The sequence below is a fragment of the Melopsittacus undulatus genome, chromosome Z (genome assembly GCF_012275295.1).
Source record: "Melopsittacus undulatus isolate bMelUnd1 chromosome Z, bMelUnd1.mat.Z, whole genome shotgun sequence".
NCBI classification, from domain to species: domain Eukaryota; kingdom Metazoa; phylum Chordata; class Aves; order Psittaciformes; family Psittaculidae; genus Melopsittacus; species Melopsittacus undulatus.
In genome coordinates this window covers 64002840-64147018 of record NC_047557.1, presented here as the reverse complement: position 1 = coordinate 64147018, position 144179 = coordinate 64002840, and the positions used below count along the sequence as shown (strand labels likewise).

Sequence of the window (144179 nt, the reverse complement as noted above, 5' to 3'; positions counted from 1 at the left end):
AGAGTAATCTATTCTTTAATTAAACTTAAATAAAGACCACTGAGATGTAGAAAATCCATAGTTTTCTATATCAGGGTGCTTTGTCTTGTCATAGCTGAGCATGATCCCATGTGTTTATGTGTCCTTCTATCTCAAGAAACAGTTTATAAGCTCTGAACACTCAAATACTGGCATGTACCCTCACTTCTGGCAGCTTCAAGTCTGTAGAATCTAACATCAGAACAGCCTGGCTTAAATGTCTTCTGAGTAATGTACACTCAGAAACATCCAAGTATGAAGATTGTTCCATCAGAGGATCAGCTGCACGTATAGCGGTACCTTCTCCCCCATACTAGCTGCAGCATAGAGGCTGGTGATAATGCTTTCATTAAACATACACACAACCAGCTAGAAGAACAAGGCAATAATACCAAAACCCAAATATGTCAGGTTAAAAAGACACTGTTTTCTAGAAACATCTGTGAATTTTCTAACAAATATTTTTTCTGAATGTTTAAAGTTTTACTGTGAGAGTGGTGAGACACTGGAACAAGCTGCACAAGGAAGCTGTGGCTGCCCCATCCCTGGCATCCAGCCTGTTCAAGGCCAGGTTGGATGGGGCTTTGAGCAACCTGGTCTAGAGGAAGGTGTTTGTGCCCATGGCAGGAGGATTGGAACTAAATGATCTTAAGGTCCTATCCAGCCCTAACCATTCTCTGATTCCATGATACTAAGTGCCAGCTAGACAAAACTAAAACTTTTTTCAAAGGTGTACCTATATCAATTACACAAGAATAAAAGAGAAATCACTAGTGTATGCATACGTATGTGTGGAAGGTGTTCATTAAAATGTCAAAGAAGGAAAATATATAAACTTGAGGTTTCTATGTGATTCTGATAAAGAACTATATAAAGTGTTTTCTGTGATGTGACAGTCAAACTAGTCAAAGGAGGTTTTTTAATTTTCCTCTGACCTACTAAAATGACAGTATCTTTAATTGTATATGATCATCTTCCACCTAAAAATTTCATGGGTCAATCCAAAATTCACTGATGACTGATGACCCAGCAGTTCTTTCGTGTTATGTCCTTGTCTGCCCAAACATAAGAAATAATTCATTTGATTTTATCAAAATAATGAAACTATATGAAGGAATTATGACTGCTACTAGCTCATAGATAAAAATAAAGTAAAACATTTTTTGTTGAAAAAATGTAATTTGTCAGAATTTCAAAATTCACAGTTCTGGACCTGCTTCAGTAATGGCATTCCCTCTACAAACAAAGTTCTGCTTTTCAATATTTGATTTAGTGATGCATTGCAATTTACCAGGGTGAAGATTACATTATTTTTACTTACGTAAAACTGTTTAACACACATATATTTTAAATGAATAATGTTAGCCTCCACACTTGTGCAAAAATCAGCATAGACATAGATACAGTGCCAGTGTGGGTGACTCTGGGGATACTGTGCATCATAATCTTTGGCAACTACTGCATTAGATCTGTGCTATTTAACACTATGCAAAATCATAGAGAGCATATCAGATAGGGAATAGACCGGGAGTGTTCACCCTGCTCACTTTACAGAAGTATGAGAGAAAGCAGACACTGAGGCAAGGAAGTTTACACAGCTCAAGGTGAACTACATGTACTTGACAGCTCAAGTGACTTTGCTCAACGTCTCCATTTCTGGGACTGATGTGTGCAGAAAGTGGCTGGTTCCCAGGGATCTGATGGTCAGTATGGAGTTTGTGCAGTTATTTATAGAAAGTAGGCTGATCTTTTAGAGGGAAAATGTAGGTGGACGGATAAATGCATAAGGGGTTACGAGTCTGATACAAAAAAATGTAAGCTTGTACAAACTGCCACATGTCAGGGGAAATCAAAAGGATGAAAATGTACATGGACTGAAAGCCTGTCACTAGAACAGCAGTGTGATTCAGTGCAGGAAAAACACTTTTCTCAGTAATCTTCATTAACACAGTTACCTTATGCAGAGGGGGTAAGTGTTCTCATCTTCTACAGTGTAAATCAACCTTAGTAATTTTTCAATGAAGTTCTGCTGACAAGTGACTCCATAAATAAGGTTTCTGATAGTTTCATTATGAACAGGATATTTAGCTAGATAGTCTTATTACCATGGCAATCTTTATGCTGTGGCTATTAAAATTAATATTAAATTCTTATGCAATGGCTATTAAAATTAATATGAAAACTAAATGATAAGCAGAAAGTCACAATAACAGAGAACTAACAAAGGGAATCTAAACAAGCAGATGAAATTAGCTGAAGTGGAAAATGGCTAGAACAACAAAATCCTGAATATCCCATTTCTTTTTCCAAATGTCGGTAGACCTAATGAGAAGTTGTTAAATACTCATCATTGTATCTTTCATGAATAGTACAGTACATCTTGATGCTTAGAGGAGATGATGTAATGACATCAAAAAGAAAATGGCCAGCTATTAAATCTGTTACAGAAAACTGTGTGCGAGAGGGACTATTGAAGCACTCATCTTGCCCAGCATGAGACTTGAGGGCACTACAACACAAACCTGATGATGGCTACTGGGATGAACACATGCTTTTTTAAGGGTCTTGTGGTAAGAAACCTTAAAAACATCATAATTTTACATTATTATTTTTCTTCTGAAGATTAGACCAATGGTAATTTAGAATTGGTGTGAGAGGACATGGCTGACAAGCTTCATTTAGTTTTACCTGGTACCAATAAGCTGTGGTGATTCTGTAACTTGTTATGCTTAACAGTTGTATTTTTCTCACTTTATACTTGAAAATATATTATCTATGTATCTCTATATTGTTCTGTTTCTTATTTTATAATTCATTAGGTAACAGAATGTTATTAAATTCAACAAGCCAATAGAAATACATACGAAATATAAGTCTGAAATATCTCCAAATAATGTGGGTTAAATTAAGTGACATGCAAAAATGCATGTATGTCTGAGCTTTTTACTGTGTAACCATAATTTCACCTGATTAGAAACTAGCACATCCCATTCTAGATCAGTATCTGAGGAAGTTAAGCAAAAAGAAAAGTAAATTTAAATAAATAAACAATTTTGTGATTAAGTCAATGGTGGTAATGTATAACTCCAGCTATCAGTTCACTGAGAGTATCTTCAGAAGAAATTTTGTAATCAGCTTCAAGAGGAAACCAGTAAGAAAAGACAGCAAAGCTTCTATTCTCCTGGTGCTTTCCAAGCCAAAAACAAACAAACAAACAAAAAAGCATCTGGCTTTTATAGTAGTAAGTCCTTCTCATTATTGTTGAACACCACATATTTTCCATGAATAGATATGAAAGAGGTAATTTTTGCTGCACATGACAGTCAGTAATTATATGGCAGGTAGGGTCTTCTACACAAAGTAACATTTCTAGCTTTCAGCATCCAAACAGTTCCCCATAATGATTTCACTTGTATTCTGCTGCTCCTCAAAGCACATACACAAATGAAATTCCCGAAAAAAGAGAAGGAGGGACTTAGGAAATCAGAACATTTGACCTAGTAAATGCTGTTTACTCACACACTGTTTTTGCCAGGCAAATCTCAGCTGAAATGGATTCCAGAGAATAAATGTATTATTCTTGCAGTAAACACTATTACACACCATTTGTCATCCGCTAGCTGGTCTGGGGGCAGAAAGTCACTCAAATCTTTGCTTGTTGACCTTTTTACTTAGCTATAAATGGTCCACTGAGCTCTGCAGTGTCCTAGACATCTGGTACTTTGGTGTCAAGCACTGATGCAATGGGGTCAGAACAGGTCACAGGACTGTGATACTTAATCTTGGTTTACTGAGGTTCAGGCCGGTACCATTGCCTGGGTTTCACAGGGAAATCAGGTGAAAACCAGAAAAGTAGGGATCTGAGCTCAGAGGATCCTGACTGCCAGTGGCTGTGGGCTATGCAGGAAGGTTGACTGGACCTGAGGACTGAAGGAAAACCTCAGTGCCTCCTCACCCAGCCATTCCTACACCTTCCTGTGCTAGAAAAGTCAACAGGCTTACTCAGATGCACAGCTCTAATCCGCGCAAGTCATCACATGATTAATACCTTCCTAAACGTTACCTTTTCTCCAGAGAGTTCCTGAAAAATCCCGAATTTCTACAAGATCTGTGAGTCTCTGGTGTTGCCTTTCGGTTCAGTTTGCCCTTTAGGGAAGAACGGAAAGCGGTGTTAGGCGAGCACACGCATCGCCCGCCCCGTGCATTGGGATGTCCCCTATTTGCGTTCCTGTTCCGGCCGGACCCCGGATCTCGCTGAGACCGGCGCCCCCAGCCAGTGACACCAGCTCCCGCGTCCCCAGCGCCCCGCGGTTCCCACGGCAACGCCTCAACACATGCAAATCATCTGCCGGCTTCCTGGCGTCGATTGGCAGAAGCCGTGGTTTCGTCACGGGGAGAGGGGAGGAGCCCGATTGCGGCGGGAGCACGGCCGGGGCCGGGGCGGGGCCAGGGGCAGCGCAGCGCCGGGCAGGGCAGGGCATGGCAGGTCTGGGAGGGCAGGACAGGACAGCACAAGCCAGCCCAGAGCAGGGCAGGACAGGGCAGAACAAGACAGGACAGGGCAGGACAATACAGGGCAGGACAGGGTAGGGGCAGGGGCAGAGGCGGGGCAGGGGCAGAGGAAGGGCAGGAGAAGGGGCAGAGGCAGAGCAGAGGCAGGGCAGGTGGAATGGCTGACTGTGGCTCCAGAGCCTTCTCCTTGGAGGTCTTGGGGGGACAAGGGGAGCCTCTAGACTGACCAGCTTTGGGGGCAAAACGTGTCTACTCCATCCAGGCATTAGGACAAAATTCTCCCCTGTGAGGGTGGTGAAGCACTGGCACAGGTTGCCCAGGGAAGCTGTGGATGCTGCATTCCTGGCAGTGCTCAAGGCCAGGTTGGATGGGGGTTTTGTGCAATCTGGTCTATTGAAAGGTGTCCTTTCCCATAGCAGGGAGATGGGACTAGATAATCTTTAAGATCCATTCCAACCCAAACCATTCTGTGGTTATATGGAGGGTTCCCACTCAGGCTCTGCATCCATGGTCAGGGTCTTCTCTCTCAAACCCTTTCCCCTCTTGATTAGGTGAAAAGGGACAAATAGAAGCAGAGAAGAGTAAGAGCACAAGGAGCCCTAATTCAAGCTCCTACACAGGCATTGTTCTCATTCAAAAATTCACAGCTTTTGGCCAAATTGTTTCAACATTTCCCCAAAATTAACTTTTGCAAGCTTCATATTTTCCATGGAAATTAATTCTACAGAAACAATGATAAATAATTGCTACAAGGAAACACCAGTGGTTCAAACATTCCCGTGGCAAATGTTCTCTGCTGGCAGTGCAAGCCCAGAGTGCTTCCTCCATTCTAACCCTTCCTGCATAACGAACATCAGTTGTCGGTTACTGAAAACCTTGAAATGCACACCATTTGCTTAGAGTCTTGGCAAGAGCAGCATCCTGTATTCTACTAAGAAACAAAGATCTACTGCAAACAAATTATAGTATCCATTTCACATGGAAGTTTTGGTGCTGCAGGTATGCTAAGCAGACATGAAGCAAAAGTGTCAAATGGGATTTTACAACCTCACATTCTTTGATCACCTCCCCTGGCAGTTTTACTGAGTTCTCTAAATCATGTTAATTCCCAAGCCTGAGATACAAAAAAGAAAAATTACAAAAGGCTTACTGAAAAATCAAATTGGGTTGTCTAACCTGAATGAGTTGTATTGCAACTCATGACAACACTGATGTGTAAAGAAGAAAGGGGGTAGTAGGGTAGGCCTCCTGACGCTGTGGTATCAGTATGCCAAACAATTATTTGAAATTTATGGCATATATGGAAAAAGGTGTTTATCAAAAGAATAACACTTGGATTCCATGAAAACAGCATTTAACCTTCATTTAGCCTTAGGGGTTAAAAAAAAATTGTATCACACAAAATTTATTGTCAGTATGACACAGTGCTCCAACCTTTTAAAACAATTTAGATGCAGACTGACTGGCTTTTACCAGCATTTTCAGGCTGCTTTGGTGTCAGGAAAAATACATAAGAAAATTATTATACCTTCAGTACGATTCTGCCACCCAAGACTGTTAGCTTCAAGTTATTTAAAGCATTTGAAACTGTGATGACTACATGTGCTAGACAGGCAAATAAATACTAAAGAATAATACTGCAGTTACAGAGTCAAAATCCAGAAAGTATTAAGATTAAAGTTACCCTTTGCTTCACAGATCTAACAGAAAAGCTTTAAAAAGACATAAAAGTATGCTTGCATTTTATGAACACATTCACCTATGTGTCTTCAGAGTTACAAAAATATTTTCCTCAGTTGTAAGATCCTAGATGGAACCCATGTTAGTGGTAGACAGACTGTTGTCTGCACATGAGCTGTCTGAGATATCAGTGCAAATGTCTGGAAATGGCAAGGGCACAGTACAAGATTACTTGGGGGAGGGGAAGGGGGAAAACAACCCCAAAACAAAAATCCTTTATTATTTTTTACCTTTGAAAAAACAAAAGTGCCTTCAGATCATTAGAAATGGGTAATAAACTAATAATTCAATTCAGATTTAAAAACCACCCCCATCTCCCAATCCTTATAAAGTTCTCATCAAGGTGATGGAATACATTTTATGTTACAAAAATGGTCAATAAAATAGACCAGTTTAATAAGTTACTATGGTTATAAAACTTGGTAGAGTTTTACATAAATCTGTTCATACCAACAATATATTACAAACTGGTGACTGTTCCAGCTGAATTCTTCATTGGCATTTTATTTATGTATGTATTTATGCATGTATATATATATGTATGTATATGTGTTTAGATATTTAGATATTTGAAAAGCAAAAATGGGCAACCCTGAAAAAGGTTTGCTGTATTACATATGCTATACATGTGGTTTACTGCTGCTGACTGGTACAGATCTCTGCACTACTTTAAATTGCATGGTACCAAATTGTCTTCAATCTCTTTTGGTTTGTATCTTCAGTACTCCATCATCAATCCTTGTTGACTAGAGAAAATAAGAACAAAACAGACAGAAGTTACTTTTACCAGAGGAAGAAAGCCAGCAGAAGTTATTTGCTTTCCATTGTGTATCTTCTTTAAGACAGACTAAATCAGATAATGGATAAGATACCCCCTACAACAGGCTTTATTATATGAAGTATATAGTTTTTATGTATATATGCATTTAGAAAGAATTTATATAGAGTATAATATAGTCTATTTCTTTTTATTATAATTATTTTTATTATTACTTAATCAATAACAATGATGACTGCCTGAATATTTTCCAGAAAGGGAATTCTCAAAGAACAGGAAAAATCATAGAGAAGCCATGAGAAAAAAATTAGAAATAATACAAAAAATTTCGTAGGATATCAATGTGTCTGAAAATTTTCCAAAGTGTCTGAGGCAAACATCAATAAAAATATTTGTATCTGAGCAAGACAGAAACAGCCGTGATAGAATTACTCTGCAGATATTTTTGTAAACATCATTCCAACCAATAACCCCTTTGTTGCCCTGTTTTGCTTCCTGCAAAACTCTGGGTGGGATCATACCTTAAGGTCAACTTAGAAGCAGCAGAGAAACAGTAAACAGACCAAGAGTATGAAAAATGCCTTAAAAAACATTTTGGACAGGGTAAAGGTGAGAGGTCATCAATTGCTAGGACTTCTTTATTTTTATTGTTTAATATAGCTCATTTGATCACAGAAAATAAATAAATGAGGGAAATCCATTTCATTACACATTATTTTTATTTTCTAGCTTGCTTTTCTGAAAGTTCTGAAATGTTTTTTATATGTCTTTCCCATTACCAGCATTTATTTTCTCCTGTGTGTTAAGCAGTAATATTAGGTTCACTTTTCTTATGTTTTGGTATCTGAAGATTTAAAAAATTGACTATGCAGACCATGAATTCAGTTGCTTTGAAGGCATTAGTTAGGAGGCCAGTGTATTTATTTTTTGATACTACCTCGGTAGTTGCCACACTTTTGCTTTACTTTACAGATTAGCATGCAGATGTTCCAACAAAGCATACCTTAAAAGCATCTGAAAGAATGTCAGTAACTGAATTACCTTCTCCTTTGAGGAACTTTTCTTTCCAGAGAAAGAGAAAGGTTACACTAAGGCTGAAAGAACCATGTGCCATGTTTTCATTAACATTTCTAATGGACAGCCAGAAGACAGAAGAGATTATGTTGCAGCTAAAAACACAGTTCAAACATGTACAACCAGATTTCCCTTTGAAGCTGGAAGTCTTCCCAGGGAGATGGATATAACTGCAGCTGAAGCAACAGTAATTTTTCACGCAGTGAAATACTGCCACACATTCCAAGGCTGGAATACTCCAAGCAAATTACACAGCATTAATGACATTTCGCTGTGTGACCACCTGAAAATACCTAGTGCTTTTTTAACCCCACAACTCTACTACCTCATAATTATGGTCCTACAATACCTCTGATACTACTCTTCAGTAACAGAGATTGTTAAGGGAAATGTCAAATCCTCTAAATTAGTACAATTAAGACAAAAAAGACTGAATTTTGAAACTCCAAAATACAAAAAGGGGCTGGGAAGCATCCTCATGTTTGGAAAGAAAGAAAAACACAGTATTTCAGTATTCAAAAAAGAATAAATTGCAGTTTAAAGACAGTGAAATTATTAAGTTCCTGGAAAAAAAAATTACATGAAGAAGTATTTTAATTAATGCATTGGATTTCTCTCTCTTGGCAAAATGGGGTAATGTTATTAGTTATGAGAGACATCTATACATAATTTTTTCCTGTGAGTGGTTGTGCGATGCTTTAGCTTTTAGTCATATGCTGTTCACTCCATCACAAAGGAGGCAATTTATATTGCCCTGGATACTACTTTTAGTTTACACTCCCTCTTCAGGACTGTTGTTGCAGTACATGGTAACCACGTTTATTGGCCTGCCTTCACAGAAGGCAGCCTGAGAATCATCACTCCTCACACACCAGAGCTCTCTGCTGCAAGTTTCCTCTCCTGATTGCCAAGAACATCAGATGAATTGGATTTGCTAAACTCCAAACTCCTTGCCTACAGCTCAGGGCAACCCAACACTCCTCTATACACACTATACATTTCTTCAGTCCCCTTGGAGTGGCTGACTCATTGCAGCCTCATGCAGTCTGCCATTTCACTCTGTCTTGCTTCGCATTACATCCTACACAGGCAAACACTGTTGCCAAAAGCTGTCCCAAGAGCTGGAATTACCTTGTCTCCATGGCAGCCTTCTCTACCCTGTTATTGTACTGCAGAGCTGCCAATAAGCCTGTGCCCCCTAGCCCGCTAGCATCAATACCTAGATGCAAACTGGGACAGCAACATGTCAGCTGCAGGAGATCACAGTTATACACAATATACTTCATAGTGACAAATTTTCTCAAGAATAGATGTTCACCCTTCTAGTCTCTCATATTACTGGAGTCTGGACAGAGGATGTCCTTTCCTTCACACAATTTTTGTACTTAGTTTATACTCTTCATTTATCTTTCTCATCAGGAAAATAATAGGCAATGAAGGCCTCCAATGATGCAGAAAAAGCTCAACAAAACAACAACCAAAAAAAAAAAAAAGAAAAAAAAGAAAGAAAAGAGGCTGAAGCTGTATAAAGCAGAGTTAAATTTAAAAGAGACTTGAAATAACAAGGAATAAATTACCAAAGGATAAACTAAACTGATGCAGAGAGCCTTCATCCCCTCAAATCTCCAAATCTAGTCCACCTGCCTTTGGGAAAGACAAGCCTTCAGCTAGCTGCAGAATTAGCTGGATGAAATACTATGGTCCATGTTACACTGGAGGTCAGATTCTTAATCTGTTAATCCCTTCTGGCTCTAAATATGTGTCAAGTAACTCTTCCTAGGTGGTCCCCACAGGGATTTAAGCCTTGGTGACTTAAATCCCTACCATTTCTATTTGCAGTTACATGTTAAAGATTATTTTTAACTATCGGCCTCTCACTTCAAATTTCTTCACAGTATCCTCTCCCAACAACGGGTCTCCAAGTAGTACAGCTACAAGTGATTGCCTACCCTTTGCCTTTTTCCATCCATTAACCACATTGGAGATTGAATAAAACAGGAATAATGCCAGTAGAAAGGACTGATTTCCAGTTCTTCCTTAAAAATCCCTCTTCAGCAGCATCCAGACTTTTATACAGCCAAAATAGACAAGAACTGCACTTAGACCAGTTTTTATCCATACTTCTAAGCCAGGATGTCACTAAAACAACAGCTGCATATTATAAATGTCACATGAGATCTAAAATCTCTCTGCACTGAACCAAGCAGTGAAGAAAGTCAGAGATCCTCCAGTCTTGGGATATGTCTGAAAATACTTCAAGGCCTCCAATGTGCAGTCTGTCAAGGCATTGGAGTAAACATATGCCAAACATGTAAAACATCAGCTGAGTCCTTTCTTGAGAACATGGATTTATTTTCTGAAAGAAACCAAGAAGTATCTTGGTCTGAGGAGAGATCCTTGCAAGATCAGCAGTCCCTATGTAGTAATAATAACTGCAAGCATGTCACTGTCACATTCACCATTAGTACCCTTTCTTCTGCCTGCCTTTTCTTTCCATTTTGTAATCTTTCCTTGTCTCTTACTTTTTCCTATACCACTTTCCATTTATACTGTATATCCTCCTAACACCCAACTTTTCTAATGCTCTTTTCCTGTGGCAAACCTGCCAGTGTCAGCTTCCTTATCCATCCTCTTTTCTCTTTCCCCCAGTTTGCTTTCCCTCTCATTTCACTTTTCAGCATGCTCCCCCTTTTGTCCTCATTGACCAGCTGTACCATTTGAGCATTTTCTCTCTCCTTTCTTAGCCACTTCTATTTCAGTCATATGTTCATGACTCAAACATCTACACTTACTATTTGCCTTTGTCAGGGACACTCTTCTAGATGCTGTTTTCTTCAGGCACATATCCATTTACTATTCAATTGATATGAGCGATGTGTTATTGGAAGCACCATGTTGAATTCACCTATGTGAAAAACACTTCCAGTTCTTCTTCAGTATCTCTGCTACTTCCTCTCAGTCATGTTCTAGCCTCTTTAGATATCACTGTAGCCCACAACTTTTCCATGATTTATCATCCTTCTCATGATTTTGTGCTCAGTTTTTCCTACTGAAGAGAAGCAGCGGAATTAAAGACATAGCATGGGAATTGCTTACAACTGGCACTACCTTCTTAGGTCCTCCTTCCTGCTTGCTAGGAAGCAGGAACAGCATCTGTACCCCTCTTTTTCTTAAAGATTGGTAAGGAGAGGTGGAGAACATGACAGATCTGACTGAGCACAAGGATAGTTGCTCCAAAGAGGTGAGTTGAGGGCTATACAACGAGGTTTCTGAGAACACATGGGCCAAGATAGTATAGGAAAAACCAGAGGGTCTTCAGGGAAATGCAACAGGCCACAAAATGCTTCTGAAAATCAGAGGGCTGGACAAAATGAAGGGGCATGTCCTTTCTTGTAGGAAGGTAAGCCTCACAGTACAAAGAGGCCCATTAATCTTCTTGCTATAAGTGGATTTAAAGCCATGGTAATGGAAGACAACAAAGTTAATCTTTTATTCATTTTCTTCTCTGAAGTTGATCCTCACATATTGACCTCTCTGAGTACATTCCTAAGTACTTTCCCTTCCTGTATCATTCTCAGCCCTTTGTCTGCATGGTAAACTGAGCAGCTCACTTCACATTCCCTAAGCTCAGAGGATTTCCTTGCCCCTTCCAAGTCCTGTATGATGCCAGCATGCCAGACAAACATTTAGCCCTCAAAGGTACTTATGTGGCTTCTTGTTTTCCCCTTGTGTGGCTCTGAAGGGTTATGAAAATAAGAGGCCAAACAAATTCATGCCAGCAGTAATTCTAGCCCCACCCTGCAGAATGGGCAGACACCACATGGCTCAAGGAACAGCCAGATTTCATGATTACATTTAAATAAATGTTGACAGTTGAAAAGACTGCTCTGTTTCCCCCAGTTTTTCTCTCTCCTCATGTTCCTTCACTGCAGGGGGCTATCAGCATCTTTGCTAACTTGGCTGCAGCATGACATGAGGAGACAAAAGAACAAAAAGTTCCTTTAAAAACTTGAAAATATGCATGTAACAAAGCAGCATTAGTAAACAGGATTTCAGCAAGTACCACAATGCCTAATGATATCAGGTTTTAAGAAAAGGCACGGATGAGGTGGGAAGAACCAGCTGTTTTTCCAAATATTTTAAGTTCAGTGTTTGCCAAGAGCTGCAGGAGGGAGACAAACCCAGTAATATTAAAAAGAAAAAATAAAGGATTTAGAACAGTATATCACTCATTTTGCAGGCAACTTGAGTATTTTGTTTGTTTGATCTGTTTTTTTTTTCTGGACTGGGCTAAAGATACCTCTAGTATTATCCACTCAAGAATTTATAGTTGTCTTTTGTTGAATTGTTTACAAGGTGTATGGACAGCACATTTCTGTGTCTCTTTATCTCCTTGTGTTTTTTCCCATCCTTAATTCTATGACAAACTTCTATACTCTACATCTGACTGTATATGAACATTACTTTTGGGTATTACCAGAATGAAACAGGAACTTGAATGAATCATTACAGGAGTGTAATTTTTCTTGCCTGTTTAGAAAAGGAAAGGGAGATGCTGCCTATAAATGAAACCTATTTTTTAAGTTACATAAACTCACGAAAATATGCAAAACTATGCTCAATCCTATTTTTTTCTGAGAACTGAGAATATGAGTAGTTTGCTTAGCCATTTCACTTTAGCTTCACTGTCCACTGTGATCTGAATGTTGTCAATACACATTAAACAGGGTATGTGAGGTTACTTTTAAGGGACATTGCATAGTCACTTAATTTAGAAAAGTTTACATTGTTTGGAAATCCAGCTGAAAATTTTGCAAATCATATCTGTGTGGTTTGTTTTATAATTTTCCCAGTGGCAAATTCTGCAATTTTTATTTTTGTTTTGTGAGTTACTATACGAATTTGCAGTGTAGCTCAGACCTCATTGTAACTCATTACTATTACTTCTTGAGATTGCTTGCATTACAACAACAAAAATGTTAACAACCACCTTGTAATAGCTAGGTGCCAACTATAAAAAGACTATGATTTATTTGTATTTTCCACTTCAGTATTTTTTTAGAGGTGAGAATGGGGCTCGTGTTCTTATTGGCTTGGCATCAGTTATAAGCACAATACCACATTGAAAATTTTTGAGTCTATTAATAAAACATGGAAGTTCTTTGACTGCTAAAGACAGTGTGTAAGCTTGTCACTTTTGGATATATACTCAAGCAACATTACTTTTCACATTTGTTTTTCTTTTCTCATCTCCCATCATTCTCCTGCTACTTCTCTGTAAGCATGGATTGCAAGTGGCAGACTCTTGCAGCTTTGCCTTCAAGATGCTTGATGTTGTGAAAGGTAAAATGAGAACAATAGCATCAAGGTTTTATGGACAGCAGCAGTGCTGTTTGACTCCTGTATCATCTTTGCAGATGGAAAGATGGCAAGTATTGAGTAACCAAGTGGCATGAGCATATTTCTCCATATACTCTTCACATGACTGTTTGTGAGTAGTGGATTTCTACTACTGATTAACTGTGCTGCAGAAGATGAGACCGTGCAGCTGGCTCTGCAAGAACCTATCCAGGCTCATTGAGGCAAAACACAGGAGTAATGTGGCAGTTTTAACACAGACTACGGCATAGGCTTGGACTGGGCTTATCTCAGTGGAGAGCCAGAGCTGTTGTCTCTGCACTATGCACACCTAACCAGTGCTGTGAAACAATCTGGAGGTGCATCCAAGGGGCTCTTCTTTTCTAGCACGAGGCCAACAGATTTTATGTGCTTGTGTTCACGCCAGATCAAGTATGATCTGTCTCCTACTATGCTGCAGAGCACTCTAGATTCCTAGAAAGCTTGTTAGCTCTGTTGCAATGCAGTACACTCAGACAGTCAGTTCAGGTCGGGTGCTAAGTCTGAATGATTAAGTCCTCCTTCAGTTTGGAGTGTCAGGAGGGCGCAATGTAGAGATACTCTTAGGCCTGGCCAGTCTTACAAGAATTGGTTCCATGACTGTTCACAGTCCTTGCATCATTCACAGTTTTCTACTATTGGGAAAATGCTTGTTTCTTTCCATCAGTTAATGGAGAAATCACCATAATTATTTTTGGTTGGTGTACTGCTGTTAAGAGCTATTTCAATGTGGTGTAATACAGAATAGGCTCCTGCCAGCATACAGTTCCTTTGTTCTGGAGAAAATGGCATGATTGAAGGTCAAAGTAAGAGATCAGAAACCTGAGTAAAACTCCTTTCAGCCTGATGCAGGGCAAATGCTTGAATCAATACCACTTACTTGCCACAACAGTGTCCTGGGGCAGGCAAGTCAGGAAATCTGTCTATTCATGCTTAACCTGCTCTGCTCAAAAATGCATCAACAGCTACCGGGACAGAAGGACTTTCCATCCTGGTGGTGAACATGATCAGCTTCTGTAACACTGAAGCGTCAGGCCTAGGAGTTGAGAGCAGACCTGTCTCAGCACTTCCTAGCGCCCTGGACAGGGAGCTCTTTTTTGCTTCTAAGTGTTCAAACCACCAGCTCCTGTGACCTGAGTGAGACATCAAATCTGCATCCTCTGTACCACTGACTGGTCTGGACCTTTCACTAGTGATTAAAAGCATGGCCATTAATATTCACTGTCTCAGAAGTATGTGAAATGAGTGCATGACTTCTTTTGTGGAGGGGAGTTTATATGCTAGTGGAAAGAAAGATGAAACAATCTGAAAGGCACTAAATGCAGTTCAATTTGAACAACACATGTATTTTTACTTCTTTTGTTCAACAGTGGGTAAAAACATCTATTATTTACAATATAATTGATGTTCAAATTTCATGGTAGCTTTCATCTTTTTTCTCACATACATGTCTCTACCACTGTCTCCTTAAGCCTATGTATATTGACTTCTGCAGTCATTGCTTACAGGCCTCTCTTTATGTTATATGACACAACAAATAGAATTGACTTTCGTCTATTTTGTGAAGAAAGGCAAAACCCCATCCTTTTCAAAGTCTAGCCACTGGACCCTAGCAAGGTGCTCTGGATTAGTTCTATTTTGAAAGAATGTTAAAAAAATGTGAACCCTTCTACACTGGCATAACATGAGAAAACCTCACAGAAATCGAAATGCCAGACTAGCTAGCTGGAATTTGCCTGCGTTGCTGACTGGAAAGGAGGAAGAACAGCACACATTCCTACTCCAGAAGGAAAAACCTGATTGTGACTCAGATAGGGGAGAATTTTTTCCAAGAACGGTTCATCCTAGTGAAACTAAGACACACAGGCCATGTTGCCAAGGTCATTGACAGTTTTGTTTATCTGATCCTTAAAGGAAAATTACCAAGTTAAAAGCTGTGGGCTGTATCCTCAATGGGGCAAACTGCTGCAGCTCCAGTGTAGCCACTGGAGGTACTTGACATCACAGATACCATGCTGTTTCTTAGGAGTTCTTTTCTCATGTTATTTGAGTTTTGCTTTACATCTAGTTTTCATAATCTTGCTACAGCTGATTTCTGAAAGTCAAGCTGTTTCACAGTCTGGCTTTGCTATATGTAATCCTATAACTGCATGGTTGCAAAGAGAGTATTAAGCATACACACAAAAAAACTTGCTTAAAGAGATAATGATATAATTAACTAATTTTATTAGTGTCTAAAGCAATTCTGGGCCATAACTTCATGACACTCGCTATCTTCTACCTCCTCCCATTCCCAATTGGCTATTGTTAAATGTCTGCCTTTTTCCTCTTTTCATGTACCATCCCCCGATGGAGATACAGCAACTCCCTAAAGCCTAAAGATAAAATGTCACATTTGTAGGTGTCGAGTCCATGTAAGTTATAACCTCCCTACAGAGCAAGCTGCACAAAGCCATTTTCATTATTATCAGCAAAGGGAATCTCCTTGCTGGAGGCAAGCATTTGAAGAGAACTTCCTACCTGTTACTGCCATTTTTGTTCCTCAATGTGATGACTTCCCTCCATAATTTAAAATTCATGGGATTTAACTCTAGCAAAGTGTCAGTGTTGAGCTCTCCTTATTTGGCTTCTGAGAGAAAAGCACTCCTTGCAGGCCAGTAAGGAAAGGTACAAATGTCTCAAATTTACTGGGTGTAAATTTGACTAACCAGCAAGTGTTTCATACTCCTTATTACTTTAGTGTTTTTCAGGCCTACAATGATCCAACAGGACAGATTCAGCAGAGTCCTAGGATCAGAAGTTATTTGATTTTTCAATAAAACAAGAGATCCTCATGCACTCAAATAGCTGGCATTTTAAGAATCCCTACCTCTGATGAGAATTCTCTGTACCTTTTATCTCTAATTACACACCTGAAGGGTAAGCTTGGCAGGGCAAGTTTTCTCTCTGCTAAGACCAGAGCATACAGAGACCTACTTCTCAACTGGAACTTGCTGCCACTAGTAAAATATTCAATAGCTATCAATAAGGAGTAACCTTCTGTGCAATTGTCTGCCTGACTAAATCCATGAAATCTGGAGTCACTTTGATGCATCACAGGTCCTCTGGAAGTATAATCCATGTATCATGGGAAAACCTGACATATACAGTGTAACCACAGAGAGTGTTATTTACAAACAAATTACATATTATTAACTGATCAAAATCCACAGTGTAACATTGATTATACCCAGTACTTTTGAGTCATTTATCCCAGCGTGACAGCTCCTGGCAATACTCCACAGGAAAGCTTTTGTGGAGGTTATCACTTCCACATCTTCTCATCAAGAATAGATTCCAGGCTACAACCACATGAAGCCAGTCAGTCAGAGGCCACTGGCATTTTATGCCTGGCCTCACTATTGCTTAATAAAACATTTTCCTGTTTTGGAAAATACTTGGTTATTCAAAATACAAGCAGAGACCCTAGTAGTCCCTTCAAGTAGCCTCACTGTGAAATACAGCTCAAGGGAAAAGTATACTGAAGGTTTAATAACAAACATATTTAAAAAACAGCAACAAATCACATGGGAAACCACATATTTCATCACGCTACTCTATACAAGTTTTTTTGTTGGAAAACAATTACTAAATCAAAGTGTTGATTATTGAGAGACTTCTTTTATGACTAAATGTTCTCCTTAATAAGATTACTTATAAGACCTACACAAATTATAAACTTTATCAGACAGCTTTGTCTACAAACAGCCTTTGAATATCCCTAAAAAAAAATCAGTAAATTCTTCTCCAAATTTATTACAAAGCCCTGTCCATAAAGCAGTCAATTTTTTGTTGTTCCCGTGAGAGACTGCTTACGGCAAATTTGACTGTATTTCCTTTCCTCCTGGTATTGACTTATAATAAAAGAAAAACATTTTTCCCTCTTTAATGCATTTTCCAAAATTACATCAGTGCCCATCCACTTCAAGCAATTTCTAACAAAGACCTTGTCCAGCTGGGTAAACAAAAAGGTTTTACATATATTTAACTGAGCATTTTTTACTTTTTTTTATTGGGAAGTATTAAGGCAGCACCTCCTGCCACTACTCACTATTTACACTACTAACTATTTACATGTTTAAACTGAGGTACAGGTGCTCTTACTATCATAGCAGAAGTTAAGAAAAACATCCCAGTGTAATGAACTTGCAACCTCACACGAGAATAGGGCATTAATAACAACACATACATATCTCTGAAACAATAAATACTGATTAAACAAAATGAAACTGCTCCTGCTGATACACCTGTCATAAAGAGAAATAAGAGCAGTACAGTGTCTTTGCTTGTTCTCTTTTTCAGCAGATTAAACATAGATCATTCCCAAAGTTGATAAACAGATTTCCTGAGTACACAAGTAGGACCTCAGGCAAGTAGGAACTCAGGCAGCAAACCCAGTGCCCCTAAGAGAAAGCTGGTTTCATCCCCAGCTGCTGAGGGCATGCACTTCGAATACACTTAGAATGAAGCTTTAAGCATAGACTTTGGGTTTTTGTTTTCTTAATTAAAAACATATAATCCAAGGAAACAAATCCAATATGAGCAATACTTTTTTTGTTTGGTGCTTTAAGCAGATTTTGTTTAAAGCTCTATTGGACTCCATTTGATGTTAAGGAAAAGAAACCCTGTTCCTGAGGACAAGATGAAGCAGGGTGGGCATGGGAAGAGTGCTGCTGTTTATGGATTGGTCTCAGCATCTCAGGTTCTCTGCTTTTTTTCTTTGAAGGTCATAAAGACTGCTGAAAATAAGTTGACACAACAGAGGAAAGACTTCATTTGACCTGTTGCATAGCCCTGAAATCCTCTTCAAACCAAATCCAGCTTTCACTTATGTTGTCATGATCTCACTGGACTCAGATTTTCTTGTGATGTGCTGCTATTCACTAAAGAAAATTGAATATAAAGGGATCCTTCCTGACCAATTTTTAAACACACTGATGAGTGCTCATTGCTGCCAGAGTTATTCTGACTGCAGTGTCTCCCCACAGAAAGTCCATGGTGTCCAGTTTTTTGAATGCTGTAATGTAAATCAGTAATTACGCATTTCATGAGGTACTAATTAAGCTTGTGTTGTTTCTTTGTGTCAGTGTTTCACTTTTCCCCAGTGATGTGTGTTAGACCATCAAAAGGCTGGGGACTGTGTAGCTGATTCACAAGCATGTGTGGCACAGGAGTTCTGGATCTTGCTCCCAAGTGGTCTTTGTGAATGATCTCTACAGTCAAGGGTCATTCCTTGTCTAATGACAACTGAGACCTCTGCATACCACCGTAACACTGCCTTGGATAACAGCCAAATTCCCACCCAGCTGCTCACCACCTCTCTCCAGCAGGACTGGGATTGAAAACAGGTTGAGAAAGTTCATGGGTTGAGATAAAGGCCAGGAGATTGCTTACAAGTTGCTGCCATGGCCAAACAAGACTTGATACGGCAAAAAAATAACTTTTTTTATTGCCAGATAAAATAGATGTAGGTTGTAAGAAACAGGCAATCAATAAAACCATCTTTCTACCTTCCTTTCCCAGGCCCACATTCAATTCTTCACTCCTGACCTCTCTATCCCATCCTGAGGGATGCAGGGGTGTTGCAGTCAGTAGTTGTCTCTCTGATATTCCTTCCTCCTTGCAGTGTTCCCCTAATCCAGCATGGTTACTCACCACTGGTTCCAGTTCTTCAGGATAAACCTGCTTCACCATGGGCTCTACATAGACTGCAGGGAATATCTAACATGCTATGGATCAACACTTCCTCCTCCTTCTCTGACCTTGGTGTTTCCCCGTGCTGTTTCTCACTCTTTTTGTTCTCTCCTTCTCTGTTTTAGGCATAGTCTGCCTTTTCTTAAATACGCTTCCCAGAGGAACCACCAGGGTGGCTGAAGGTCTCAGCTGTGTTCTGTGGTGGGTTCACTGGAGTGGGATGGAATGGCTGTGGCCAGCATAGGGCAGTATCCTGTCTCTTGTTATAGAGGCCACCTCTGCAGCCCTGCTCTTGCAGAAACCTTGCCATGGACACCCAGTACAAATTTACATTGTCATCTAAATAAAGACAGCAGCCAGTTGTGTATGAATATGCATGTGTGTGTGCTTCTGCATATTAAAAAGAAAGGGGATGAAGAAAGAAAAAGCGGAGAGTGTGAGAGCATGAGAAGAAGGACGAAGGGTAACTTGGGAGCTTGTACACTCCTGACATTACAAAGCAATGCACACAGCCACAGATGCACTTATTTATGGCAAAATAAAACATACGCATTTGTGCAGACTGAACAAGGCTGACACAGTGGTCACCTGCGTAGGCAATCTGTACCACAAAAGAGCCCTATATTTCTCAGCTAAGTGCCAAAGTTGGAAAGAACATAGAGGTAAAGTAAAAGGGATTAAGGGTGTTGTACTGCATTTCAGGTGTGGAAAGCAATTTATCGTGTCGGAGCTTGGCTGAAAAATGCAATCTGTTGTGGATAGTTGTGGCTAAAACATGTTGGATTCAATCTGTTAGAACACATTACAGAAAAATCAGCATCTGTTTGAGATTACACCTATAACAAGTATTCTAAAAAAGGAATTCTGAAGGCAACTACAGAAACCACAGGCTTCAAAACAAGTTCTAAACTTTTAGGACTAGTAATTCTTCCTTAATACTTAATGTCCTGAGCTTTACATGAACTATGAGCAACAAAATGCGGTGTATCATGTAGGGAAGGAAGCAGAAATATTTGCTTTTGGGAAAATTCTGAAAATTAGAAATTATTTATGTAATGCAAACACATTGTGGCTGCACTGGACCCTGAAGTATGGTGAAGTAAACAGGGAAATGCTTTCATATTTTTTCTGAAGCACATTAACATTTTCACAAAAAGTGGTTTCCAGTCTTCATCTATTTGGTTCTAGGAGATACTTATTTTTCCTAGTCTCCTACTTTCTTGCCTTTTCAGAACTTCATTATTTCTCAAAACAGGACTACAGTAAAAATTACTGATTGGAGGAAATGAGAAAAATATATATGTCTGAAATAGAGGGTATTTTTAGCCAATATATTTCAAGAGTGGTGCTGCCCTAGAGAAACTTGTCTGACAGTTTCCTGCTGACCCATGATTTGTGCTGTGTCACCCAATGTATATATGAAATGAAACTTCCTCCTGTTTTTAGTCCTTATTGGCACACAGAGAGATGCAATAGATCAAGTACAAACTACTTTAATTCAGTTTTAGAGCGTGCCTGAAGGTCAGGACAAGGGCAAACTGACTAAGCATTGAGAGGATGCCACTATGAATTCTTTTGTTGGACAAAAAGGCAATTTATATGGCTATCAACCTTTTACAGTTCATAGCAGTACAATTGCTATTTGAATGGTTTGCCAGAAGGTTTGCAATCAGAAGAATCACTTTATTAAAATACAGTGGTGGTTCTTTAGGTCCTTTGTGCTTTCAACTCTCACTGAAATCATACAGAAACACTTTCTAAACATATGCGAATAATTAAATTGCTAAGTAGTACTTTTACTTAGCGACTGAATTTCTATCTGTTGTGTTGAATGATCATAGCATCACTGAATCATAGAATACCATATTGGAAGGGGAGCACAAAGATCATCTGGTCCAACCTTTCTAGGGAAAAGCACAGTCCATACTAAGTGGTCCATCACGCTGTCCAGCTGAAATCTTAAAGGTGTCCAACATTGTGGAATCTACCATTTCCCTGAGGAAATTATTCCAGTGATTAGTTATTCTCAGTGTGAACAAGTTTTCTCTAGTGTTCAAACAGAATCTCCCCATTGCACCCATTTATCCTTGTCTTTCCCATGTGACTCCTTCTAAAAAGTGAGTCTCTGTTCTCTTTGTAGCCACCCTTTAAATAGTGGAAGCAGGTGATAAGGTCTCCCCTGAACCTTCTTTTCTCCAGGCTGACCAAACCCATGTCTTTCAGCCTTTTCTCATGAGGCTTCCCAGCCCTTGGGTCATCTTTGTGGCCCTTCTCTGGATCCTCTCCAGCCTGTGTATATCTTTATTGCATAGCAGGGATGAAAACTGAACACAGTATTCCAGGCGCAGCCAGACAAACACTGAGTAGAGTGGGACAATGACATCTTTGTGCTGGTGGTGCCCTTGTTGATGTAACCCAGCATCCTGTTGGCTTTCTTTGCTGCACACTGTTCACTCCTATTGGGCTGGTTGTCCACCAGGACCCACAGGTCCCTTTCCACAGAGCTGCTGCCAGCCAGGTGTATCACAGACTGTACTGAACTCTTGGATTGTGTTTACCTGAAAAGAGGCTAAAGCATGCCAACTATGTTAATACAAGACTATGTCCTACAAAATTTCTTGCTTCATGTTATGTATTGGAGAGTTTCCCCATCACATCCTTGTAGTTCTAGCTAAAACAGGTGTGTTTTGCTTCACAAATAATATCTCATCTTTACTTTGACTCCAAATTGCAATAATATAATATCCTTTTCCTGTAAACTAATGCTTTAGTTTGTATGTTGGAAGTGGCTCATGATGACTAGAAGTCCTGAATGGCAGAGCCACCAGCTGCGGCACCCTTTATTGTCAAATTGTGGGAAGTGTCAGCAGAGTATTACAAAACAGTGGAAGAATCATGTACATTTAGTTTGGAACAAAGTGAGTTTGATAGAATGGCTTAACAGAGATGCACACTTGGGGTGAGTTGTTCAAAAGAGTAGCCAGAGAATGAAAAAATAAAGGAAAAAAAAAAGCAATACCTTATTTCTTAAACTACATGAGCAGTTCAGAGAACATTTCCATTTGGGATAACCACAATTGAGACAGGAGCATCTTGTGAAATCACAGACCATCAGATTGCCTGGAGTTCCAAAAAAAAAAAATCTAAGTACCATTTACAGGTATAATTAAAGCTTTATATAAAGTTGTGTCTTGTTTTGACTATATAAAAATTCTTTAATTTAATTTGGGCTGAGAATACTTCAGGGTGTAATTTTTTGACAAAACACTATTCTGTTATTAATTTTAATTAGTTTATATAGGTGAAGAATACATGAATTATAAATAGAACTAGCACATTAGCATTTCAGAATTCTGTTTGTTCACTTATACATGATAACTATGTTGTTTTGACAAGAAAAAGAAATTACAAGTAGTTTTTGTGTTGATCACTATGATGCAAGTATACAGAGGAATTTACATGGGTGCAGTTGTTGCTCATTCATATTATCAGCTGGCTTGTATGCCAAGCCTAACATCCTGTCTTTCATGAAGACTCCTAGATATGTAGTGGCTGCAACTTATTTAAACGCCAATTCTACCTTTATCTCATGTAACATACTGTACCTCAGGCAACACAGCACTTCCTACCTTTGTGCTGTACAATATCGTTAGTCATCAGTGACTCAAAAGAAAGCTAGCTCCCACTGAGTTATTATCACCATATAGTGCAGTTTTTCGTAGCAGTATACTTTCAAAGTGTCAGAGAGATGACCATATATAGTCTAACTCCTTTTGGACTACATTTAAGATGCTGCTTCTCACCTCTTCCATTGCATTGCTTTAGCTAATCTCCAGCTCTCCATTTAGAATAGTTTTGTATTTACAATTTCCTAAATACATCTTATTGAAAGAAAAATATTTGTAATTTTTCAATTTTAATTAAATAAATCATGTCACTTTGAAATAAGCTTGGAGCACAAAGTGCCATGAAAAATTCAATGTTGTAAAAGTACAATTAAAAATTTCTGTCTGGATATTATGTTTGTGCTACTATTTGAAATATCACATCAGTTGATCTTTACTGACACCCACCCACCCGAGACTGAGAAGTGAATGACAATCTTATCAGAGAATAAATGGCACGATGGTGATGACAAAAGTCAATTTAGCTTATAAATTTTATACACAATAGAAAAAATATATGTTAAATATATGGAAATATATGTGTATGTATAAATATATGGAAATATATGTTAAACAGCACAAAATCTTTCGATGATGAATCTGAGCTGGTTTTACAAGGGAACATTATTGTCTTGACAGAAATTAAAAGTATACCCTGAGCCTCAGTAGAAAAACTACTGTACAAACATGGAGAAAAAGTGATGCTTACCTTTCTAACAGTTTACAAGCATTAAGTCCCCTTAAAACCATAAAGTTTTTAATGGTTTTGAAGCTGTTCTGAACTAAGTGTGCAGGTATAGAGAAAATATCTAACTGGGTATTCACTTATCCACTTATATCCACTTCTGGAATATCTTTATTTTCAATTTAAACTACTGAACTCACACATCTTGAACTTAAAAATACTCATGTGCCTTAGATATTCACTCCCTCTATCTGACGCATGATGTAATCTCTTACAATCTGGTTGCAGATCTACCTAGTACAATATAACATATGATGCTTAGTGTATGTTATGTAGTATACTAACAATCACTTTAATTCTCTAGCAATAAAGACAACCAAAAGTTCTAAGTCTTTTTAGTGTTACCATGTTATATAAAACATGGATGCCAGGATGTGGATATTTTTACTAAAACTTACCAGAATGTCTACTAAATCTGGTAGACAGATTATTTTTGGGGCACTATGAAGTTATCTTAGACAAATTCTTTAGTCTAAACGGTTTCTCATCCCATCACAAGTTAAAGACTTCTCTTTCGCCTGGGAGGTCCCAGAACCACCAACATTCCTCATGAACAAGGATCTGAATAGAATTACATTCAAATGGAGAAGATTAATAAATAACATAGCTAATGGAAAAGTGAAATTCCAAGAATGTCACAATATTCTGGCTTTCAGGACATCACTGTATCAACATGTTTGTAAGAGTCTATGAATTTCTGAGATTCAAAACTTTGCTTAAATAATTGTAGATCTTCATGTAATTGTTCTAACACAGCGAATAACTGGGTATTTGGCAAATTAAAAATGCCACATATAAGGAATTAGATTTTATATTACAGAACACAGAGCCTTGCATCCAAGAAAGAAAATCTGGGATTATTCAGTACTGTGTCACAGTCACACCCCAGGCCTATTGCTGATGTGACCCTTATGAAGGTGCTCTTTCAGGACACCTTCATAACCTAGTTGGCTATCCTCCCACTTCCATGGCTGGGAGAGTCTTTCCCCAGGTGTGGTCTTTTAAAGTCTCTTTTAGTACTCCAGCATACTCATTTCACAGAAACAGAGAACAGCAGGCCACGGAATAACTTTCTTAATGAAATATAGTAATTCTGTTTATATGTTATATATATATATATGTGCATGCATGGATATTACACACACAAAATATATAAACATATATATGAAAATAAGATATCCCTATAACAGTATCTGTCTGCACTGCAGGTGGAATTAAACACCTGATACCCACAACAGTAAGCAGATTTAGTCTATATGGGGATCCAAGGATATTTCCTTCAAATTCATGGGAAATCAGATCCCGTGCTCTGACGTAAGACTGTTTATGTGTAGTCAGACTCAGTGTTACTTCTCTTTTCAATGTTTTTTTCCATCTCGTACCATTAAAGTGGCACTTAATTTTTCTTCTGGGAGATAAGTGGAGGTCACAGTGTTCATAATTCACAGTGATCCATCTGGGGAAAGTATTCCTATTTGGAGAAGTCAGGAGACTGTAGCCCTCATGAACACAGCTGCTTTCAGATTATTGGGTTTAATAGGTGCTTATGGGTTCTGTCTTCCATTATTTTGTTCATGCATTTCACAGCTCCTGCATTGTGCCTTCTGTATTAGCCAGAAGCACTGGGTCTTACAAGGTAATTATACCCTGGTGAAAGAAAAAAAATACAATATCCCTTTTAAAAAAAAAGTTAAATGTAAAATTGGCAATGATAATAGATCATAGTTTTGAGTACTAATAATATTTTCTTCCTTTTGTCTTTCTCTACACTGCTCATTTAGCTTTATTGTTTCTCTGCCTTCATCGTTTTCCTCCTTTATGGAATGAATGATCCTATTCTAAGGAACAAACATGGGAAGCTCTGGCATAATAAGAAGAATTAATTTACTGTGAGGGTGGTAAAACACTTGTATGGGACCAGAAAGCATGTGGGATCTTCGTCACTGGAGACATCCAGAACTTGTCTAGGCATTACTCTGAACAAACTGCTGAAACTGGGCCACATGAAGATGCGCACACTTCTGGGAGACTCCTACCTGTGATGACCTATTGCACCACGGCTGCCTTTTGTTGTTAGTGTTTAGGACAGGATGTTACCAAAAGCATTTTTTAAAAATTCAAGCATTGCCTGGACTGCCCTAAGTAGGTGCTGAAGTCAAGTACCCCAAGAGCACAAGGAGCAACAGAGTTCCCCAGATCTGACCCCGGTGCTTAGCCTGTTTCCAGTACACCGATGAAAGAAGTAATCTGAACTACCTCAAAAAACGTGTTAATAAGTGATATATTGCACTGGAAGAGGGAAAAAGTCTGTCAGAGGAACGCTTGATGTTCTCAGGAGACCCGTTTTGGGTATTTTAAAGCCAAACAAATTACCAGATGAAACCAGGAGGGGGCAATGAGCACACAGATATTGTTGATCTCTAGAAAGACCGAAGCTCCTGAATGGTGTGTATTTTCCCTTTTTTAATCAAGGGGTAAACATTTATTTGCCCCATCATTGGTTCAAGATGCATTTGTGAGATTAAATATCATTGCATTGCACACAGTAAGTCTAAGGGTCTCTCAAAAACAAACAGAGGTTTCCACACTGGTCTTGCTAAAATAAAAAACAATTCAGAATTGCTGCCGAGAATTTCCTCTTGGGCTAAATGGAAGAATGTGTTTAACTGGACAAATTCCCAGAATTAATGCCACAGAATTTTGCATTAAAAACCCCCAACAATCAGCATTTAGAAGTGGAAAAACCATTACAAAGATCTGTTCTAAGAAATTGCTTTCACAACAGTTTTCACATAAATGCAACTAAGTTGCTTCTTTCCCCATGCATATTATTTTGAAGAAGCTTATTTAGTGCATTTTGGTCTCTCTCATAACGTTTAACTTTTGGTGAATTCTTAAAAATCTATCTGTTCATTAGCAAAATGAGGACATCAGTTGTTTAGTTTTCCCAGAAAGATTGCTAGCTGCTACATATGTTGCTGTCAGGTCCACTGCAGACATAAGCAACAATAAATTGTCCTGCTGTATTAAGGCATATAATTTTCTTAGTTTTCTTTAACAGGAAACTCCCTTTAAAAAGAGAGGATAACTTCTAACTTCAAAGATGCTATAATACAACAACAAAAAAAAAAAAAAGAAGAAAATTACTTTGGCTGAAACAAAAATAACCTTTTCCAAAAGCAAATGAATAAGGTACATCATTATCCTCAGGTGTAAACAAGTGCAGGTGTTTAAACTGGAAGTTTTTATGTAGCTGAAGTGGAAATATGTTCCATCAAACAAAAAAATTCTTCAGAAGCTTGAGTCCAGATTCTTTATTTTTAAACCTCAGTAATTTAGGTGGTGTGTTTGATTCTGTTTTTGTCTTAAAGGAATTGGTTTAATATTTTATAACATAATATTTAAAGTCTGGAGGAATTCAGAATATTTTCAGTATCCACAGGAGCAAACACATATTGCCTGCATACTTAATAGTCCAGAGGTTTACTGTAGTGAAAACCTGCCCACCACATTTTACAGTTTGACCTTCGTGCTTAGCTTTGTACGGGTTCAAATTAGTTGAATTTGTGTTTCTCAACAATATCACTATCTCACACTTAACATACATAATTAGTTTACTGTTTGGAACATCTTTCCAAAAGAATACATTTTAAATATCTCTATGGCATATGAAAACAGGATTTTATCTGATACGAATAACAACACAACCATTTTATGTCACAGTGAATGACTGAATTAAATCTTACATTCTTAAATAGAATAAACTTTATTATAAGAGCGTTACTCTTATAATTGGTGTGTTGCCACAATGACCAAAATAAAAATGAAGGGAAATTTATCACAGTGGTATTTTAAAACCTAATGGGATAATGGATGTGCTTTAGACACATCCCTTATCTCATTTCAATGTCTTTAGCCACCAATGAAATTGAAAAGAACAGGAATGAAAGTTCCAGTAATCTCATTTTTTTTGCTGGCTTCTTGGGAGAAGTACATCTTGGTAAGGATTTGATCACCTAGAGCATGGAGGTGCACCCAGAGGGTCTGGAGTGCATGGGATTTGCTGGGACTGCACAGGTGTGACAGAACCAACTGGGTCACACTAAACACCGTGGAAATATGTTCTTTATTTCTGGCCTCTGCTTGCTGGTTTTTAACTCCAAAGAAAGGACCCTGGCCAGTTTGTTCAGGTATGGAATACAGTTTACCTGATATATTTCAAACCTGGGCAAAAGCTGCAAATCATGATGTACTGCTCTGCAGTCTCCTGGCGCGAGGCTTCTTTGGAGCAGTACCTCCATCAGTATACATTTTCACTAGAAAATGGATCTTAAATGTAGTTTTCTAAACTATGACACTGTGTTCTGAGCATAAATTTTGAGTGGTAAGAGAAACTGGATTTCTTCAGGGGATGCAGTATTTATTCTGATGCCAGCATTTAGAAAAGAAAAACCATGTAGCAGAAGACTTAGCAATTTCTAGTAATTAATCAGACTGCTTTCAGGTTTTTAGATATAAGAACTTCCCAAACTGCTTCTGGGGAGTAAGAGGGTTTCTTCCCCCCAGCTGACACTCTCTCAGTCCAGCAGCACTCCACTCTTTGCCATGAAGAATGTTAGATAAATACATTTTCAGCATATCAGATGTCACATCCAAAACTGCTCCTTTACCGCAACATGCTACTTTCTCACAAGTAGAAAATCATGAAGAACAGTCACTCCAGAGACCAGATAATGGCACGGCTAATTTGAAAAGATGCTTCAATGCTGCTGTACTTTTCAGCACAATCCTGTCCCTCCCTCAGGAAGAATGCAGCCAAAAGAGAAAAGTGAGGGACCTTCCAAAGGTGAGTGAACAAGGAGCAGTAAACAAAACTTTGCTTTGTTTTTCTTAGTTCTCCTGACACCACTTTCATGTGTAAAATGGATTTATGCTTTACACATTTATGTGTTAGCAAGTGCCTTCATACTACAGGTTCTGTCCTGAATGACAACTTCAGTGGCGGTGTTCAGTTCAAATTATAAATAAAGCACGGTTTTGTTTTGTTTCTTTTTTAAGTCAAGGGAAAAAAACTATTGCATCAGCTGACTTTGGGATGTGGTGTGCTCTCTATCATTTGACTTCTTTAATCCAAGATTGTCTTTCTAAAAAAGATATCTTAGCTCAGTGACTAATTATGACCTTTATGCAGAAATTACTGGGTGAAATTCCATTGCCTGTGTTATGCAGAAGATCAGACTGTATGGGTCCTTCTTGGCTTTAAAATTTTGTAAATCCAAACTCCAGTCCAAATTCTAACACATGTAATCTTATGTACAGATTTCCCCAGAGGTTTCTCTAAAAGAATATTTCATTTTCTTCCTGTCCAGCACTGCTCACTAACACTATTTTAACAGAGATGACATGGATTTCCCCACAGGTGTACAACAGTGATGGGAGAGATTTATACAGCATGGTCTTGAATGTTCCATGATGGAATGTAAACTGAGGTTATTACATGTTATTGTTAATCTTTGGTAAATACTAACCTGTAAGGACAGTACAGTAATGATGGAAAGGCAAGTGGTAGTTTGAGAAAGACAGTATCTTTCCCTTCTTAATTAATTCAGCCATTTTAAACTGTGGTCTGCTCCTGATTCCTACCACAGCAAAAATTAAACCTTAATTAGCCAAAGTTTTACAACAGGAGGGCTGTGCTGAAAACCATTCTAATTTTAACGCTAAGTGAAATGCAAAGCCAGAGCTACAATTAAAAATGTGAAAAATACAGTATCTGGAGGAATTGTAATTCTTTAAAAAATACATCAAAAGACATAATACAGACATATTAAATACTCTAATCTCAGCTGTGAAGTCATACCCTGGTGTAATTTAACTGATTTCCATGGGAGTTACTCACTAGAATAGAGTATTGTGCACAAAACTAAAGGTGAATCCAGACATACTGTGTTCCTTGTGTGTCAGTGGGGGAAACACCTGCTTCTGGAACCAGACATTCAGTAAGCTTCATGCTCCTCAAGGAGTATCTTTGCTTCTTAAATGTGCCAAGAGCTTATTCAGATCTTCTCTTCCTACAGGGTCTCTTCTAGTAGTAAGATTCCAAGAGAAGCCCTATAGGAGTTCTTTCAGGCTCTTCTCTTTACTCCTCAAAAGATCCGTGACAGTGAGTAAAACAATGCCACCAAGTCAAGAATTTTTTATTCCTCATTGATTTCTCATGGCTTTTTGGAGAAATTCTTTCTGTCTTCCTCAACAAAGCTTGACTTCAGTGGAGCAATCACAGTAACCTTCCACAAGGAAAAGCAGAACACCTAGAAGCAGGCACAGTTCCCTACAGTCCTTTAAGATCATTGTCCTAGAAGGTGCAATCTGTCATACTATAACCGATGAGACACCCCGTCCTGCAGAACAGCTACCTTCCTATTGAGTTCCCCATAACAAAGCATGGACATAGACCAGAAATACAAAATTTCCTAAATCGTAGGACTCAAAGTATTTTTTTATGATGGCTGTTGTATTTGCATACATCCAAGAGTGTAATTTTGTTAAAGCTATGCAGGGAAATGGTACTTGTGCCTAGATACATTGTTATATAGATAGACACATTTAGGAAGTTTTGTTAAACAAGAACAATTACAGAAAGAAACAAGCATGATAAGACTAGACTAAAAGAAAAACCACTGTGAGTTTAGCTATAGATTTACTGGGGAAGGTGAATAAGGGGTTTAATTGTACCCGGTTTTCCCCATCTCATGTCCTCATGTCCTGCTCTCATGCCATTACACAGACAATGCATAGAAACCCAGGCTCTGTGTGAAATCACAGCTTTTTCCTTGTGCCTCCAAAGCTACAGAGAAGTCAGTGTTGCCCCAGTAAGAATGTTTGCCATCTATTCTCTCCTCCTACTATTGCCTATCCTGTTGTAGACCCTAGGGGCAGCATCACCCATCCCCTGACCTGATGCAGTCACATAGCCCAGATGTATCTCAGGGGGACAGCACAAGTCAGCTGAAGGGATGAGGAAGGGGCTCCACTTTCTCAAATAAAAGCACCAGTTACCTCAGTCACTGCAATATTCAGCCAAAACTAGCACAACTGAGTGCATACATTCCTGAAAAAATGTATTTATCTCCATAGAAGAAGTTTTGGTTTTTTTTTTTTTTTTGGGGGGGGGGGTGTTGTTTTTTGGTTTTTGTTTTGGGTTTTTTTTTTTTGGCTACACAACATCAGATGTTGCAACAATTTTGAATGCTTTGAAATGATACAAATGCTGTGCAGTTTAAACCAATTTACTGTGCTAGTCTTCAACTTAGGTAGAGTAAACCCAAAGAAACCAAGCTGGTATACCGTGAGAGTTTGCAAAGATGAAGATTGGTGTTCAGTCAGCAGCTGCTTGGGTCTATTCACTGAGAGGAGAAAATAATATTTTGCATCAACTTTTATTTCAGTTCATTAAAGCAAAACAGGCACTTTCTAATTATATCTCTTTTCTACTGAGCTGGTAAAGCAAATATTACAGTCATTGCCCTTATATACCTCCAACATCTTTTTATAAACATTCCTTTCAATCTAACTGCATGACTTAATGTTGTACTTCAAATAATTTCTCCAATCATATAAGCAATGAAAAGAACTAAAATGAAATCTGGTAATTACCTGTGGATGAAAATAGGAATTTAAATAGGAATGTACTTCAAAAAGAATCTACTGTAGAGCAGAATAGTAAAAGAGTTTATAATATTTGTATGTAAGACAAAATATTATGATGAAATTTAGACCAAAGGGAAAACCACCATGGGTGTTTTATTTGAGTCAGGATTGCTGAGTGTCAGCTTTGTTCAATAATACACACAGCTGCATGAGGGCTTCTACATGTTCTAAATGTCGCATCTGTTCAATACAGCATTCTGTATTCAGTGCTGCTCTTCATATTGCAAAGGTGGCCAAAAGTAATAGTCAAACTGAGTGCCCCATTGTGAGCATCACTGAGCCCATATGTAGGAAGCCATGATCCCTGCCATGGAGAGCTTAGATTCTGGCTTGAGAAGGGATATAACTTTTGTAAAAAAACAAGACAGTAGTAAGGAGGAAAGATAACATGACCAAGATCATGTACTTTGAAAAGATATGAACAATTTCTCAATAGGCTTAGTGTTCTCTTAAATTTTATAAAGAAGGTAAATAAATAAAGTCAGTTCTTCCCAAGACTCATTCAATTAGACCTACTTTTCTTGATCTTCCTAGAATAGTTATGCTTAGTTATGCCTAGAGAAAGAAATGCTTGGTAGCTAAGAAATGCTCACCAGCTCAGATCATCAGTTTAGGCAAACTGGTGTATCTCCACAGTTGTATGTAAGCTGACTTGTTTCGGGATTGGAAATATATCTATTTTCATAGAATCACAGAATGGTTTGGCTTGGAAGGGACCTTCAAAGATTATCCAGGGCAGGGACACCTTCCACTAGACCAGGTTGTTCAAACCCCAGACCTGCCTGGCCTTGAACTCTTATAGGGATGGAGCATCCACAGCTTCTCTGGGCAACCTGTGCCAGTGTCTCGCCACCCGCCTTATAAAAAAATGAATCCTTATGTCCTACCTAAATGTTCCCTCTTTCAGTTTAAAATTATTGCCCTTGTCCTGTTGCTACAGGCCCTGGTAAAAAAAAAAAAATCTGTCTCCATCTTTCTTATAAGCCCCTTTTAAGTATTGAAAGGTCACAGTAAGTTGTCCCCAGCTGGGCAATACCAATTCTCCCAGCCTTTCTGCCTAGCAAAAGTGCTCCAGATCTTTGATCATTTCTGTGGCACTCCTCTGGACTTGCTCCGAAAGGTCCACAACTTTCTTGTGTTGGGGGCCCCAGAGCTGGATGCAGGTCTCCAGGTAGGATCTCAGGAGAGCAGAGTAGAGGGGCAGGATCACCCCCTTCGACCTGCTGGTCACGCTTCTTTTGATGTAGCCCAGCATATGGTTTGCTTTCTGGGCTGTGAGTACACACTGCTGGCTCATGTCCAGTTTTATATCTACCACTGTCCCCAAGTCCTTCTCTGCAGATTTACTCTAAATGCACCATCCCCCTGTCTTTAGCGATACTGAGGATTGCCCCAACCCTTGCAAGTGACCCTGCTAACTTCATTAAGTTCATAGGGGCCTACTCCTCAAACCTGTGAAGGTTCCTCTGGATGGCATCCCTTCCCTCAAGCAAATCAACTGCAACATTCTGCTTGGTGTCACATGAAAACTTTCTGAGGATGAACTCAATGCCACCATCTGTGTCATTAATTAAGATATCAAGCAGTACGTGTCCCAGCATGGACCCTAGAAGGACCCCTTGTTACTGATCTCCATTTGGACATTGCACTGTTCACTGCAGACCTTGGGATTTTGCCCTTATTGAAGCCATTCTGGTTGTCTCTAATTGCCACTCTGTCATCCATATGCCTTGACATAGCTTCCAGGAGAATGCACCACATCTGTTTGCATAATCCACACAGAAAAACTGTTTCAGGATTCATAGATAAAACTTCTATGCATAAGCATCTCACAAGTAAAAATGAGTGTCTTAACAATAAGTGTCATAATAATATAAAATATTTGCTTCCCAATACCAAGCTAGGAACCAAGATTGAGTTGCAAATATGAGGGTATTTATTTTAGAAACTTTTACTCTCTGATCAGACATTTATATTTTTACAACAGCTGATACAGTAGAAGACAGCTGGAAACATCTAAGAGGGATTAAGGGCTGATAGATGCCTAAATTCCACTGTTTTTCTGTGAGAACTTGGCTTGAAAGGTACAAGTCTGAACCTGCATTTCTATAAGAAGGCCTTTTGTCAGGTTTCTGTGTCCTGCTAAAGTAGATCTCACTGTGGAGAAGTTGGGCCATCCATCTCTTTTTATCGTTCCCTTATTTCTTTTTGAATTCAAACTGTATTTAGTGTCCTCAGTACTCACTTCTGAAACATTTCCTGTAATGCAAATATGTGAGTTTGCTGTTTAGTCTGTACATATTCTTCAGTGAAAACAACGTAGCAACTAAAATCCTAGTCACAGGGGTATTGGAGCTCCTGTACTAGTTCTTTATCACCTTCATCATTGTCCCACCTTTTATGTATTCTCATTTGCATTATGAATGGCATTATTGATTGCTATATTAATTGAGCCTTTGTATGCTCCTTATCAGTATAACACAGAAGTTTTTTCTAATGTCATTTATGAAAATTCACCTTGGGATGTGAGGTGGGCTTTTGTCTGGTATTTTTGCAGCAGACACTGAAGTTCTACAAATAAAATTACCCATCCCTGTGGCAGCCACACAAATTCGGCTATGGTTATGAAGACGAAGATGCTATATACTAGATGGAAAAGAACTATCAGATCCAGGTATATAGGAGATTTAAGAGTTGTATCTACTTGTAAATCAAGCAATCTAGATATGAAGAATGAGATACAATTATTGTGGTTTAAGCCCAGCTGGCAACTAAATACCACACAGCCGATTGCTCACATCCATGTGTTATCAACACTGTTCCCATGCTGAACCCAAAACACAGCACTGTACCAGCTACTAGGAAGAGCATTAACTCTATCTCAGCAGAAACCAGGAAACATGAATCTAGAACTCCATGGAATGCTCTCTTATTGCTATTTTTACAAAGTTAGCTTTGTATTGGAGATAGCACTGCTGCAGCTGCACTAGCTATCTTTGACGATGCATACTAAAATCCAAAACTTCTGCCAACATGTTCTGCTCTTACCTTAACACTGGATCGTGTTCGACTTTGTGAAAAATTCACAAGGACTTCTTCCCCACTGAAGGGGAAAGTAAAATGATAGATTTGAAATGTTTTCTATTCCTCTCCCTTCACACATAGTGTTCTTAATCACAGAACAATCTGGTGAGTGCCTCAATTAAATACTAATTGTTTTCTCAAGTCTTCCTCAGTTTGGACATACTAGCTGAGTGTTTTTGCCTTTGTGCAAAATGCAGAGGATGGAAGACTCATTTTGGAGGCCTGCCACAACAAAGACATGCCTGTGTATGGAACACAAACATTGCTTTTTCTGATTTTACTTAGGTCTTTCAAGTTTATTATGGTAAGCCCTTCACAGTATTAAAAAACTTCAATAAAATTCAGTAGTTGTGTCTGAGATGGTAGGCAGCTCTTGAGCACACGCTCTGCTTATGAGGACAATTCAGGACTGAACTCCATAAACAAAAAAAGTACCATATACACATGCACTGTACACATCTAATATGAATTGTTTAAATTAGCTTTCTAAATTAAAGTAACTAGTACTTATCACAGGCATTAGTGCACATTAGTGGGCTCTTTGAGTGTCTTGGATTTCTATTCATTTTTACATGTGATCAGACAACATATTAAAACCAAAACAAACATACCCTGGCTATATTACTGATGGTAAGTTTTGCATACCATTGCAACAAATACTTCAAAGACAGCAGCTGGGGAAGCTGTCATTACAGTTGCTGACATGTAAAAAAAAGAAATAATTTTGGTGGATTTTCAAATCTCTGATTGCATCTGCAGTAGCTGCCTGTTTATCAATTTCTTTCAACCTTTTTGGAAATCTCACTTGTTACAGAAACCTTTGGGAGACCAATAAAAAGCAAACAGAAACGTTACAAAACAATATTCAGAGACAAAACACACTATAAATTCAAGAAGGGATAGGCTTTTTAATTTTCACTATGCTTTTTTAAAACCTAGGTTCATGTAGGAAAGCATGAAACTGCATTCTGTGAAACCATTCATATTCAAATTTATCCACACATCAACCCTCTAAACTTAAATCTATTAAAATCTCATTGCAAAACCCTGACTTGACAAAAAACCCATTGACATCATAAGGCTTTTGTCTTAAGGTGTTATGCAAGAAAAGAACAACAGCTATCTCAGGTCCTGTAGCTGTTTTTCTTGATAATGCTGTCAGATGCTGCAGAGAAAGACAAGTGTGCCAAATTTCCTTCACTGGGCATAGATATGCACAATACAGTAGCTCTACCCTGATTATATAAAACTAAGAAACTACAAACTAATTTGTAATGCAGATAGAACCCTCACCCCACGAAATATTAGAAAGTGGACAGATGGCATATTGGGTGATAATTTTTAACTGATGACATTACCTACTAATCAAATTCTAATGATTTTCTTTCTTCAACAACATAGCAAGTCCATTGAAGAAACAAAAACCTATGTGTTCCTTTATAAATTTGGAGCACAAAAAAAGGCCTGAACGTTTACATTTGCGCTTGACTGGGGTTGTAGAAAGCTGCCTGATTAGAGACTTTAAAATGAGACCTACAAATGGTAGTTAAATTTAACTAGAAGATTAACTTCTATGACAGTAAAGTCATACGGTCTATTTAAAGAACTGCTGTCACAAAAAGTCTATAACCCTAGTCTCTAAGTTGATTTGTCAAAAAAAAGTCTTTACAGACCTGAATTGAAAAGAGTCAGTGATCTTAGTTTCTAGTGAAGTTCGCATGCTGTAAAGCATATTTTAACATCTTAATTCCAGCCATTAAGGGGAATTCACTCTAACTGTGAACCTTTCAATCCAATGTACTGACAAGTGAGTTTCTAAATAAAAATACCTTCAGCTGCTGTAAAATGTGTTTCAGAAAAATACAGGGTTCTACTGTTCAACAAAGTTACTCAGTTTTGAATATTTGAATGAAAATAAGGCAAGTTATAATAATTAGAATTAAAACCTGCGAAACAAGACAAACTTAAATAATCTGGATGAAACTAAATGTTCACATAAACAGAAAATTCAGAGTGAGTTCTCTGTCTACTCACCCATAACTCAGATGAGTAAAATAAATTTTCACAGATACAGAAAGCTGAAACTAACCACTAGTCATCAAGCTTTTTCTCAGTGACTCCTCAATAATCAACCCTTCAATCACAAATATCTTTCTTAGAACACGTACTCAGACATGCCAAATTCAGATAGTTTTGGTTCTGTTCGGGGCTTTTTGATGTTATTTTTTTTTTGAGGAACAGCTTAATCTTTTTTTCAATTTTGAGATTCACAACTGCTGTTTAATAGCAGTACGTACATAAGGAGGACTCCAAATGCTGCACATTCCATGGAAGACATTTTTCCTTTGAATGAGAGCTGCAACAATCTGCTAATTAAATTAAAATATAAAATACTTCCTAATCTTAGATTTTGAGAAATTACTGTGATTACTTACTGATATCTGGTGAGGGAAAACATAATTTTTCAGTTGATATAGACTGACTTTATTTCTGTAGGTGACAGAAATCAAAGTCCCCATTGCAACTAGTACCCCAGCATACCAGTCACTCCAGCCAAAAGAGAAATAGGCAGGCTAAGAAAGAGGTAGGTTAAGTAAACCAGCTGTGCTCTAGTGTCAGAACCGGGCTTTACCATATTAACCACATGAGGAAGCTTAATACCAGAGTAGTTGACAGTTTTTAGGGTATTTTTAAAGCAATCACAGTACCTGACCTTGCTTACAAGTCTTTTAAGGTATTGCAAAGATTTTCACTTCTGTACCTCTGGTCACAGACACCTTGTGGTCACACGCAAGCTATTAAAGCTATGTGTAATTAGGCAACCTGTGAAGAGAGGGCAGTAGTTCAATGGACATAGGCACCTAATGGTAAGAGAAGGACATGACTCTCTAGGGATGTTGACAGTGCTTTTCATGCTTTATGAAACCTAAATTAATCAACAAATTAAGTTCGTGCTATGGAAAAAAGGGCAAACAGTGTGAATGGCTGATAAATGGGCAGGAGTAGCCTTCTCCAGTTTCGTGAAGAATAGTTACTTAATCAGGAAAAAAAAAAGAAATGGCCAGAATCCCACTGTGTGGAAACATTGTCTAATATCACACATTGGGCAACAACCTGCTGTTTGTAACACAGTAAGATTCAGGGGAAGATTAGAAAGACAGAAACCTTGTTCCTTCAGTGTTGCATTTTCCCTATCTTCAACCTTTCCATTTTACTCAGCCTTAGTCACTAGATTGTTCCAGGCAAACCTTTAAGTGGAGAATAATATTTTAAAAGCCTCAATGAGAAAAACAAAGTGGAAAAGAAGCCTGCTAATATGGTGAATAAGAGAACCCAAATCCAACCACCTCTGTAGCAAACTGCCCAGACTAGGACTAACTGGAATGTCAGGCACAAGCCTCTTGGGAAAGACACCAGTTACTGGTCGTGCCTGGGGGCTCAGTCCAGCAGATACTCCCCACCATCCTGATGACACCTAGCACTGATAACAAACACCCACTTTGTTACTGGGGCTATTGTCAAGTAAGAAGACTTCGTTTGATCTCTTTGATGCATCCCTGGCCTATGCTCCTCAGTGTTCTTCAGGCTGGGAGTTTTTACAGTGAACTGCTGAGTCCCCGGCGATTTTAGCCCTCCAGGTTGTTAGGGTGACTGCAGGGAAGCGAACAGTGCTTAAGGAAGTCCACTAGGCTGCACACTTTGCCTGCATCACAGGTCTCCCCAGACCAGGAGCAGAGTAAGCAAGCCAGGCTCGATGAACAGCCACTGCCAGTCACCGGTCACAGCCTCTGACAAAAATGACAGGAAAATGTACGGAGCGCATCAAAATGCAGTGGCACCTATCTGCTCAGCCAGTAGCCTGCAGACTGCCAACCTGACCTGGGGAAGCCAGCAGCAGCAGGAAAGTGCCTTGCATTTACCTCGGGAGGGTAAAAATTTCTTCCGGCCTGGACTGATGGCCTTTGATAAGAACAGCTTGAGAAATACCCTCACCACCAAACTTCTGGTGAAGGAGAACTTTTGTGTATTCTCCTTCATTCCTTTGCAAGGATTCATAAGCAAACAGCCCTTGGAAAAATACACCCAAAAGGAGTTCTGGCTGAAATCCACAGACCTTAATTCGTTTGTCTTGCTGGGCGATTGGACTTATCAAAACACAGGGCTAATGAACTCTTGTAAAAGCAGGAAGGGAGGAAGAGGCTTTCGGGCCACAGCGTGCTCCTCTTCTCCATCATGGTTTTGGGGAGACGCTGCCCCAGCCAGGTTTATTTGTTCTGGTGACGGGGCTAAGCCTCTCCCATGTGAAATTTCACTTTTCAATGAAATCTTACTCCGGGAGCAGCGCCGCCAGCATATTTATCGTGTGACTCATACGCAGAAAACCCAAGTCAATAGTCAAGAGTTTATTTGATGGAGATTTTCTCCTAATTAAGAGGTCATTAAGGCGATCCGACTGTTACTCACAGCTGAGACCAAGGTCCCCAGCAGCTGCTCCAGCCCTGGAGACAGTTGCCGGCCAGCACATTTTCCAGAAACATGTTTCCTCTCTCGCTAGCAGCCCCTTCCCCCTCCCCGCCACCCCGTTTCTAGTCTCTCCAGCTCTGATGAGCTAATAGCATTTTTCCTTTGCATATTTTGGCGCTGCTCCACCGCATACTCTGGCGGACTACGTGTGTCTGAGCGCGCCCGCCCGCCGCAGGCTCGGCGCGGGTAGGGGCGCGGGGGGGCAGCAAGGATGGATGGATGGATGGATGGATGGATAGAAGGAGGGAGGCGGGGAGGATGGGCGGCGGGAGGATGGGGAGCCCCCGCCGCCTTCGCCGCGCCATCCCGCGCCGCCCTGTCCCCTTTGTTCCCCCGCGCAGGGCGGGTGGGGGGCGGTCGTGGGGGAACTGTCAGGGCCGCACGTTTCCAGCCGCATTACGTGAATAAATGGCGGGGGCGCAGCCAGCGGGGCTTGTGTAACTTTGCGAGCGTGCCAGCGAGTTTTAAAGTCCCTGCTCTCTCCTCCTCCTCCTCCTCCTTTCCACGCTCCAGACACCAGCGCGGGCCGGAGGACGATGAGAGGCTGATTGTTTGCTCCGGCTCCCTATTCGCATCCCCTCTCCTATAAATACCGGCGAGAAGAAAAGCCGCTCACGCCGCCTTCCCCGGGCCGGGTTTCCTTCCTAACGGCCTGACCTGCCCGATGGCACCGTCCGGGTGCTGCTGCGCTTGAGACCCCGCTGCCCGCCTAACCGTTCCAGAGCCGGAGCCGGTTCCCCTCGGCATCTCCACACTCCCCCCCTCGCCTCCCTCCGCCCAGTCCCGGCCAGGAAGGCTCCCCTTTCTCTCTGCTCGCCACCCCGATTTCGCCCTTTTCCCCCCTCCACCGGCACCCAGGAAAGAGGAGAAGATGCATTTCTCGCCGCCGGGGCTCCTGCTCGCCCAGCTCCAGGCTTGCATCTACTGGAGCTGCCTGTGGCCCGCCGGCTGCCAGCAGCCGCCGCCGCGCAGGGACCCCCCGCCGCCCCCCGCCGCCTGGAGGCAGCGGATCCAGTGGGAGAACAATGGGCAGGTGTACAGCCTGCTCAGCCTCGGCTCCCAGTACCAGCCCCCCCGGCGCAGGCAGGCGGCCGAGGCTGTGGGCAACCCCATCCTGCTGTTGCGGAGAAACGGCACGCTGCCGCGGAGAGACGCCACTCGAGCCGCCGCAGCCGCGGAGACCCAGCCCGCAGCCGGCAGCCGGGGCGGCGGCGGCGCCCGGCACTGGTTCCAGGCGGGCTACCAGTCTCCCTCGGGGGGCCGCGCCTCCCCCGTGCCGCTGAACCAGAGCTCCGCTAACCCCGCGGCCACGGGGGTGGCAGGGAGCGCATCGTCTGGGGCGTCGAGACCCGGCACCTCGACCAGCCCCGCCGGCGGCACCGGGAACGACGGCAGCCGGAGCAGCACTGGGATAGGCGACCTGCCTCCCCTCAGCAGCTTCAGATCCGGGCGGGAAGATGTCATGGTAGGAGACGACCCCTACAACCCCTACAAGTACACGGACGATAACCCCTACTACAACTACTACGACACCTACGAGCGGCCCCGGCAGGGCAGCAGGTACCGACCCGGCTATGGCACCGGCTACTTCCAGTATGGTAAGAGCCCGCCTTCACTTTCCCGTCCCGTCCTGTCCCGTGCCCCCCGCCGGCCCCAGCCCCGCGGTGCTAGCCCGGCGCGTCCCGCAGGGACACGGTGCGGGGTCTGCGGTTCTGCCAAGCCCTCGCTCCTGGCAAAGCCCGACCCAGCAGTGATTTGGAGGGCTCCCGGACTGCCCGATCCCGGGGGGCAGCGGTCGTCGAGGCTGGGGGGCACGGCGAGGTGCGGGTGGGACGGTGAGGAACCCACCGTAGGGGTCCTGGCGTTGTGCTTGTGGTGCGGGCTTTAACAAAAGCCGAAGGACCTGAGCAAGAGCGAGAGCGGCCTTAATGGGTGGCAGGGACCGTAGCAAAGCGACAGCTTCTAACAACTGGGGTGGAAGCCAAGAATTTGCAGACGTGTCCTGGGTTGATCTTGCTGTTATGTGGTTGGTTTGATGAACTGCAGGTCTCCCTGACTTAGTCCCGGATCCCTATTACATCCAGGCGTCTACATATGTCCAGAGGATGTCCATGTATAACTTGAGATGTGCTGCCGAGGAGAACTGCCTGGCAAGGTAGGCATAGCCCTGGTTTTTGCCCGTTGACGGTGGGTTCTCGTGCTCCTGCACCCACCGCAAGAGCGCCTGAAGGACTTGATGCAGAGTGCAGACAAGAGAGGCTGGAGGGCCCAAGAAACATACCCCAGTTTGTAAGCTTTTTATGAGCCTGTGGCAGATGGTGGGATGTACACATAAGGAAGCAATACAGCCGTATCAGAGACACACACCACAGAAGAACCTACATTTTGTGAAACCTTATATTGCACGATTATGTTATCAAGCTCGTTTGAACATACCTGAGTTTTGCAAAATGGAGGGTCCTAAAAACATCCACTTGAATCTGGTGATTTTCATCCCCTTTCTCTAATCCAATGGGTTTATATTCTACTCCATTAAAAATAGGAAAAAAAAAAGAAAAAAGAAAAAGCAAACCATTCTTACCAGCACAAGTTATATTACAAAATGCTAATTGTTTCTGGGCCTGTGCCTTGTAATGACTCTTAAGACTAAAATCTCCCTGGAAAAAATGTTTCAAAGTGTTTTAATGGGTTGAAATAATGGCTTTTCTATTATGCTGGGTCCTATCCAGCTGGCAAAGTGGTTTTTTTTTCTGTTTTGATTGGAAAGAAATCAACATAGCTGTTTTTAACCATTTTAACTTGTTTGATACCTTATCATGCAAAACAGATTTACTTATTTACCAGCATCATTAATTGATGTCAGGTTGTTTCCAGGGTCATGCTCTTTCTTCACTTGATGGAAAAAGAAAACATGGCATAAGAAGCAGTATTTTTTGTGCTAATCTTACAGTGAAGATTTATTGAAACGTTCTTGCCAGCTATCAATTGATTAAAATATTCCAGTTTTAAAATACTGTAGATAAAGGCTATATGAAATAGGGAAATAAAGCCTAAGGCATATGTATATTTTTTTTTTCAACAGAAACAAACATCTATTGTGTGATCTTACAGTGAGTTCCTTTTGTTAACAGCCGTTAATAAAATTGTGGGTTTGGTGCCATCAGTACCATCAGTGACTTTACATGTGAGTGGTGGTCTGCCTCAAAAACAGAGGTAGAGTCAGAAGTCAAACTTCCATTTACATTGTTAGAAGCAGATCTGAACCTTATTCAGGTCTTTGTCTGGCACCAGACACTTCTGAGTACTCCATGTGGCATTCTTGTGTGTCTTCAATGCATGAGCTTTAAGGAGGCTGAACTTCTGAGACCATGTAAGGCATTTTCTTAATGCATTTCTCGCATATACTTACATCTCTTTTTTGCATTATTACAGCTCAGCTTATCGAGCAGATGTTAGAGACTATGACAATCGGGTGCTCTTGAGATTCCCCCAAAGAGTGAAGAATCAAGGCACGTCAGATTTTCTGCCCAGCAGACCCCGTTATTCATGGGAGTGGCACAGCTGTCACCAGTGAGTGAAGTGCTCAGTATGGTACCTTCTAATTATCTTTTTCACTAGCAAATTGCCACTCTAAAAGTGACATTTTCTAAAGCTGCAGTGAAGCAGGGGGAAGCCAGTGGGAAGCTATGTAGCCTCCTGAAACCAAAATGGATAAGAAGCTTACCCATAAGTATAAAACTCTCACAAGTATAAATTCAGTATAATTACAAGGCTCAAATCAGTTTTCACAGTGGCACCTTCTCTTCTGATTGTAGTGCAGTTACATTTAAGTGGAACCAGCAAACAGAAGTCCTAATCATAGTAAAATAACTGCAAACCCTAAAGTGTACCTTTACTACTTGTTCCCTATAATATATCATTGTAAACATTGAACCATACTTCTTGACTTAAATTTAATGGGTTACTTCTTGACAAGGAATGGTCTGGTCAATGTGAAAAAGAAGGTACTGAGTTGACTGATCCCATTATCAGTATACTTCTCATATGATACTTTCACACAGCAGTACTGCCCTAGAAATAGCAGAATTGCTGGAAACATGGAAAGGTAAATGTTGTAGAACATTCTCAGCATTTTAGGTGCAGGTTACATTGAAGACTTGCACCTTTTCAGAAAGCTCACGTGCAACAGTTTGCAGGTTTGTCCCAATTTTTGCTGTTTTGTAGCAGGACCAATAGAATGCTTCCCTTACTCCCACTTCAGATACAATTCTACTGTTATGGGTATTATTCTAGTTAAAAAATAATATGTAATGTGGTCTTGATCTAAAGGCCCCTAGAGTCAATGAAATATTTCTCTCTAGCTTCAGAGGCTTTAAGCTTTGAATGAAAAATCAGGATCATTACAGCAAGTTCTTAAAAAAAAATAAATAAAAAATTGCTAGTTTATAAATCTTGTAAGGCTAAAAAAGCTAAAACTAAATCAACCCGAACAAAAAAGCTTTCGTAAATACTTTTGTTAAACCCCACCCCTGAAAAAGAAACCACCACCAAAAACCCCTTTAACTGGGGTGCTTACAAAATTGATAGATGAATGAGATGGACGGAGAGCAACTGAAATCTTCTATTTGTTATAAAGCAGTTTTACTCTGCTATGGTCACTGTCCAGATGCAAAGTGTCTCTGATGTTGGTTCAGTTCTTGGACAGAAAACACACTGCCCATAAAAAAAAAAAAAAAACAAACACATTTCTTGTGATCATTTCCATGAGAGTGAAACAAGCTCATCTGAAAATGAACTGCAACTGCCATTTAGTTTGCGTAGCCATCAGACTTCAGTGTTAGTCATCATCATCTGAGGACCACTTTTGGTGTTCCTGACATGCATAGTTCATTTTAACAACACATTTGAATGCTGTTTAATTATATCTTTCTCATATCTTTCTTCAGCTGTAGGCATTTGTAAATAACAGTAGCCAGATGTTGCACAGACATCTGTGGAGGTAGATGGAACAAGTTTAGTTTTCCTTGTGTTTGAAAAAGTGAAATTAAGAGAATAATAGCTGTTCAAGTTCATAGTAGGAGCTAGAAATCTGTGTGACAGCAAGAAAAATGCAACACTGTGCCCAGATCAAAAATATGCATACTTTTGAAACAGAGACTACATTAAGTATAATCTATAAAAATTGACGCCAGATGAGATCTGCATTGCCAGTACACAGAAAGTGATTTCTTTATGCCAATTTATTTTTCCTAATGTTATGAATGTATCATATTGATTGAGGGCCAGGGAAATGTGAAAGTGAATTGCTGAGTTTTTACTATCAAGTAGAAAACTTCTCTGGAATTTACAGAATGCAAGGTAAGCATTCCTAATGAAACTCTGGCTAAGGGCAGTTATAAGATGTACAGTGCAAATATGAACTACTTAATACCTGCTATTGTTATTGGAAAAAAGCTGAAACAGGAAATTTTGGAAAAACAATGGTGCTATTAGAGTTTTTCCCTAAGCAAATTAAAACCTATTATTTATTTATATATTTATTTTATAGTCATTGAAAATTGCAGTAAAGGAAAAAAAACTTACCTAGATGTCCAGTAATAGGAAATATCCTACCACACAAGTTCTGTGCAATAAATAAAATTTCATCACATCTAACAGAAGGTAGATCAAATAGGAATCTGTAAAATGTCACTGACGAGATCTAATCCATCTTTAATAAAGTATCTATGGTTTAACAGACATTATCACAGCATGGATGAATTCAGCCACTATGACTTGCTGGATGCAAGCTCACACAGAAAAGTTGCTGAAGGACACAAAGCAAGTTTCTGTCTTGAAGATACCTCCTGTGATTATGGGTATTATAGACGGTATGCATGTACAGCACATACACAGGTAAGAGTTGGTTTGGAGACAACCAAGTTTATTTTCCCCCTCTAATTTACCTTTGGATAATTTTTTCTACCAATCACCTCCTGGCCTAGATTATCTGATACCCTAACTAGCTCTGAAATTCTCCATCACAGTAATGTTAAGATTTAACAATTTGCCCAAGTGCTGCTATGTGGATGTCCCATTAAAATGCAGGGACACTTACTAGCCTAGCATCACTGGTAAGTGAATGGTATTAAAACACATCACAGGTTCTTGTGGTTATAGGACAGGTGAAGTGAGCTAAAGGAAACCTGAGACAGAGTCAGTGAATAAGTTTTTTCCAGTGTGCTTGGCTGGTGGCAGAATTCATGTGTAGTATTTCCCCCCTTGCAGAGCATGAGGCTGCAAGTTGCTGAATGCCCTTAATACCTGTAGCTTCTGGCTGGCAGTCCGATACAGAAAACTTACAGCATAGCTTTATGCATGTATAGAGGGTTGTTGAAGAGAATGGCAGCCATGTGACAATTATGATGGTTGTATACAAAGTAAACCAAGGTGTTAGAGCTCATTAAGGGAATAGATAAAAAATCTAAATGTACCATTATGATATGATACAAATCCATGATAGACTCCTACCTTAAATAGTGCATGGAGTCTGGTCACCACTTCTCAATACTGCTACAGCAAAGCTTAAAAACCCAAACCAAGCAACCCTAGGAGAACAAGGATGATCAGCAGTGCAGTATAGCTACCACAGTAAGAGATTTCTTAGACTAATTCCATTTGGAAAACCAGAAAAAAATACCAAATCTTGTGTGGTCCTGTATGGAAAGAGGAAATTGTTGATATTCACTGTTTCTCACAGCACAGGAATTTAAGGATATCCAAAAGAACTATCAGACAACAGCATTAAAACAGAGACGAGAGCTCTTCTGACACATGAATAAAGAATTAAATGCCTTGCCACAGCATGTTACAGAGAACAGAAATATCTACATGTTTTAAAAAGATTAAATAAAGTGATGGAGGCTCTTAAATACAAAAATCTGATGGTACCCCATATCTTAAACACAGTTAAATGCCTGGTAAAAAGAATTTGGCTGGGTAAAGGACATTATACATCCCATTTCTTATGTTCTTTTCTCCTCAGCCATCTGCTGCTGATCACTGTCAGAGACAGGACACTGAGCTTGATGGATCTGTGGTTTAACTCAATGTGGCCATACTTACACATAAACTTGCATCCCTTATTCTGCAGTTTTTAATCTAGGAGGTAGTTATTTTATCACAGAGAAATGACAGCTATGCTTCACTGGCTGACGTGTCCATATTTGAATTTTAAATAGAATGAATGATCTGTAATACATAAAGGCTTTGAAGAGGTTTTATAAATATGTTTCCTCTTTCTGGAGACTACGACATCTAATTAAGCAACATACATATTTTACAGCTGGAGTATTTGTGTCACTAGAATCATGGCTGTGTCAGCGTTTCCACTGGAAGCCCATATTTCAGGGGTTTGTAATTGTACTGTAAAACTTTCCTCCAGCCTCAGACTTGGCACATACATGTGAGAGTCTGAGCTGATCACCAGCTGGGTCAAGAGGGAATTCCTGCAGGACTTGGGTTTTGTGTACTCTGTGTGTTGCCAGAACACTTCAGCTTTGCATAGAGCAACCTGTATCAGCCACGGTTAAAAGACACCAGATTTAAACCACCAATACATTCCTATATGAGATTCTTACTGACGTTCCTAATAGCGACCAAGTTTTCAGAAAAGATTCATCTGGAAGAAAGGCTTTCAGTTCTCTCAGATTCTTGTGTCACTGCTTGCCTGAAGAGATGTTTTTTTTTCCTGTGCAAAACTCAATGTAAAAGCAGCCCTACATTCTACTATTCACTTTGGCAGCGTACATCCATTGCAAAAAGTTGCATCATTTCTAAGGGTAGAGACAGGATCAAACACGGTGATCAAGCTGGTACTCCAGGATCTCAAAAGCTTTTTACTTGTGATTTGCAGATATTTAGATCCAGCCTTTGGTCAGTTTTAATTTTATTCTTACCTTTTGTAAAGAACAGTAACAGCATCCACAATATTTACATAAAAGGAATACTGTGACAAGTGACAATATAGATAAAACAGTTATCTCGCAGATGAACAACTATCAATAGTATAGGTGTTTCTTGCAGAAGTAATATAGTGCTGTCATAAAGTGATACGTTAGACTTTCATGTTCTAGTTTAGATATTCAAGTAAAATGGCAAAAAAATAAGCCTTATTTCCTAAGGTAATTTTCCTACTTAAATATGATGGTTAAGTGAACTTCAGTCTGAGTGCCCCTAATGTCTAAAATGTTACTATTCCTAATGATTTTTTTTACATCCATTTTAACTTCATTTTTTTAGGGACTGAGCCCTGGCTGCTATGACACTTACAATGCTGATATAGATTGCCAGTGGATTGATATTACAGATGTAAAACCTGGAAACTACATTCTGAAGGTAACGGTACTGGGCAGTGGGGACGTTTTGATATTTTTGTGTTTTGTTTTTTTTTTTTTTAAAGAAGCAAGTGATATGCTTATGCCCTTCTGAATATAAGTTATCAGCTCAAACCTGTTGGACAACACTGTGCTTTCTCCTCTTAAGGTCAGCGTAAATCCCAGCTATTTGGTACCTGAATCCGATTACTCCAACAATATTGTACGCTGTGATATACGCTATACAGGCCACCATGCGTATGCCTCTGGCTGCACAATTTCACCGTAAGTACATTCCTTTCGTCTTGCAACTGTTTTATATTCATAGTACTAAAGTTGACAAAGCTTAGGAATTTATTTTAGATGGAAAAAATAACTTCCACCATTAATTCTAATGATACTAGTTTCTTCAGTAAGTTGTTTCTTGGGTTTCAGGATCTAATGTGCTAATTCAGGATTCAGATGGTACTTTTCACAGGTCATTTTTGGCAGGAATGATGGAAACAGTTGCTTGGTATTGACAACTGCAGACCTTTCAAATCCTGACCTCTGGTAATTACACTATTTCTGTAGGGCTAGCATTGTCTTTTAAAGATCTAGTCTACAAAACCAATCATAACGGCGAATTTTGCTCTTGCCATTGTGCCATTCAGATATATAACTCTCCCAAAACTGCTGCTGTCTGGGCTGCTAGATAACTACCTCTGGTCCATGCTGCCTTATTATTTGCACTAAAACCTTTCTGTGTTCATTCAGTACCCCTTTTTACCACCCACACAGAACCCTTGAGCAGTCAGAGAGCTCTTAAGACATTCTGCAAAGTCCCATGAGTGTACCTTACTTTGCTGCTGCTGACACTGCAGCCATCCTCTTTGAAACAGTTTCTCCAGACACATGACTTTACAGCTTAGTTCTTCAAAAGTTGAAACAATGGCACAATTATGCCCTCATTTTCCCTCCAAAAGGTGAATTGATTTCATTGATGTTCTCATAGCAGATCTGCTGTAGCTTAGTATCTATGAAGCACACACATGCAAAGCACTTGGTCTTCTGTACCAGGATAACACATGAGTTGCTCATACAAAATATCTATCAAGTGGTTTCCTTTGGATTACATAGAGTATTAAAATTGTATGGAGGTTCATGGGAGATAAATTCCAGAGCAGAAAATGAAAAGTAAATAAATGATCAGTATAGTCTGCTATAACAGCATCAGTGAAACAAACATATCAAATTAATGTGACTATTGCTTAATTAGCCTCATTAGGAAGCCAGTAGTTAAATGAAGCTAAAATGAGAAACATTTTTTCATGCCAGTGTGGAGATCTGTATTTATAATCACACTTTAGTCACAAATGCAACAAGTTAAATGGCTTCAGCAAGATCCTCAGTTTGTTCTTGCCATGTGGTTGTCAGACTTGTAAAAAGCAAAGTTAAAAAAACTGGTATCTTGCAAGTCATGAGCTATCATATCTGATGGACCTGTGGCAGGAGCTTTTAAAGCATTTCTCTGTAAGAGAACTAACTGGTACTTCTAGGAACACAGAAACACCATTTTTACTCACATTCACATGGAAGGGAAATATTTGTTTCGTACATCTAACCTTTAGTCTCCCCACCACACCTCTGTAAATGTTATCATGTCAGGGTGAGGAAGCACAATTTCTGCTACTGTTTGTTAATCTGCACCTTCAAGCTGAAAAAAGGTATTTAGCAGGAACTCCTGCATGTTCATCTGCCTCACATTCTTTCTTTTCTCCCAACAGATACTGAGAAAGATGCAAAAAAATGGATGAGACGATGACAAATGTTTTGAGTTGAAGTATCGTTATATAAACTTAAATAGGATATAAACACTATACAAGCAAAACTACAGAACATACACACACCCACACACCTTATGTGATTTTGAAGCACTTCAGCTGCTTCTCAACCAAAGCTGTAACTGGATTTTAAGCATTTAAATTGGCATTACTTTTATTACTATTGAAATGTGTGGAACTGGTGATTCATGCACAGATACTTTATATTTTGAAAATCTAACTCATTCATAAAAACATGAGCATTCCTTAACTCCTGAAAATGTGGAGTTTAGATGATAATAGACTTCAGTGGGAATATTACTGATGAATGAGTTGAACAATTTAAAAGGTAGTGAAAATTTATGTAAAATGAATTAAATAAAATGCAATATAAAGTACTAATGTCACCTATCTAAGAAAATACCAGAATGAAAAAAAAGCTTAGGAGTAATGCTACAGTACCATTAAAATGAATTTGCTAGGACATGTTGATTTGAATGAGAAGTCTGTTTGGCTTTCAAGGAATATTAACATATAGCAAAGAAATACATATAAATATATATATCTCAGTTATACCCCTGCAAGAAAAGTTATGTTTACATTTTTAATACTTTAGAAGTGTTTTCGTAAGTAAAAAACAGATGGGGTTTTGAAAGAAACCTTTCATCTGTGGAAATAAATAACTTAGCCACCTTTCTATGTTCAAGAGATTTTTCGAGGTGGGGCTTTTAAAAGAATTCTGCAAACTTAATGTGGATACAAATAAGTACCTGTCAAGAAAAGGGCTCTTGCAGATGAAGAGTCCCTGATGTACCTATCTGTGAAAAACATCCAACCATCAAAATAACACAAGCAACTAACTCAGGTGGCACCACCAACAGAAGTAGGTCAGAATACCTAACAGTTTTTGTTGTGAAAAAGCCTACTACCTGCTTCCCCCTTAAGTACTGTATTTGATTTTAAAAATGTCAGTATTGAAACACAGAAGTTGAAACTATACTATATATAGAGGGAGAATAAAAGTCAATGTATTTAACATCCTACTTTAGGCTGTTCAGGAACCAAATAAACATTGTAAGGGGAAAAACTTACAGCCCAAATTAAAGTTTTTGCTGAACTGCTTAACTGGTGCTGGGCACACCACTTCTCTTCCCATCCCCAAATTATTTTGCTTTTGCAGTGCACCCTGCTGTAAGCTACAGTAGCTGTGATTTTGTTTTTAAACTGTGAAATAACATATCACAAGGGGATCTGGTGGGTTTTTTTTTTTTTTCAGAAGACTTCTGATCACGTAAAATGAAGGATCTACTTTTGAAACAAAAGGACCTAGAAATACTGATTGGCATTGGTTAAGTTTAATCAGCAGTTCAAAACACCTAATGAAATATGGAAAGCTCATTACGCTTTAAAAAAACCCTGAAAAATGTGTGTGCTATTTGGCATGATGAAAAAGTAAAAAGTCTGAGGAGTATGGTGAGGTTTTATTGTCACTGTTGAGAATAGCTGAGGCAGTATTTGGAAGTACTATACACAATAGAACCCTACGGATTTGATAGTTTTATGAACTACTGCAACACTTTCAAGATCAACTTGTTCTTTATTACAAATATTTAAGCTTATTTCATGATTATAAAGTATTTCCACTTTTGTCATAATAACTTGGTTAAAAATTTGCACAACTAGTATGCATACTTAAAAATAATCTAAGAAACAGCAACCCAGTGATCACTACCCAGCACTGGGAGTGGGTGCAGAATTAATATAATTTATACCTGCAAGTCTCTTTTTGTTCGCAGAGGGATCCATTTAAGCCATCAGCCACCAGTATGGGCAACAAACAGAAACAAAATTTGAAAAGAAGATTTATTAGAAAGCCATTTATTACAATATGTCTGCAAAAATAAGATTCTGTTTAAAGTCTAGGCTTCTGAAATCTCAGCCCAGATTTTTTAAGATAAAGAGGGGCTAAGGGATGCAAATGCATTCACCTTTCAAAAGACGTGGGTCAAAATTGGAGTGAAAGTCCTGACAGCAGCTTGGGCAATGGACACAAAAGCTACTGTAATGGAAGCTAGGCTGTGGGCACCAGCTGCTTCCTGGTAAAAGGTTGTTTGCTGGTACCTCATTGTGCCTAATAATGTGCTGAATGTGGGATAAGACCGAACTAACTGGACACAGAGCAGCCACAGAAACTGAGTTTATCCCTTGACTCATGAGGCAGTAACCTGCTCACATGTCTATACCCAAACTACTTGCAGAATTCCACTGAGTTCAGCAAGGAGCCAGAGGACCTTGAGCATCTGTGCAGGTGGGGGGAGATTGTAATAGTGGACTTGGTCCTTTCAGTGGGAATTGGCCTGGTTCAGAAAGGTGTTGAACGCCATGACTTTGAATATTGGGGATACTGGAGCTACAAAAATGTAGCTTTTTTTTTTTTTTCGTAGCGAAATATTGTATTTCTATTGAAATGTGTGTTAAGCAACATGACATAAGTGATGTACAATTAGCATAAAAATTGACTAAGATATCATGAACAGTCTATTTAGAAAAACAAGGGATTTTAGGATTAAAAAAATGAAGGAATGTGATTTTAATTTCCCCTGTTTAACTATAGTAAATCACAATGCTGTAGTAGGGTTTACTATATAACATGTAGAAAGTAGTTCTAAACTGGGGAGCGCCAACCAGTATTTTCAGTGTCTTGGCTCTGCAGTTTTGACCCAGCTACCTAATTTACTTTTTTCATACTGGAATATATTTGTGGGATTATATTTTGTGCAGTTTTGTTGAAAAACATTTATAAATGCTTTTTTGATAAAAAACTTATTTTATGAAGCAAATTATATTTCGGAATCTTTTTTAACAGACACTGGGCTTATTCCAATCATCTTCGAGAGGCTTTTGCCTTTCATCTCAGTGGGAGTAAAATCAGATTTAATTTTTTGTGAGAATTCTAGTATAAATTTTCTGTCTTGCAGTCTCAACATTCATTTGAAAAGCCAAATAATAAAAATGTGTGTGAAGCAATTATCCCCACATTTCAGATCTTTAGATAAAAATTGCACATAAGGAACTTATTGTATGTCAGGATCATTAAAGGAGGGTTTTGTTATGTATTTTTTTTTTAATCCTGAAATACATTTGATATACACATATTTTTAGACAAAGTGTAACAAAATGACAGATTGGTCACCAATGGAACCAACATATTGTGTAGATGATGTTTTTGTGTTAGTAAAAGTCTACTCAATTTCTCTCTGCTCCAGTTTGCTATGCAGTGTTGAATGAGTGCAAACACCAAATGTACCTTCCGACAGTCACTTGTGCATTGTTTGCGGCGCACTCATTCAAAACCAGCAGGGTGAATTTCATAAAGGAGACATTGAAAGGTAGTTTATCCTGTGTCTTATGCTCATGCCAATAAGGCATTTTAATTTTCTCCAAATCCTAAGAGGTGCTGAAAGATTTTAACTTGAATTAAAGCCAAAGAGTATGTTATTGGGAAGTTTTTATTATGCAACTAAGTGCTACAGATACAGTGAAATGCCACTTGTTTTTTCAACTTTTTGGGAGGTTTTTCATTACTTCCTTCATTGTTCTTCCAAGAGTCTTAATTTCAGTAACTTTGCATCTTTATCTGAAGAGCTTTAATTTATAATATTCAGGCACTAGCTTTGTATTCTTCATTGCACTTTCATATTCTTGTGTTACATGCCCGTATTATGGTTGCAAGTTTATGTGAAAATGACTTGAATAAATTGTTTCAAGCGTGCTACTTGTCGTATTATATTTAATGCATAGGCCAGATCCATCTTTCAATGAGAAACCTTTGACTTAAAGTTATAACTATAGAACATGAGGAAGATACTGTCATGCTGACATGGTCTCAGAAAAATTGTCAGAACTTAGAAACAAAAAAGAAAATGTTGCAAGACATGATGGATTACATCTCACACTACACAAAAGCTTAACATGCAAAGGCGTAACAGCGCAATGTATGGTTTGTCTGGATAGAAGATTTCTTTACCATACAGGCTGTCTTTGTAGGAACAGGCACTTAGAAACCACTTTCAGAATTTCTGCTCCAAACCCCTTCTATCATGGAAATAACAGTTGATCAGTCTGCAGTACAAAGTCCATGAACTCTAGAAAATTGACTAACACGCTTAACACTTGGCTACTCCAAACCTGTTTTATTCTTTGTTATTGGTTATTCTTAGAGTATAAATCAACATCTTGCTGCCTCTTCAATCTGTATGCTAAACTGATGAAATAGGCTGAATTGTGAAGCATCTCTTGTCCCTGCACTGAGGGTTTAATACAGAAGATCATGCTTAAAGCTTTGGAATTTTCAGTCTAGTAAGAGGTTGTTAAACACTTAAATACCAACCAATGGCACTCTTGGCTTTTGGTAAATGGAGACAAAAATGGATGCAATATTTTTTAAAATTCATAGTGTTGAATTATTTTAGACACAATGCTGTAATAATGTTCCTATAATTTAGCTAACAAAATTATTTCTATACTACTACATCTTGGAGCTAAGAGCTTCAAACTGAAAATTCCTGTAAGTGCTATCCCTAGAGTGCAGAACTTGGTGTGGATTAGAAGGCATGCAAATACAAAAATGCAGTAAAAACTAATACAGTTACTGCAGAAAGTATATTCAAATTTATTGAAAATAAAGCATCTCCTAGTTTTCAAGTATTTTCTAACTGCTATTCCACTAGCTCATTTTCACAAATACCTGCCTGGTATTGTAACATCAACAGTCAACAATTACAAAGCAGCCAAGCACTTTCAATTAAGAAAGTATTGCTGTATCTGAATTTCCAATCAAGCCCTATTTCTCCTGAACTAAACAGTCAATAAAAGTGGTGGGAGAAATATTTATGCCTGTTGAGGTATCGTTAAGCTGGTCTTATCAACAGTGCACCTGTCTTTCTCAAAAAAAAAAAAAAAAACAAACCAGAATAAACCAAGGAACAGGGGAATTGAGTGTGCCCTCAGCAAGTCTGCCAATGACACCAAGCTGTGTGGGTCTGTTGATACGCTAGAGGGAAGGAATGACATTCAGAGGGACCTTGACACACTTGTGAGATGGGCTGATGCCAACCTCAGGAAGTTTAACCATGCCAAGTGCAAGGTCTTACACCTGGGTCGGAGCAATCCCAGCACAGCTACAGCTTGGGCAGAGAAGAGATTCAGAGCAGCCCTGCAGAGAAGGACTTGGGGGTGTTGGTTGATGAGAAAATGAACATGAGCCAGCTTCAGTGTGTGCTTACAGCCCAGAAAGCTGCATCAAAAGAAGCGTGACCAGCAGGTGAAAGGAGGTGATCCTGCCCCTCTACTCTGCTCTTTTGAGACCTGACTTGGAGTATTGTGTTCAGTTCTGGTGTCCTCAACATAAAAAGGACATGAAACTGTTAGAACAAGTCCAGAGGAGGGCGACGAGGATGATCAGGGGACTGGAGCACCTCCCATGTGAAGACAGGCTGAGAAAGTTGGGGCTGTTCAGCCTGGAGAAGGCTGCATGGAGACCTCCTAGCAGCCTTCCAGTATCTGAAGGGTGGGCTATAGGGATGTTGGGGAGGGACTCTTCATTAGGGACTGTTGTGATAGGACAAGGGGTAATGGGTTAAAACTTAAACAGGGGAAGTTTAGATTGGATATAAGGAGGAAGTTCTTTACTGTGAGTTTGGTGAGGCACTGGAATGGGTTGCCCAGGGAAGTTGTGAATGCTTCATCCCTGGCAGTGTTCCAGGCCAGGTTGGACAGAGCCTTGGGTGATATGGTTTAGTGTGAGGTGTCCCTGCCCATGGCAGGGGGGTTGGAACTGGATGATCTTAAGTTCCTTTCCAACCCTAACTATTCTATGATTCTATGAACTAACACATTTAAATTAATATTGACTCTCTTAAAAGACACTGAAAAATCTGAGGTTTTGTTACTTAAGTATGAAGGAAAAAGTCATGCACCTGAAGCAGTCTAGTAGTATCTCACAGTATGTACCCTAGCTGGGAACGTTTCTTTTACAGTATGGTAGTGGAAAACATGATTCTGAAGGCTTTTTAAATCTAATAATCACAGAATGAAATAACTTTCCGTATCACTGTAAAAATAAAAATGTAGTACTTTGTGAGAGCTTTCTGTCTAAACAGTATTTCAGATACAAGTTATATTAAAATCATGTATATACCAAACGTTATCTTGATATAATGAGGAGAAAATGTTCTAAACTTTATCAACGACCTTCAGGCAAGTTCATTGAGTTTATCAGTTCACAACAAAATTGCCCAGTTACACATTAAGAATATCAAGTCTCGAGCATCACCACTTGTTTGTATAGTGCATTAATGCTGTGATACTGGTGAGTCACTAAGCACCAGCTAGTAGTAGTATATGAAGCAATGCCAGTAACCTAATCTCTCTCATACATGTTCAGTGATGTTATCTTTTTTCTTTAAAGTAAGAGTTCAGAAGTGCTTTTGAAGATGAAAACAGAAGTTTTAGTAAGTCAGGTTTCCTTCAGGAAGAATTCGATGGCTACAAATTACAGCTGTAAGAATGGAGCAAGGAACTTGCTCAAATGCCAAGATAAACTAATGCTTCTACATCTCTAAGCACATGCTAAAAAGTACTTTAGAACATAAGCTCTTCCCCTTCACCTCTCACCCCCAGACTATTTGCAATCTCCAAATTTTTGGTCTTTAATGTGGATCAACTCGTGCATTAGGGTGCTCATCTGCTAAAAGAGAGATAAGCTGTCCATTAAAAACTGTTTTATCGTTGATGACATATACCAAAATATTTTTTTTCTTGCCTTTTATTGGAACCAGGTAGGTCACATACCAAACGTTTGGCCCAGGCAAGCAAATACTTATTTATTGAAAGCCATAAGGATTAGCATCTGGAAAACTTAAAAGAGTATATAGCAGGTAAATGCATGACTTTTTCTACAAAATATGATCCTTCCCTACAAAACCACAGTAAAAATGTTTCCATGTTTTATTTTGAAGTTTCTGGCCTTACATCTTGTTCCATATGGTACAGTGGAAAGAAAACTAACAAAAAACTTGGGAAATGGAAAGTTATTTGAATTTCTGATTCTTCTGAGCAGCAATGCCATTCAGGAGAATAACACATATACCGACATCTGTTTAGAGTGCAGGAAAGAAAGCCTAACTGAGTGGGGCAAATACATGACTAGGTAATAATACAAAGTGAACAGACTGGAACATTTAGCCTTCAAGAATTTAACACATGATGGCAGAATGAGCAGAAATTGCTGGGCTATAAATATACAAAGTCTGCAAGTGGGACAGATAGTGGGTGCCATACCAGCAACAGAATAACACTTCACATTAAAACAACTAAAGTAGGTTTGGTCATTTGACTCTTACATCATTGCAAGTGGAATACACTGGTCTATTATGTAGTGACTACAAGTTTTAGACACATCCAGTAACTCCTCTATGGAGCCACTAAGGGTTAGGGAGTCATAGCTTGACATGGTCCTAATCCTACATACCACAAGGAGTAGATGAAGTAGGAAGAGACCCCTGGATATCATTTAGTTCAAACCCACTGTCCAAGCAAGGTCACCTCAAGACAGTTACCCAGGACTGCGTCCAGTCAGGTTCCAAGTATCTCCAAGGATGGAGACACTACAATCTTTCTGGGTACCTGTGCTAGAGCTCTGTTGCCCTCACAGAGAGTTTTTCTTGTGTAAGCAGATTTTTTTCTATTTCAATTTGTGATCAGTGCCTCTTGTCCTGCTACTCAATAGCACTGAGAGGAATCTGTCTTGATCTTCCTTACACTGCACACTGCCCCCCATATTTACACACATTGACAAGATTCCCCCCCTCCCCCCCCCCCCCCCCCGAAGCCTCTCTTCTGAACAGTCCCAGTTCTCCCAGCTTCTAATCATATGTAATATACTTGATGGCCTTAAACATCTTGGTCATCCTTTGCTGGACTTGTTCCAGTCTGTCCTTGTCACTTGTATACTGGGGGGCTCAGAATTGGACCCAGCACTTCAGATATGGCCTCACCAGTGCTGAGTATAGGGCAAGGATCACCTCCCTTGTCCTGCTGGCCACACTCTTTCCAATGCTGCCCAGGAGGCTGCTCACCTTCTTTGCCAAGACACTGAAAAACTGTTTTCTGAAGGACTTCTGCACCTTCAGGGATTATAGATTCTGTAAATTTACATGGATTGAAGAGCAGACAAATCGGCAAAAAAGAAAATGATTGACTATTAATAAACACAATAAGCTGCAGTATCACAAGATGTCCCTGAACAAAACTGCAAGCTTGATGAGTTGGATGTGGATGATGTACTGCGTACTTCCACTATCCCTATAATTAAAGCATCCCTTTTTGACTGTTGAAGCTACTAGGTTAGACAGACCTGTGGGTCTGACGCAGGACTGTTCTTAGGCATTACAGACTGCTACATGATTTCTAGAGCATATTATCTTACACCCACTGCAGTCACTTACCAAGTTTCTGAATTAATTTATGAAAGATAGAAGTTTATAAAAGATGGGAGATTATGTAAATAAACAACACTGTTAAAAATTAATTACCAGTTCAGAATCTGTTTCAATTAAGTGGTGGGAAAAGCCCCAGAAGAAAAATACAATAAAGATTTTACCTCATATCGCAATCAAAAGAACTCCCAAACTCAGAATGGCACTTAAAGGTGAAATGTTTCTTAGTGTACAAAGACCCTTAAGTTTTCTAGCATGCTTTCAGAAACTACAAGACAAAGATGCTGGAGTATCCAGATATATCCATCAGGACAACAGTATTACAGACACTCTTTCAGTTCTTCAAATCAGCAATATAATCAAAGGACAGAAACGACAATTTCACACGCCACTATTTTATTGCTCTCCAGAAATTTTCATATCATGCATATCACTGACCAGCTTTTTCCAGATACCTGATATATTCATGTTTTGTAAAGTCTGTTTAAGAATCTCTTATTTTCAACTGCATCAGTTGAGATGTACTTGATAATATAGTTCTAGGATAATTACCTAAATACTTTGCATTTTCCCCTCTTGACATGCAAGTCCTTGCATAGTTCAAAGCAAATTCTTACATTAAGAAAAAGCTCCAGAGAAACTGTACTATTCTGATACGACACGAATAATGTTCCTAAAAAAACACTAATTCATGTTAGGGTGTACTTCATAAATGATGGCACTATGTAATGGGACTTATGAACCAGCAACAAATAACCACACATTAATCAACAGTCCATTGAATAAATGAAGCGATCTTCATTATTAACAGATGGTAAGTTCTAGCAGTTGCTGTTTTACAGGTTGCAAAGGATAAGGGCAGTATAGCGAAAGTGTTCAAACAGCAGTTGTTATTTTATAAGAAAATAACCATGGATTGCAAATCTGCAAGAATCTTCTTTCAAAATCTCAATTTACATATAGTTTAGTCATCAAATTTAATCTTTTTCCCTTGGAATGCTGTAATTTGAGACATTTGTTCTTTGCGTCTCTTGCTGGCTTCCCATGATGGATGAAGAGGCTGCTCCAAAAACACTTTCTTATTGTCACATTTAACACCTGCAGCTTTTACAAATGGTTGCTTCTTGAGCTGTGGTTCCTTTTTATAAAGACCTGTGCAAGAAGTACAAAATAAAACAGTAACTATAGAATGAACCTTCATAAAAATATGCTAATACTACCTTGGGATTGCAGATATTTTCAACAATTTCTTAATGAGCCATGGAACACATTCATCTGAGTATTCACAGCAACATTCCCTCACCTTGAAGCCCAGTAAATTATCACTTGGTAGACTCCAGACAGTTAAGACTTATTATTACTGACTACATTCAAGATTTGTGTAGACCAATATTCTGCATAGTCTCAACTCTGTTCTTCACATAAACCAATGAGATATTACACAGTGTAACTCAGTATGACTGAAATGATACCCTTCAGCCAATGAATTAAAAAATGGTACCATACACTATAAATGGAATAAAATATTGAAAGAGCTACTGAAAGAATTAGTCAAGAGATAAACTACTTGTTAAATATCATAATCTGACACCTTTTCCTGTGCATGGGTAACACTACTCAACATGAAGTCAGACAGAAAGAGACTTTTCTGTGTAAACCTTACTTTATGTATGTCTAATATTCAAAAACAGATAATAGCAAATGATACCAACAGATTAGAATGAAAGCTCGACAATTTGACTATTTTAACAAAAAAATGTTAAAATGTGTGCTACAAAATTGAAATGAAACGAAAACCAGCCCATCATGATTAGACTAGAGAGGCAACAAAATTTTTACTCTCATAACTTTACCAGGTTAAGTAATACATACCTGTTCTTTCATTTCTGTGAGGCGGGTCTTTTGTATTTCTAAAAATAAAAAGAGAATTTAGGGTTTTTCAATAGAATTGTAAGATAACAAACACTTGTGACTAAAGAATTTGCCATCACCAAAACACTCATGCAATGACTTTTCCAGCATAAATTGCAAAACCCTTATATATTGATTCGTCTTTGTTAACAAAAAGCAAAAACGTAAATATTTACTCTTCAGGAATCCTCCTTATTTGGGAAGGGCTACTAAAAATCACAATCATCTGTGTTACTAGGAAGAAAGGAGGGAATAGGGAACATAACAATGGGAAAAAATTACCTTCTCTTTTGAGATTTCTGATTAGAGGCAGACAAAGAACTGCAGAACATTGATTCCAGCTTGCTTGCTTTTGCATGTGGCTTTCCTTCTTCCATAATCAAATCTTGCTCTGCCCTAGCCACTGTGTTTTCTTTCTTCACTATGTTCTTCTGAAGTCCATCCTTTGCTTTTGCTGAAGAAAGAGCAGCAACTGCTGCTATCTTTTTCTTTCTTTTTACTTTGCCAATGAAGAAATCATCATTGCTGTCACTGTCAGAATCTGACGACTGGTTATAAAACCTCTCTTCAGTACTATCATCAAAGTACTCCTCTTCATTAGGACGTTTCTGGTCTCTATCATAATTACTTTTTATTGCACTTAATTTGCTCAAGCTTGTATTTTCTTTCCTTGTTTGATGGCCAAGTTTCCTTCCCATTTTATTCTGGCCAACTGCTTGCACTTGTACTGCCTGAAATAAAGATTCTTCTAGAACATATGGTCTCTTAATTTCTACAGCTTTCTTCTCAGATTCACTCTCACAAGGCTCTTCAGCAGCCTCATCAGTTTCTATGTTCATACTATTTTTTGTTTTGTGTTCACATCCCTGCTGTTTTTGAGCTAGTTTAAGAGCCTGGTCATCCAAAATCCTATTGAAATGTTGTGCTGATTTAGGCTCTTCTTCTGACGTAGCCTTTTTTGAATGAGTGGTTTTGTCTGGGTTCTTTCTTGCATCCTTAAAAGCTTTTACAGCAGCTATATGAAGGACAGAAGGAAAATCTTTTGTTGCAGCTACACATGAGTTTATATATATTATTTTAAGATAGTAAAACACTTTTTCAAGTTAAGTATGTTGCACAAGATAAGCAGAACTGGAATTTCCTTATCAACCATTTCTGAACACATGGGACAAGAAATACGTTAGAGTCAAGCTGCGTTAGGGGCGATTCAGACTGAATATTAGGAAACATTTCTTCACAGAAGCTGATCAGGCATTGGAACAGGCTGCCCAGGGCAGCGGTAGGGTCACTGACCCTGGAAGTGTTCACAAACCATGCAGAAGAGGCCCTTAGGGACACGGTTTAGAGGTGGACTTGGCAGTCCTGGGCTAATGGTCAGACTTTATGATCTTAAAATTCTTTTCCAACCTAGTTGATTCTGTGATTGATTCTAAAGATATTCCAGGTACATGGTGGTCAAGAAAAGCCAGGAAGCAAATGTGAAATTATGTGCAACTGAGTACACTGTTAAAGTTGGGTTTAACTGTGAACATTTCTATCAGCAAATAATCTGCAGCTGATAATCATGCTTATTCAGGGCACTTCTTTGCATGTAAAAACTGCAAAAAAATAGTAAATAAATTGCTTAGATATAATGAAACAGGTATTTGTACCTGACCCTTTTTCAACATCAATTTTAGTTGGAAAATTTGAGTTTAAAGAGAATAGGAGATAACCTAAAGAACCAAGACAGATTCCCTAAGGATTCTGGGGACAGTATACAGGGAAGTTTAAGAGAGTCACTGCAAAACCTTTTAGCTGCTTTTGGGAACCCAGCTGTAATGCCCCTTTTGCCTTTTTATCTGCATGTTATTGTGCTTACTGCCAATTCAGTCTTATTTAATTTAGAGATACTCTGTTATATCCACTAAAGTTTTAGATTTTTTTCAGTTCCCATTATAAGGCCTACTTATGAGGTCCTATACTGCTAAATGTCATATAGCATACTGTCACAAATAAACTAATTTTAATCAGTATAAATGACTACAAGCTTGCAACAATTGGTTCACCGCTGCTAGTCATGGTAATTACAGCAGCTGTTAGCTATTTAGTTTTCTTTTTATACCAGTTGTTCATGTCAGGAATGCATAGGAACAAGGTAATGCACTAGTAAACCACCGAAGTAATAAACAAGTGATGTAATATTTCATACCTTTAAGTTCAACAAATCTGGGTTTCAAGGTGGGGTGTGTTGCAAGTCTTGCAATGGCTCGCTCTGTTGCAGTACAATTTGGCTTTACAAAATAAATTCAAAGCACAGAGTCAATAAAATGGTGGATACTTATACAGGTCTGTATCAGTTATGCTACAATATATACTAATGTGATTCTGGACTATTAACTAAATAAGAAGAAAGGCTTATGACACTGTAATATTTGATTTCTTTTTTTAATTCTAAATGAGGAAAAATGTGACTGCCCAAATATTGGGAGAAATGTAGCACACATGTAAGCAAACCTGTTATTTCTCAGGTACTGAATATGGGTAATGTGATTTTTATTTTAAAAGCATAACAGACACATACTTCTGAGCTAACAAACTGATTTTACATTCACTGTTTCTTGCACATGCAAAGCAAATTCATGAACCCACTCAATAAAGAACATCATATTGGTAGACGACATTCTGCATGAAAGAATACAAGCAGCTTGCAAGAAGTACAGTATGAATGCCATGAAAGCAGACAAAATGACACAGCAGGTATTGAAGAAATATACATTAAAAATGTTTAAGAGGCAGTGTTTAACCTGATCTTTTAGACAAACAATCCCAAATTTGATGTGGCAGAATACCAAAACTTTTTAGACTGATTCAAAGAACAAATATGATCTTCATGCTTTAATTTGAAAAAAAAAAAAAAAGAGAAAAGTAGGAATTTCTTCTACATCTGACTTTTCCTTTTATATATTAGAAGTCACAGGTATGGCACATTATAAAAGCTACATCATTTTCAGATTAGTGTCATCACTCTGCTTAAAGAACAACATGAGAGGTATTTAAGACTTTTCCAAAGACAGCTATGTTGTCTTTTTTTGAAGGGAGGGAAAGGAGCTGTAACAGATTTGTAAAACACAAACTTAGCAGGAAGATTTCTTTAAGCCTCCAGTGGAATTCTTTAGAAAAGAGGAGAAAAGGCACACCTTCCTCCTTTTCTTCTACTGGTACTGTGATGGATGTATTTCTCAACTGCTGCTACTTGTGATTTGAGCCATATGCTACAGTGAGTACCTCAGCAGAGGCCACATGAACAAAGAGCTGACGAGTCTCATAAAGAACCAGGTAAGAGCCCTGTGACCCAACCTGAACTGATTTTGGTGCCCAACAACTTAGCAGAACATGCTATCTCTTCTGCCCTCAACAAACATTGCAACTGATGAGCCCAAGTCACAGGTATGTAAACAGCAGGGAATAAAGGGTGGAGATAGTACAGGCTTTGCCTTGGGAAGGAAGTAACTTTCTCCATAATGGCCAAGAAGGTGCTGTGCTTTGGATTTGTGACTAAAGCATTTTAGAATTGATAATGTAGAGAAATCATAGAATCATAGAATAGTTAGGGTTGGAAAGGACCTTAAGATCATCTAGTTCCAACCCCCCTGCCATGGGCAGGGACACCCCACACTAAACCATATCACCCAAGGCTCTGTCCAACCTGGCTTTGAACACTGCCAGGGATGGAACATTCACAACCTCCCTGGGCAACCCATTCCAGTGCCTCATCACCCTCACAGTAAAGAATTTCTTCCTTATATCCAATCTAAACTTCCCCTGTTCAAGTTTTAACCCATTACCCCTTGTCCTGTCACTACAATCCCTAATGAAGAGTCCTTCCCCAGCATCCTTATAGCCCCCCTTCAGATACTGGAAGGCTGCTAGGAGGTCTCCACACAGCCTTCTCTTCTCCAGGCTGAACAGCCCCAGCTTTCTCAGCCTTCATATGGGAGTTGCTCTGGTCCCCTGATCATCCTCGTGGCCCTCCTCTGGACTAGTTCCAACAGTTCCATGTCCTTTTTATGTTGAGGACACCAGAACTGCACACAATATTCCAAGTGAGATCTCACGAGAGCAGAGTAGAGGGGTAGGATAGCGTCTTTCAGCATACCATCTTCCACCACCACACCTGTGTGCAAGGCAGCCCAGCCTTGCACAGTCTTTGACACCAGCATTGTGGATGATACAGAAGGATACTGATCACTTAGCATGATTGACTTAGCACAAGTAGCTATAGGTACTGTAGCCTTAGGCTGCAGGCTGTAATCTCACCTAGATATGCTGAACTTTAACCTAGTTAAGTAAAAGGAGGCCCCAGAGCTGGTTCATGATGGAATATAAGGAAGGCCACTACACTTGTCAGCAGAAGGTACAATCTTCAAGATAAGAAATCACCTGCCTGGGGTCAATGAAGGGACCCACTGAGGAAAAGGAATACCCCAGACGTTAATACTACCTCTGTCTGGAACTGTCACAAGAGCAGTGGGTAGTTTAGATTATAAGGGTGTAACTGCCCTTACATGGTTTTCTTTGTTCAAGGTGACTCTACAGAGGCACCCAGCTTGAGCTGTTTCTTACCAATGTACTGAAAAACTGATTAGAGTCTGCTTGAGACTCTGCTCAGGGCATCCTAAAGTTAAGCCAAACACGAAAAAAGTCTGCATTGAGTGTGTGTGTGTTTGTGCCTATGGAGTCAATACAGGGCACCCATCTGTTCACTAGAGCCACCCACTATGAGTCCTTGTGGCTAAAATCTCAGCTGGTATGAATGTGACTCCTTGATTGTGTGACAAGTCCTTTTTCCCTAACATGTAAGATACCAATGATTTAGTTATTGCTGAGTACTGCTTACACAACATCAAGGCCTTCTTTCTCACTCTGCCCTCTCAAAAAGCAGCCAGAGGGAAGGAAACACACCTGGGATAGCTGATCTGAACTGACCAAAAGGATATTCCATTCCGTATCAAGTCATGCTCAGCAATGAAAGTTCAAGGCAAGGAAAAGGAAATGGGGTATGTTTGTGGTTATGGCATTTGTCTTCTCAAGTAACTACTAGGTGAAATGAAGCCCTGCTTTCTGTGATGTGGCTAAACATCCAGCCACTGATGGGAAGTAGTGAATTAATTTCTTATTTTCCTTTGCTTGCACACACAGTTTTGCTTCACTTATTGAAATATCTTTTATCTCAAGCTACAAGTTTTTTGACTTTTGTTCTGATGATACCCCCATCCTGCAGGAGTGGGGTGAGTAAGCAGCTGCTGCTGGATGCTTAGTTGCTGGCTGAGGTCAAACCATGACACAAACACTACCTAATACATCAACAATGCATTTTAAGGTAACTGATTTGTTTGTAAGATTTATTTGACGTAAGATTTCTCAGTGGGGATCTTACTTGTTTGCATGTGCATTTTCTTTCAGCAGAATTATGACATTTAGTATAAACTTACGTATTCACTGCATAGAGACAGACTCTTCGTGCCAACTACTAGCTCATGACAGTCACTTTCAGTGCATTGGTCTGAAGGAAATGGAGCAGAAGATGACACTACAGCTACACCAGAGCCAGTACTTCTAAATGCAAAACCATTTAATTGGTTTGCAAAATGTAAATCTTGTTCCTCAACCAATGCAAAGCAAATGCCATTTTTATGTCTTCTGCTGTAGTTCTAGAGCCTACAAAATATACCCACGGTGTGTCCAATGATATATCATATTTGAAGGGCAGAGCATCTGAGACATTTAGTACCTTCCTTTCTCCTGAATTCTCTGCTATTACTGTTTCTTCAGGTCAAGAAAAATGGGAAAAATATTTTCTCTGTAGATTGTCTACAGAACTATGAACACTGGCCAGAGGAGATGGGTCAAAAGATGGGTCCATTTCCAAGGACCACAGAGCGGCTTACTTTCAGGCTTGCCTAGCTCTGAGAACTTGAAATCTGAATTTTGATCCCCATGTGACAGTGCTGCAGACTGCCACCAGATTCCTGGGACAGCAAGCTCACATTTCTAAGATCAAACAGTATTTTCTTTGGAGATTGTTCTATAGCTAGAAAATCTATTTCTGAACTTAATTAATACACTTTTCCCCTCAGCTACTTCCTGTGGGTTTTGAAAGAATATACCATGAAGTTCAGAAAGAAGCGGCAGCTTCTGTGCAACATCTGGTGTCCTTTAATTCGTATATTTATAGAAAGATTTTAAGCGTATACATGCCAATTCATATGGAATAACCACATTTTTTCCTTATAGCAAAATACAAACACCATTCACACTGACAGTAGCCAACAAACATACAATATGACACTCGCATTCTTTAAAATCTCCCATTTTTCTGCTTTTTTGGCACATTCAATACTCACTTTATTTTTCCTTCAGTATTTTCCAGTATGTAAGAACCTTGGCAGAAAAAAACACTTAACAGAAAAACATCAGCTATATTTATAGCATATACCTTTTCTGCCTCCTACTGCCCCCATTATGTTTAATTACAAAGACACTGGAATCATACACATTTATTTTCACACATTCTTGTTACTTCTTGTATTATTTTACACTACTAATTTTTTTTTTGTTTCACTCAAGAATGACCTAGGTACTTTCCTTAGGATCTCATTCAGTGTGCAACTAAGGTGCTGCAAAGTGAACAAAGCAACTGAGCAGTACACAGTTACGCTTTTCAGTGAAAGGCTGCAGGCTACATACAGAAGCACCTGAAAGTCAGTCTCCTCAAACTTTATCTTGGTAAGTGATGGATTATTTCCCTATATAGTAGTAAAATGTCTCTCTATCATCACTGCTATGTTTCATTAAACTCCATGAAGACATTTAACTGAACTAATTTCACTGTATTTTCAAATCTCTTAAAATGAAAAGGAACCAAAACTGCATAAACAGGCATTCTTCATTTTGAATAGCAGATATGCTCAGAGAGGCACAAGCCTCAAAACGTAACTTGTCAGTCGTACCATAATAAAACAGCAGCTGTATAACTTACTCATGTGCAAACACACATACAAAGACAAACTTTACAATGTGGCAATGATTGGGAAGAGAATGGACATTACAAGCTTGCTAAGATAAAGATAGACTCACAATGCAAATTTTGAGATATGGAATAGTTCCGAGGGCTGGCATAACTGGGTAACACCCCCCACCCCCCAAATAAAAAACCAAAAATGAAGAGCAGCATGATGTAAACCTCAGCAGATATTTTGTGGATAGCACCTGTTTCATATAACCACAGGCGATAAAAGTCAGAAAAAGAAACTCAAGTGTCTTGGATGGGAGCCTTGGTGCAGGAGTTGATAATAATACCTTGTTACCATGCTTAACACGAGAGCGTCAGGAAAAATAAAAGGTCAGAAACTTAGGATTAACTTGGGAACATGAAAAGGAGACTTCAAATCACTGGTTCATTTCAATTACTCTTCATGTTCAAATCCATTTTCATTTATACCTCTCTTCTATAATTGTAATAAATAATAGGAAAAAAAGGCCAGGTTGGATGGGGCTTTGAGCAGCCTATTCTAGTGGAAGGTGTCCCTGCCCATGGCAGTAGGGTTGGAACTGGATGATCTTTAAGATATCTTCCAACATAAACGATTCTAAAGAGCTCAAACTTCTATTTTTCAATTGACTTTTGTATGAAAGGATCTCACCAGCAACAAGACTGCTACTAGAAAACTGTGCCACTACAAAGACTACTACTGTAATTTCAGCTAGGTGAAAGGACAGTGCTGCTTGTAATGCCTGGTGGCTCTGCATCTGTCACTTTAGATCATTGCTCAGTTATTTAAATTAATGACATGCAAATAGAGACATTCAGGGATTCCACTAACAAGTACTCAGTAAAAAAAAAAGCTACGACACAAAAAGTAACCTTGAATCAAGTCATCCTCAAGTTCCTACACTAATGGGAAGTGTAGTTTAATGTTGAGTGTAATGTTGCCTGATTTTAAGCAAACAAATGGCAGTGATCATGTTAACCAGGGAAGCATAAAATCCCATAAAAATAAACCCAAATTCTGAGCCAAAAGAAGATGTCATCACAATACCCCTTGTAGCAGCTTAGGAGAAGTGACTCTACTAAAAAAAAAAAAAACCAACCACCAAACAGCAAGCCCAACAGAAAACCTGTTAAACCACACATTCCTCCTAGAGCTCTAAGTAGTTACAGCTGCCCTTGATAATAGCAGATGTGGTTAGTGTGGAGTCACAGGATAGCTGAAGGTGCCAAATCATGGCTGTCACCCAACTCCATCCCATGACCTCATACTGCTTTGGAATACAACCCTGGAGAAAAGTTACTTTCTGACTGTGAAATGCTGCTAGCTCTCCCCCTTCCTTTATGTCTGTGAGACATACAGTGCATGATTTGTGGCTATCAGACATGAAGATTTTGTTACGAGAGACAACTGCTTAATGCTCTCACTCGCGGTAGCTCTGCTGTCTCTATGCACCCAACAGGCAAGAGATTGTTTGCTGACTGTGTCTTGCTTTGACAATAGAAGGATGGATCAACTATGGGATGCAGTAAACTGGTCTCTGTTACATATAGCAGCAGTGTACAAGTGAGCGGTTCTCCCAAATACTGAAATAACATAGAACAATCCCATAGCATTCAAAGGAGAGAAACTTCAGCACTTCTGCAATGGGAATGGATAGCCCAAACCTGCCAGATTTATAATCAACTTTTACTTGGCTTTTACTCAACTTTCCCAATTTTCCACATAACATCAAAATCATGGTACAGGCGTTATGAAGAAGTAGCTATACATGCCTAACTAGCAAGAAAGGTAAGAAGCTCTTACAGCAATCAATTCTGTAGGGATCTTGGGAAATCATGCAAGTTGCTACATTTTTTATTGGACTATATACAGTTTTTTTTAAAATAGACTGATGAATAATTTCCAGTTGAAGGTAAAATGTATGTCGTAACAAATTCAAAGCCTTTGGAAAAAACCTTAGCAAGATAATGTCTTGTAAAAGAACAAGAGCAGAAAAACTTGACAATTTCTTACGAAACTTCAAGATACATAAGTAAACCTGAAGTCCCCTCTGGCTTCTTTATTCTTTTTTTAACCATTGCTACAGCTTATATTAATTTATGTTGTTTTCTGTTATTGTGGTAATTCAACAAAGAAAATATTTTGGTATTTACCTTTTATTATCTTGCAACCTGTGGTGGGTTAACCCTGGCTGTAGGGCAGGTGCCCACCAAAGCTGCTCTATCACTCCCCTTCTCAGCTGTGCACAGGTGAGAAAATATAACAAAAGGCTTGTGGGACAAGATAAGGACAAGGAGAGATCATTCACTTATTACCATCACAGGCAAAACACACCTGACTTGGGGAAAACTTATTTATTGCCAATCAAATCAGAGGCAGGTAGAGATGTAAAATCTACAATACCTTGCCTCCATCCCTCCCTTCTTCACTGGCTCAACTTCATTCCCAAATTCTCTGCCTCCTCCGTGCCAGCAGTACATGGGAAAGAAGGAACAGGGATTGTGGTCAGTTCATCACACATTACTTCTTCCAGTTCTTCCTTCTCATACTCTTTCCCGGCTCCACTCTGTGTCACTCCCATGGCAAACCGTCCTCCATAAACTTCTTCAGTGTGAGCCCTTCTCACAAGCTGCAGTTCTTCATGAACTGCTTCAGTGTGGGTTCCTTCCACGGGATGCAGCCCTTCAGGAACAGTCTGCTCAAGTGCGGATCCCTGTGAGGTCACAAGTCCTGTAGCAAACCTGCTCCAGCTCAGGCTCCTCTCTCTATGGGGCCACAGCTCCTGGCAGAACCTGCTCCAGCATGAGCTGCTCATGGCATCACAGCCTCCTTCAGGAATTCCCCTGCTCTGGTGTGGGGTCCTCCCTAGGCTGCAGAGGAAATCTGCTTCACCACAGGCCTTCATGTCCTGTAGGGGCACAGCTGCCTCACCATGGGCTGCAGGGGAATCTCTGCTCCTGCACCTGGAGCACCATCTCAACCTTCTGCACCTGGTGAAGAAAGAGCTTGGTGTCTGCAGAGCTTCTGCTCTCACATATTCCCACTCCTTTGTCTGGCTGCAACCACTTCTGCTCAATAACTTTCTTCTATTATTAAATACATTATCCCAGAGGTGCTCCCACCATCGCTGATGGCCTCAGCCTTGGCCAGTGGTGGGTCCCACTTGGAGCTGGCTGGCACTGGCTCTATTGGACATGGAGAAGCTTCTAGCAGCTTCTCAAAGAAGCAACCCCTGTAGTCCCTCTGCTACCAAACCTTTCCATGCAAACCTCATATACAGCATTATGGAAGCTGGAGACCTATAGCAACATGGTGTATACTCTGGACAACCTCCTCAAATGCAGAACTGCACACAACAGAAGGCAGAGGTCTGGACAATCTAGCTGACCTTGCACTGACAGCATTAGCACTGACTGTCAATTCATCACAGACCTTCCGGATTCTTAAAACCAGCGTCTGGGGGCAGCATGACAGTTTTCTAAATGCTATCAAGGTGCTTAACACTGCTCTAAATTAACCTGTAGGTCTGGACCAAAGCTATTCTTTTCCCTGTAATCTGTTCACTTGCATTTACCTACACTCCAACATCCAGTTTGGCTTGTCTTTTATCAAAAATAAATATTGTATAAACTTGTTTCTATCATTGCCTCCTCTTGTTTTAAGATAATAATTTCAAAATAGACCATAAATTAAAAAAAAAATTAATCTCTTGCTGTTCTTTGCTGCATGCATGATAAAAAATATCTACTATCCAAGCACCTGAAAAAGTTCAAAGGCTCTTTAGGAAGCCTAGCACTTTACAAGTGTAAGAAGACCATATTTAACTGAAACATAAAAGAGTCAGCAAAGTTCTTTGGATTACCCTGTCACAACTAATCTAGCCAAACTTAGAAGTGTGAGGTAAATTCCTTGTCTTCAGATAGGTAAATAGTCAAATTGTGTTTCATCCCAAATTACCACAGCATAGTTTGGCATAAACTCCAGACCTGTCCAAGTAGAGACTATATATTTCATCTTCTACTAATTTTTTCCTTTTTCTCTTCATGCATAAAATAATTCCTATAATTGTTTCAAGAAAGAAAAGTCAAGAGTAAAAAAAATCCAGAATAAAGCAGGCATGGATTCTTAACTCTCTCCTCATGGAGAACAGGGTAAACTCTAGGTATAAGCTGAAAAAAACAAGACTGTGAACAACTCAAATACTAACCCTTACTTCTTCCAGGGCTAGTAAGAAAATGTGTCTATACTATTTGTATAGTTTGGCATACCACAAAAATCAACGCACACATTTTTTAAGAGAAAAATGTTAACTTCTAAAGGTTATGCAAGAGAACATGAAGGGAGCACTGTGCCAACTCCCTCCCCCCAGTTGTAGTCTTAACTCATTGTGACTACAAGCACTGAAACCTCTGCTGGCCTTTGAGACAACTGAAGCATGGTGAACATTACTTCATGCTATGGAAAAAATACGTCTATGATGTGGACAAATCGTACTGAGAAAGTAAACTGGAAAGCTAAACATGATGAAACAGAAAACCTGAAACAAAAAATGTATGTCAGGGTAACAGAAACAAAACACATCTTGGATAACAGGCAGCAGCTGTGAACAATACAAAGAGAAAGGTCTTTGCTACAAAATTCAGATAGACTTTTTCAGAGAACATAATGAAATTTGGAGAAAAGGTTGTCCATAAATTACTTTGATAACCACTATATATCAGACCTGAAACCACAACTGACTGTTGCAGAAAAATGAAGTTGACAGATCCTTTGCTAGTAACTAGCCATCTAGAATGAGGGTCTGGAGACTCAAAATAGGCAGCTGTTTATTTACTCCAAACAGGGAATTATGCTGGCTAATCTCAAAATGAAATATGAAACAACTACTATTTGGAAAAACATAATTTTAAAGGTTGAGTAATTATCTGTTATAGAAATTAGAGCAGAAACACAGCATAGATCAACCACACTCAGGCAGTGCTGCAAGCCCGGCAGGAAACAGAACTCTCCAAGTTTGCTACAACCTGAATGCATCTGAGCAACTAAGATCCAGCTGTGAATGATGGGCATGTCCAAAAACTGTGTGAAAGGACATGGTTGTAAGTAAGTTGGAGAGACACAGGGATGAGCTCCATATTATTAAAATTATTTAATGGGCCAAGAAGTTGACAGCATTCTGCCTTGGATGAAACTGAGAAGTTTCAGAATTGAGATATCCACCAGTCTCTTTATGAAGTCAATCTGATGACAAAACTGTGTACCAAACTTCCAGGGATGTAATCTTAAGACATCCTTACAATATTTCATGTAAAACAGATACTCAAACCTGAAATTATCACTTGTCAGATGCAACCTGATACAGCACCGTATATATAAGCACATATGAAAGACAGTTTAGAACAGAGAAAACAGACATACTTCAGACCTTCAAATTTAAAACGGAGGCAGAGCTTCAAAATCAACTAACATTTGAGAGCTTGAAAATGAAGCTCCTACTTAATCAGGTATATTTAGATAATTTATAACATAAAACATTTATTCCTGCCAACAAACCCTGTCTTTCTCAGAACTTTACATTTACAAACATATATACCATATATATCCATATATAACTATTGTCAGGTGTCAGTGTCTTCATATAAAACTCTTGGGAGAGATGTGTTTCAGCTCAGAGCACTGCTGAAGGATCTAAATATGAAAGCCAGGGATTTGATGACTTAAAGACTTCACAAATGCTGCACACACTAACCAGGGGTAGGCCATGTTATAACATGCTATTCAAAACAAGACTGAGTTTCTTGGCATACCACACTGCAATTTGTGTGCACAACTGAAAATAGATTTCTTTTAATCTATGTATTTTTCAGCTACTTTCTGAAAAAGAAAATGGAAACACAAATTCAGTTCACCAAAAAAACTATTAAAACATCTGAGATAAACATACCAGTTCTTTGGCACCAAAATTTTCCATCATTAAATCTATTGAGGGAGTATATGCATTCAAAATTTACTCTAATGATAAACACATGTGAGATATATATATATGGAAGCCCTGACATTACTTGAGCATATCAGCAGATGATGGATGTAAAATAAATGAAAATCCTAGATGTTCTCATATTTTATAGCAAGTATTTCACTGGATGGCACACAGAACAGTCACCTTTATGCTCGGAGGCTCTTGGTTATCTTCTGGGCCATTACATTATTATTACTTAACTCTGGCATGCAGAATTTCCCTAATGTGTAACCACTCAACCATTTCAATCATTATGCAGTTATTTGAATGCCAAACCCAAGAAAAACTAGACAATCACCTATTAAATTTAATGCTGTTACACTTTCACTAAGTGACTAGTTACTCATGTTTCCCATATTTACTCTTCCCTAGTACTCTTGCCATAGAAGGGCAATATGATGTAAACTTATGCTCTCATTTTACCAAGCTGTACCTTTTTAATGTAGCCAGTCTTAGCAGCTACATTCATTGATATCCGAATATGTGAGATTTCTATTTTTTTGAAGAAAATTCCAATAATGTAAGAACACCTAACTTTCTGCTTTTAAAAGTTCAAGCAACAGTGCCTCCAGCACTTTTCATCTAATTTTCCAGTGTTAACAGACTGATGGGCTTCATATTGGGCATACTGAAGTTCTGAGTTGTATCACTTTAAAAAGTGATCTGGATAGGAAAGAGGGGAAGAAATCAGACTAGTTTTGTACTTCATTCTTATATGACATATACTGAGAAACTGATAGAGTTTCATTTATAAAAATAAGAGCAAAAGACAGCAGCAGCTGGTTTTCATTTTTAGAAATATCAAGAATGTATTTTTTTCATGATTTTGTAATGCAATTCTGAGTCACACTGAAAAGCATATATGCAAAAAGAGCTTTTCCAGTTAGTAATGTGTGAGCAGCTCTCAGTCTTTAAATAAGTGGTTACAATTGTATAACATAAATTAAAGTCATCTGGACACTTTAAGTCCTCTAAGTAACCAAAATAATGAAACATTTAAACTCATGTATATTCTAATTTACATCCTCTCTTCTTGCACTTACATTCAGTGCCAACACTATGGTGCTTCTTAAAACAAGATCAAGCAGCAACGAACAATGGCCACCTTTCCCTCAGTGGTACTTTGATCTCAGTTTCCCACATACACTAAAAAAACCCCTGCTAGAAGTTAATGCTTTTAAAACCACCTCCAGTAACCTTGGCTGCAATTGCTCGATAGGCACCAACAGATAGAGGATTAGCAGGAAAACATTCTGTGTTCTTATTTTGTTGAGCATATCCTCCTTTCCCCTTCACGTGGATCAACTTTATAAACTGATTACTTTTCCTATGGATGCATATAAAAGATGAAATTCTAAGATTCCATCTTTAATACCTAAATGAGTGAAAGGTAAAACTCTCACTATTATTATCCATCCTAAATTTGTAGCTTCTCTTAATCTCAGTTAACATTTTCTGTTTGCTACCATAATTCTCACTAGAGGGTGTTGTACATTTGTAGTACCCAATTTTTATGACTGTTGTAACTTCCATTCAAAAGGCTTCTTAGTGCTTCTCTTTTCCTGTAACATATTTGTGCTGTTTGACTTAAAATACAGTGCTCCCCAACACAGTGCCACCATGCACATACATATTACACCATTATCCGTGTAAAGATTGCATCCGTTGAAGACCTGGTGGAAGGAAGATACCTGTTGTATGTCAAGTATCCTAGTTTCCCTCTGATAACTTTCTAGGTTCAAGGGTTGGTATGAAAGCATTCATAAATTACACCCTTTCTCTGTAGCTTAGCATTGGAGCTGCCAATCAGCTGGCACTGCAGGCAGTCTGATTTACCTTCAACTCTTTACTGGACCAAGCTGCCTGGTAATAGTTTGACTATGAGGCTCATCTTTCCTCTCCAACTTTCTCTTGCATCAAAGGCTCCCCAGACACCTGGATTTCTCTATTTTATACCATACTCTCACCCGTTCATTGAGATTCTGGACCTTTTCCCTGCCTTTTGGCCACTGTATGCAAATCTGAACAATACTGTGGAGAAGGATACCAAGCAGATTCTGGACCTTACTTTATTTAAACCAAAACACAACCCAAACCCTAAGATCTTATTATGCTACATCTTTTTGCTGGTGTTGTGTCGTCCCCCCCGGGAAAGTGGAAAGTGAACTGACTCCCTGGTAAGCTTTATTGACACCTATATACCTGCCCACACTCTGGTCTGACACACCAAATTAATGAAATTATCCATCAAAGCAATCACATCACTTTTGAATTCGAGTCTTGTCTAAGGACAGGAATACATTTTAATCTTGAACAGTCAGTTCAGGCAGGCAACAAATTAGGTAATACAGCTTCACAGGAATGCAAATGTGTGGTAAAAAAAGATCCCTGGACCACTAATATAAAATTTGTCAGGAGACAGCCTTTATGTATCAGAGATAAACATAGTACATCTGTGAAAGACTGCCAAAGCTACTAGCTGTTTATTTCAATACCCAATTTTTAAAAGTTTCTTTCCATAATGGACAAAATCCAAGCTATAATTAAACTGAGATTACTGCTATTGCTATTTAGCTGTTGAAGATAATGGTAACCCTACTGAATGCAAAGGGACATGGAGAAAAGACCTACAGATTGGCACAAAGAAAGTAAGGGAAAGATAGAGTGCATGTGAGGAATGGCCACCCAAAGGTGGGAGGGCAATGGACAGAACAGTACAGACAGGAGACCGAAGTCTCCCATTGGAAGTCTGGGAAATGAATGGCACTGGCTGGACTAGCAGACAGATGGAACTAGGTAGAGTAGTAGGTGGGAGTAGAATGGAGAAAGATTTGCCAAAAACTGACAGACTTAGTCTTACACTGATGTAAAAAATGAGTTGCAATCATAACAATGGACTCTAGTCTCTAAAATACAGAGGAGTATACATAAAAGACATGCTGAACTGCTCGCAGTTCAAGTGATCACATTTGGAAGATGAGGAACTTCCAGGAAAAGAAAACAAAAAACCATCAGTCACACAGAGAAAGTATTTACGCCTGAATGTGAAATTCTTCACTTTGTCAGTAGTCTTAGGAAGACCACAGACATTCCTGTTTAATGTTAACATCTGCTGCTTGACATGGAAAATTCTCAGGAAACAGTGGCTTCATAGATTCAGTGTAACTTCCATTCAAATAGAGTAAAAATGCTGAGGACAAAGAATTCAATGTTGCAACACTGATTCCCAGCATCATATCAATTATTTTAGCCTGTGTTACAGGAAATTGTGCTATTAAATCAATGCAACAGATCTCCAAAAATTTAAGATGTTGACAGATGCAACTATTACATAGAGAAAAGTATATCTAGTATCTGAAACGCAAATGACATACCTTTATTTCCATCTTAAAATAAGAATGGAACATAACATTTTAATGTGTAGGAAAATAAATACTATTCTCACCATAAACACACTGCTGGAGAACGGAAGCATCTTTGGACATACAGGATTAATAAATTAATTTTATAGAAGTACGTTTCCAATAATTGATAATTAGAAAAGGCCTGAGGGGAGGAATGAGATGGAGATTGTTTACAGAGTCCAGGTATGTGACTATTAAAAGCTATTAAGTAACAACATTTTCTTCCTACAATTATGCTCTGAGTAATATGAGTAATTTCTAATTTAAGAAGAATGTAACAGCGAGGGTTTAGATGGAAGTTTTTATGGATCCTCCAAAAACACCAGCCATTCAGCCTCACGCTGACAAAGTCAAACCACAAAACAGCAAAGTGAAAATAATTAATGAGAAGCATCCTGTACAAAGCTAACGGACTATCACATCAGTATTACACAAAAACCTGATTCATACGCTAGTTCTCTCCTTACAGTTTATAGATTGGATACTAAATATTTTCATAAACAAAGAATGTTAAAAATCCATGAGTAATTATCTAGTTATGCTGCTATTAAAGGCACTAACAGAATTATAAGTTTTATATCAATAATAACATCTATCTTAATCAGAAAGTTTTTGTAGTGAATACAATTCTTCACAGGGAACCTGGGAGAGAGAAGGAAGGAGGTTGTAGAAAAAAATCCACCAAAGCCCAAACAAAAGACAGCAACTATTCTGTGCTTAATCCAAAGCCTTTGAAGCTAATGGAAAGTCTTCAATTAAACTGAAAGAGACTTTGCATCAGGCCCCTTTTATGATTTTGTGCACTCCTTCAGATCAAATTCACAGAGAAAACCGAGGTTTTGTTTTTATGTTTTTTCCACTAGAAGGTACATTTTAAAAGGTAAAGATCATGAGCATACAGTTGGGACTGTCAGTTAAAATAGAAACCTTTATATTTTTAAATTTAGAAAATTCAGATATGACTGTTCCTCCATGGATGCAGATGTGTTTAAATCAAAAGCTCTACTCAGTTCAGAAGAGATTCCCTTTTTCCCCTATCACACAGTTAAGAAGTAGCAGTATCATGTTTAAAATTTCTTTAATAAGTAAGTGTGCTCATTAGAAAAAAATGTTCATTTATTACTTGTGTAACCATGTCTGGTATGGGTTAGCCTCTTCTAACCAATGATTACTATCTCGTGATATACATAATTACTGACTGTGAACTAGTGCCGTGAAGTTAGCAGACTTTAATAAACTGACTTTCATAGACTGGTGTGAAATATGATTTCAGTGTAAATCTATAAAGAATTTCATAAACCAGCACAAGCATGGTGACTACCCTGTCCTTGATCTTTTTTTGGTTGCTGATATGAGAGGTTTTGGACTGATCTCACGCCACCACCTGCAGAGTTTAAAAAGGTGATACAAATCTGAGAAATGCTATTTTGATAATGTGATTTAAACACTCTTTTGGAAGATATAAAGGTAATGCTTAATCAGCTCTGTCATCTTTTTTATCTTTGTCTGTCCTGGAAAGAAATACCCTTCTACCTCTTTCTCATGTCCTTCTTGCTGAAGAATTTCCTTAGTCCTGCACAAGAGATCCAGTGAATTCATCAAGGAGCTTTAAGAAGTAAACAGGGTGTTCTCACATGTATTAAACAAGAGTTCTATCATGTCACATCATAGAAAACAGTTCTTATTATTGTTAGCATTTTAGCTGGTTCCCTGACCCTAATTCATTTGAGACATGTAGATAAAAAGACACGAATATTAAATTCACTCACCTCTGAAGTAACCCGCAGAACTTTAAGTGTAGCATAACAGCCTCTGGGTATCCATTAAAAATACATGGACCCGTGACTAGACAGCAGTAATATTATCGCTCCAAAATCATGTTAAGTCCAGCTGTCCTTATTAGGCAGCTTATACTTTTAATGATCAACATCACACTGTGCATTAGGCTGCTCAGTCAAATCCTGGCACATCATGCATGGCTGTGCATGAGCTGCCTGAGATCCTATTTCTAAAGCCTTCAAATTCCTTTTAAATTCAAAACAAGATGAAGCTGGTTCTTGAACATGAAGCAATACAAAATAAGTGCTCTTAAGAGCTAGTGATGGCTTACATTTCTGGATTTCTGGTCTAGAAGAATTTCTCAACACACTTAGAAATTGTGGGAACCTTTCAGTAGTCTTGAGCCACAGAGGGATGTGGCATGGCCCCAACAACCTTTGAAGCTTAGAATATATTAAAAATTTGCTCTGCAAAATCCTTTTTTTCAGACAAGCATCTGAATGATTCAAGCATGACAGGACTGGAGTAACAGGTGAAAATACAAGACCTCGTAGGAAAAGGTGGTGCACTTCTCAAGGACCACAGAGTGCACCTTAGCACAAAAAAAAAGGAAAACTATGCTACTATGCTACAAAGGTTATATGAAGATTGTATCTGGAAGAAAAAAACCTGAGGATGTATTTATCATCTGGAAACGTTTGTTGGTATTTTTGCAAGTCAGAAGCATGTGCTCAATTCAATTTGGACAGTAATGTACACCGCTACTCTATTCTTCACATAAAGAAAAATACAATAATCCTTTGCAGTTTCAATCTCCCCTCCTCATTCTTCCCCAGATCTGAAAGTTGGTAATTTTGAAGTACAGAGACTTTACGATCTAGAAAAAAATACGAGGCATTTTGGCTTAAGGCAAGATGGCACCCCAGATCATTGCTTGTATTCGGCAGTTTCATTATGCTGGAGCAGAATTTTGTCATTCTCGTTGTTCAGAACACAGGGTTGGTATAATTTTTTTTTCCCTCATGTCCTATATACCAAAGACTTACTCGAAGAAAAATTAAGATGCTACCATAAATTAGTCAAGATCTGTTAGAAGAGTACAAAGGCAGCACAATCAACTGCTGTTATGATAAAGGTATTCTCAGGTAGACCAACATCCCCTTTTCTGGAGAAACAGCACAGATGATATACATAATTTCTCTAATAGCATAAAAATATTAATACATTAACCCATTTTATGTCCTATTAATAATAGGACATAAATAAATATTAATACATTAACCCAATATGTCCTATTTTAATGTATCCAAGCTACTTTAAACCTATGTTAGCAATAAGGTGAAGATAACAATTCAGACCTTTGTCAGTTCCCAAGTCAGTTCCTGCTTGTAATGAACAGCAATTTTAGGATTAGCTTCCAATTTGTAATTTTGGTATGCTGGAGCATAACACTAATGAACCAAGACTTCTGCAACAGTGCAGGTATACATGCTGTAAGCACAGCTAGAAATACCAGTTTAAATGAGCATTAGACAACTGATCTGCCATGGTTTTGATTTTATTAATGGCTGGCCAAATTTATTTGTTGTAGACAGTATAGAAGGTGCACAAAGCCTTAGTCAAAACCTAAAAAATACAGGATCTGCTGTTCAACAGCTGCAACTAAGCACCAACAATGTAAAGTCTAGATAAAGTTGCATGACAACATTCATTACGATTTTTACAATGGAATTTATCACATGTTGATAGCAATGGTGCCAGCCGCAGCAGTATTAAATTGGATAAAAATTATTTCAGCAGAAGTGAACAACTGTTCACCTTCTGCTTCTTGCCTTACAGTAACATTGTAAGTGCTAAATTTATTTATGAAGATCTGAAAAAGAAGTCGTTTTGTTCTAATGTGGCTGATGACTCCTGCCAACTCACACTGCAACTATCGTAACTGATTTTCTTATTAGCAACCATCAATATAGCAATATTGGCAGCTAAATCATACAAATTTAAGTTAGAGTGCCACTTCCTAAACACTTAGGACAATTTTATTCTATCTGACTGAAATCAATGTAAACTTTTTTTAAATAGAAAAATATGCTTATCTTATTCTGAAAAGTATTGGAGAAACATAGTAATGGAACATTAAATCTCAGTGGGCAGAAGGAATTAAACAAATATCTTGACTACGTGTCCACTACGCAAAACTAATATTCAGCATTCCACAGTGAATTAAAAGCAGACTGCCTTTTATCAATGAAAACAAACTGTTCCTGAAAATGAAAACAGCCACAGGATGTTTTCCTTTAAATATTTTGAAACTCAAGTTAATAAAAAGGTAAACAGTGTGGTCCACATTTGATGTGACAGACAGAATATTGCTAGGTATAGGAAATATTTTTTTTTAATTGTACGCTTAATAACTAACTGTGAGAAAAGAGGAAACAATATATTGAAAAATTAACTTTTGTTAAAGCATAGAAGGGATGCCGCCTTCATTTGGGGATATGCTATGGCCAACCAATAAATTTATGATTGCTCAGCCACCACTTGTCAATAGCATTGTAATAATTACATGATCTTCTACTGCAGTAAAGTTAAAAACCCTCTATGGGTTTAAAAAAGCATCAGCACCCATCCATGTACTTGATTTTGAACATGAGACACATTCTCTATAAAATATGGGATTAACAGAGTTTCATACCACCAGAAAACAGGACCAGCAGCCGGAAACAGCAGAAGTAATAGTTCTAAAACCAAAATCAATTCCATGAAGATATCTGTATTATTTGTTTACAAGTCTTATAGCTAAATGAAAACCTACATTAAGTAAACACGGGAAACATACAGTCAGCCATAACCTTGAATACATCACAAATAATGGGACAAAATAAACCAGTAAGATTAGTAGTACATTTTGTTTTGGGGTTTTTTATGTTCTTGGGGATAAACTGTCCTCTTAGAAAATAAAATTCCAACTGTAAACCTGTTGACTACTTTAAAACAAGAGCATTAATTATTTCATTTCAGGGCTCCTATGCATTATGCAATCAGCACAAACCCAATGTATTCAAATTCTTGCCAGAAGAAACTCATACAGGACGTGACAAAAAGTCTATCTGAATTTAGCATCCCTCCTCAAGCACAAATTCCCTCCCTATGTGTCCTTGCACATCCAGAATCTTCACTTCTGCATCATTTCTAAAATGACAGTAACCAGTTTCTAACTAGCTCACTTACAGACTTGAAAATCTTGGTCAAATAAATTTAAAGAAGAATGCTGCTTTTTTAGCTCCATGTTAGCATATCTGTGACCTTTTCCTTAGTGTCTTATAACATTAAGAGAAGGAAAAGCAGTAAGATGCTTCCATCCGAATTTTGCTACAGAAATACCAAATTCCTATGATATTTTCCTATTAATTTGCTTTTGCTTACATGAAGCATGGGAATCCTGCTAAGTGCTATGCTAATTGCTGAACTACATCACACATGACTCTGCTTTGCAACAGCACAGTTATATTACATCATTAAATAATGATGCCATTATAGAAAGAAATTACCCAGTTCTACACCAAAAAATAGTGCATGGACTATAAACAATACAGACTCCCTCAGTGGAAGACTCACTGGAGTCCTCATTCCTATAGCAATTTAGGATAATGTGAAGGAAAAAGATACAGTTTCATCTGCTGATATTTTTCTATTTAGAATTGCTTTCTGGCATAATTTCTGCAGCACATCCCTTAAAACAGTACTTATTTCTGCTCTTCTTCACTTTTAGCATATCCAGTAGCACTTAACCTCAACTACTGCTTATTCCATCAAGCATCTTCCCACTGGTATGCCTTCATTTAATTGCTTATAGATATCACTAGTTAGACAGTTAATATTTAATGCGCTACCATCAGTAGGCTTTAGGAGAAACATCCCACTGAAGTTAACAAGCCACAGAGATGTTAAAATTCCATCTTTATTTCAAGCTAACATTTGTCACGTTTTGTTAGCATGTGGAAACTTCTCTCTGCATCTAAAAGTATTTGTAGCATTTTCCCAAATGTTTTTGAAAGCCTAAATTACTTATACTAACTGAACCATGTATATGTACTATATAAACAAAACAGATTTATTTATAAAGACTCAAACTCCACTGCTATGTTTCCTGGTATTCTGTTTCAGTTAGTAAGGATTAGCCCACCAGCCTACATGACAATCCACTTTTATTAAAGAGATATGCAATTTTTTGTAGATATGTCCTAGTGGATAAATTTCCTTAGAAAAGTAAGGTCTATAATGAAGATGCAATCTAACATACAGAACACACTGTGCTAATACATGTACTCCAACCCACATATGTACCATTTTCTAAGGAGTGCTCTCCCGTTCACGGAAGCAGGGGAACAAAAAAAAAAACCAACCTCATAAGCCTTACCTTTCTGCAGACACTTTCAAAATTAATTTCTGTTCTAAGTGCAAGTCTGGTAACTTCATCTGGCTTTAATTCCTGTAGACAAAAGATGTATTTATTCTTCTTATGATCAGACTTTATGAAAGATGTTCTACTACTGAGAGTAATAGAGATTTTCAACAGCAAAATATGCAGAAGGGTGATTTTATTTACAGAAATATTTACATTGCCTGTGTGGTTGTGCTACAAATGAACTTCAAAATGCCCCACATCTTGGACTCTAAAGATATTATCAGAAATCATCAACATACGTGAATATACAAGTTTAAGACAATAACGATTTTGAGAAGAAAAAAAAATCTCTTTTCTGAAGAGTGACTACACATGCAGTTTTCATTCCCTGACTTTAGCATTTCCATTGGCAGCTGGAACAGAGGACTGAAAATCCTGGACAAGCAGATTTTGTTAAAAGCTGGTATTTTACAAAACATGTCCCCATGACTGATTTCTTGTTATTACAAAATAAATAGTTTATATATGTTGTATTACAAAACACACTATTAACCTTATCAAATTGAACTCACTGAATATTGTTTTTTCTTCCTAGGGCACTGCATCAAATAAATCATGTTATATACCAGTTGTTTGCCAGATGACTATTTCAAAAGCCGTTTAACTACAGTTACGAAGAGCCCAGATCACCTCCACACATTCATAGTTCTGAAAAATCAAAAACTTTGTACAAAGAAACATAGTTACTCGGATAGCTTTCACCTAGATCTAGCCTATATCACAGTGATGGTGATACTTCTTCAACACCTCAAGGAAATTATGTTTGCTGAATTTCTAAATCTCCAGGAAAGCAGTGAACACTTAAATATAAAGTATGGAGCAGCCTGCACACTTCCGCAGATGTAATGTTAAGAAAATTTCAGGAAAAATTAGGGCGCTTACTTTCTTATAGATGGTCATACTTTGCATTTCAAAATCATATGTTGTCCTTCCTTCTCTATGTTAGATACCATACCCACATCTTTAAGGTGTGGCATAAATTGCATGTCTTAAAGCTATAAGCAAGCATATAACAATGGGAATAAAGGAACAGCTGAAATTAAATTAACAGACCAAAAAAAAAAAAATTTTGTGAATGTCAGAAGAGCTTCCTCATAATGAGGTCTGAAAGTCTGCAAAATCATCTCCCAAAGGTACTGGTGGCAGCCCAATCACTTGAAGAACAGAATCCAGACTGGAAAAACACTGGTGGATGTAGGAAACAACCTCCCACTGGCAGATGGACAGTTGGATGACCTAATAGAATCTAGAGATGGAAAAGACCTATGATTCAGTTTTCCATGACTTTCCAAAGCATTTCACAGATGGTGAAAGCAGGACACTGTAGTTAAGTGACATGCTTACTGTCACATAGTTGGTTATGTTGGCAGCTACGAACAGAGCTCTGGAACCCAGTACTTTTCATTAAACCAAGCTGTTGCTTTATTTATTTATTTAAAAGGTAATTTATATAATCTTCATCCCAAATTAAGCTATTTCCTGTATCTTTAGGATTTAAATGCAATAACCTATTTCAGATTGAAGGCAGGCAAACTTCAGCAATACCTACACTGGAATGTCAAAGACTTAATTACTGCATGACAATCTTACAGAATTCCATTAACACTGCAGGACCATGCATAATAAGAGAGAAAGAATTACTATCTGGAATGTGAAGTCATGAATGGAGCCTCACTGAAATGCTTGGTATAACGAACAAGGCCAAGAACCTCCTGTTAAGGCTTAAACCCCAAAATTTATAAAGCATCTCCTTTACCTCTCTTAGATTTAAGGTAATACAAGCATTTTTGACTTATATATAGACTTTAGGAGCATCCTGGTTTTGTAAAAGCAGCCATGTAAGTCGTTATTGGAATAAATGGACCTTTCCCTGACTCAAAAAAAGAACCCTTGTATTAAATATATTTTATGAAATCTTCTTTCACATATTACGTTAAGGGATGGTTTAAGTGGCTGCCACCTCCAGCATCTCTAGGATCAGTCCAGGGATGTCCCAGTCCTCCTGCTGAAGCCCTGCCTGGCGCATCCAACAACCTGGAGGTCTCCATCCCAGTTCTGTAGATGTGGCAGTTGCTTTCTCATTGGCAGGTACAAACAGCTGTGAAGCTCAGCTATGCAGCTATCTGCCACAGACAAGGCACTGTCTTCAACAGCACCCACATGTAACACACCCAGGACTCACAAGAACCTAAGTACAGCTAGCCAAGCCCTCTTTCTCCTTTTCATGTGGTTGGGATTAGAAGTATGCCCCTTCCCACCCCCTCCAGATTCATGAGCACATGCACATTTATGGATCTCTCAAGTATCAGCACAGCATATGCCTCTGTCCATCTAATACACCTTTGCCTTAGGTCCAGAGCCCTTTCACATATTTCTTGGGCCTCCTAGTTGCTGGCTGGAAGCAAGCTGCTACCAGGCAGATACATGCCCTCACACAGCTACTCTTGTCTTAAAGGCATCTCATGCTCACTCACTCCTCCCAAAGACCAGCAAGGCCCTCAACCCACCTGACATCCCTTCCGAAACCCAGTGCCTCCCACTAACTGCTTGTTCAACTTAAACTAGTGAATTATACTAGTCAGAAGCACAGAAGTGGGATAAAACCATGTGAGAGTACAGACACTCTGCCTTGCCCCATCAGTAGCAGGCACCAAACACACAGGTTGCGAACTGTGGTCCCAGTTCAGATGCTGTGCCAAGAGCCTCATTTGCTTCACTTGCCACTGAAGAAAGTGAATCTCACCCAGCTGCACGCAGGACACACACTGTCCCTGCCCTTCCCAGCTCGGATACATGCTGCTACTGACCCTGTGTGGTTGGAACCAAGACCATCAACTGTTCCTGCTGCTGACACTGCAGGCTCAGGGCACCTACATTCCAGGTCTGATTCTAGCTGCTGGCTCAGTATCCACTTATGCCAGTCTTCCCCATAGCTGGCACCTAGTCCTTAAGAACATTAGCACACACAAAGGATAAAGAGTGAGATTACACAGAGAAAAGACTTATAAAAAGATGAGAGACTGGCAATCAGACACAAAACATAGTCAGATCAGTGTACTGACTGGCACCAGTCGGGACTGGCCCCTCCAATTCCTGCTCCCACCTATGCCCCCTCAACATTGTTTTGCATAGTCCACAGGTCTTCCCATATCTCAAAATCCTCACATTCCTATTGCTTCCAATTCTTATCAGTTACAAAATCGAGGCTAACCTTCCCCAGAGCAATACCAATAGTTTTCTAACAGCCCATGACTTAGTGCTGGAGACTTTTTGTCACTGTCTCTGTTACCCCTTGTCCACTAGCTCTACTCCTCTGCATTTTTATTCAATCCTTCCCCCTTCACTTATTATCCCCTCAGCATTGAAAGGTCCACTACTGGAGGCTAATAATGAAGACTAATCTTAGTACCTTCAACATGCTCTCATGTATCATAGCTGCTTTCTGAAATTATGTTAATACTTGGTATCATAACATCCTGTCCACAATAATCAAAGATTAGGGCAATACAGACAAAGCCCCCCTGTCAACCAACACACACAAACTCATCTCTGGCAAACATTTTAAACAACCCTCAATTTTTTCTTCTTTTCTTAAAAAGCCATCAAAATAAAGTCCTGACTGCCCTTAAGGCTTGATGAAAAACAAGTATTGGGCATAACAGTCACTTTTCCCCCGTATGCTGACAATGTTTTCTTTGTGGGAAAAAAACTACAATTACAAGCACTACTGACTGTCAGATATGCTACCAGCACTGATGGCACTAGTGTCCTAGCTGGCAAATGCTGGTGCACTTATGGATTATGTGTAGTAAGTAACATGGGGCACAGATTGTTTTCTGAAACAGCCAGTGCTATGTGTCATGTACAGTCAGTAACTATGGGCGGACAAAGACTGGCCTCAGTTGGGAAAAGGGAGTGCTGGGGCACAAGAAGGGATATGATGGCATGCAGAAGAGGCAGATTTGGGCAACCATGCAGCTCTATCCCACCATCTAGTACCAGAGGCAGTAAGGTCACCCCATTACTTACAGAAACTTAGAAGAGTAGAGCCTTCTTGTTGTAGTTGTTACCTCTGTTTTAATCATGAACTTCTTCTATAAATTGTAACTGCCTACACAGAAAGGCAAGGCTATTTTAGACAGAAATATGCCAAACATAAATGGCATCTGAAAATACGATTTCATGCCAATATTGATCATGGTTGCTCAGATGACACTACCTATGCTATACTGGGGAAGATACAAAAGAACTCCTGCTGGATGAGGTTTTGACACATCTCAGAAATGAGGATTATTCACATAAAATGTATTGCCAGCTATGGTGTCTAATGCAGTTTTAGATGACTTAGGGTTTAAAAAAAAAAGTTTGCCAGTAGTGGCCTGTGGAAGCAATTTATGAGTCCTCACATATTAAAAATAATCCAGTTTCAATTTTGTTTTGACTAGTATTTTCCTTCTACCTTTATCATACAATTTAAATCACTGTCCTCCTTATTTTTCACACTCTCTTAGCTGTATGAGTGTTAAACCTCTCCGTACGAAATCACTCCATTTACATCATCTTTATGACACGATTTCTGTCTTTAAAAAAAGAGGGATTTCTATAAAGAACAGGTAGTAGAATCAGGGTATATACAACCAGAAAACAATACCCATACCGAAAAATCATCATTTGTATCCCTGAACACGTGTTTGAGACTACTTTCTTGAAAAGTTTCTTATATTTTTTTTCTACAGGATTCCGTCTGACTTTGCTGTTTCCTGCCATTTTTCTACGTTCCTTAGTGAGGAGAAAGGCATAGGAAAAAACCACAAACCCTACCAGGAAGAATGGTGAGTCAACCTGGGCAAAGCAGAGATCTGATATGCTGAGTAGGTTCAGCATATCTCATCTCTCATTTCTTTACCTAAGCATTTTAGAAATTTCTGTGCATCTCTTTCAAGTGTTACAGCTAAATGCTCTGAATTGCATTTTATTTAAATTTAGCATTAACTTGCTAAATTAAGTTAATCAGCTTGGGAGGCACAGAAAGGCACTTCTGTGTAGTATGGGCAGGATTCTGTAAACTGGAGGAGCTGACATACTGAATTTTCATAGCACACCCTCTGTCCTAAGCTTCAAGTGTAGTTCACCCAAGAGCAAGTCCTCATTTAAGCTGCATTGGCCAGTGGCTGAACTGATCTATTTCTAGGACTGGTGGGTGCAGGGCTTTTGGGGGTTTCTTAGTAACTGTTCTTAAAAGAAGAAGAATTAAAAAAAAAAAGGTCAGGAAAACTTTTAGCATCGAGGTATTCAGAAACTCACTTGACTCGTGAGGGCTCTAATATTCTGAACAAGTGACTTGGCAGTCTGCATACCTTCCTAATTTTCTGGTCACCAGTCAAATTCAGACCTGTGACAGGACAGGCCCTAACAACACTGGTCCTACACTCCCTCTAAATCAATCCAACTCTGATGTACTTAAAGTGTCTGAAGTCTGTTGCAACAGGAGGCAATGGCAGGTGTCTTTAGACATGAAAAGCTGAAATGCTGGATCAAATTCCAGATGAAAAAAGTACGATTTTTATTTGCTACGCTTTCAGATCATGCTGTATTTTTAGTAGAAATGTATGGGCACAGAGACTAGAGGTTTCAAGGGGCAACTAGCAAGAGAATTTTTAGTATCTAGCAGTGTTACTATATCCATTCAAATCAATGTATTATTATTATTGGAACACTTTAATGATTATCCAATCTATTTCTTAGCACTAAGTAAAAAAAAAATTGTGTGGTTACATCATTCAGGCGTTCTCATGATGTCATTTGGCCAGAAGAGATAAATAGGATTTGGGGATTGTCACAATCAACAAAGCAGGAACTCATTAAAACGAAAGTCTGAATCTTTAGGTGTCAAAAGCTTTACTGCAGAAGATGCAGTCACAAACAAGTAGTAAACACAGCGTTCCAAGTTTACTAAACATCAGGTTAGAGAAATCTGAGACAAATCAGTAAACCTCTCTGGCAGGACTTCACGCAATTTAAAGGTAATGGATAAAGATGAGAGTGATCTGGATTGCCTGGCTTTCATTGAGGGGAAAAAGGTAAAGCCAAATGGAAGATTAAATTTCCAGCAGCAAGAAAGGCTCTTTGTCTAGAATGAGAGTTCTCTCCCTTTATGATATTACCAAGACAGATACTGCATCCCATTTTCTTCCTATGTTAAAAATTGTGGTTATAAAATGAGAACAAATGCAGAAAAGACTTTCAAAGGTTACACAGAGACAAATTTTCATTCTGTGGTAGATGAAGTTTGGGACATTTAATTACTCAAAAGGGGCTTAAGAGTTGACCTGTTAATAGTTGGTAAGTCCTGGCAGAAAGGAAGACAGCTACTTGAAAGTGCTTAACTTTTTCTGTTGGTAAAATTAGGTATTTTATAATAAAACAGACATCTTGGTATAGCACTAATCTGCTTAATAAGGTTATTAATAAATTTAAGTAACACTTAACTAGACAATATCAGATTTTCTTACCAGTTTAAATTTTCTGTCCTGCTGTTTTGTTTATTAATTTTATCCAAATTCCCCTCCTGGCAATACTACTAATCTTGGTTTCTCATCTGGTAAAATGGGAGCTTGGAAAGATACAGCGGGACAGGGAGGGGGATAGCTGGTTTTGTGTTTTGTTTTTCTTACATTGGCAGAGTGCCATTTAGTTTGTTATGGTGGTCCACTAACGAGACTTACATCTGTATAAATTCTTGTGTCTGTATGTGTGTGTATATATGTAACTGCCAAATGATTTAGATTTATAAACTGTCAGGGGAAAAGTGTGTCACTTTTTCTTCATAATCAGTTTGATATAACCAGTTATAGTACTGCATTTCTTGAAAATAGGCTTTCATAGATGAAACAAACTTGTAATCTTATCATGGATTTAGTTTCTTTTTGAAAAGCATATAAACTTTCAGGTAAACCACGGCTGATTTATTTAATTGCTTTGAAGATACCACATTTTTGTGGACTTTCATAATGGTATTATTTACAGTAAGACTCAAAGACTACTCATGCTCAGAATGATCTTTTGCAGACTTAGGAGAACAAATTGGTTATGACAGGAAGCCGCCCAGTGATTAAATTATAGCAGGAAAAAAAAGAAGCTAAAGACGTGTTCTTCCTGGCAAGATAACACTGAAGATTTTCATTGTTTGTGCATATTTACACCACAGCCTGCACCTTCCAGATAGAGCAAGTGAGGATGGCTGTTTGGGAGCTACTGTCATGACTTCTTTGGTGACTTGCTGGCACCTCACTGGCACAAACCCTTGCTTTTTAAACAGATGGACACAAAATCTAAGTCACACAGAAAAGCTTAAAAAAATACACAGTACTCTACTGGGTGCTAACAGATACCACAGAAGATAGTAATTGGCCACTGTGGTGATGTGGTTTGATAAAATTTCAAAGTATACGGATGCACAGATTTAGCTTTCCATAGAAGTAAAGTTTTACTGTAAATACCTGTGTCATAAAGAACAGACAACTACAGGAAAGCAAAACCACAACAAAACCAGATTCCATAGATCTTTTTTTGTTCCATCAGTCTAGCCAAAAAAGCTTTTCCCAGAAACCTGACTCGATGACTTGATTCTATATCATCACATACTGAACCAGAGGTTTTACCCAGGGGAAATGAAGATATTTTCTCTTTAATTGCAGACAAATAAAGTGAATTATAATTTAAATACATTTCCCTGTATCATTAGGGCTTAAGATTATTATTATGTCCTACAGTAATTATAGTATTTTTCACTTATTGAATACCTAGATTCTGTATTACAAAGAGGAAGGGAAGCATAAAAAGAAAGGGTTGTACTATTGCTCATTTTCCTAAAGTATACACTGAAGAAAATTTCATGTGTTTTAATGACTTTGCATGTTTTATCAATTGCCTTACATTTTTCAAAAGCTATATAAAATTTAATACTGTTTTATCCTGCCTGTTATTTTAGTAAATGACCTCAAAATAAAAAATAACCTTCCCTTGAAATCATTAATTATCAGCCCCATTGGATCAATAACAACTTGGGCAGGAATTCTACAGAACAGATTAAAGAAAAATAGTAAAACTTAATTCTCATTTTAAAACAAGTAAGTCACTAGAGGAAATTATCAGAACTTCCCCCAGGAATGAAAGCTGTAGAAATATCTTATTTTAAAGGAATATATGGCATTTGGTTTTGATACGAATTAACTATTACTATCCTGCTTAAAAAAAAAAAAAGTCACTCCAAAATTTAATCATTGGGAATGCAAGATGTATTTTGAGTGGAACTTGCCTAGCAATTGTTCTTTTGTAAACTACACTGGTGTCAGGTTTTTGCTGGCACCAATTTTAAACATTACTAAATGTCTACAGTATTGCTGTCTCAGTTTAGATCCAAGTGAAATTCAATGTCAACCTGTGAGTTTTCATCTACTAAGTTTCACACTACAAAGCTTATTGCTTTTTATTATTCCTTGGAAAGTTAGTTATTAAAATACTCATCAAACAAGACTACACAATATTCCTCTAAACATCATTTCATCCAAATGGTTACCTTCCTCTAGCTAAATATCCTTACTCTCCTACACTGTACAAGCTCTCTTAAAAGCAGAGCACACAGCTGAGGCAGACTACTTATTCATGCAGTATAGTAACAAAACTAAATGAAAAAATAGCTCCCCAAAAGAAGACTTAACATCCCTAGTTTAAGCTGTTGTAAAATACTCAAACTTTATTCGGCAAGTATAGACTGCTCTTTTCTGCCACGTTTATAAACTAATTTAATATTTCAAGAGGTATGCAAGTCAAATGCCAGCAATTACATCAGTCTACTGAGATGAACACTGTGAACTCGGCATTTTATTTAGTCAATTACATTAAATGAATTGTTTAATTTTGGAGGTTCCCCTCTGATTCAGAAGCCACATTCAGGAAGCAACAGACACTGCTTTCATCATAGAACATATGAAAAAAAAAAGTTAGCAAACCTGTAATCTTGTGACAATTTCAGAAGTAGAAGGTACTATGAAAGTAAATGTCAATTACAAGCATTCAAAAGAAAAGTTACAAAAATGGAAAGCACGAGTTCACTGAATTATTCAGTACAGCAAGCATGATGATGCCAAAATTACCATTATTTGAACATTTTTCTTCAACTATCTTCTAGCTCTGACTGTCAGTGTTCACTTGCACTAGTACAATCTGTAATTTCACTCTGTACTGGCAATTTGTTCCACACCGCTCTTCTAATATTAAAATAACAACCACATGCAATTTCAGGGTTAACATATTTCCAAGCAGTCCTGTGTTGGCTGGAACTGTCTTCGGTCTGGAATTACTATCCCCGGTATTCACAACCCTTGCCAGTATAGCTGGTTGCCAGATGAACTGTTTTTGTAAAAATTCAAAGAAAAACAGCGTTACTTGCCAGAAGGGGACGCTATGCACAATTAACAGAAAGCTGCCTCCTCCATTTGGCCTCGTTTCTTCCAGAAGGAGCTTAAGCCACCAAGAAAGCAACCAGAAAAAAGATGTGCTGTATCCTCAGTGTTCCTAATGAACACAGTGACTGACAAATTAGTTCAATCCAGCTAAAAATCTCCACCACTAGATTCTGGTTTGAAATAGATACGGAAATGGAAATGAAAACAGAAGAACATGAGAGATGCAGGAAGAGGTAGAAGAGCATGAATACACGAAGTGATACATACACAGCCCCTTTTTGTCTGCTTCCAGAGAGTGTAAAGTTCTAGGATTAGACACAATGGAGAAAAAATTTCCTTCCTCCATTCACTTTCCCCCTATGCACTTATCTCCAGGAAAAGTACTCCTCCTGCAGTCTTTTCTTAAACTGTCCCTGGAAACAAATACATTACTTTTTGTCCTTTCCAAGAGATCTTGAAACTTGAGCAAGACAAACCTGTGATCTTACTTGTTCAAGGTGAGGGGTAAAGTTAGAAAGAAGAGATCTGGCAACAAAACATGGAAAAAAAAAAAAAGATTTGTTTTCTTTTGCTCCAGTACCTGCAGATTTTCAAAAATGGCTGCTGAAAGCAAAGTACTGGTATACAAAGTGCAAAAGAACTATCCAGGACAAATACATGAGTCGTGTAAACATCCAACATCAACAGTTCACCTTGTATCCTAGGGAATCCTATTGCAATTTTGTTACACCATCTGTATATGCTCTGCCATATCTCTTATCATTCTTGACACTTTTCTCTATACTTTTACTAGCTTTTCTTTTCTTCCCCCAGCCTTTTTTTCTCTCCAAGTACACTAAAAAGACTTATGCAGTGTATGATAAAACCATCGATTTAAATAGGAACAGATTGTCTTCTGTCTGAAGACACAGCATACCAATACAGCATTTTCACACAGGTATCTGTGGCAACTCCAATAACCACCTCCTTACTGGTAGTAGCAAATTTGATCTGGTGAAAATGAACCATTGGAAATATAATTCTCACCACCACCACATGCATTAGTTTGGACTTACCACTCCTGAATTTCTTCAATCATTTTATTGTCCTGTCAGCTTCACAATATAATTTTGCGGCATTTTAGTGTTGGCATTTACACTGTCCTAAAATTTTGGGTGATCAAGCTCTGTCATTCATTCTCTTTTTCTGAATAATTTCCAGCACTGATTTCCAGCAACTCCACTGTTAGCTCCCCAGAACTATGAAAGCTAACCATCTACACGTCTCTTAGGACTTATGTTTAACTCTGTGACTAAAAGAAGATCATTCACATCCATGAACAGCTTTAAAAAGCCAGAACAGAACAACCCAAACTAAACCACAAAAAAAAACCAACCCCAAAAACAAACTAACAAAAAAAAAAAAACCAAAACACAAACCCTGCCATAGGTTTTGGTGGAAGCTAGACAATGGCTTTTTGGAAATAAACCAAGATACAGACTCAATGAGCAACATCCATTATGTACTTTTTCCTTCAAAGAACTCCTGCTGATTTGCAAGGCATGGCTTTCATCTAGTAAAGGTACAATTATTCTGCCTCATCCTATTCATCCATGTGCTCACTAAATCCATTCTTTAATAAAAGTGCCAATGAGTCTGTCCAGCACTGAAGTCATATCTACATTAGTATTACATTCTCAGAACCAATTTAATGTATTTTTATTTTTCTTTTTTTTTTTTTTGTAAGCAGGGAGCAACCATGAGGAAATAAGATTTTACACACAAAAGCATTAACTCGGATAAGAAGTCATAGCAGCTGCAGTCACCATTCTGAATTAATTAGTTTCCAAGTGACTATATTTTCCCCGCAACCTCTCTAATTAGAAGTAAAACATTTAGTACAGTATTCAAGAATAACTTCTTTTGCATCTGTGAAGAACAAAAGATCCAATTTCTGTGACATATTTCTTTGGAATAAAGAGTCCCCAAAAGAAAAAAGAGCTGATTAACGATCCTGAGACAATTTAATATCGATCCACTACATTAAGTTGATCTACCGTAACTGGAGATATTCTTCTTAGCTTATTCAGAATGAATTAAGTACAAAGAGGAGTTAGTTATACAGCAAGAAATTAACTAGAACTGCCTCACAGATCTCTCACAAGGACCATTGTACTTAGCAGCTGTTAATACACCTCAGCATGGGGAGGCCAAAATGTAAAGAAAGGGTATGCAGTGCTTACAGTATCATTCTTTTCTATCTCAGGTTCAGATGAATGAATGAGAAGGTTAATGAAGAGGCCCAAGGTTGTACACTTAAGTTAAACATATGTGGGGATGATGAAAGAAGTCAATGACAAACTATCTACTTTGAATATGCATAAATATTTTCAAAATGAGCACAAAACACGCTGATATTTCTGTCATTACTTTGAATAATAAAACAATAACTGTTTTGGTTTGCTGTTACTGCTCAATTTTCAAATAAATTAAGGCACATGGGCTGCATTAATTTGGTTTTTTGTACTACTGCAAAGACTGCATCTTTATTAAAAGAAACAAAAACACGCAGAATTCAGTAAGGAGTCTCATCTGCAAGCCAGATTTTTTTTTAAATAGCTAATTTTGCATCCAACACAAGACTCAAGAGCAAAAAGCTTCATCTGCAAGCAACATTTTTAAGGCAGTTGACAAACTTTACTTAAAACCTACTTCAGTATTTTCCTTCAGTTGTCTTAAATCCAATAAAAAGCTCTCTTTGTTATCTATTTTCATTTTGTAGCTTAGAATTTAGTGCAGAAGAAAAAACCACACATAGTAACTGCTTCTATTGAAGTATCTTGTCAACAATGAGGTCTTGAAAATGAAGCTGGTGATATTTCTACTGACTTCTATATTTAACAAATGCAGCCCACTTTTTTTCATGCAATCAAAGCAGTATCTGGTATTTAAAAAATCATTACCTTTGCTATCATAATGAAAAAAAAGAGTAGGAATGGCTGCCAGCTGTTTCCTCATTCCAAACTAAAACTGTACAGTATAGGATTCCCCCCCCTCCATTTTTCTCTAGGTTTCCTTACAGTTGCAATTATTTTTTTATGCTTGCTATCTATGAAAAAAAAAGTATCATATTTTATAGCTTTCTCATGCTGAGATTGTTATGCTTTCTCAGTTAAGATATTTTGACCACACAGAAGGAGAAAATGAGACTGACTTGGGAAATGATTTGTATTAAATATGGGGATTCTCATTTTAACATAAACATGAAAGGAAGCAACATATCAGTGAAAATCTTAAGAAATGCTATAAAGATTAAGAACAGAACTCTGTCACTGAGTATACTAATCTGCCTTATCACTATTTTAAGAACACTGTGAGAAAATGTCGCTGGTAGGAATTGAAAGGAATTTAAAGAAAATGTAGCAGGTAGGAAAGTGGGCAAAATGAGGAGACACAGTTATGTAGTCTCCTGACTAGCCATTCCTCCCTCATTCTTATTCAGACAATCTAAAAGTCCAGCTTCAGACCTCATAAATACTGAGAAGGGCACCCCAACAAGCTGTCTGTCATTCAGCTCATCACTCCTTCCTCAGCCATGAAGACCAAAACATTTGTGCTTTGATAAAAAAGTTGTAATAATTTGCTTCTAAGGATAAGAACATGTACATATTGGATGACAGGTGTATGTGAAATTTCCAGGAAATAAATTCCATTTAGAAGGAACATCCTTACTGTCTTGACTTGGGGGGAATTACATACACCAGCATTTACTCCAGGAGTAATTTATATTTGTTCAGACTCTCTCATTTCTCTCTGAAGTGTAACCTTATCTTTGCTCATTATTTTGATGTTAATGGAATGCTTTTAATTTCAGAGGTGGAAGAACTTTTTTCAAGTAAGAATTTGTTCAGTATCAAAAAATAGTAATACTTCTGAAACAAAATGCTCATGAATTATTGAGGAATTATCTCCTACAAGGATACAACGGCAGAGGAACTTCATGAATAGAAAAAAAAAAGATATCAGTAAGCAACTCCAGCCACCTGTAATAATAGTCTTGACCAATGAGCCAGAGAGAGTATACTGTAAACAAAAATGGAAGAGACCTTGAAGATACAATCCATCAACCCTTTTTCCCTTCTAATCCCATGCCCCAGTGCTTTTAATATTCATATGGAAAGGATGATAAAACACTATGCTGCAACCAGTTCAATACAGAAATACACGATACTTTTTTCCCCATCTCCAGTCAGGAGACAGTGATTATCATAAAACTATCTTTGCCATTTTTGCATGGAAAATGTACAAAGGGCCACCTGTTTACATCTTCTTTGAAACACGCCTATTCACTGGCAGTACTAGTTCAGTAATACAAACTAGCACAGAACAGAACGTCCATTAGTTTATGAAATAAACAGTACTAAAGCAGTAACAGTAAAAACAGTACTAAGCACTTGATCTATCTACCAATATTCAATACTGCTTATGATGCTCTTCCACATGCTCTTTCAAAGATAAGTCTAGAGTGTAGCACAGTTATTAATATATATCAAAACACAGCACGCAACTCTACTGATTTATTCCCAAAGCTACTTCTTAAAGAGAAAAAGTAACAACTGACCAAATAAGATGGCTTTTGCTCCTAACTAAAGCCAAAATATTTTGTTGTACATCATTTTACTGTTTCTAACTTTAAAATCCTTCCTACTTATGATTGGGTAAACATAGCGTTACGTAGACTGAAAGAGACTTCCAGATTGAGTGCAATCTTTTGCCCATAGCAGCTCTAGACAGTGAATGCTTTTCAAGGCCCCTGAGTTTTGAACATCACCACAGGCTGAGATCCCATAGCTTCTCTGCTACCTGTTTCAGTATTCTACCACCCCAGCGGTGAATCCCCCTTTTTCCCTCACAGCAAAACAGAATTCTCCAGGATGCAACTTCTGCCATTTTTTCACTGGACACCTCTGAAGAAAGAACAGCTCCATATTTGTAGGCCATCTTATGCAGCAACAGGCAATAACAAGGTTTGCCTTTTCTCTTTTTTCAACAAAGGTGAATAAACTCAGCTCTCAGTGTGTACATCATATACTCCAGTCCCTGACCTGTTTGGTGGCCAGCCCCCTGCTGGACTTGCTCCAGTATGTCCATGTATTCCTTATACTGGGAAGCCCAGAAATGGACACAGCACTCTTGCTACAGCGCTTCTACAACCAAATGGAAGGAAAGGACCACTGCCTTGGACCACAATGCAGTTAGCATTCCTTTTCACAAGAGGCACTGTTTTATGTTCAACTCCTTGTCCACCAGGACAGTCAGGGCCTTTTCCACAAAGCTGCTTCCTAGACGATGGTTCCCAGCCTGCTTCCCATTATTCTTTCAAAAACCTTTAAAGGTTAAAGATTCTGTAACAGTAATATGAAAGTCAGCTACCTATTATGAATATGTAAGGCCACTGCTGGAAACATATGCTAGGAGAAAGAAACAGAAAAATCAGTACTGAAAAGAACTGCATTAGTCTTCAGTCTTAAGTAAGACAATTCTACGGTGAGGTTTTAACCAAAAACACAGCTACAGAAGATGAAAGCATTAATCCCCCCCCCCCCAAAAAAAAGAAATCAGTGCTGTTAGAAAAAGTTAAACTTTTTGAAAAACACCAGTATTTCAGGATACAAACATAACATTTAAAAAGACCATACTAAAAGGAACATTTATCAAGCTACTTAGGATGAGCTACTAAAAAATCATCAGCTTCTCAGTCCTGAACAAAAGCCCTTTCATGAAAGTAAGTCATATGGGTAAGAAATTGCATGATTTTTGTTCCAAGGACAAAGATTGTGAAAACATCCTACATACTGAATCTCTACCTTTACAAAACATTTTGGCTTTCAAAATCTTGACAGTAATACTGGTGTTTACACTTAACTCTACTTCTGTTCCTATCTTTCTAAAATATAAAGTTGAGATAAAATAATTGAGAGTAAAGCATTATTTTTTTTTCCTGTATCTCTTGTACTAAACTCTTTATTCTGTGATAAATATTTTATTTTAAGTATATTAAAACAAAAATTTTGTACTGACTTATCTAGTTCTCCTGTGACAATTTTCTGGATAGGGAACATATCTTCCCAACCATTTAAAAATAGCTATTAATTAAATTCTTCTCATTCCCAGTAACTGGCAGATATTTCCCTTCAAGCACTGCAAATAGCATTTCTTCCATATTTCATTTATGGCCATCCTCTGAACGTGACATTGCTATAGCAACACCTGCCATAATAGCAAGGTTTTCACTGTAAGATACTACACTTGAATACACAGCAAAGCAACCACATGATGTTGTATTAAGACTTAATTTCAGCCAATAAATTTAAATAACCCAAGATAAGCTGCATGTTGCTAAGAAATCACAAGACAATTGGTTATTTTTGTGTAAATGTTTTAAAATATCATTGCTTCCTCAATATGGTTAGAAGTATCTTACAATGGATAATTAATCTACTTTGACAGTACCATCAAGCCTCACAAGCAACTAAAAAAATCCTGCATGATTTTATATTATAAAAAAGTAGTATCATAGTAGAAGGACTAGAAAGGATCATAGTGTCCTTTTTCTCCATCTTTCATGAACTGTTAAATAAATATTTTATACGGGTTTGGCAAAACAAAGTCTGAAGAACTCAGAAAACAGTGTACTATTCCAATAGCTTTGAGAAATCCTGCAAACAACCCAGTTCCTGCATCCACACAGCTGGAATTTTTAACTATTCTGAAGCCCCACAGTGTTTACTTCCAATTGTTGTGTTTGACACAGTACTAACCGTATTCGCAATTAAGTTATTTTAGATCTCTAATTCTAATAATGAAGACATATAGAATCAAAATTTAAATGTCACTCCAACAATAACACAACAATATATTCTATTTGAAAATTTAAATAACAAAAGGTTTCTTAATACAGCCCAGCACTGAAACTTCCCAGGTTTTCAATATATGCAGAACTGTACATGTGTGATTATGTAAAGACCAAAAAACAAAAGTAGACACAGACACGGCTTTTTAATCTGACAATCTAATTCTATCCCACTCCTAGGAAACAGTGTATTTACCATGAAATTAAGTGAGCGGGGTGTGTTTAGAGTCTACTTGAAGACAGGAAAAAAATATCCCCCAGAGCTAACAATAAGACAGAGTTATCAAATAATAGCAAATATTTTCTCCTTCCTGTAAAATCAAAGTGTCATTAGTAAAGATCTACACTAAAAAGAGAAGTTAAAATTTTGTACCTGAAAGTTGACATTTGTCTCATTCAGAAGGACAGCAGGCCTTACAAGTCCTGCTGAGATGCAGTCAGTCAACCTTTAAAAGCAGTCACACTATCAGGCAACTGATTTATTGATTTTTTTCCTTTTTTTTTCTGGATTACATTCTGGATGAAAAATTACAGTTGTTCCACAAAGTGTCAGCAACCATACTGAAACACTGTACTAACCATGAAACAAGTTCCCCAAGTAAATGACTAGCACAAAAGACTGTCAGATTTACAGGCAGCTGAATACAGATAAGTAATTCTTAAGAATGAAAAGAATTCTTCTTTACTGTGATTTCAACCCCTCCGATATTTTTCTTGAGTAAGAGGAACTTCAGTCATCACATTAAAAACATCATTAAGACAGACAACTGTGTCAAAGTCCCAGAATTTCAGTCTCTCTTCCCCAAGCCTGAAATAATTCCCTGTGAAATGCAATACTACTCTAGTACCTTCTAAGGTCATCAGAATACATCAAGACCTTCACAAAAGAGCCTGTTCATGCCAGGAGCACCCAAAGTTGTTTGTTTAATTTCCTCGATATGTGGTAGGGGAAAGGTGGCCTGGGTCTGTTTTTGTATAACGGAAGAAAAATGCATCTTTAGAAACAAGTGTGCTGTCTCTGGTAACTCAGGAAAAAGCCCTGTACTATTTCCTTTTCTTTCAAAGATGTATTTTCTTCAACCTACAGGAATCCTTCAAATCTTTCTCCAACCAATAAAGAAATTCTAGAAGTTGCACACAGCCATCTCAAGAAATCTTTTAATCTGAAAATACACATGCTGTCAGACTCTGGTGCAAAATCCACTTTCTAGCTCCAAATCAGTTTGGATGGTGTAAGTATTTTGGTTTTTGTCTTTGAACTCAACTTCTCTTTGCAGCTTGCTATAGTCCTCAAGACTAAACATTCAATAATGGATAAAGCAGGTATTTTTTCTTACAGAAAACATGTAAGTAGAAGTCTATGGACTATTTCTGCATGTTACATGGAAAAATGACCAATTCCTGCATGATTACTACCAGTTTTGAAAGGAATTTGCATGTTCTCTGACAAGTGTTTCGGACCCACACACTAAAACTGCTAGAATATTCTGGGTAACACAATTCTGCTTTAAGTTGCACCTTTATAGGCTGATTACCAATTTACCTTATTAGCCATTTCTATTCTTTCAATTCTTTCCTAAAAATTCTAAAACAGTCATTCAGGTTATGCAGAGTTCCTATGATGAATAACAAAAAGGTTGTTGAAAGTGACATTATATCAGCATAAAACCTCCCACTATATAAAATACGATTTCTGCAAAAGTTGTCTTGCCACTCTTCCATCCTGAGCATGCCACCTCTAAAAAGTTCTCTTAGTCTTGAAATCAACAGTCTTGAAAAAACATGTAAACAACTAGCACTTTTTAGGTTGTGATTCATAAAAAACAGTAATTTTTTTTTTGTGCAAGGAGCAAATACACTGTAGAGCCAGTAAGTGTCTGTTCATTTTAAAAGACTAAGAAGCCCCATGTAAACCAACCATTCTGCTATTAAAATATTATTACTATTCTTACAAGGGTGCATTTTTTAACAATAAAGATCACTTACAGCACAATTCCAGATAACTGAGCATATTTACTAGGTATTTCCCTGAGAAGTGGTAGAGCTTTTCCTCCTTCTCAGTTGCTCACTTTAAGACTCCTCCATTTCTATAAGCTATTTCAAAGCAAAATTTGTTTGTCTTCAGCTCTTTGGATCACAAATCTATACTCCCTTGACAATCACTCTGAAAGTTAACACTATTAACACTGCACTCATTAACGCAAACTGAAGAAACAGCCTGAATGTACTTGGCCAATATGGTCCTAAGGGCAGGCAGCATTTAAGACATCTGCATGAGCCAGTTCTGGAAGGATTTTGTCTACATCTGGACAAAGGAAATACTTCTGGTAGATGTGTACAGAATGGATATTGCAGTCAAACGCTCTCGAGCGCTCACAGAAGCCACATAAAACACAGGCTTGTAAGATCAGTGCTGCGCCACTCCTGATCACATGATGCATACTCTAATTATTTGAGAGATACTTCCAGAACTCTAATCATGCTCCAACAGACAAATGTGACACAAATGTGCCATAAAAAACCCAAACAAGTAAATCACATGACCAAGACTGATGGCAAGCCAGAAAAACAGAATGCCTCAGTGTGACTGTCATATTACTTGACCAGTGCTTTATGCTTCAATAAAGCATTGCAGTTTCTTTTCCCCTTTAAGCAGTGTACTGGAAATCCCCATGATTCCACCTAATGAATATGGCACAAAGCACATTTCAATGGGTCAGTGAAACCTTTCCAGTTAGCAGCTTTTCTGAAGACTAAGGTCTGTGTAAGGATCAGGAAAGAAAAAAGAGGAAATAAAAAAGAAAAAGGTGGAAAGAGAAAACAAATACACAACAGTAACAGTGATTTAATCACTACAGTCATCAAGGAAAATTAAACGCACATTTATGTGACAACAATTTCCTTAGCCTATACAGGACTTTCATACTTGAACCTACAACTGGAATTTGTACCTCATTTCAACATACACGATTTTCAGCAGTTTAAATCAAAACTGAGATATGACAGTACAAAACACTACAGTTACAAAATTTCTGAAGCATTTGCCGGGATGTTATAACATCAAAGATACAAAAACTCTTGTCAGCATGGATGAAGATAAAAAAAGTTCTGACTCAAGTGTTACCTGTCCCCTCAGCTAAAATTTCAAACAACTACAGAATTCTGAAGTTGAGAGTAAAACGTAAATAGAATCATGTGTGGAGATAAAAGAACCGACAATGAGGACACCATACTGTCAGGTACACAAAATGCCTTCCATACTCCTGAGCAGTATGAGAACTTTAATTTCTGCACTATAACTGTTACAGTAAAAACTTAAAGCACCATGCATTTATAGACAAATTCATGTTTAGCCTGCAAATATTAAGACTTAATCTGTCTGAACACCTTGACAGACATAGCAAACATGGACATATTCCAGTATTCACAATTTTCCTTCTGTGTTACAGTAATGACCAACCTGATTCTTAAAATACTTCAGTTAAGTTTCAGTAATGCAGCCCCAGAAAACAAAGCTTTTGGTAACAAAAATTAATTGCCTTTAATATTTAAATATCTAAACATGGTATTACCTTCATGGCATGGATTTCTTCTATTAATCTATCAACTCGTTTTTGGTTCTTTACTTTCAAGTCTTCGGAACCCCTGCAAATGAAGTCTGTCTTCAGTAAAAAAAAAATAAAATCTTTTTTGCTCACTTTATTTCCCTGTGGGCTAAATAGCAAAATTAAAATATTGCAACAGTGAGCATAAACACATTCCCCTGTTGTGAAATGAATATTACAGCAAAGACTTGAGCACAACCTACTGTTTCTGCTGTTCTGAAAAGAGAAAAAAATACTGAGGATTTACCTGAACAAGACAGACAAATGTTACTCTATTGGAGAACAGCAACAGTAATTCCTATCAACAAATCACAGAAGAAACTGGTATCTCAAATATAATAACGGTTTAAGTTCTGTAATATTTAAATATAAAAGATCACTGGCCTTGCTTCTTATTTTGCAAAATTTGCTAAAGTCATGGGAGAAAAGTAGGCTTAATTTACACTCTGAACACAGTAATAGATGTATTTTTATCGTGTCAATATTTTATTGTGTCAGTAAGACATGTCATACATTACTTCAGTCTAGTTATCTTTAAAAACAATTTACAAAATGCTGTTTTAACTATTTGCGTAAATATTAATACTAATTATTAAAAATTAATTATGACTTGCATATCTGTGGAAACTGAACAATATTTTTCGCTTATAGAGCTTTTCAGAAAACTGTAGTGATAAAAGGTTGCACAATATGCAACCAAGAGCAGAAAAACCTAAAAGATCAGGTCTAACACCTTTAAAAGTGCTGTAAGAGGCTAAGTGATTCAGATTAGCTCCCAATACACTATATCCCTTTAAAAGATGTTATCCCAACTCTGCCTAATAAAACAGCTTTTTAGTTAACATTTATTTTATCTAAAGTGACATAAATTAGACAGAATTTATGCATTGCAGTGTCTTGAGTTTTAAATGTAATACATGTTTCTCTTCACTTCTCCTTTTTTGGGAAAACAATTAAGATGCTGTCTCATTTATGAACACACAAACAAGAACACTGATAATTAAAACTGACCTTTTTAACTTTAATTTCCCAATGTGTCTGGTTAGTTTACGAATAGTCAGGACTCTGGCCTTCTTCACATCTTTTCTCATCTTCACAACCTGTCAGAAAGATGGAAGACATTATACAACTTGCTTTCCTTGATTAGTTTCCATACACAATACATTCATTACCTTGACTTAAATTTTAGAAATTAGTTCAACAAAAAGAACTATTTTTGAAAACAGACTGTATTCCCCTGCTAACCAAATCCCAGTTCAAATTAATTCAGATTTTAAAATCAAACTGCTTCCATCAACACCAGAGGAAGAACAACCAACAGTCTAAAAATGTGTCTGAGGGCTAAACAGAAGACCAAGACATTCCTAAGTAGCCATACTTTAATATTATTCTTAGAACTAGACTGAGCTGGAGATTTGAAAAGACTTACCTTTTGCCTTCACTTTGTTTATTTTTGTCCCAGTGAAACAGCACCAGTACTTTTCCATTAGGATATAATACATAAAAGCATTTTCATTATGAAACACTTTAAAGATTAAGGAAAGAATCCCAAACTAAACATATCATTTGTTATAGGGTAGAGTTTAAGATATGAAAATCTTTTTATATATTTGAGTTGATTTTTGTTGAATACAAAATCAAAGTGATTTACAACTCACTGCAGACTTTCAACTTCCTATCCCATTAGTCTGTTCCCAAAACTTATTTCAAAGTAGACAGTACTAAGTAAAACTTGACAGTGATGTTTTGGTCTTATTTCTCACCTCAAAATAAAACTAATTATTATTAGAAAGATGGTACACACAAACAAATCTTTGAAATCTTTTGCTGTTACATTCTGTCATGGAAAACCTCAGGCCTAGGCATTTTCTTGTCAACGACCACATTTTGAAGATAGAGGGAATCAAAAGTGACTTACCCCCTCTTATTTATTCAGCTGTTTCAAACTATAAGGATTTTGCATTCAACAGTTAAACAGAAAACATGAAATATTAAAGGAAACAAAGACTCAGTCTTCCTAACAAAAGGCCAAATTTCGCTTAAGTTTATTCAGTGGGTTAAGTTTCAAAATAAGTTGGCACTTCTCAAGGAAATTCTTCTTTACTTCAGATTTCTATTTCATCTCCTAATTTCTCAGAGATAACATCAACATAATTGCTTGCTGGTGACTCAACCATCAAGTTAGGTCTACCAGAAATACTAGTATTATAAATCTGCATCAAGCTTGACCAAAATAGAGAAAAAATGAATCTTCAGATCTCACAGTGGAGTATTACAAACCTACAATGGGAAGCTTGCCCAGTATGTATGACTGTGCAGAGACCATAAAGGCGAGAGTGTATTATTTAATTAAAACCAACCAAACAACAAAACAAAACAAAAAAAAAACCAAACAAAACACCACATTTTGCATACCTGATTATGCCTGTAGCTAGGTTATCTACACAAGCAATGTACCTTGTGTACTCTGAACTATACTCAGCAGGCTCTACTGAAGGCTGAATCTGTCAAACAATTTCTACAGAGGGGCACACACCAATTGCCACCCTCCCCTCTGCCAGTAAAGAGAAGGAACTTGTTGAGCACTGCTCCCCTGAAAAACACGAAAGGGAATTGTACTGGGGCAGCATTACTGGTGCTTGCCCACAGAGAAAGGAAAAGGCATAAAGAGTTCTGGGGAGAAGAGTGACTGAGTTAAAATTAGTCTCCTGTTCTAAAATTGGTACAGCAATGGTTACCCTAGTGAAAATGACTGTGCATACAGGCCTATCTACAAGCATTTCTACTGCAATTAACAGCAGAAGCCACACAAAAGCATCTGTGCCAATTCTCTGCTAGACAGCAGCACTCCTCAAGCCTCCGTACACTAAAGAAAAAAATACTGACATCACCACCTGCCACCTGAGCATATAAACATTTCTTTTTATAAGATACTAAACAGAATTTTCACAGCTCTCTGTATTTAGCATTATTCCAAATGGAAGAAACAGAATAAAGCATCTTCTGGTCAAATACCTCTCAAATATTATGCATGTTCAAAGACTTTGGCAGTTCAGATGCAAACTGGGTATGTCTTCTTAGAAAGTCTGGGAGGATGGGAGTGTTTGTTTTGGTCCATGCTTTTTTTTAATAACCATTAAAAAAATCCACAAGCTACAAACATATTTGAATTTAAATAACTCATTTTTTATATATTAGTTACTGCATATCCAAATACGAAGTATATTTAACTTTCAAAAAATACTGTCATTTTTTAATAGAAATATTTTAACACAGACACAGCGTGTTTCTGGGGCCTAGAGGAGCCAAACCCCAGCCACGCCTGCTGCCAGCCAACGAAGGCCATATAGACATATGACAGCAGGAATGAGGGATGGTATTCGTTCTTTGGCAGACTGGGAATATCAGTTTATGTAATCTGCAGTCACTTCTTTCACACGGGACAGTATGCATCAGCTGTGTTCTTGGAAGTACTCAAAGTTCTCAAGAAAGCAGTCAGCTCTTTGGGACAGAAATCAAAAAAGTTCTGCTTTAGATTTACAGTGTGCCTGAAACAATGAGGCTTAAACCATGAGGGTGGCTCCTAGGACTCACTGAACTATCCACCTCTAGTATTATAAAGTCAGACAGGCAACTTCCTCTTGAGTTGGGAAAAAAAAAACAAACCAAACCAAACCAAAAAGAAACCCAGTAACAAAAAAACCCCAACCCACCAAAACCACTGGTAGATTTTGAAAAATAATAATAAATATTTACTCATAACAAGGTATTTTTTATAAACAGGTTAAGAAAACATAGTAACAAAAGGAGAAGTCTTTGCACTGAAACTTAGAAGAGCTGCAGTGTAAGTCAAGATAAGACCAATGCTTTCAGTCTAGCCAATAAGGATTTTTAATCACCTTAAGAGGTTGCAGTAAATACAAAAGAATAATTACAAACACAGGCAAACCTCAAAGTAAGCAACCTCTTCTATCAATAGGAATGCACTGTTGGATTCCTGGAAATTCAAGAAGCCTGCAATTTTAAATGGAAATAACTGCTTCAAGGACTCCTTGCAACAAGAGATGTTTTCCTTTGTTGAAGACACTTCTTCATTTTGTAGGAAAACACTATCTCGAAGCTAATCAAGCCACTACTGTTTATTAGTGCAAACAAATATCTGTGTCTATAGACGATTAATACACCTTTAACTAAAATTCTTAAATAGTAACGATAATATAAAATAATACAAAATGCATAAATTACTACATCTGAAAGAAATCATAGAGGAAATTAACTCACTTTTAGAAAACAAGGTAGTAACACATACCAACCATATGCATGTTTCAGAAGCTATGGTTAGGAATAAAAATCACTTCCATTCTGCATTGTGCATTTCACAGTATACTAGAATTATTTATATAGATCATAAACAAAGATGAAATGCAAAAGAAGTTCCATAGCTGCAGGTATACACAAATAGAGGCTTCCATCACCTCAACAGCTTACAACCTACAGTAAGTATTGCCACAAAACATGGCATGAACCGGCAATTTCAAGCCATACAGAGAGAGTAGCTGCTGCTGCTTCAAGAGAGAAAGGCAAAACACAGAGAACAGCATGGGACAGCAGATTATGAGCCAGACAAGGCCCAGAAACTACCTCCTGCAATTTGCCTTTGCCCAAGCAGTGTACATTACTCAGGGGGATTATAACAGGAAATGCTGCTACCTACACTGAAGTGATACTTGCTCACACCTCTTAGTACTCACTGCTGTCAAACCAAGGTGATTTCCAGAAAACAATGTACCTAACAAGCGTGTGTTTGAAGGCATCACAAGAACTGTATTTAACCCAGAATTTGCAGCTTAGGAAAGGAGAAACAAAAAACTTCAGTCACTTTGCCTTCCTACTCCAGGTTGCTCTGGGTCCTGAAGGGCGAATAACCTTTTCCAGAGATTTTTCCCTTTGTGTGACAGTCCAGTTAAGCCCTCCCCAGCCCTCATCATGTTCAAGCTTTTGCATGCCCAAGCAGGTGGAATAAAGGGAGAGAAACTGACACAGGATTGTTTGATCATATCTTTGATCTCTATGTTCACACCTCTCTCCACCCTCTTCCCTCCCCGTAAAAAAAATAAAAAAAAAAAAAAATAAAGAAACATCCTACAACAAGTTTGAATGCTGGTATTTCAATCATAGATACAGAATACTTAATTTCAACTTACAAAAATCTCTGGAGTGGCTGACTCAGGCCTAACTCAGCACTGGACTTACTGGAAAGGGTTTCTGATTACTAACATTACCCCTTTTAAATTAGTACGACATTGTAACTGTGTATGATTCAAGACGAACGCATGTGTAATAAAACAGTCATTTTAAGAGTTCCCACACAATTAAGCTGTTGCAAAAAAACCTTTTGTGAATATTTTCAAGTTTCTTGAAGAGAAACCTAAGGTATTTTTAGATTAAAATAAATAAATAAATAAATAAATTGGTTTAGGTTCCAAAACCCTAAAATTGCTATAAACAATCCACATATTGGTGATGACAACAAAAAACACACAAAGCAATGCGGACCTAACAATATAGGCACAATATTACATTAGAATCCATATGACTAGTTCACATTTTTAACACAACAGCAGCAAAGTTCTCAAAGGAACACTACATTAGAATAAAATGTTATACTTGGCCACTTCTGAAACTTGTTTTGAGGTCTGTACAAGCAACATGCCTCCAAACCAAGCTAGTGTTCAGCCAATTAAAAAAAAAAAGTGTGACTAAAGATTTGTAGATGTAACAGGAAAGGTACGTGCCTGAACTATAGTAGCAACTATATTTAACCAAAAAAATGGTAACCGAAAACAAACACCACACCATTCTTCAAAAAATATTAATCTAACAGATTAACAGAAAAAAATAATCAGTAACATGTTTCTGCTCATGACCTGTTTTATATATTCTATGCAAGACCCCTAAAATACTAAACTGTATGCATTTACAATATGAAAAGTGCTTTTTTTCATGCTGCTATGTACAAAAACTAGTACTGTACATGAAAATACCTGAAAGACACTGAATGTCTTAAATTCTTCTTAACTCAAAGTTAATAAAAGTTACTTATGCAGGTGGCCCCAGCTATCCAAAATGCAGGAAAAGCAATAAATTGATGGTCATGTCTTTTTCCTCTGAGCAGCATGAAGCACATAAAACTTTTCTCCCTGGGCTTCAGCCCACGAGGTGCTGAACATTTTGGTCCTGATCCAGTAATGCACTGAAACAAATTATTACATCTTTAAGCAACCAACACTAGACAGACCAGAGTTTCTTCATCCACTTTTGCTTTATGCCAGCACACAGTCTAGTCCTAGTTCTTGTACAAGTAACCAGAAAAGACAAACCATTCCGTTCTCCTCAAGGAATAACACTGCACCTAACCTTATCCAGTGAAAAAAACTCACTGTAAGAGTTCATAGCATTGTGAAATATCCATAAGTTATTCAAACATGAATGAACAAGAGCCGGCAGTGTGCGCTCACAACCCAGAAAGCCAACTGTATCCTGGGCTACATCAAAAGGAGCGTGACCAGCAGGTTGAAGGAGGTGATCCTGCCCCTCTACTCTGCTCTTGTGAGACCTCACTTGGAGTATTGTGTGCAGTTCTGGTGCTCTCAACATAAAAAGGACATGGAACTGTTGGAACAAGTCCAGGGGAAGGTCATGAGGATGATCAGGGACTGGAGCACCTCCTGTATGAAGACAGGCTGAGAAAGTTGGGGCTGTTCAGCCCAGAAGAGAAGGCTGCGTGGAGACCTCCTAGCAGCCTTCCAGTATCTGAAGGGGGCCTACAGGGATGCTGGAGAGGGACTATTCATTAGGGACTGTAATAATAGGATAAGGGGTAATAGGTTATAACTTAAACAGGGGAGGTTTAGATTGGATATAGGGAAGAAATTCTTTACTGTTAGGGTGGTGAGGCACTGGAGTGGGTTGCCCAGGGAGGTGGTGAATGCTCCACCCTGGCAGTGTTCAGGGCCAGGCTGGACGAATAGCCTTGGGTGATATGGTTTAGTGTGAGGTGTCCCTGCCCGGGGTTGGAACTAGATGATCTTAAGGTCCTTTCCAACCCTAACTATTATATGATTCAATGAAACACACACCCACTAAAATCAGACCTCCCTCCTTTTCCCCAATATGGTGATGTCTCTCCTCGTGGAGCCCTGTCACGGCTCGTAAACACTATCAGGTTGAGTGTCTGATCCCTTAAGATCAAAACAGCTGAAAGCAAAAGGAAAAGAATACTTATATGTGTCTGAAGATATAAAACTGAGTTTTTCACATTAAGAAACTTGCTTATGAACACCCCCAAGTTTAAGCACCACAGCTAAAAAAGACAGGGAAAAAGTTGCTGAAAGCACACCAAAACCATTTGCGCATGTTGCTTCAATTACACATCAACAAATGTTAAAGCAAGAAAGGCAGTTAAAAATAGTTAAATATATTTGAGTATTCAAGGCCTTTCCAATACCTGTAAGAAAAACACGGTACTAAGTAATGTTTCAGTTCTCAATGGATTTTCCCTTTTTCTTTTTCATTTCTTTTTCCCTTTCTTTTCTCCTTTTCTTTTTCATTTCTTTTTCCCTTTCTTTTCTCCTTTCCTCATTTTAGGGTACATCAAATACACTGGTTTCATTTTATAGTCCTTGGCAATCTTCTAACCAAGAAATTACCATGGCGACAGAGTATTCTAAATGTTAATTTTTGGTGCTATTTGGCAACAGAGAATTTAAAAATTCAGAACACCTGCAGCTGGATCTCATATTAGCCAGAACTAACAATAATACATAATCTTTTGAGTGAATAACCTAAGTGAAAAAACTGTTTCTGGAACTTCATTACAAATATTTCTCGTTATTATCTGGAATGTCAGTTTGAAAGATCTAACAATTTTTAGATTCTTCGGAAAAGCTAGGAGTTGCCAAGGTTTTTTGTTTCTTTTTCTTTTTTTAGAAAAGAATCACTATATTACAGTATGTATTTTATACATGTCAAGATATCTGGAAATATCAAGTCAGACTTATTACAGCTTCATATATTTGGATTATTAAAAATATATATAAATATGGAGGTAAAGGCAAGAAGAACAAATATTCACCTATGTGGAGTATCACAGTTTAGTTGTTCTGTTCCAGGGCTGCTTTACACAAATATGTAACTACAGAATAGGAAAACCCCCACACCCTACACTTATAAAAACAACATGAGTTTTCAGCCCGATCAGCTTCCTGAGCTGTTTCCCCTTAAGTGAAGTGAATGCTACCTAGTTGCAAGGCAAAAGAGTAAAAGTGAGAAGTACACAAGACAGAGAGATGGGCTACAACAAACCAGAATACAGCAAATGAGCTATCCCTGTATTTACTATAAAGATCAAATCCCAGCACAGGAAGTGCTAAGGAGCACAGTGTCTTCAGCTAGTCTGTGCTATACCAATGTAGCACTGGTCTTACCTTTGCCATCTTAAGCTACATACAAACAGGTTTGAACTAAGTGCACTGAATTATATCACAATACATCTAACAAATGATGTAGCCAAGTTTATGGAACATGAGGCAACTTCTGGATTAAAATGTAGCACTATGCAGCCCAAAGCAGGCTGAAGCACCATCACAAAGCAAAACGCCTGCATTCTCTCAATCCTCCGGGCACTTACACTGTCACGCACCTTAGGAGGGTTACTAAAGATGAATGGGGAAAAGCACACTGCCCACATGGGCACACTTCCATGTTTCTCATGAGGAAAATTAACTTGTGAGTTACTGTCAAACCTTTCCTGCTTTCTTTGTACTTTCTCAACTGAAGCACTGCAATACAAGTTTCTTTTGTGAATATAGCACTGTATTTCCTCCTGCATAGAGAACAGTTGTCATTTCTGGCATAACTTCTCCAGTGAAAACCACAGTGAATACTCAGACATTTAGCAAAGATATTTTCATCTAAAGGTTTTGAAAAGCAATTTCAAATATCTCAGGTAGCTGGGATGGAGAAAGACTAGTCTAGAATTACTTGCTTGTTGCCAAAGACCAAAATTTAAAGGATTTACTGCTTCACAGTCAGTGTCTCACTGTATGGAGTCAGGCTGTATGTAATATTGCAGAAAGCATTTGAGCTTTCAATTCCAAACCAGGATCATGAGCTAGTTAGACACATTTTTAAACTCTAATAAACAGCAGTAGTTGTAAACATCCAGATGAGGAATAACTCTAATAAACTAGCCCAAAGATGCTGTATTACACAAACTGGCACATAGGGCATTACATGGAAATAAAAATTACACAATTCTTCCAAAATAGAGGACAACCTAAAGGTGATTCCTAACACTGTTCAGATGGACATGAGTTTGGAAACCCCCAGCTAGCACTTTGCTAAAAATATTTCCTTGGAATGTTGCAGGGGACAGTGGAAATAAAGGCAGTTAACAGAGTCAAGCTCACATCAATGGATTTCTATGTTTAGGATTTCTTAATTAGACTAGAGCTCTAGCTTTTACAAACCACATGTGAGTTTCATGTCCCCTTATGCTTTGATTTCACAGGAAGACAGTAATAGCAGAAGCTACACTAGTGACGTAAGAATTATCAGGATTAACACACATGAATAAATAACACGAGTGGTATTGTCTGTATTAATTATTCAAATCACAAACATTATCCAAACCAGTAGAGTTGAATTGCTATCATGAAAAGAAATGTTGGCAAAACTGCATATGACACCTTTCACATAAAACCAGACATGAAACAACAGTGTTTTCAGTATTAATTTTGGGGGGGAGGAAGAGTCATGTGATTGCTTTCGATTGAGATTGTTACTATTTTTTTTCCTCCCTTAAAGATGCACTGTCAGATTGCTGCTTCCTCTTTCTCAAGTAAGACAGGCACCTTTCTGTAGGAACTACAGAGTTGTTAAAAAAAGTAACAGTCAAAAGAGATTTACTTACACCACTGTTGCAAGCATATTTTAAAAAACATGACTGGTTCACATATACTTTTTAAAAACTTACCTCTTTTTACCTAAAAATGAGACTGAGTAATGCTGTTGAGCACTAACCAACCCTTTACTTACCACAACTCACAAACAACATTAGCCTAAAGACCAGCAAGGCACTATAACTCTCTTCTGACTGCTTGTTACCATATCAGCAAGCCCTTTAAATTCAGTCTGTCTGCCTAACCCCAAAACCCCCATCGAGGGATGGTTTTATTCGACGTAACTAAAGAACAATCAGCTAAAGCTCAGCTGCAAGGACAAACTAGTGCACCACATCACTTTCCCTTATTCTACCTCAGTCTTATTGTCTCTATCATAGGGTATCAGACACTTGAAAAAGTGTCAAGTAGAAATATTTACAAGAGGGGAATGGTTAAGAATGAATAAACATTAGCAAACTGTAAATACATGCTGTTTTCTTTATATTCTTCTCTATCTTACCTTATTTACATTCACTTCTATATAGCACTTGACAGTTTAACATTCACAGAATCATAGAACAGTTTGGGTTGGAAAAGGCCTTTAGAGGTCATGTAGCCCACGCTCCCTCAGTAAGCCAGCACACCTTCAACTAGGTCAGGCTGCTTAAGAGCCCCATCCAATCAGATGCAGAGTATTTCCAGGGATGAGTCCAACACCTCTCTGAGCAACCTGTTCCAGTGCTTCAGCAATCTCATTGTAAAAAAGTCTTCCTTATGTCTAATTTAAATCTATCCTCTTTCAGTTCAGTTTAAAACCATTACCCCTTTCCCTATCACTACAGGCCCTACTAAAAAGTCTGTCACTAGCTTTCTCATAAGCCCCACTTACATACTTCAAGGCTGCAATAAGGTCTCCCTGGAGCCTCCTCCAGGTTGAACAACCCCAACTCTCTCAGCCCTTCTTTATAGCAGAAGTGCTCCAGTACTCTGGTCATTTCTGTGGTACTCCTCTGCACCCTCCATAACAGGTCCATGTCTTTCAGGAGCCAAGTACACCACAGCTGGGATGCTGTACTCCATGTGGGATCTCACCACAGCAGAGAGGCAGAATCATCTCCCTCAGCCTGCTGGTCACTCTACTTTTGATACAACCCAGGTTACAGCTGGCTTTCTGGGCTGCAAGGGCACATTGCCAGCTCATGTTCAGTTTTACAGTCACCACTGCCCCCAAAGCCTTTTCCTCAGGGGTACTCTCAATCCCTTCATCTCTCAGCCTGGGGCTTCCCCTGACCAAGGTGCAGGACTCTGCACTTGGCCTTGCTGAGCCTCATGAGGTTCAAAATAAGAAGCTAATAAATTGCACTTGATCAAATGTGCATTTCAAGGATCTATGTGCCATTCTTCAGGCCAATCACTGGTCCTTTGCATGCTACAGTTCACTTTAAAGGAACTACATGACTTTGACATTCATGGATGATTCATCCCTCCCCAACATGCCTGCAATATCATATGGCCAGACAGCATGTCAACTCCCATACTGTCTCAGATCAGCATACAAGCGTGCTTTGGCATATACTAAAACATCAAGATTAATTTTCAAATGACAACAAAGATGCTCATATCCAGCTTTAAGAAGATCAGCCTGCTGTGCTAAGGGTACTCATATGGAAGACAGAATCATAGACTCATAGAATAGTTAGGGTTGGAAAGGACCTTGAGATCACCTAGTTCCAACTCCCCTTCATATCTTAGTATTAACAGATTTTTGTGAATCTGTTATTCAACACAATCATTTTGTACTAGGACTCATCCACTTCTAGAATATATTGCAATGTCACTATGCATTTGTTATTATGTAGGCATAAAGGAATCATAAAGAAAAAATGGTTTCAAGATTGTTAGCATGTAATTCAGCATCATCTGAGAAGTGATCAAGTTGGAGAAATAACTATTAAATCATTTATCCACTTGTGAATCTGAAAGATAAAAAAAATGAACTAAATACCACAATTCTCACATTGCCTATTAAATATATGTATAGCTTGTTTTCTGTGAAAACTGAAAAACGAAAGTATTTGATTTTACTATGATATGAAAAATAAAAGTTTTTGTTTTAAAGACTATCCTACTTTCCTTCAAACTCCTCCTCAGTAAAATTCATCCCTGCCCATACATGTAAGAGGAATAGTAAGTGCTAGGAAACCAAAATGCAGAAAGGTTCTTTAGGTATTTGAAAACTCTTATCAAAAAAAGGAAAGATCTCAACTATAAACTCCCACTGCTGAAGTGAAACTCAGTATTAACATTTGGACAGAAGTAAACCACAAGTCAAATTAAATCTTGCAACAGTTTAAGCTAATTTTCATCATAGGATTATGTATCACCAGTACTGATGCATTTTGAAGGAACAAACAACTCTCCCTATACTACTTCACAAGCTGAAACAATTTCCATTAAGGTGATATCTGCTACCACGTCTCCACAACTTGTCTTTTCTTGTGAGAACTTTCTCTCACACAAAAATCCCTAAAAAGAACTTTAAAAGTGAGTTAACAGCACAATCATACACTTTTCAGTCTTTCTGGATGGACAGAATTCTTTCTAGAGGGAGAGAGAATTACCTTGTTACACCAGTTAGTGTTCTTTATTCCCTAAGAACAGTTGAAAAAGGAAGATCAATTTCATTATGAGAATTTTTCACAAGCACAAGCAAAATGCTTGGGGAAAAAAAAGAGAGAGAAATATAGAGAGAAATTATCTAATAATCTGCATTCCTCCTGGAAGTTTCTTCATGACATAAAAGAGCAACTAGAGAAAAGAACAAGGATGTAAAATAGGAGTAAGGAGCTTAAATATCCCTCTCAGATGTCTGACAGATGCTGCTGTTTGTTAGTCTTTCATTTAAAAAACTGTACTTTCATGCAATTAGCTCTCCACAAGGCAGTTACCAAGACACCAGATCTACAAAGGGTTGTATAACCTATCCCAGTATTAGTTATTAACAACTTAAAGCAGTGCTCAAAGGTTCCTACAAAATCTTTGTTGTAACAGAATGTTATAAATTGAGACCACAACGGATCATAATCCAATTAGATTTTTATTAATTATAGCAAGTAGAATATGAGCAAAGACAGCGCTGGACGGCAGGGGAGTCTGCGCTCCGCCTACTGCCGTACTGAGCAGTTCAAAAAGCCCTCCCTTATACATCTTTTACTTCCGTGTTCATGACGTAGTTGAGGTACTCTGCGCATGCTTCAGCTGTTGCTAGGGGGTCGACCTCTGCCTCCCGGTGGTCGGTGAGGCCGAAGTAAGAAGTTTTCCTCCTTTGTTCCATAGTTGACCCTTCATTTATGTCCTTATATGGAGTGGTTTGTCTTATTTCTGCCAGTTCCTGGAACATCTTGCAAGCCAGTTTCTGTAACACCTTGTGGTCATCTTATGTTTGCATAAACGGTTTCTGGTTTAATTGGTGTAAGCGATTGTGGTTTAATTGGTGTAAGCGATTGCGGTTATCTTATCTTGCATAAACTGTGTCCGTTAACTGTGTGCATAAGCAATTTCATATCTTTTGTTGTCTAACCTTTATATTGGGTTTAACATATATATACCTAACATATATCTTAATAAACAATACCTTATTCTTTAGTTTTTCACAATCCCCCCTTTTTCTTTTTATCCTATTATTGTTTATTAGATGCTGCTTTCATTCTCAGCACTGCAAATAAACCTTTTTCCACAATCCCAACATTTATCACAACACTCACAGGGTAATACCTCACAATTACAATCAGTGTAGCCCCTACGTGGCATAATATATTCACAACAATCTTCATCCTCATCAATAGATACACTTTTATAATTTGCCCCAGACCTCGTAGTTAAAATAAGCAGTTTAGCTATGTCAAATCATTCCCTAATAAAGTGTAAAATATAGCATAATATACAAGGCCCAAATATAAGTCCCAAAATCAACATGATAAGCGGTCCTGCTAAAGTGGACAACAAAGTGGTTAGTCAAGGTGAAACATTAAACCAGTTTTCATACCATGACCTGCCCACTTCACGATCTTTTTTACGTTGATCTAACCTTTTCCGGAGTTCAGACATGGTGTCCTGGACTACTCTAGTATGGTCAGCCAAAGAACAACATTCTTCATTGAGAGCTACACATAACCCTCCTTCTTTTAAGAACAATAGATCTAATCCTAAACAGCAATCACTAAGATTAAATTTCCCACAGACCACTCCTTCTTGAGCCAACAGGTCATCTAAAACCACACGATTCTGATATATTGCAGTTTTCATTTTAGTATTTTGCTTTGTAATTAATCCTAATGCATTTTCTGTTTTATTTACTACTATTTCTACCACAGCTTGTGACCTTATAATTCTACTCAACATCCATATAGGAGTTCTGTATCCCCAGGATGCATCTTCGGCCCAAGTTGCCAAATCATAATAGATTATTCATTCAGGTGGCCACTCATTGTCTTTCCATTTTGTAACTCTCTTTTATATTGTTTTCTCCTTAATAAGAAGAAATTAGGTCTGATCATTCCTAATATACATGAACCTGTCCAATTTTGGGGTAAAAATGCAAAAGTTATTTTACCACAGATTCAATAATATCCATTTGGAGTAGGCCAACTGTTTGGTATGTTAGTTCCATTAGTCCAGTTACTGAATTGGTGATTTATTTCTATGGGATTTCCCCATCTTCCCCAGTCTTTCTTTGCTCTCTTCCACATATAACCCCCTTCACAAAGTAAATTTCTTATTGGTTTTACACCATTTTCTAAATTTTGCCAACAACTTTTTCCGATTATACCCATTTGCAAGATCCATTGTTGTCTCCTTTTGTTTCCTTTTCGATTTTTCCAGATTGTAGGGTCGCTTATATTACTCTCCATTGCCTCCCAGGCCCATCTCTTTCCCTGGTTAGTTCCCCTACAAACATAGCAGTTAGTTACATTCAATGCTTTAGATATATTTTCAGCAAGATTTACAAGGAGATTTTTAGCAACTGTGAGAATTTCATATTGGACTCCAGTTTTTTTTTTTTTTTTTGATCTTAATACTAATAATCACAGCTGGGTCTTCCCCAGTTCCATATATTTCAAGTCCAATTTTAGTTACTTGCTTCTGTTTCCAATTTTTTTCAAATCTATGAGAGTTAAATTTATTGGATTGCAGGCACGGGTTGTACAGTTATTGTTTGTTTGCATTCTTGCTATTGAAGCTTGTAAAGTCTTACATTGATAATCACATCCCTAGCCTGCAGTATCCCAGCATACACAAGACCATCCTTTTCTTCCACAGAGGTGTGATGACTGATACCTAGCTGTTTGATTAGGTACATAATCAGGATTTATATGACATTGGTATCCACCTGGGCAAATATATTTTGGTTGGCTACTGTAGTACTGCCTCCACTCTGAACTTCCACTATGAGTATCTAAATCATCATCTATAATATCACATGCATCAAAAATTATTGACAGTGAGGTACTCAAATTGGTTATAACTTCATTATAACTTATTCCAATTAATCTTCCTTCTGAATTTGTTCTCACTGAGTTTGATTGTATATGCAACTGCCTGTCTTTGTTCCTTTGCATTCATAAAAGGTGTGGTAGACCAGCATTTGAGTGGTTACTCTCCCTTGTCTAGTTGTGGTAATGCATTCACTACAGTTGTTGTGAATGATTTTAGAAGCCACGGCATTTTCCCATATGGTTCCTATCAGAACCGACACCAAAAGAGGTCCGGTCAGGATCATAGTGCTCAGCGGTCACAGCCCCAGGGGTTGCAGCCCTCGGGAGACCTTTTCAGCTGCAGCACCGATTCCCTCCGGTCTTGCCCTCTCTGGTAGGTTAAAAGTATATTCCCCGTCGGCTACTATGACAGTAGTATTTGACCCACAACAACTGTTCCAACGAGGTGGTAATTTCACACTGAATGCAAAAAGAACTGTAATTGATTTCTCAAAAATTGTTCATGGTCTCTCCTATGAGTAATAATATGCTTCAAACAATTGGGACACTTGGCTCTAATATACAAATTGCAGTGTTTGCGTATAGGAGGACATGGACTAATACTGGCCCTTATCCTATGGTTTCTTAAAATAATTTCAACTATATCTTCATTTCCCATATCAGATTTACAGGAGTCAATATGAATTCTCTCAGTTACTTATCCAAGTCCTCTAGAGGGTCAGCTTGGCGTCTCTGGGTTCAGTCACAACTTTCCATTCCTTTATGGGTCCTTTTACTCGAGACGCATGTGTCCACCTTTTTTCAGCAGCTCTTATCGCCGTTTCTGTAGTTAAAAGAACAAGAAATGGTCCCTCCCAACGAGGGGATAAACTCTCTTCTTTTCAGCTTTTATGTAATTCTAGTTCTAATTCATTCACTGCAGCAGCCCCATGGCACTCCCCTCCAGGGCAGTCTCACTTCCAGGGTCCAGATTCCCCATAGCACACACACAGATCCGGTTCCACAGAAGAGCCTACTCCCCCACCTCTGTTCAACATTCCTTCTCCACCAGTTTTAAAGCAACCGCTTTCTTTTTATTCACTTTCCATGTTTCCTCCTTTACTCCCAGTCCACATTTATCCAACAACCCTTCAGTCCCATCTATCAACATGTCTGTTTCCATTTGTTTGCCTATCCCGGCACCCATCCCATGCTCAAACACAGGAGCTGCTCGAGCTTCCTCCTTTTAACTTCTTAACTTCTTAACATCTTTCCCCAGTATCACAATCTGAACAACATCTCTTTAGCTTTTAGTTTTTCCTGTCCTTTTCCAAATCCAAAATTAAGGGATCAGGAAGAGGTATATTAATTTTCCACTCTGTCATATCTGCATACATTACTTCATTCCATTTTCCTTATCACCTCAAAAACAACATTAATTATAACAATGTATAATAATTCAAAGTTCCATTTTAGGTAATTTTTCCTGATCTTCTAAAGTGTATGAATGTCAGCATTGGTTATAATATTTTACCAACGTTTTCTTGTTTACAGAGGCCCCAGAAAACCCTCTCAGTTCTTTCCAATGTGCCAAAATGTAACCCAATGGGCTTTTCTTCAGAATTTCCTTGTCTTGACCGGCTCCCATTTCAGCCAATCTTTTACAAATCTCTATAGCTTCTCTTTCCCAGTACTCTGCAAATGCACTTATGAAAATGAGAGCACCTACACACAAGTTGTATGATATTTTTAAGGGGGTCAGTACAATAATATCTCTGGGTTCTGAAGATCGGCTCCCCTGTTGTTAGATCATAGTTTCGGTTACAGCAAAATTTCCTTTACAATCATGCCTCTTCAAATTTTCTTTGATACTTTTTTTTTTTTTTTTTTTTTTTACAAACCCTTTCCCAATTTTTCTTTTTAACCTCCCAGAACTTTTGTGGCTTTTTCCACAAAATAATCATTTTATTTCTGTTCTCAGAGAATTACCGATTGGGTATCTATAATTTAATGGCTGTACACACACAAGAAGATGCACAGGACAGAAAAAAAAGCAGCGAGAGGGGCAGCCGGACACTCCCCCTCTGCCCTTTTCTAAGCTGCTCACAGACAGGACACACACAGGGTTACACAGACAGGACAGCGGGAGGGCAGCCAGGCCCCCGCTCACAGACAGGATACACAGGTCCAAAAAAAATATAGACGCTTCGTCCGTCTCCGGCCGCTCTCCTCGCGGAGACACGGAACCGCGGATTGGGACTCCACACTCGCTTTGTAGCTATGCTACGTCTCAGTCACACAGAAACACAAAGTTACACATGGGATCCCTCACTCACACTATGGTTCCGCTTACTCTCCTCACGGTTCTCAGAATCTGAGATACAACAGAAACCTGGTGGGTTCGCTTACCCTTCACCTGCCCCCCTAGCAGGTCCGTCCTGGCTCCCAAAACTTGGGATACAGCGAAAACCTGGGCTCACCCGATCCGCCTATACATATGTATTATCTATCCCTGCTTCGTATTATAATGAGCCAGAAGGTCCTTTGCACTTGCGCAGTGCCCCTTCTGATCATGGGCAGGGGTTTCAGGATGAAGTAAATGAGTCTCCCTCTTTTTAACCTTTACACCTTTTAATCTCCAGACATGGACTTAGGGTTAGTCGGCGCCCAGTCTGCTTCTCCTGCCGCTTATTAATAGGACCAAACACCTGTGTTTTTGTCATGGTCTTAAGGCTTGATCGCCCAGTCTGCCTCTCCCGGCTTATCAGCAGGACCTTTCATCTGCTTTTGTCAATAGAATTAGCATCTGCTTCTTCCCCTCCAGCAGTAATCAATGCCTTGGCAAGATGGCAATGGCAGGTATTTAGGACAGACAATACTTTTGTTTAAGCATAGGAATTCCTTTAACTCCCTTATACAATTTCTCTGTATTACCTCCCTGTACATTGGTTACCCGTGTATCAGTTTCCCCTTTTTCTATAAAGTGAGTAAATTCTTTTACTCTATTATTTATGACAGACCTATCCATGTTACCTGGAGAAGGCCTTGGTTAAGTATATCTCTGAACCATCCAGTAACTCCTTATCCAATCCACTTCCAACAATTTTAAGCTTTTGCATATTCTCCTGCAGTTTTCCCAGCTTAGTATGGATTGATTCAGAATGGTCAGATTACTTTCATGCAGCACATACCTTTGAAATCCTCAAAACCTTTTCTGCAAGACACCCACTATACCTTGCAGGATTCAGACCATCAGATGTCTGCTGCCTAAAAAACAAAAATTTTTCTACGAGACACCCACTGTGTCTTGCAGGATCCTAACTACAAGATGCCCACTGCCTCCTGTGATTGTAAACCATAGGACGCCCGCTGCCTCTTGTGCATAAAACCTTTTTGTACAAGACACCCACTGTGTCTTGCGGACCCAAATATCGGGTCGATTTTTTTTTTTTTTTTTTTCTTTTGCCCATACTTTCATACAGTAATGGACCATTTTTTCCTTACTCTTTTTTCCTTCCTGGGACGGCTGAATGTCCCAGTACTTTATCATTAACCCCAGGGGACCGTCCGGTGGTGCATCCGGTGGGCTGCTCCCTGCTTTATTCTTAGGATCTCTCCTTGGATCCTTTTCTGGGTTATAATTACGACTCTTACTCTGACCCATTGTCTTACTCCGGGGACCTCTGCCTGGGCCCCCGGGACTGGGACCTCTGCCTGGGACCCGTCTTCCCTCCCCATATCTTAGTACAATATTCTATCATTTTTTTTTTGCTTATCTTTCCCTAGGGTTCCAGGGAAATCTCTCCAATTATCTAAGGGGTATTCATGTGAGTCGAAGGCTTGCTGCCCTTCGCCCCCCATCTTCTGGAATATCCACAAATATACACTCACTCGCTCCCCCTTGTTCCTGGCCCAGTCCCTCGCGGGAGATGGAAAACGCAGTACTTAAGGGTCCACACTCGCTTGGTTCAGTATATCGAACCTCTCATTCGTTATATTCCAGGAAACCCAATCCCGCCCGAACGGCAAACCTGCGAACAATTTTGCCGCGAACAATTCCGCTCTGCGAATTTCGCAATATACTTACGCGTCCTGAGTCTTCGTCCGGACTCCCGTGCACAGAATTTTTATGGGATTTTTACCGGTTTTTCCTTTGCTCATTATTCTAGAATTTAGGTTCGTCAGTAAGGTTGAGGTAGGCTGTCGGTCACGGGGCCGCGAAATGTCGCGGGGCGCCTCCCCGGAGGACCGAAGCTCACCGTTCCTTATCCGAGTCACGGCACCAGAAATTGTTATAAATTGAGACCACAACGGATCATAATCCAATTAGATTTTTATTAATTATAGCAAGTAGAATATGAGCAAAGACAGCGCTGGACGGCAGGGGAGTCTGCGCTCCGCCTACTGCCGTACTGAGCAGTTCAAAAAGCCCTCCCTTATACATCTTTTACTTCCGTGTTCATGACGTAGTTGAGGTACTCTGCGCATGCTTCAGCTGTTGCTAGGGGGTCGACCTCTGCCTCCCGGTGGTCGGTGAGGCCGAAGTAAGAAGTTTTCCTCCTTTGTTCCATAGTTGACCCTTCATTTATGTCCTTATATGGAGTGGTTTGTCTTATTTCTGCCAGTTCCTGGAACATCTTGCAAGCCAGTTTCTGTAACACCTTGTGGTCATCTTATGTTTGCATAAACGGTTTCTGGTTTAATTGGTGTAAGCGATTGTGGTTTAATTGGTGTAAGCGATTGCGGTTATCTTATCTTGCATAAACTGTGTCCGTTAACTGTGTGCATAAGCAATTTCATATCTTTTGTTGTCTAACCTTTATATTGGGTTTAACATATATATACCTAACATATATCTTAATAAACAATACCTTATTCTTTAGTTTTTCACACAGAACAAGTGCTCTCACATTACCCATCTATTTTGGGCATTAGTACATTTATTATTCAACCACTTAGGACCTCTCACTACACCAAGTGGTGGTTCTATTGGGGGATTCCCTTCTTCTGAAGTCTGTTTTTTTATACAAACACAAGTTTCTCCTTGTTATGAGCCCTTCTCGTTCCTCATCCTATTTCCTCTTGTCCAACACACATGATTACCCACCCACCATTTCTGATGGCTGCAATATTTAAAAGAACTATCAGCTAATTTCTGAACTGCTCCACCAGCAAACAATCACCTTAATTGCTCCTTTGCTTTATATCATCTGAATTCCTATTATATTATGCAAGTAAATTTAATTTATGCTCTCCTGTTCCTACAGTACTCATTTCCTTTGCATAAGTCCCTCAGTGATTTTTGCCTTGAATAAAATCACTCTTTGAACCAGTTGCCATTTAAAACAGTTCTTACCAGCTTCTCATGCAACTAGTCTCTATTCACTCATTCCTTCCTACATTTAGCATATCTGTACACAACCTCAGACTTTTTGTAATGTCGTTTCATAAAACAGTGAAGAGGAATCATAGAATCATTTAGGTTGGAAAAAGGTGCTTAAGGTCATTGAGTCTAACCATTACCCTAGAACTGTCAAATCCACTACTAAACCAACTGTCATATCTACACATCTTCCAAATACCTCCAGGACTGGTGACTCCACCACTTCCCTGGGCAGCCTGCTCCAATGCTTGACAACCCTTTCAGTGTAGATTTTTTTTCCCTAATATCCAATCTAAACTTCTAATGGCCCAACCTGAGGCCTTTTCCTCTCATCCTATCACCTGATTCTTGGGAATAGAAACCAACACCAATGTTCTTGATGTAGTGAGAGGCACAGAACTGAACACAGGATTTGAGATGCTGCCCCACCAGTACCCAGTACAGGGGGATGATAACTGCCCTAGACCTGCTGGCCACACTATTGCTGATACAGGCCAGGATGCTGTTGGCCTTCTTGGCTACCTGGACACAAGCTGGCTCATGTTCAGCTCTGTCAATCAGCACACCTGGGTCCAGGGCAGCTTTCCAGGCACTCTTCCCAAGCCCTTTGTGTTGCATGCAGTTGTCGTGGCCCAAGGGCAGGACCCAGCACTTTGCCTTGTTGAACCTCACACCACTGGCCACAGCTCATTGATCCAGCCTGTCCAGATCCCTCTGCAGAGCCTTCGTCTCCTTCAGCAGATCAACACTCCTGCCTAAATGTTGTCATGTGCAGTATTACTGAGGGTGCACTTCATTCCCTCCTCCAGACCACTGATACAGATATTAAAGAGAACTGGCCCCTGCACTGAGTCCTGGGGAACACCACTTGTGAGCATCCACCAAACTGGATTTAACTCCATTCACCACCACTCTTTGGGCCAGGCCATCCAGACAGTTTTTACTCAGCAAAGAGTATGTCTGTCCAAGCCATGAACAGCCAGTTTCTCCAGGATGCTGTAGGAAATAGTGGGAGAGACTTTACTAAAGTCTAGGTAGACAACATCTACAGCATTTCCTTCATCCAATAAGCAGGTCATCTGCCCACAGAACGAGACCAGGTTAGACAGGCAAGGACCTGCTTTCATAAGCCCATGTTGACATGGCTTGATCATCTGGCTGCCGTGTACACGTTGTGTGATGGCACTCAAGACGATCTGCACCATGACTTTCTCCAGCACTGAGTTCAGACTGACAGGCCTGTAGTTCCCCAGATCCTCCTTCCAGCTGTTTTGGTAAATGGGTGTCACATTTGGTAACTTTTAGTCAACTGGGACCTCCCTGGTTAGCCAGGGCTGCTGATAAATGATTGGCTCTGCAAGCACTTCTGCCAGCTCCCTCAGGACTCCTATGTAAAAACCAAGGATATAGATGATTCTGAAAATAACAAAAGCAGCCTGTTACCATAGTAAGAACTGCGATGCTATCTACTTGGCACACTGTAATGGCTACAAATTCAAAGGACAATGTTCTCCCAACCACTTACAGACTCAGATACTCCTATACTCTGCAATTACTGGTATCTATAAGCCAGTGACATACTGTATGCATTGCTCAAAAATCTCATTTCTGCTTGCCTTGCTACACCATTAGCTTTACATAATTTATTTTCTTTAAGTGCCATAGGCTTTCTTGTGAACTTTTTTTTCAAGACAATATAAATGCTATTTCCATATTTCTAGTTTAAAGAGTACTAAGAGTTAGACCCTGTCGAGTAAGTTTTGCTTTCCATTGGTGTATTTTATTTTGTTAGCTAGTTTTCATTCTCTATTGAAATTATCGAGGTCAGAATCTAGGTAAATGAACTTCTGAACTGCACCAGAAAAATAATTAAGGAATGTACACAATTTGATAGTAATATTAAGCCATATTCAGAGTTTTTTATTTGAAACTGGCTTATTCTCATTATAAATGTTTATCTGAACACTGACTAATCCAAATCATAAGATGGCACTCTTTTTTCTAAAATAGCTTCCAAACAAAAAGCCATTCCAGATTCACTGCTTACATTTGCACATTACCTTAACACACAGTACTTTTTAGGAAAAACAGCAAGCCCTAATTCCAACATTTGATTCTTTAAAATATATATATATCAAATTACAGTATTCTATGTATCTCATTAAAAATATGAAACAAAGAGTCCCTCACATTTTAGTCCTCAGTCTGAGCTCCTGCTCTTACCAGAATATTACTAATTTCTGCTCGTAGTCAGGTAAAAGAATTTTTGAGATTCAACTCTTTTTTTGTTGTACCAATTTTAAAGATGTTGCAATCTAACTTCTCACTCTACCAAGCTGCTACACAACACTATCTTAAAATGACAGTTGTCCAGTTCAGCTGCTGAGAGCTACTTCAAACTCAATGTTTGCTTGACCACAGACCAAAAGAATTCAAACATGTCTACAAACATACAATAAAGCAGCTTCCAGCACAACTGAATGTATCCAACCATATCTCTAGATAGTACGCCCAAACTTAAAACCTGTGAATTACTGCTGCTAGCTTGTTTTTGCTGTCGTGGAGATCTCAATATCAAGCTTAGTGGTGATTTAAAAGGAAGTTCTCTAAGATGCATTACACAAATACTCTGATGGACCCAATTTTGACCTGTTTACCCAACACAAACATTGAAGTCACACTTTTCTGTTGTCAGTCATGTGACCACATGACAGAAAATACACCAGAATAAAAAAGAACAGAATATTTACATTCTAAAAACAAATTGTAACTGATTTACAGTCTATGTAGTTAGCTTTGTACGGTATTAAATGCCATACAAACAAACATGCATCGTTGTGAACCATCTTTGCAACAGAAATAATGTAATGCTATTTTTGTTTTTCATGTAAAAACAGTATGAGAATTTAAAATCTCTTCCTCTTATATCCTTTAATGGATAATAAAAAAAGTCTCTGAATTTAGTAAATGGCCACTTTTGTGCTAAAAACCTTAACTAAAAAACTTTTCCCTTTTCACTACTTTTCACTAGCTTTTCACTACTTTTCACTAGATTTTCACTACTGACCTCTACATCAAAGATAACTGAAAGAAACTTTATCATTTTTATACCAACTGGTAATTCTCAATGAATCCACAACTGATTACTATTCTCTTTCTAGAAGTCACAGTCCTCCAAGCACTCAAATTCTATTAGGAAAAAATACAGCACCACCCCTTCCCTTCTACACTCATTTCAGCCTTGCTTCCTTCTTCATTTAGCAGCAAGCTTCAGGCCCTGAAATGCAAATATGTGCAACGACAGCAGTAAGAAGTTAAGCATGTTTACCCTACTAAAACTGTTTTTTTAAAATTGAATTTTAATGTATGGATTACATTATTATTACATACATATACATGATTACGTATACCCACAAATTACATCTGATAAAGCACTACACTGTGTATGGCAAGTATCTCATAGCTCTTTTAAAATAAAAGTTGCAAAGTTTCCCATGACTGTTTGCATGTTTTTTTCATTACTGTACACTACCACACCAAGGAACCACAGATGTTTTGTTTTATGAGAGCGAGCATCTTGCTAGTCTACGTGGCCTACCACACACACTTTATAAAAACCACTCGAGCTAAGGAAGTTTTCATTTCTGTCCTGAAGTCCTGAAGTACAGTAGTTTGACAATGGCTGTATGCAATATTGTCAGAGGCAAAAAAAATGCATATTTTGACATGTTTAATTGCTTCAGCAATCTGCTGAAACAAAATCTGTGTGAATAGGAGATCAGAATTTGCTGTTCAAATTAGTATAAGTGATGATGTGGCAACTCTAGAAACTTTAGAAACAGATGCTGGAACAGTTCCCAGGGGGAAAAAAAAAAAAAAAAGAAAAGAAAAACCGCAATTCCTCAGAATTCTATCTCACAGAGTATAAGTTTGGAAATCTCATAAGCTTTCAAAAGATCTTTTCCTTAGGACATTTATATGGTCTCTAAAAGAACGTCAGTAATTTAACACTTGAACTGGTTTAAGCAGAAATCAAGCCCAATCTAGCACAATTTTCTTCTCCTTCAAGAAACTGTTGTGCTTAAGAATTATTAGCAACATAAGTAATGCAAGAATTTTTACATGCATTTCCATAGAGCTAAAGCAACTGCTGCCAAGTATTGTAGAGTTCAAAGTCCTGTTTGCTTTCTAACTTTGTATAGATTTGTAATTTACAGGGGAAAAAAAAAGTTATTTACCAGCATACTCAGAAATAAACTGATTGAAAATATCAGCTATTTTGTTTTGAATTGTGTACAATTTTTTTCTTTTACTCAGTTCTCATAACTTGTTTATATGCCTTTTCAAAGACTGATTTCAGTGACATATAAGAGACTGCATGAACAGCTTCAAGGAAGTTTGTAAGAGCATGTGCAAGTCAGGGATATACAGATCTTGGCAGTGCCAGAATTCAAACACAGCTTCAGTTCTGACCACAGATCATCCTAGGTACCTGTACATTTTCAAAAGCATCAAAGTGCTAACCACTTTACCTAAAGAATAATTTTGAAGTGGTCACAGCTGACTTAAGTTGCCTAAGAGAGAGAACATGTCTCTCAAAGTCTAACCATACTGGCAGATAGCTCAGAACAATACTAGAACTAGTGTCCACCAGGGAAACTGGTACATGAATAGTCTAGAGGCTGGGGCGCTTATCAGGACTGAAAAGCCTAACATTACAGACCTTCAATCTGAGGGAGTCTGGACAAATGTTTCCACTTCAATAGAATAGCTTGACCAGCACCAGATAGGTGCTGGAGTAAAGAAGGCTCATAAGTCCAAGACAAAATAACAAAAGGGAACTCATATGTAGACCAGTAAGAAGAGTCTCCTCAGGGGTAAAGAGTTCTGAGTTCCAGTATGTCCTTTGAGGGAACTCACGCATTTTATATTAATTGTTGGATAAGCAGCCTTTGGAGCACTGCCAAGGACTTTTCCTACGGAAATGCTCCCATTGGTGAAGTACATGACCAGGCTCACCTGACCTCATAAAATCTCCCTTCTTTGCCAGACAGTAGCCCAGCATTAGTGTTAGCATTTGTGATTAGTGCACTCTGCTGGTCATTCAGGATTCAACTTATCTCAGACTGAGGAAAGCCATACACTACTAGAAACAACTACTACTAGAAAGTTTTTCGACTACTAGAAAGTTTTCTAACAACTAAACCATTAAACAAAAACTGAAGCATTTTTCCCATCAGAGAGAGGCATGCCTTGAAAGACAGCATGATATTTTCAATTACGAGCAGCAAGACATCTCACAGCTCAGTTCAATACCAGATAACTGGTCAAGTATCTCCCCATAGAAGCCTGGAACACCTCACTGGGCTAAAAGCCTAGCATTTCAAACTGCTTTAAACACCATAATGCCTACAGCACTCAGTCACTGTTATTTTGAAAGTTTCCATCTAGGATTCTTTATCACTGGTAAAGAATATCCAGGAATGCACTTTAAAATATCAAAACATATCTAAGGTAATGCTAGCCATTTAGATATGATGCACTAAAATATTAATGCTCACATCTGCTTGTTCATGATAGTGAAATGCAATTCTAAAGAAAACCCAGGAAAGAAGGCCTAAGTATTAATTTCTCTAATTCCTGTGGGAAATACAATTCCTGAAAAATTACATTTTGCTTTACTTATTCCTGGTCTGAAACTTACTTTAAGGGCTTTTTTGAAACAGGCAAGAGACCAGTTGTGTTTTCCCCTTGGTCACATTTTCAAAAAATAAATATAAACTTATTTAAGTCTAACAGTGAAGCTATAAGATTTTTCTTTCAAGCTGATTTGCAGTCACTCTCCAATGAACTCATCATGTAACATTATCAAGATGAGACAAAAAGATCCTTTGGTTTTCTCTTTCAGATCTCTAGTTCTCCTGCCCTTATAGTTAGACAAATAGTTAACTTACATAACATAAACACCTGCTGGACAAGATAGCTGCACATCATATATTCATCCTATTTTGGGGTTTGTTGCTTGCACACCCTCCCCAGATGTTATTTCAGAGAAAAGCCACTATTTTGAAATAAACATTTAAGTAGTGAAGAACAGCACAATACTACCACTGTCACAAACCAACTTAACAACTCACTGAGGTGGAAGAGGGACAATATGTCTATACCCCTCCTCCAAGCCTCTCCCATCCATCCCTGGTTCCTTGTTCCTGCTGCTCTCACAGCCTCTTAGACCCTGCCACCTTAAATCAGTTGCAGAAATCTACCCTAGCAAAAAACTTACTCTGCTCACAAGAGGGAGGCAGGACTATGTGGTGGGAATGTGTGAGGAGCAGAGAGAGAAGCCTCAGCTTCAGAAGCAGTAAGTCCAACTGCCACAGTCAGAGAATCACAGTCCTTTGGAAGAATGTTGCATGTGTCTAATACACCACAAAGCAACCAATTCTTCACAAAAAGCTTTATATGAAAGGCCTTTCAGTGTTAAAAAATGCAGTTGGCCTTTCAGCAGTTTATGAGTGAAGGCAGGTATAAATTCAAGTTCAGTAACTGTTTATCTATTTACTTCTGTTATCTCAGCTGTGTCTGACCACCTAATGACAAACACAAAACCTACCCATGCTACACCAGGCCAACCCAACCTTTATACAAGCATCTACAAATACATATTTACTTCTGGTTGCACTATGTCACAGTCACAGATAAAACCTGGACTGCCACTTCAGACTTTAAGAGGCTGTATGTCAGTTTTCCTCACAAGTTAAGGTTATTTCCCATGGCTTTCTTCTGGTTTTGGCTTTTTTTTTAATAATCAGTCATGTTATCCATCTTTGACTTTGCTGTACACCAGCCTAAATCCTCAGCCACACGTCCAGATTGCTTTCTGACTGCGTCATTCATCTAAATTGCAAACCAGGTCAGGATGCAGTGCTAAATCTGAAGAGTAAAAGGGCCTGAGCATCACAACACAAAGTGTTGGTACTCAAACCACTACCTGATTGGAATCCCTCACCCTGAGTTTATTAAGCTCCCTACATTTTTGAAATCTGCACTTTGTTTAGCCAACTGAAAAAAGTGTGTGCACACATATTGCTCTAATGATACATTTTATCTTCACTCTTAGGGAAAAAAAATACAGAATAGTCTAATTGTGGCTGAAAAGCATTCTGTAGACATCAGCTTAAATTTTCTAAACCCCACAGCTTTGTAAATAAAGTTCAATCTTTTCTAATTCAGCAAGAGATCCATAACATTTTTTATAGAGAGAAATTAATTTGGATGCATGCAACTGATTATTAAATATAAATTCAAGAGAAAAATTCACCTGATACCAATTCCATTCCCAAACAAGTTTAAAAAACTAAATTTGTGTGTCCACAGACATAAAAAACTCTCAACTCTGAGAAAATTTACATTTACTTTACATAATAGTATACCTTACTAATATTCAGATTCAGCTGTTACAGCACTTAGGTAGACACACATTAGAACAGCTATTTTTAGAAAAATTCATACAGGCATAATTTGCATTACCTTCATGGGCTTTCTGCAGCTTAATTCCTTGAGTTAGTCACAAGAAATTAATTAAAACAAAAATTAAAAAAGAAGGGCAGAGAGGTAACTATTTGTTGTAAACATATAATATTGGTAGCAGAGTATGACTGTTAAAAACAGAACATCATTTAAGAAGCACAGGTTCTAAAATTAAAAAAAAAAAAAAAATCAACCCAAACAAACCCTGCCCCCCAACTGTATATTGTTGATCAACAACAATTGTTTTTCACATTAAACATGAGCTGAACTAACTCCCTTTACACTTCCCTTGCCCATGGCAGCTGATGATTATGTGCTGCCATCTAGCATTTCCATAAAAGTTTAACTTCCAAACCTATTCTGTGACAAGACACCTGAAAATTTAGAAAGCTTTTTAAAATAAGAAACATATATGAAAATAGTTGCAAAAAAAAAAATTCCTTCAGCCTGAATTATAAAATTGAATACCAGATGAGAATACAGCTAGGCTCAATACAAACCCTGCAAAATCACTGATCATATGCTGCCAATCCCTGGCAGCGTGCAAGGCTAGGCTGCACAGAGCCCTGGGTGACACCATCTACTGTGAGGCCTTCCTACCCATGGCAGGGGGGTTGGAACTAGATGATCTTAAGATCCCTTACAACCCAGATTCTATGAACACATAATAACTGCAAAATTAAACATTTTTATTCCACAAGTTATGTTTCCCTTGTAGAAAAGAACGTGGTAAGTAGAAAATGGTAAAAAATACTGCATTTTCCTCTTCCTTTTCAAGAACTCTGGTCTTCACAACTTCACTTTGTTCTAACTTAGTGCAGTCTTTACTTTTCCCCACCTCCCACTCCACTCTTCCTTGGGTACAGAAATAAAAATGCAATAATGCCATACAGGAATTGGGATGTCTCAATTACCAAAATGTTCCCGCTTTCTAACTCTTTTCCAATCCTAATTTTTCAGTCATGCAGTCAAACTGAAACTGTACCACATTATTTGCCAGCAGAAAGATGATGGCTTCTTAAAGTTACTGGACCTTGCCAAACACTGGGACTGCCAAAGTCTTGCTTTTTTCTGTTATTATCTAGCTATACATGCAACTAGAGAAAAAGAAGATTTATACACTTTTGGCACATTTTGTTAAAATTGAGAAAATGTGAGTTTCTGAAGCTCTTACACCAATATAAGTAACTTTACATAGAAAGATAAATTATGAATAGGATGTCTAAATGAATTATTCTGTGAATAACAGAATAATTATTAATGATTTCTTATACTTTTCTATTTTATTTCACCTCATCACGACAACTGTAATTCCCTCTTATTTTTATCCAGTATGCTTACCACTGTACAGGAATTTCAGATCCCATTCATACAGCCACCTAAATAGTATGACATTTCCAGTCTTTGTATTAGATCACTACAGCTGGGAGCATGTTGCTACATGGAGGCACTACTCTTTAATCAAATTATAATCTTTCATAATATTCAACTCAAGTTTCATTGGTGGCAAGTTAAAGCATGACCCTTTTAAGTGCCCTTTAATTTTGAAACACGTATGCACTCTACTTCATTATAATACTGGAATCAAAGGCTTGATTTTTACATTGTACTAACAACATTTTCCACTAAGAGTGTGAGGGGTTTTTTGTTTGTTTTTACAAGAACAGTAATACCAGAACAACTCCTGCCATTGAATTAAACTGAACTGATGCTGCCTACTAAAATGGTAAGTAATTATCCTTCCCATTCAGAAATAAGCTAAGTAAGTATATCTTGCCTTCACAAAGCAGATGCTGTTCAATTTTTTTCTAGGACAATACAGATTATAGGAATGCTGTAGACACTCCAGAAAAAGTCAGTTTTGGACACTGGTAACTATTTGTTTTCTTAGTTACTGGTATCAAATACATAGCAGAAAGTAAAGAAAATGAAGGCAATTTGACTTAAAAGATTTATCAAGACAACAGTTTGTTACTGAGAAATCCTGGTCCCAGCTTATCTGTTCTTCCTGTAAACAAAATATGAAGTGGTAAAAAAATCTTGAAACCTATCATCCTCAGATTTCTTAAGACTCCATCATACAACAGACCATTATAGTTCATTATATTAGTTAAGAACAGAAGTATGCTTTCGCCAGAATTATAACCTGAATTAAAATCAGAACTAAAATATACTACAGATGAATTTACAAGGCCTTACAGAAAACTACCGTGAATCCAGCTAAGTCAAACAAGTTATCAGCTATACAAGGGTGACAAAGTTCCTTCTGCAACAAAGTACCATCATGCTTATTTCATATGGCCTAATGGGGTAAGAAATCTGTAGGGTGCCTAGTATTGGTTGCCTGCAGAATGCTAAAAGTGCACCTTAATAGGGCCACTTTGTAATTACAATAAATTTTCCCTTTAGCAAACTGGAATAAAAAAAAAAGAAAATTGTTTAAAACATTAGACTTTCTAAAAATTGCTATTTATTTATGCTCAAATTCCATTTCACCTTTATTAGAAGATAAATATTTCTTAGCAGTATGTCCTAGGTTCAGCAGTAGTACTCATCTTTCTCCTTCTCAGTAGCTGGTGGAGTGCTGAGTTTTCAACTTTAGCCTGAGAACAATGCTGATAACACTGATGTTCTTAGTTAGTGCTTAGTACTGACGAACGACGTTTTCAGTCTCATGCTCTGCCAGTGAAGAGGGGCACAGGAAACCAGTAGGAAGTACAGACAGAACACCTGACCCAAACTAGCCAAAGAGGTATTCCATATCACTGCACATCATGCCCAGTATATAAACTGGGGGGGAGTTATCCAGAAGGCTCAGATCGCTGCTTGGGTCGGGTTGCTTATTGGTGGGCAGGTGTTGAGCAATTGCATTCTTTCCCTTTGTTATTTCCCTTATCATTATCGTTATTGGTGGTAGCAGCAGTAGTTTTGTTATACCTTAGTTATCGGACTGTTCTTACCTCAACATGTGGGAGTTACATGCTTTCAATTCTCCTCCCCATCCTTCTAGGAGCAGGGTGGGGAAAAAGGTGGGGAGTGAGGAAGCAGCTGCAAGGTTCTGAGTTACCAGGTGGGCTTAAACCATTACACAGTAAAATATGTTCTTTAAAGGCATCTCAGTAATAAATAAACAGCAGATATCCAGGTATTTGTAAAGAAAATAAGCATTTCACCCTAAGCATTATGACTAATCACTGTAGTAATTAATACAGCTCTGGTGCTTATGAGAAGACACAGGTGTGGAAATGGAAAAATTGTTTAACCTAGTCACACGAGGCCTCCATCGTACCCTTAGCCAGCCTGACCTTCTGTCTCTCTTGATGAGGTGGCATCCATGATTTCAGTCTCTGTACTACCTTACCCATCTCAGATGGACTTCTTATTAGAGTGTCTACTTTTTAATCAAGCTCTGATGAAAGCTCCCACCTTCAGAAAACATAAGGACTTACTTTCAGTTTCCTCTTAGGATAAGGTGGTGCTTGAACTATGAGAAGGAACAGCATCCTCACTGTCCTTACCATTTTTTTTCAGTCTTTTGTACAGAAACTCACTCTATTCTACCTCTTTCTGAAAGACTGGTCACTTCTCAATCAAATAATACTCCTGTTCTAATCCCTCGTTAGGCAAGTATCTCTTTGGTGAAAGACCATGAAACACCACCTGAACATGGTCAATAAAAAAAAAATAAAATCCCTGCTTCAGCAACAGTTTTTTTTAATGGAAAAAGACAAAAATTACTTTTTCTTTAGTGATTCACTGGCACACTTCAACATTAAATCACTCACATTTGACATATCTGTATTTTATGTAATATCAAACTACATTGTTTTATGATAAACAGGCTACCTCTCACTTAATCCTTTACTTGCAAGTCTATCTCTTTTAGAGTTATTATACGCCTAGAATATGAAACGTACCTTAAATAGAAGTAGAAACTGAGCATGCTTGTTTAATCTGTCATTTTGATTCTGCTGATGACAAACAGCTACTTTAACTATACTGTAAATTATCTAGGAATCCTGGAAGTGCACAATGCCATCTGCAGAAACTGATACAACACATACTCAACAGGACTGAAATCTACTCTTCAGGTATCACAGCAACAAAGAGGCTGGTTTGGCTGTGTTAGCCTTACCGTACACTATTATTTGTAAATGTGCAGTCAAAACCCATCACAAGTTAAATACACCTAGCTAATTTAATTCACAGTATAGAGCAGGGTAACCAAATCTGACAAATATGAAACATCAGATTTCTAACAGAACTGGAAAAAGTTAGCTCTAATCCGTTCATTTGTCATTAACAGCACCTCCAAAGCAATATGGCAACACCGTATGTTTGCTATCCAGGAGAGGCAACTGAGACTTTGGTAGGTCCACTAGAATCACCTGCAAAACTTCAGTGAGAATGCAGTAAGGCGTAACAAGATGCGATAACAATACTACACCGAATTTCAGGATGTTGAGGCAAAGCACACGTCGGCCATTGCGTAGCGTCCCCCTAAAGGTAGTTTATGTTCGTAAGGCAGATCTTCACTCTCATCACAGACCTGTCGCCGAAAGCCAGCACATTGCGCAGGCCTTCCCAGGAGTAGGCGGCAGCCCGATCAGGCCACATGGCGACAGCAGCGGCCGAGACCACACCGGGGCCTTCTTCCCCAGTCCAGGCAGCCACGCGGGCCCTGGGGAGGGTCGGCCTGGCCCGGCCCGCTCGCACACACCGCCGCCCAGCTCTGCCTTTACCTGTCCCTCCCAGTGTCCCGGGCCCCTCCATGCGCCGCGGCCTCCACCTGATCCGCGCCTCCCCCGCCAGGCCGGCACACCAGAGGGGTGGGGAAAGGTGTCTCACTCACCTCGTTGTTGAGGTTCAGCACGGTGGCCATAGCACCAGCCGCTATCCGCCCAGCTCCCACCGCCACGGCACGCTCTCCACACGCTGTCGCACCGGCTGCGTGAAGCGAAACTGAACGCATGCGCCAGGACTGCGGCGGCGAAGCCCCTCTAAACCGAAACTCTATGGTGGAACCGCCGCTCTAGGCCATGTCTCGGAGACCTCGGTCCTCCGACCCCGCCCCGCGCCCCGTCGCAGTTCCGGGCGGAGGCGGCCGGCGTGGGTCGGGATCGCAGCGTCAATTGGACAGTGAATTACGTAACGTCCCGGCTCATTTGGGGACGGCGGCGGAGGGGTTCGTTCCTGGTGTCCGTCAGCAGTAGTCAGGGATCGCGTTTTCTCGCCTTGCAGTTGCCGCCGCGGGACTTGGCTGGAAAAGGGTACAGGAGGATTCGGGGAATAGTGCCGCGCTTCCAGGCTTCTTCACCTGTACTCCCATTTTCCCCGTGACACGAGGCAGCTTCCATTTCCAAACCGCTTTAGAGTTTCCAGACTGATTTTCCCGTCCGTGCAGAAGGCAGGGCCCACTTGGCACAGAAATAAAGGTTTAGCTCTCTAAAATTCGGCACGCACAGCTCAGTTTAAGGAGCTGAGGGTGGGCCCGGTCGAAGTCTGGAAAGTTTGGCAAAGTTTCTTCAGGGCGTTTCCTCGTTGTTCCCAGTTTATTGTGCTAGCAGGACCTGCTGAGCAACCATGGCAGGGATTAGAATTAGGTAATTTTTAAGGTACCTTCCAACCCAAGCCCAATTCTATGATTTAAACTCTTACAGGTATTTTTCTATCGTGTAGAATTCATGGCTGAATGTAAACAAGTCTTGGCATGTCAAGAGAATAAATCAGTTATTGTTTCAAGTCACTATCTATTGCAGTGTTCATAAGAACTGAGATAACATTTAAAAATATTTGATGAAGTCGTTTTAAATGTAAAACCATTTTGTTTATACTAATAAAATCAGTTTCCGTGAAATCTGCGGTTGTGCACCAACGATTAGCTGGTCCCTGGGTGGCACTGTCGTGCCTGGAATGATTCTGCTTTGAGTATAAACGAGTACAGCTGTTCCCATGTGCTTCTGTGCTGCATTTTGTCTGCAGGATCTAGCATTTAGATCTTGTTATATGTTAATGTTTGATTTCTAAGTGGTGCTCATGCATCTCCTGTAAATTAACTGCAGCTAAATTACCTTTGGCTGTGACTTTTATCCAGTCTTGCATGCAAGTGGGATCAGGCCAAACTAGTCCATCCAAGTAAAACTTCTAAGTTCTGAAACATTTAGGATGTTTCAGAAAGTGGTACTGGTTGCTCGGTAGCAGTCTACGTTTCATTTGGATCAATAAAGAGCTAGCAGAAACTACTTTGCACTTATCCCTTCATAATGTAGTACTGGTATTTCCAACTGGAGCTGTATTTCAGGATAATGGGATTTCAGTTGATGGGAATGCTTTGGCTCTAATGACAGGTGAAGGATATTTACTACAGCTGCTGATTTGGAAAAACTCTGGCTTGAGCAGTTATGCCCAACCTACCTAGTCAACAGACCACCACTGGAGTACCACTGGTGGTAAGCAGCTATAGTGTTCTACATGAGAAGTAGCATCTTTTGATTATGTCTGCATATGCAGCAGTATTGGATGTGATGCACTCAATACCATCAGTGTATTTTAAAATAAAAGAATATTATATCTAGATTGTATTTGTACACACCGAGTGTAAAATTGGAATCAGAAACAGTAAGGAAAGGTCTTGCAAGGAAAATAAAGAGGTGCTTACCTTTGTCTTAATGTTTTGTACAGAACTAATTCCTAGATATGCAATTCTTAAATTCTATTGCACACTTTAGCAAAGACAAAGGCAAAAGCAGAGCCAGGGAGCCAGCTGTGGTTCTGACTCCAACCAGTGTCAGCCTGGCATCGTACCAATTACAGTTGTTCTCTGTCTGTGCAGCCTGTTGGGTCGTAACTTCAATTTTTCTTTCCATTTCCTCTGGACACTGAAATTACTTGCTTTGGAAGTTTCTCATAGACCCTGATGACATACTTGTGACCATTCTTCATCCAACAATTTGGGGGTTTTGTTACTTCGTCACTGATGAAAACGTGTATTTTTTCTGGCTTCACCTTTTTAAACTTCAGTGGCTTCCAGAGTTTAGAATCACTGTGCACCACAGCTGGTTCATTGGCTCTTTGTCACACTGTTTTTTAGACTTAAAGTCATTCTAATTCAAGATTTTCTTGTCAGCTTGTCACAGCCAGTATGCTCTGAGGCATTGCCCCATATAACACTTTCGTACTTTGATGCTTTGTTCTGACCTTTCTTCCTTTCATGTCAGTAATTCACTCAGATATTTTGGCATACTTTCTCAATGTTTGAATGTATTTTTCCGGACCATCTTCTCCACTTTGAGAATAGCTGCTTGTGTGCCCATGTGGCAGGGCAGCATGTATTTACAGGACATAATATGTTGCAGGACAATACAGAAGAGTCAGAGTGATAAGTTATTCAAGGAAAATGGGGGTTATGACAGGGTCCCATTTCCCTCCCTTGATCTTGGCACTCTTCAGGGTTATGTGATGTAGCAGCAGCTGTGCACACACTCTTGCAGCTACACCTGGCCTTGATCCCAGAGGCCATGCATATAAGTCATATTTTTGGAGTACTTACTGAAATGTGTGACTGTTAGAATCATAGAATAGTTAGGATTGGAAAGGACCTCAAGATCATCTAGTTCCAACCCCCCTGCCATGGGCAGGGACACCTCACACTAAACCATATGTTGCAGACATTTGCACTCATATGCACAGTACAGATGTAATGAAATATACATTAAGTGAATTTTGTGTTGAAAATGCCAATAAGTATATCCTAGCAATTTCAATTAATTGTTCATGTTTTGTGAACCAATTTTAAGAATTTTAGAAGTTTCACAGAATGCAAGTGCCAATAATGTTTACTAGACATTAGGACCACAAAGGCAGAAGATGTTCTATGACTTGTAGGAGCTTGTGCTCTGACTTTCTCAGAGGTGTTTCTTTTTGCTGATACTAAGGCATCTGTTCAGGGCTTGCTCCTTTCTTTTCTTGGAAATTATTATTTTTTTTAAATTATAATAACACTTCAAGGATCTAACTGACAGTAGGATCATGTTTTTTACGTAGCTCTCTACATATGTAAGAGAAAAATTCATCATCGCACAACAAGCAACTGAAATAGCTAGGTGAAGTACTGAAGCTGCATCTGATAAAAGGAAAATGTAGGATATAGGAATTATTAAGTGATGGGTTGCAGAAGAAAACAGTGTGCATTACACATTCATACTTCATGTCCCAGGCTGGAGTTCACCATAAGATCATCTTTTTAGGCTGCTTTTCATATACATTAAAATATTAATCCAAAAATATGTTTGAAATTTAAGTGCTTGCAGTGTTGCTGAATATTGAAGGATGTTAAGCAGGAAGCAACATCCAAGTTAATTCTGCTACTTTAGTAGCAGGGTGATGTGATCACTTTGGATTGAAACGTCAAATTTCAATGAAGAGCGTAACTAAGGCAGTAACCATTAAGCATGTATGAAGACACAACAGTTTTTAGAAGTGAGGAAGTAAGAAAAATAAGTCTGCAATAACAAGAACCGTTTTTTCTATTCTAATAGTCAACTAATTTCATAAACAATTTTATAGACTACCAAGGATTTTTAAAATAGATATATTTCATTTTTTTGTAATGTAATTAATTCACATTTTGGTATGAAAATTCTATTATTAACAAAGTTCACTGTGTATTCATATATGGCTTGTTAATTTGTTAAAACCAAGGTCAATTGCATTTTCTGACATCTTTTTCTAAAGAGCGTATTCATGGGATTTTTGGTGTGAATATCATTAAATCACCCCTATTATAGCAACTACATGGCACTCACAAAATACACGCTTATGGAAATAATGACACTAGCATTCTGCAGCATGCTGGCTTCACAGGAATAAGATCCAGCTATAACTGGGCTCAGACATACATACTGTGTGTTAATATGTACAAGAAACTTAAATGGGAATCAGTTTACAAATTAAGCGTAATCTTTTTTATATGGTGTGCTAAGACTTTGTAAAAGTTTAAAATTTTAAATACAGGAGAGTCTAGAAACACTCTACAAAAGGAATAACATTGTCAGTTAATAGGTTTTGCAACTGCTTTACAAGCAATTGATTCTGATAATGTGTTCAACTGAACTTGCTATTGAAAGGTATTTCAGAATGGTGGCAGTAATCACAAAAGCATAGATCAAAACTTCTTGAGAGAAAGGTGTCAGCATTTTAATAACCTTTCTAAGGCAGTAAAAAACCTATTTCAAAATACATTTGATATGGGTTTTTTTTTTCAAATAACACTAAGAAATTGAAATTCTTCAAAGTATTAAAGTAATTCTGACATCTGATAGAGAAGGAAGAGCATATAATAGTTGGTTTTCCACACAGGATTATTGCCTTCTTGCGTTTCCTAGTTTAATGCATTTTAGTGTATTGTTGATATCCTTTTCATACTACCTTGTAAATACACAGTACAGACACAAAAGTGCTGTTCTCCCATTTCAAATGCTGTTTGCTCATATTTGAAGCAGGCTCTGGCATGTTTTGCTTTGAGCTGCCCAGCAGTCTTGTAAATGTGATCTTTATGGCCCTGCTGCTCACATCAAGAGGCAGATCTCAGGTTTCACACTGCTTGCTCCCTCACCTCAGTGTGATACTGTTGATACACAGTTTTCTGTTGACACCAGTAGTATCTCAGAAAGTATATTAAGATCTTGAAAGTAAAAAAAGGTCGTATTTAATGCAGAAGGAGGGCTGCAAAGAGAAAGTTAAGGTGAAAATTATCTAGGAAGATAATCAGTGCATACAGTGCCAAGGCACAGAACTGTGTAAGTCAAGGGCACATACTACAGTGTGGCGCAAGTTGTAATACCAAAGTGGTAAACGAAACCTTGAGGAGAGTATTGGCTCCATGAATGAATATGAGAGACTGTACTTTTAAGGAAAAATCACTATGCCTTAGACAGCAGGGCATATTATCTGAATATTCAAGGCTCAGTATACGGGCTGAAATGCCCAGTGTATTTCTTTTGAAAGGATGGTACTGCAGTCATTGTTGATTCAGGAAGGATTTGGGAGAAATGGCTGGAGAGTAGAATTAGGGTAGGAGCCTAACTAATGATTAAACCTGACAAGATAGCAGGAAAGACAGGCTGAAACAGGAGTCTGACTTGATGGGTGAGTTTGGAATAGAAAGCAACACCTGTATTTTTCACTCCTGAGAGGACTGCTGAATTTATGCTGCAGGGAAAATTACTCAGAGATAAGATAATATTGTTTATGTAAAAATGTAAAGCAAAGCATTATAGTTTTATTGTACTCTGACAAGTCATAAATAATTTTATTCCAGAATTTAATTTTCTTAAGCACGATTTTTTTCTGTATTGGGAAGTCTGAAGGCCAAAGTTCATCACACCCAATGCTAGGTTTTTAGGCAAGTTTTTCATCAGGAGTTAAATCAGCATTAATTGCCCCTTCCATTTCCTTCAGAGAGCGACAGAGGGATACTTCCAGAAAGCAATAGAGCTTATCTAAGATATTCTGCTGAGGATAACAGAAGTCTAGGGTGACTAGATTCTTAGTTTAAATGCCTCAATTGAAAATTCGTTTGACAGTATGAATCTTGGCATGGATACTATTGTTGGGGTTGAGAAGAAAAGCTCAGAAATTTAAAGAGTGAGTCTCCCTAAGTCAGAAATCATAAACAGGTGCAATTTATTCCAGATATCACAATGTGTTTCTTGAATGCTCTGTGTTGTAGTTAAAAGCCAGTGTTTAAGTCAATGTGATTTTCATCAGGTTCAAATACAACAGTAGTTGGGGGATTGGGTTCCCATAGTCTATTCCAAAAAAAACCTCTCAGGTTTTTTTCACCTTTAGAACTGATCCTAGGAGTTAAGTCTGTGAGCTGAGCAGAATTCAGAAAGGATTCCTCCCTTGGAGGAGTCGAGTCAGAAGCACTTGTCAAACTCCACAGGAAAGAAGGTGATCTGGTGGTACCTGCTCACTTTAGGTGAAGTCTTCATTTGGTAACTCAGATAATTAGCTCTTTATAATAAGAATTTGGAAGAGTACTGCTTTGGAGTTGCATATTTGTGCAATATTGTTAGATGGTGATTATTGAGAATCCTGTTTCAGTGTTGATACTAATGATAGTTTTGATGTTTCGAGAATATAACAGACATACTAGAATAAATCTGTGTTGGTGCAAGTTTTCTGAATTTCTCAGCCTCATAATTAACAGGTATTTTTACCAGAATGTGCAAAGGATTGTTGCACTTTAACTCAAGCTTCTTAAAAGGGTTGTTTACTCATATCCTGGTCTGAAAGTAAATGAAATTTATACTGAGAAAAAAAAATCACTTTTTTGTTGGGTTTTGTATTCTTTTTTTGGCCCCAAAGAAAATTGAAAAATGCAAACAGAAGTCTAGAATGCACTGTAAGTCATCTTAAAGTAGTTACTTGTTCATAGTAGTTCTTAGAAGTACCACATTTTCTTTCACTGGTCTGGCTTAAAAGAAACAGCTGCTGATATTTACGAGCATAATCATTTACAGAACTAAGGGAGGTTCTAAAAAGTTTAGGTAGCTAAGAATACGTGTAGAAGTGGCAATATTAGATGCATTCTGTGATTTATGTTCTCATACATATTTCATAAAATGCCTACTTATGTGTCTTCACCTGCCATCTGTTACAATACTGAAAAGGAAGGTACATTTACAGTCAGTTTGGAGATACAAATAACAGATGGATTGTAGAAACTTCATAGTAATTAGTTCTGCTTGTAGGCATGCAAGTGCAGTCAATGGATACTCATTTGTAGTAAGTTGCAAAGATGAGTGCATCATTTCTTTGTTGTTTTTTTCTTTGTGGGTTTTTGTTTTGATTTGTGGGGTTTTGCAGTTTTTTTGTTATTTTTTGGGGGGGGTAGTTTTTTTACATGATTCTGGCTAGAAATAGTTTGCAATTGGTCTTAGAAAGCAGTCTGAAGCTAATATTTATACCTAAACACAATTTTATAAGGTAGCTTCAAGAGGAAGTGTCTGTAGTGGAAATTCTGCCTGATGCATCTGTAACTGCAGCAGCATTAGCAGATTCGTGTTTTGATGTTTTTGTAAATGGAGTTGAAAAATACAGATGAAAAATTAACGAGTCTAATAATTTAAGAGATTGTAGAACCAGCACAGCTGGCAAAAATGGTTTCACTTAAAAGCACTTTGTATCATTGCATAAGAGTACATTTTGTGATATACCCAGAGTTTATGTAACGTGATCCTTTGGCAAAGACTGAATTTACTGAGCTTTCAAGCCACAGAATGACAGAAAAACATAGTGTCTTTCAAATGTCAGAGCTATTGCTGAATGTTTGCTGTGAAACTAGTAAAAATGGGACATACTTTTCTGACTTCTGGAGACTTTATAATTTTTAACTTCAAATACATCTTTATTCCAGTGATAAAGTAACATCAGTGCCGCACACTATTTTCTATATTTAGTTTATAGAAAAGTGGGTTTGGTGTGAAAGTGATGATAAAGAAGTCACAGCTGTAAAATTTATGCTACAGACACAGATATTCCTTATTTTTGAGCTTCCAGGAAACTTATGGTGTGCTGACTTTATGCCTCAATTTTGTTGTGTTTTCAGAGAAAACAATAATCCTTTCTGGGAAGTTATATGCAAAATTTCTATCAATAAATAACTTGCATTTCTTAATCTGTTCCATTGGTTATTACTTCTAATTTGTGAGATAATGAAATAATTTGATTATCATTTTCTTTGGGATTTGACTGGTTTGGAAAATGTAGCAAAATCACACATTAACAAACTCTTAACTTTTAATTCAGTATGTTAAAAACAGGATACAGTGTTACCATCAGAATAAAAAAAAATACAGAGTTGTTTTAGAAAGAATCTGTCAGCAATTTCCAGTTAGGAAAATAACCTTTATATATAAATATATTTATAACAGAGAAGTGTTCTGGGATTCATGAATATTGGAGTGTGGATTCTCAGTATAGGTAAGTGACCACTGAGGTCAGGCAAAGCATGTGTACAAGTTTTCAGGAGGTAAAAACGTGGGAAGAGTACACCTGGTTGCCTTTCAGAGGCATGTGGGCAGACTGGACAAAAGGACAGAGAGGAAATCTCATGAAGTTTAGTGATTTTTCATTTTCTGACAAGTAATTTTCTCAGAACATAGACTTCCTTTTCTGTAGAAACTGAGTGGACGAATATGTTAGAACATCTAAGTCTTATGGGTGGCATTACGTCATAAATAGTTGCTGTACCTATGCATCCTCTCCAGAGTTTTTTTCTGGGCTTTTTTTTTTTTTTCCTGGCAGTTTTCTGTCAGTTTTGTTTTTCTGGAGGTTTTTGGTGGTTTTTTTGTTTTTGTTTTTTTTTTTTTTTCAAATTACCCAAGTTATATGTATCTCGTCTTGGTTCTAACTTGATCTAGCTTTCATTTTGGCAATAAAAGCCTGTCTACTATGCAATAAGCTAGAAGCAGAATGTGTAAGAATGTAAAAGAATGGCTGTTGGTTTGTTGTGGTTGGTTTGTTTTATTTGTTGGGTTGGTTTTTTTTTTCATTTTTTCTTGCAAATGTATTGAAGTTTCTATTAATATATCAATTTTATTGACATGTACATTTTAATTTAGATAACCA

The 144179-nt window shown here is 38.5% G+C and overlaps 2 protein-coding genes across 4 annotated transcripts; one reads left to right on the top strand and one right to left on the bottom strand.

Annotated features, from left to right (window-relative positions):
* The first annotated feature begins 39395 nt into the window (after positions 1-39395).
* LOX (lysyl oxidase) lies at positions 39396-52908 on the top strand. Of its 2 annotated transcripts, XM_034072757.1 has the most exons (7): positions 39396-40578; positions 41027-41135; positions 42413-42550; positions 44719-44875; positions 47261-47356; positions 47504-47619; positions 49101-52908. In XM_034072757.1, the coding sequence occupies exons 1-7, from the start codon at positions 39852-39854 to the stop codon at positions 49105-49107; spliced, it is 1350 nt and encodes a 449-aa protein (XP_033928648.1). In that variant the 5' UTR covers positions 39396-39851; the 3' UTR covers positions 49108-52908. The 2 variants fall into 2 exon arrangements, with proteins under 2 accessions (XP_033928648.1, XP_030898985.2); XM_031043125.2 differs by lacking the exon at positions 49101-52908 and having other exon boundaries at positions 47504-47623.
* Positions 52909-58013: 5105 nt separating this feature from the next.
* On the bottom strand, positions 58014-135626 carry SRFBP1 (serum response factor binding protein 1). Of its 2 annotated transcripts, none has more exons than XM_031043123.2 (8): positions 135397-135626; positions 103225-103313; positions 102181-102253; positions 82202-82273; positions 61737-61818; positions 59828-60560; positions 59507-59544; positions 58014-58786 (listed from the first exon to the last, which is right to left on the bottom strand). In XM_031043123.2, exons 1-8 carry the CDS (start codon positions 135514-135516, stop codon positions 58599-58601), a joined length of 1395 nt encoding a protein of 464 aa, XP_030898983.2. In that variant the 5' UTR covers positions 135517-135626; the 3' UTR covers positions 58014-58598. The 2 variants fall into 2 exon arrangements, with proteins under 2 accessions (XP_030898983.2, XP_030898984.2); XM_031043124.2 differs by lacking the exon at positions 135397-135626 and adding an exon at positions 135287-135308.
* Positions 135627-144179: the final 8553 nt, after the last annotated feature.

What these genes read in the sequence shown, in the direction of transcription:
- LOX (XM_034072757.1), top strand. Translation starts at nt 39,852, where the DNA reads ATGCATTTCTCGCCGCCGGGGCTCCTGCTCGCCCAGCTCCAGGCTTGC. An exon ending in GAGGAGAACTGCCTGGCAAG is followed by an intron (nt 41,136 to 42,412) that starts GTAGGCATAGCC and finishes GCATTATTACAG; the next exon opens with CTCAGCTTATCGAGCAGATG. An exon ending in CTGGAAACTACATTCTGAAG is followed by an intron (nt 47,357 to 47,503) that starts GTAACGGTACTG and finishes TCTCCTCTTAAG; the next exon opens with GTCAGCGTAAATCCCAGCTA.
- SRFBP1 (XM_031043123.2), bottom strand. Translation starts at nt 135,516, where the DNA reads ATGCGTTCAGTTTCGCTTCACGCAGCCGGTGCGACAGCGTGTGGAGAG. An exon ending in TTGAAAGTGTCTGCAGAAAG is followed by an intron (nt 61,819 to 82,201) that starts GTAAGGCTTATG and finishes TATTTTGTAAAG; the next exon opens with CCAAATTGTACTGCAACAGA. An exon ending in TCACAGAAATGAAAGAACAG is followed by an intron (nt 58,787 to 59,506) that starts GTATGTATTACT and finishes CTTCTTGCACAG; the next exon opens with GTCTTTATAAAAAGGAACCA.